Consider the following 137,722-nt stretch of genomic DNA (forward strand, 5'->3'; position numbering starts at 1 on the left):
GTTGTCAACCATTCAGTTGTGTCTGACCCTTGGCCACTCTGTAGATCAGCACTGTCCATGCCCATCTGTTTCACACCGCCTCCTGCCATGATCATCCTAGTGTCATCCTCTATAGCCGTGATGGCGAACCTATGGCACGCGTGCCAGAAGTGGCACCCAACATCCTCTCTGTGGGCACACGAGCTGTCACCCCAGTTCAGCTCCATTGCGCATGCGTGCGCGTCTCCTGCTGGCCAGCTGGTGTTTGGGTCTCTGCTACGCATGCGCAGGGGTTGGGGCCCATGCATGGGGACTTCGCACATATGTGTGGGGGCCATGTGTGAATGTGTGGGGACTGCATGCGCATGCATGGGGGGCCAGGGCACATGCGTGGAGGGTGGGGTGTGTATGTGGGGGGTGGGGTGCATGCAGAAGATGCACATGTATGCAGGGGGCATGTGCACATTGCCTTTTGGGGGTTCACATGCATGCGCACACATTCGCACATGCAAATGCGTGCTTTGGGCATTCAGTCCGGAAAAGGTTAGCCATCACTGCTTTATAGTGTCCAACCAATAGGTACTAGTGTGGTCCCTTCTCCTTTTTTGTTGATTACTCCCACGATTATTGATTTTTTGAGTGAGTCAGCTTGCATGACGTGACCAAAGTATGATAGCCTCTGTTTGGCAATCTTACCTTCAAGTGGTATTTTTTCTGAGGTTTGGTCTAGGACGGTGTCAAACTCGCATCATCACAGCGGCGTCACATGACATATCATAACTTTTTTCCATTTTCGCTAAACCGGGCTTGGGCGTGGCCAGCACATGACACATCCGGCCCACGGGCCGCAAGTTTGACACCACTGGTCTAGGACTTCTTTGTTATATTTGCAGTCCACGGGGTTTGTAATAGTTACCTCTATCACCATAGTTCAAAGGTGTCCACCGTTCTCCTATCTGCCTTCTTCAGAGTCCACGTTTCACAGCCATAAATAGCAACTTGAAAAATTATTGCATTAACTAATCTGCCTTTGGTTTGTGAGGCTGATGACTTCACTCTTCTAGATGTTATTCATGCGGGACGTTGCAATTCTTCCAAATGTTTAAATCTGTTCTTAACTTCAACTGTAGATGCTGGGGGAATCTTCTTGGCTTCAATTTTTTTTGAATCATGGGCAGTGGTGGGTTGCCCCCGGTTTGGACCAGTTCGCAAGAACTGGTAGTAAAACCGGTGGGAGGCTCCACCCACTGACCTGGATGTCATCAGAAGTGATCTGTGCGTGCACAGAAGCTTCTGTGCATGCGCAGAAAAGCGTGAGTGAAACGTGCGTGCGCAGGGGAGCACGATGCAAACCGGTAGTAAAGATAAGTAGAACCCACCCCTGATCACGGGTGGTCGTTTGACACTGCAACAACTGTTGACAGCTAACAGTTCATAGTCTGACCCACAATCTGCACCAGGGAATGTTTTCACAGCGAGGATGGAATTTTTTCCACTTCTTTTGACCTAATATGTAGCTGATTTGGTTCTGATATTCTCCAATTGGTGAAGTCCTAGTGTATAGTTGCCACTTGTGTGGTTCAAACCACACGTTCGTTGTGCTTAGCTGAATCAGATGTTCTCCTGTCTCATTTCATTCACCAAGGCCAAACTTGCCAGTGATCCCTGTCTCTTCCGTTTCTCCCAGTTTTGCACTGAAATATCCAGTAATATCGATATTGTCTTTTGTGAGGGTGTTTGTTTCAGAGTTTCTTGAATTTTAGCTTAGCAGTCTTTGATGTTCTCTATTGCTGAGTCCTCAGTGGGAGTGTAAACTTGCAGAATTATCATGTTGCAAAGTTTTCCATTGATACGTATCGCCATTATCCTATCACTGACTGTTCGAAAACTTTCTATGGGTTCTGCCCATTTTTTTATAGTATCATTGCCAGGGTGGTATACAATATGACCATCAGAGTTGAAGAAGCCACAGCTTTATAAAGGGTGGGGAGGCTTTATACTACCTTGGGAATTTTTGTAGTATGAAGAGGACCATGTGATAATGTAAAGTAATAGAAGTGATATGTGAGGCTATGAATTACAAGCTCTGAGTGCTGAGTATTGCTATGAAATAATTTAATCTTTATTAGCCCATAAAACTCTCAGCCTTAGGGGTTATTAGTGGAGATCAAAGAATTCAGTAGAGGATAGGGTTGCCAGGTCTGCTTCCAAAAAATAGCGGACAAGCGGGGGGGGGGGGTTAAGTAGTAAAAAAATAAAAAAAAATTTACAATTAAATTATATATTTTCTTACAAACAATTTACAGTAGGCTGTCATATTTGTTCTGTCGGTTTCGTTGTTGGTAATCCATGCAAAAGTAGCTTCCTAGTCTTTGGTGTATTTGCACACTCCTCTCTTTCATTTTAAAGGATTTGAAATCTCGCCGCTGTCACTCTCATCACTCGACGCCATTTTAGGTCAGTCGACACAAGCTACAATACATTTTAAAAATGTGAACTGTACATAATTTTATAATATATTTTTATTTTAATCTCATCATTAATTTTTTTGGAGAATCGAGTTCAATGGATATTCGATCTTTGTCTCATTCTAACTTATGAAAAAAAAGACAAAACACGATTCTCCTATTCTTATTCTCTTAGACTGTACAGCTTTAGATTACGTACCATTTCATCATAAAGCTTTTGAATAAAAAAAATGTCCACTATTTTGTGAAAAAAAATAGTGAACATAATGTGAAAAAAGCGGACTGTCCGCTCAAATAGGGAGCAAATAAAGCCTGGGTTTTTGGACACCCTTGTAACATATATGACCCTCCCACGGCCTCAATATTTCAAGCCTGAGTCAAGCATCTTTGCAAAAAAGCTCTAGAATAAGTCTATTTTATATAAACAAGACAAACTGGAACTGTGCACGATTACTTGATGACTGTTCCAATATTATTTGCTAAATTTGTGTGGATGTAAGTTTGTAAGTTCTGAAGCCATTGTTTTTCTTTTTAGAAATCTCTATTTGAGACATTCAGATCACCCAAAAGTGCTGTTTTCCTATAATTGCAGCAGTCAGAGGTGCTTCTGTGCTACCAACATAGGCATTTAATGTCCATGGATGGACATAACAAAATAATCAGATACGGTGAGTTTCTCCACGATTCCACTTTTGTCATTGTAGCAGGCAGACCGAGTTTAATTTCAAAAGTGTGACTGCATCTAACACGGTATTAATTACTTTTTGTAGTTTGTGAAAACTGGTCAGATTTGTCAGGAACACGTTGTTCACCTGTGCAGTGATTTTAAATTGTTAACACAGCAGCCACTGCTGGAGAGAAAAGACCACGTGAAGAATAGCATTGGCTAGAATAGCACTTATAGTCCAAGAATGTCTATGGCAGGAATCAGCAACCTGTGGCTCTGGAGCCACATGTGGCTCTTTCACCCCTCTGCTGCGGCTCCCTGTCACTCAAAATATGCATCATAACCACTAATGTGCGACACCTGCCAGCAGGCAATTTATTGAGCTTTTCAGAAAAGTTTCAGAAGAAAACAGAACATTTAATTGAACTACATACACTAATTTTGTGGCCGCTCAAGAAATAGTCAGGCACGGGAAGGGTTTTGTGGCTCCCGGTGTTTTCTTTTCTGTGGGAAATGGGTCCAAATGGCTCTTTGAGTGTTTAAGGTTGTGCAGACCCCTGGTCTATGGAGAGATTCTCAGTCATCCAAGTCATGGTTGTCCCAAAAGGTTCTTTTTCAAGAAACAACTGGGCTTTCTGAGTTTTTCTTTGCTTTTCTTTCTTTCAGCTCTGAGAGCTGAAGAAGCTTCTTGGATGAGGAGCGAAAGGTCTCTAAAGAAAAACCAGAAAATCCAGTTGCCTCTTGAAAATGCACCTTTAAAAGTTTTTTTTCAAAGACCCAAAAAGTTTTCCAGCAGGACTCTTATCTTGGAAAATTGTATCATCCTCTGCAGAAATAGGAAAACGAAATGCTGGGGCATAGCAGATCACCGTACATAGCCTTGCGTAAGTAATTAGAATTCTGAACATTAATAAAAAAAAAGCTTTTAGAATCCTTGTAACCTTTTATATTTAATCCCCACTTGAAAACAGCTCTCAAGTTATTTCTGGCCCTAGAATTTCTAATATTCTTTGGGCTCTGAAAATGCTGCGCTTTTAAGTGCGGGATGGCTTGTTCCAGATTCTGAGATTAAATAATACCAATAAAGTAATAAGTATTCCAAAATTGGTGCTGGTTCCTTTTTTTATTTTTAACTTTTTTTTCACAATTAAGAGCACATCCATGTTTGGTCACACACAAACACCCTTTCCCTCTTATTTAGAGCTATTGTGGAGAAGACAATTATGCCCTTCTTTTACAGTTCTAATAATGAGAATTTTTTTTTAAAAAAAAAGAGAGATTTTTCTGCCCCCCCTCCTCTGCCAGGAATGCAATAATTAGAACAGCTGGAAGACAGAAAACACATGTCACATACTTCCCCAGTCCCTGCTCTGCATATGGCATGTCTTGCAGCTACTTTAATTTATCCCCAATTGTCAAGATCCCGAAGCTGCCTCGGTCTTTTCTGCCAATTGTCTTCAGAACTTGAACTGCCGTTAAGAAGAAACAAGGCGGTGGGGGGAAAAAGAGACATCTCAGATTCTTGTCTCAAATTCCTGACACACCATGCAAGCATGTTTTTCATTAGTGCTTCTGGCAGAAGGATTTGACTCGACAACTCTCAATGACTAAAAGAAGCATGCCCCTCTTTTCCCTCCTCCCCATATAAAAACAAACCCTACTGCTTCTAAAAAAAGAACTGCTGTAAAAGGGGGAAGGGGAGAGAAAGGCAATTAATTCAGACCGCAGGGACATTGGCGGAAAGTACTCACTGAGTTGCAAGCAGGAGGTTAAGACATACTCCGCCCGGACTATGCAGAAGAAACAACCGTCAAGTCAACCTGGTGATTGTGTGGACACCCTGATTTATTTATTTATTTTTGTTGGTATTTTCGTGTGGCTGTGTTGGTATTTCCCAGATGGCTGGAGGGGGTGGGGGGGAGAGGTTGAGGTCAGTGGTGAAATCCAATTTCTTTAACTACTGGTTCTGTGGGCGTGGCTTGGTGGGCGTGGTGTGGCTTGGTGGGCGTGACAGGGGAAGGATACTGCAAAATCCCCATTCCCAGTGGTCTTCCGGGTGTGATTCAAGGTGTTGGTCACCACCTTTAAAGCGCTCCATGGCTTAGGACCCGGGTACCTTCGAGACCGACTTCTGCCACCAGTAGCCTCCCACCGGCCAGTCCGCTCCCACAGAGAGGGGCTCCTCAGGGTGCCATCGGCCAAGGTATGTTGGCTGGCGACACCCAGGGGGAGGGCCTTCTCTGTGGGAGCTCCTGCCCTGTGGAATGAACTGCCCCCAGAATTGCGCAAGATCTCCGACCTACGTGTATTTCGCTGTGCTCTCAAGACCCTGCTGTTCCGCCAGGCCGGGCTATCAATGTAAATGATTTTAAATTGGGTGTTTTAAATTTTTGGGTTTTAATTTGGGCCGAAATTATTTAATAATTTTAATTATTTTTTTAATTGATGTCTGTATATTTTGTGTTTTTAATAGGCTGTACACCGCCCTGAGTCCTTCGGGAGAAGGGAGGTATAGAAATAAAATTATTATTATTATTATTATTATTATTATTATTATTATTATTATTATTATTATTATTATTCCCTCCCCACTCCAGGGGTAAGGATATTGCAAAATCTCCATTCCCTCCCCACTCTGGGGCCAGCCAGAGATGGTATTTGCCAGTTCTCCAAACTACTCAAAATTCCCGCTACCGGTTCTCCAGAACCTGTCAGAACCTGCTGGATTTCACCCCTGGTTGATGTTGTTTTCTTGGCGGCAGCGGAAAGACCCTCCGCTATTGTCCTCTTGCGAGATGTTTCTTCAACTTCCCAGCCACGTCAGCTTTTCATCCTAGTATTAACAGGAGTGAGAACAGGCACTATTGCATAAGTAATAGTGCATCTAAAATACACCCCAGAAATACTGTAAATAACAGTCACGGCACATGGCAAAAAGGGAGGGATCTGCAATTCCATAGCAGCAACCCCATTCCTTTCCAATTATCATTTCACCAGGCAGAAACTCCCACTGAGATTCTTTCTTGAATTTCTTGCATTTAAATTGGGGTCAGCCACCTTCTTCTGTGTAGGCCTTCCCTGAGGATATGGGCCTTGCCTTCTTTTTAGGCAAATCCACAGGCCTTAGTTCAACCTGAGTCTTCGGAGAGGGGCGGCCTATAAATTGAACTAATAAATAAATAATAAATAAATAAACCTCTTGGAGCAAGCCAACGGTGGACTTCACATTATGTTACTACCAGTTCACTATGTGTGTGCACACACACTTCGTGTGTTCGTGTGCCTGGTTTGCGTGCACGTGCCCGGTTTGCACACGTGCCTGCCTTCCACACATGCGCCCAGCCTTTCGCGCATGTGCTTTGCTCGCGCGAGCCCTTACGCACATGCGCCCATCCTCAAAAATGTACTTAAATAGGATGGCATAGAGCCGGGGTGGGTGGATGGGCGGTCCCACTCTCCATTTCCGTTACCGGTTCAGACGAACCGGTCTGAATTGGCTGAATACCACCTCTGCACCAAGCCCTAGAGACACTTTTCACAGGGGAAAGAAAGAGGGTGTGGCCCCGCAAAGACGTAGGGCTATTCTATAAACACAAATGCATATTTATGGACTTGTAGTACCATCCAACTCATTACAATTGATTCTACATTAAGCCTGAGATAGAATCACAAATCTGAATTCTTTTGTTGGATCACTTCAGGCAGGGTGGGTATGATATTTTCTTTTAGGAATGCAAACTAGGTGATTTCAGGTGGCTGGCCAAATCTGGCACGTGGACTGTAGGTTGCCAACCTCTGCTTTACATACCAGGTTAGAAGGAGATAGTCCAAGTTTCTTACTCGCTGAAGACAAGGGTTAGGCAGAAGCAACACAGGTTTGAGAAAAAGAGCTTTAACTTCATCTTCTCCATGGTCTGACTGGGTTCATGTCATATTTTTCTGTTGTGTTGTCTTCCTGCCCTGGGAAGGAAATTGAGTAGAAAGCTCAGTGTGGTCTGCCAGGTACAGTTTAAAAAAAGAGAAAGGATGGCAGTGACAATAGTACCATCAAAATTCTGCCAGTTTTTTATAGGTTGCTCTTGGGTCCCACGCAGGGGTGGGCTGCTGGGGGTTCACACGGGTTCGGGCAATCCTCTAACTAGGATTCTGCCCAGTTCAGTGAACCCCCAAACCCCACGCCTGGCTGGTCCCACCCACCTCTCCCTGCCCCTCCCACCCTTCCCCACCCCGCCCAGGAGTCTCCACGCGGCCCATTTTGGATGCCAGGTAAGTACAGGGCTCATGCGGAGGCTCTGGGAGGATGAAAAACGGGCCTCCCAGAAGTTTCAGAAGGCCGGAAACGGTTCTCCGGAGGGCTGGGGCCAGCCATTTTCACCCTCTCGGAGGCTCCAGGAAAGCCTCCAGAGCCTGGGGAGGGCGAAAAATGTTCCCCCCCACCGTGGTGCAGGAGGCCAAGTAGGCCACGCCCACCATGGCCATGCCCATCCAGCAACGAGGCAGTGAACCCGTTGCTGAGATTTTTTTAAGCCCACCCCTGGTCCCACGGTCTTTTTTCGGCACAATGTGGACGCTCAAACTGGTTTGAGCTCTGCTTCCCAGAACTGCAACCAATCTGAAAAGGTTTGCAAGAACTTCCAGGCTGTAAAATTTTCTTAAGAGCCTGGAACAAACCCGCATTTCCCATCTTCTGCCTATCCCTGCTAGAGACAAGCAATTCATATATCAGTATATATCTAAAGATAGAATAAAGGCCAAGTACCACTCTCCTCATTCATGAATTATTGTACACAAAAACAGCTGTCATTGCATGATAGGTAAATATCGTGATTCCAAGAAGGTACAAAAAGAATTGTGTATTATGTTTAATACTAAAATATGCTAACGTGATGTTTTCATGATATGTTCTTCAAAAGCAAGCTCGGCCTGAAGCCTTGGAAACAATATAAAATAATGGTGCCTTCAAATAACCAAATTCATTGTACCGTTTGAATGATTGTTCTGGCTGAATTAGGGGAGGGGTCAATGAATGGCAAAGTGGATTAAGATGTTCAACTAAACTTGGATGCATATTTAAGTGCCTTCAACAAGGGTGCTGCCATCACACACAGAGAAAATTATTCAGTACTAATTTTGAAGGATCAGTGCCTGAAAACAATGCTTTGTTTAGTTGTAGGAGTGATTTAGAAAATCCAGATGCATTTGTTGATTATCTTGGCAAACAGACACTGGGTTTAAAATAAATAGCTGACTTAACAATTGGAAGTGCTGTAGTTTAACATTCAGCCCAATTAGACCCTTGTTAGACTTAATTGTTTGCAAGCATTCGTTCGGTTGCTTTTTATGTTTTACAGCCATGAACCTCCCCAGGGCCAGGGCATAACACAGCTGTGGGAGGGGAAAAATCTGGACTTGGATCTCCGGATGCCTTTTTGCAAACTTAAAAGAAGCTGGATGGATTTGAAGAGGGATGGTTAATCATACCCTTCTCAACATATCTATTGTCATGGCAACTCGATAAACTCTGAAAAGGGAAATGAAGATCCCACACGGTGGAATTTCCCCCCCCCCCATTTCATGCAGTTATGTTTTGATTTATTGACTTTCCAACAGGGGGGCAATTACATTCTGAGGACCTTTTGCATAATCCTTTGGATCTGATCATGATTCATGTGGGTGTGGCGGAGATGGAGATCACCTTAAAGTTCAAAAAGCTTAGTTCAGAAAGAGAGGAGGGGATGAAAAAGAAACTCAAAATTGGCCTGCCTTGCTTCTCTTGAGTGAGAGAGAAACTCTGTCAGATCTTCAAGATCCTGTTATTATGTCCTGCAGCAATAAAGTGAAGTTCCTGTAATTTTTGTAAGCCAGTGGTCCTCAAACTACGGCCCACGGGCAGGATATGGCCTGCCGAAGCTATTAATCCACCCCGCACAGGACCACAAGGCTCCCCCCACATCACCCCCCACCCACCCGCTGGCCCCCACCCTTCGGCCGAGCGCAGGACTTATCTTCATGAGTCCCGCGGGCTGGAATTGGAAGGTAAGGCTAACATTTTTGGCCTACGAAGTGCTACTGGAGATGGGGGAGACCAAAAACAGGTCCATTTTTTGGCTTTCCCCTGCCTCCAGAAGCACTCTACAGGGCAAAAATGGGCCTGCAGAGGCTTCCCGGGGCATCCGAGCACCCTGTTTTTTACCTCCCCCGCTTCCCCTGCCCCCAGAAGATAGATAGAGAGAAAGAGAGGTAGAGAGAGAGAAAGAGAGAGGCAGAGAGAAAGAGAGAGATGGCTGGCCATGCCCACACCCACGCCACCCCGTCCCTCCCAGTCTCCAGACGTCCCATTCATCATTCCAGGTAACTGCAGGGGCCGCGTGGAGGGGACTGGAAGGACAAAAATCAGGCCTACCGGAGGTTCTGGAAGTCCAAAAACAGGCCTCCAGACCGCAGGGGAAGCTGTTTTCGCCCTCCCGGAGGCTCAAGGAAAACTTCTGGAGCCTGGGGAGGGTGAAAAACATCCCCCACCCGTTGTGGTTCAGGCAGCCGAGTAGGCCACACCCACCATGGCCACACCCACCCAGCAACAGGGCAGCGAACCCATTGCTAAAGGATCTGAAGCCCACCCCTGGGACTGTTTGCACCAGCAGAAAGGGGAAAACACTCCTTTTGATGAGTAACTGAAAATATGAGGGGAAGTTGCTTTTCCAGCAGGCTAAGGGTAGGTTGAGGACATCCTTTTCTGATCCTGCTCTCCTGAAACAGTAGGTGGTCTTATTCTGGAGCAAACAGGAAGGGGAGATCAGCCCTCTATCCTATTACAATACTTCAAGGACTTCTCTTTGTTCTGATAAACCTTCTAAACTCAGTTTTAGCTCTATAGTTTTTAAAGCATGTAATTATAGTCATTTTATTCAATAGATACTTTTTTGGAGGGGAAAACACACAAGAGACAGCATTTTTAAATTAGAACATAGAATAATAGAGTTGGAAGGGACCTTGAAGGTCTTCTAGTCCAACCCCTTTCTCAAGCAGGAGACCCTATACCACAATCCTATACTGGTTGTTCAGTCTCTTTGAAAAAGCCTCCAGTGATGGAGCACCAGTGGTGGGTTCCTCCCAGTTCAGCCCGGTTCGGCCAAGCCAGTAGCAGTGACGATATGACGTCACCGAACTGGTTCTCTTTGTTCGGGAGCTGAGCCCCCACATTGATTGATTGCTCTAACCCAGGGGTCCCCAACCCCGGTCCATGAACCAGAGGTGGCCTGTGGCCTGTTGGAAACTGGGCTGCACAGGTGGCAGGTGAGAGTGCAGGTGCACAAAACTGCATTTGCAGAAGCAATGAGTGCAGATGTGAACCGATCTCCCTTTCCCCCACCGCTAATGCCGCTGTCACACCAGTCCCCAAAAGTTGGGGATCACTGCTCTAACCATTAGGAATGTTCTCTTTACTTCTAGGTTGTTCTCTCCTTGGTTAGTTTCCATCCATTGTTTTCTGTCTTGCCTTTTGGTTCCTCGGAAAATAGTTTGATACCCTCATCTTTATAGGAGCCCCTCAAATATTGGAACACTGTTACCATGTCTCCCCTATTCCTTCTTTTCATTAAACATGCCCAATTCCTGTAAACATTCTTTATGTGTTTTAGCCTCCAGCCCCCTAATCATTCTTGTTGCTCTTCTCTGCACTCTTTCCAGAGTCTCAACTGTCAGCGTCTCAGAACTGACATAGAAAAGGGAGGAGAAGCCTGAACTTTTGCCTGCTAAATCCCTTTGAAGATTTGGTCCCCTCGGAGATGGGGAGGGGGGGAGACATTCCTGTGACCTGACGAAAAAGGAATCAGGAAAATGACTTGGAAGATAGCCAATGAGAAGCAGAGAATTGGGGATCGGAAAGGGAGGGATTGGGGGGCAAAGGTCAATACTGACCGCGAAAAGAGTCAGGATCAGATTGCTGTGTTCGAATAAAGAGAAAATTTCCTTAAAGATCGGCAGTTTGGAAGTTCATTTATTTTGAGATAGCATCGAAACTTGACATCAACATCTTTTTTATATTGTGATGACCAGAACTGGATGCAGTATTCCAAATATGGTCTTACTAAGGCTTTGTAAAGCAATACTAGAACATCACACTATCTTGATTCTATTCCTCTATTAGCGCAGCCTAGGATTGCACTTTTCGCTTTTGTGGCTGTTGCTGCACACTGTTAACTCATAGTTAAATGATTGTCCACCATGATTCCAAGATCCCTCTCACAGTTACTGGCATTAAGCCAAAGTTCACCCAGTGATCTGTACCTATACAGTTGGTTTTTCTTGCCTAAGTACAAACTTTACTTTGCTCTACATTGAATTAGTTAACTCAATGTTAAATTGAATAACATTGTTTTGTTAAATAGGACCCAGTGTTAAAGTCTGTCAAGATCTTTTTGGATCTTGAGCTTGTCTTCTGTGGCCTTGAGTATTCCTGCCAGCTTAGTGTCATCTGCAAATTTGATGAATTCCCCTTCTACTCCCTCGTCTGGCTCATTTATGAAGGTACTGAAGAGTACTGGGCCTAACATGGAACTTTGGGGTACCCCACTGCTTACCTCCCTCCATGTAGATGTAGTTCTGTTCAGGACTATTTGTACGATTTGTAATAATAATAATAATAATAATAATAATAATAATAATAATAATAATAATAATAATAATAATATTTCTATATCGCCCTTCTCCCGAAGGACTCAGGGCGGTGTACAGCCTATTAAAAGCACAAGACAAACATCAATTAAAATAATTTAAAATTATTAAATAACTCGGCTCAATTTAAAACCCCAGAAATTTAAAATACCCAATTTAAAATTATTATGTTGATAGCCCGGCCTGGTGGAACAACAGGGTCTTGAGTGCACAGCGAAATACCCGGAGGTTGGAGATCTTACGCATTTCCGGGGGCAGTTCATTCCAAAGGGCTGGGGCTCCCAAAGAGAAGGCCCTCCCCCTGGGTGTCGCCAGCCGACATACCTTGGCCGATGGCATCCTGAGGAGCCCCTCTCTGTGGGAGCGGACTGGCCAGTGGGAGGCTACTGGTGGCAGAAGTCGGTCTCGAAGGTACCCGGGCCCTATGCCATGGAGCGCTTTAAAGGTGGTGACCAACACCTTGAATCGCACCCGGAAGACCACTGGGAGCCAGTGCAGCTTGCGCAGGAGGGGCCTCACATGGGCACAACAAGTTGCGCCCATAATCAGTAAGCCAGTAACAAACCTCTCTTCTGGTGGTGTTGTCTATCTCACATTTTCCTAGTTTGCCAATAAATAGATTCTGGTCTACTTTATCAAATGCTTTACTGAAATCTAACTATACTATCTCCACAACATTTCATTGCTCCACTAATTTAACAGTTTGTTGAAGAACGAAATAAAATTTAATTGGCATGATCTGATTTTGACGAACCCATGTTGGCTACTGGTTTGCTTATAACTTAGTTTGCTTCTTAGGCGTTTGCAAATTTGTTGTACGGTTATCTTTTCCAAGATCTTCCCAGATATTGATGTTAGGCAGATTGTTCTGTAATTTCCTGGATCTGTATTCCCCTCCACCCCTGCTTTTTTTGAAAATGGGAACCACATCAGCTTTTTTCCAGTCCTCAGTTGGTTCCCAGTGATCCAAGAACTTTGAAAGATATATTTTAATGGTTCTGAAATCACATCTGCTAGTACCTTCAGAACTCTAAGATATAATCCATCAGGACTCAGAGATTTGCATCTGTCTAGAGCTGACAGCTGTTTTTTTAACCTAGTTTTCGCATATTTTATTTTGCATCCCTAACATGTCATTTACGGTTCTGTTTTGGTAAGTTGAGTATTGTTTCCTTTTTGTGTGAAGACAGATGCAAAGTATGAATTAAGTAGTTCTGCTTTCTCTCTATTGCCTGTTATTTCTTTGCCATCGTCTCCCATTTCTTGTTTTTTATATGTTGAAATAAACCTTTAAAATTGTTTTTGACATTCGTTGCAAGTCTTACTTCATTCAAATCCTTAGCTTTTCTATCTTTATCTTTGCTATTTGTTGATATTCTGCCTTAGTTATGTGTCCCTTTTTCCATTTTTTTTTTTTGGTATTTATCCTTTTTTTCTTTCAGTTGGTATGAGAGTATTTTGTTGATTTTCTTGTTTTTCCTTTTTAGTGGTATTGAACTGCACTGGACAAGTCATATTTTTCAGAGCTTCCCAAGCTTCTTGAGTTGATTTCCCCTTTAAGGCTTTCTCTGAGTTTATTGAAACTGTTGGTGTTGTTAGTTGCGAAATTATGTCCTACACATCGCAACCCCATGGACAAAGTTCCTCCAGGCCTTCCTGTCTTCTACCATCCTCTGGAATCCATTTAAGCTCACGCCAACTGCTTCAGTGACTCCATCCAGCCACCTCATTCTCTGTTGTCCCCTTCTTCTTTTGCCCTCAATCTTTCCCAGCATTAGGCTCTTTTCCAGTGAGTCCTTCCTTCTCATTTGGTGGCCAAAGTATTTGAGTTTCCTCTTCAGAATCTGGCCTTCTAAAGAGCAGTCAGGGTTGATCTCCTCTAGGACTGACTGGTTTGATCGCCTTGCAATCCAAAGGACTCGCAGGAATCTTCTCCAGCACCATAGTTCAAAGGCCTCAATTCTTTGGCGCTCAGCCTTTCTTACGGTCCAATTTTCACAGCCATACATTGCAGTTGGGAAAACCATAGCCTTGACTATACCTTTATTGAAATAAGCTCCTTTAAAGTCTAAGACACTGGTTTGATTAAGTTCTGTTGCTTGTGTCTATTTTATATTATTATTAGTTTGATTTATATGCCGCCCTTCTCCGGAGACTCAGGGTGGCTTACAATGCTTTTAAGCAATAGCCTTCATACTTTTGTCTATACCTGCTTAGTAGGGCTTTTGGCCCCCCCAAGCGGTGTTCTATTTTATACAAAGTCATCTTATTGCCCCCACAAACCGGGTCCTCATTTTACCTACCTCGGAAGGATGGAAGGCTGAGTCAACCTTGAGTCTGGTGAGAATTGAACTCGCAGTAATTGCAGGCAGCTGGCAGCTAAGTGCTACTTTAACAGTAGTTTAGTCCACTGCACCACCAGGCTCCTCCATATTGAATTCTGACATGACGTGGTCTCTCTCCCCTAAAGTTCCTGCAGTTTCAATCCCCTCTATTACTTCTTCTCTGTTGGTAAGAATAACATCCAGTATAGCTGACTCTCTAATTCCCTCCTCTACTTTTTGAGTGATGAGTTGTCAGCTAGGTGAGTCAGGAATCTGTCCGATCTCCCATTTGTTGCAGAATTTATCTCCCAGTTGGTGTCAGGGTAGTTAAAGTCCCTCATTACTACTGGGGTGTGTATCCTACATGGATTGGTTAACTGATTAGCAAAAAGTTCATCTATTTCTTCTGCTTGGGTGGGTGGGCTCTAGTAATGTCCTTCTTTTTTCCTTTTATGTTGATCATATGCATTCTAGAAGGCTTTTATCCTTTGTGGTGTGCATCTTTGTAGAGAGGAAGTGAACTCTTAACAACTCCACCTCCTCTTTTGTTAGGTAGGCTTCTTTTGAATAGTTTGCATCCTTCTATAACTGTACGCGATGTAATAACAGGGATGCGGTGGCTCACTGGCTATGACGCTGAGTTTGTCAATCGAAAAGTCGGCAGTTCAGCGGTTCGAATCCCTAGTGCCGCATAATGGGGTGAGCTCCCGTTACTTGTCCCAGCTTCTGACAACCTAGCAGTTCGAAAGCACGTAAAAAATGCAAGTAGAAAAATAGGGACCATCTTTAGTGGGAAGGTAACAGTGTTCCGTGGTGGTCATGCCGGTCACATGATCACGGAGATGTCTTCAGACAGCGCTGGCTCTTCGGCTTTGAAATGGAGATGAGCACCACCCCCTAGAGTCAGGAACGACTAGCACATATGTATGAGGGGAACCTTTACCTTTACCTTTATAACAGTACATTCCAGTCATGAATTTCATCCACCAAGATTATGTAATGGCAACTCTATCAAACTTGCCCTCTTGTGCTAGTATTTCAAGTTCACCCTTTGTTCCCTAAGCTTTGAGCATTAGTGTATAGGTATTTAAGTTCTTTGTGGCTCACCCCGGGTATGCTTCCTACATATCCTACTTTACATCTGGAGTTTCTTCTTTCTCTTTACTCCCTACCTCCATATTTGATTGGTCTGCAGGACAACATCCAAGAGTCAGGTGGTAGTCACTACCTGTGAAGCCTCATTTATAGGTGAAGCTTCGATTAGCAGGTCGCAACCATCTTGCTCTTTGGCTCCCCCTGTTAAGTTCGGTCATTCAAATTTTTAATTAGCATCCTGAAAACTGATAACTGAAAGAAAGGTTGGATGAGAACAGAAGTCAGCAACCTGAGGCTCTGGAGCCGCATGTGGCTCTTTCACCCCACTGCTGTGGCTCCCTGTCACTCAAAATATGCATCACAACCGCCAATGTGTGACACTCTCTGGCACGCGATTTATTAAGCTTTTCAACCCCCGGTAGGCCAACCGTGGATAAATCCAAGAAAATAAAAGTTTCAGAAGAAAACAGACTGTTTAATTCAACTACATATGCTAGTTTTGTGGCTGCTCAAGAAATAGTCAGGCATTGGGAGGGTTTTGTGGCTCCCGGTGTTTTCTTTTCTGTGGGAAATGGGTCCAAAGGGCTCTTTGAGTGTTTAAGGTTGCAGACCCCTGGATGAGAATAACCAGTTCTATAACCCTGATTAGCTTCTGTGAGCTTCTTTATGGTGGATTAAATATGTGCCCTAAGAGACAAAGAACATATATTTTGGCAAGATTTGAGGTTCCAGCTACATCTGCAGCTCTATGTTATTTATTTATTAATTTCTTTAGCTATTAGATAGCCACCCAATTGCATGCAGTAATTTCCAATCCTGCACTAGAACCGTTTTATACCAATATCCATTTTCAAAGCTGTATTGTATTTCTGATTAGGAAAAGATTTATCTGTGAATAAGCTTTGTCTCAGTACATGGTGAATTATATAACGAATTGCCTTGAATGGCTGCCAGTCTCCTTGTTCTCCTTATGTAAAGTGTGAAACAGCTTTCCAAGGCATAGGTAAGAAAAGAAAAGAAAAGAAAAGAAAGGGAGGGGAGGGGAGAGATACTCTTCATATTCTGTACAAAAAGCCGTACAGATTCATGGGCTGGCTTCACATGGATTTTAAGACCTCCAAAATAGAGTTCTGCTTAAACTCTACTGAACCCAAATATAATATTTTTATTGCATGACACAGATGTACTTATGTGTTTTATAGTTACAGTATATAGTATATAATAACATAAGGTAAAAGGTAAAGGTTCTCCTCGCACATGTGTGCTAGTCGTTCCCAAATCTAAGAGGTGGTGCTCATCTCCGTTTCAAAGCCGAAGAGTCAGCGCTGTCCGAAGACGTCTCCATGGTCATGTGGCCGGCATGACTAAATCCCAAAGGGGCACGGAACACTGTTACCTTCCCACCAAAGGTGGTCCCTATTTTTCTACTTGCATTTTTTACGTGCTTTCGAACTGCTACGTTGGCAGGAGAAGCTTGGACAAGTAACGGGAGCTCATCCCATTACGCGGCACTAGGGATTCGAACCGCTGAACTGCCGACCTTTCGATCAACAAGCTCAGCGTCTTAGCCACTGAGTCACCACATCCCTTACATAATAACATACAGGATATCAGAGTTCCTCAACTTTTCTGGCTTTGTGGACTGGCAAGGGGGGAGGGGATAGTTTCACTTGAGCAGTGGGCAAGTGCGCGCACAATTCCATTTGCACAAGCAGCAGCCACGTGCACCCAGCACTGATGCAAATGGAACATGTGTGCACGAGCTCACCCACTGCTCGTGTAAGTGGGGAGGCATGCGTGCTCGGCCACGACTTTGGATGGTCCAATTCTGAACAGGTCATGGTCCAGTAGTGGGGACCACTGCAGTATATAGCTATATGTTATGATATACTTATGTGTTGGAGATGGCCATGTCAGTGGTCATATTAGGCACAATCTGTTTGTAGTTCATCTCTTCCTTATGGAAATAAAACCCAGAAAGCTAGGACAAGGTGGTGCCTTCCTTGTTTTGCCCTCCCTCTCAAAAATGCTTTTTGGGCATTGACCACCTTAGTGTCAGCACTTCAATCTGCATTTTCTCTAGTGCTGACATAAGAAGGAGAAGTGAAGGCGTCTGGAAAGGGACGGCTGACTTTTCACCTACTTATTTTCCCTGGAGATAATGTTTCCGAGGAGATGAGATGGGAGGAGGGAATTCCTTTGAGTTGGAGTAGATTAGGGGTAGAATGACTTGGAAGATGGCCAATGAGTTCAGAGCAGTGGGTAACGGAAAAGGAGGGTTTTGGGGCTGGAAGTCAGTGCTGGCTTCGTTTGGAGTCAGTTTAGGATGTCGTGCTCAATAAAAAGGAGTTTTTTCTTCAAAGATTTGGTTTGAAATGCATTTTATTCGAGACGACCACGAAACTTGACACTTAGTCTGACCCAAAGGTGTCAAACTCAAGGCCCTGGGGCCCGATCCAGCCTGCAGGGTGCTTAAATCTGGCCCGTGGGGCCACCCTGAAAACATTGAAGGACTGGCCTGCAGTGCCTCTGCCAGCAAAAATGGATCTTGGGAGGGCCACGAGCGGCGCTCTCGAGCTCTGTTTTCGCTGGCAGAGGGTTGCAGGAGGCTGTTGCAGGCGAAAACGGAGCTCGGGGGCCCGTTTTCGCTGGCAGTGCTCGGGCTACCACAGGCCCCTGACACAAGTGACGTTGAGCTGGCCATGCCCACCCTGGACACACACCCTCCCCACCTCCCCAAGGTCAAACACAACCCTGATGCAGCCCCCAATGAAATCGAGTTTGACACCCCAGGTCTGACCAGTTCTTCTGTAGTTATAACAAAGTGTGGTGCTGAATTATGAATGATGGAAGATTGTGGATTTTGTGTTTTTGTCCCCATGCCAACTGAATGTGCCTTTATGAAAAACCAAAGCATTTCTTGCCCCAGTCCCTGGCTTTGACATCAGTACAATGGGAAAATTGGCAATTCCAATCCTTTGCAATGAGCGTTGTCACAGATATGTGGATTTATTTATTTATTTATTTTATTTCTATACCGCCCTTCTCCCGAAGGACTCAGGGCGGTGTACAGCCTAATTAAAAACACAAAGACAGACAAAATTTAAAAATAATTAAAATTATTAAATAATAGGCCCAATTTATAAAACCCCAAATTTAAAATCCCATTTAAAACCAATTGAAATCTTTACATTGATAGCCCAGCCTGGCGGAACAACATGGTTTTGAGGGCACAGCGAAATACACGGAGATCAGAGATTTTACGAATTTCTGGGGGCAGTTCATTTTGATGTGACTGCAATTGAACTAGAGTAGGAAGCAGAAGTTTTAACAAGGGGAGTGTGCATTTGTCTGTTTTGAAATGTTCAGGGAATCAAAGCAATGATTTCTACATGGGTAGAAATAATGCCCTAGAATGAAAATACATTTTCTTTCATAGTTTTATGGAAAATGGAATAATAAGCTGGTAGTGGCGGCACTTTCATGGTGAACGGTTGGGCTGGCCTTAATCAACATGTTAAAAGAAGTCATGAAACATAGCTTCTGAATGCCTGAAATCCAAGGGTGAAATCCAGCAGGTTCTGGAGAACCAGTAGTGGAAATTTTGAGTAGTTCGGAGAACCGGCAAATACCACCTCTGGCTGGCCCCAGAGTGGAGAATTTGCAATATTCTTCCCCCAGGAGTGGGGTGAGAATGGAGATTTTGCAGTATCCTTCCCCTGCCATGCCCACCAAGCTACGCCCATCTAGCCACACCACACCCACCAAGCCACGGCCACAGAACTGTAGTAAAAAAATTTGAATTCCACCACTGCTGAGATCCATAACTCGCACCTGAAAGTTTGTTTGAAAAATACACATGGTAAAACTATAGATACTTCGAAACTGATTTGGAAGAAAAGCTTCAAACTCTTTGTGATCATAGCACACTCTGCTATTCACTGAAATAACCCCTCTTTTCTCCGACTTCCATCCAGTGCTGGAAAAAAGGTGCCACAGCTTTAAGTGGTACATGATCTTCAATAACACGGAGATGGCTTCTTAGCTTCATGCCTGCATGGGAGGCTGAAAAAAAAAAAGATGAGGACACTTAATAAACAGACGGGGGTGTCCAGAGCACTTGTCGAAATAATTTTTGTAGTCCTAATAGATGGGGAAAGCCAGACTATTCAGAAAGAGGATACAATGCTTATATTCTTCCACAGTTGTCATCCTGAAAAGAATCGGCACCTCAGGAAAAAGATGGCTGCACAGGAGAAGGGAGAACGTGGTTCCGAGGAGCTCAGGATCTTCCAGACATTCATTGCCTGCGATTAGTTTCATCCGCATTCATGATTTCAGTTCTGCAAATGGCATCTCTGTTTTTAATTTACAGCATTTGTAAAACCTAAAGCCCATTCTTGCAAACACTAGGGTCTTACTGAAAATCAGATGTGGTATGTTTTAAGATTGGAACGCTTTTGCCTCATATATCTTCATACACCCTGGTGATATGCAAAAGCACTTTTATATATCAAAAGAGAGAAGCAACGAAGAGTATTAAAATTGTGTATTTATTATTTATCCAGAGCATGAGAAAATGTGCCATGCATCTTTAATGAGAAGAAATGGAGTTATAATTCATTTCTTTGGAAGTATGAACTATTGGACTGATTTTTTTTTTTTTAATTCAGTTGCAATGGTGACCTAAACTACATACTTGAAATTAAATGGAAATATTTCTTCTAGACGTAAGTGCTGCTTGGAGAACAATCTTGTCCAAAATAATATCTTTTAAATTTCCTAATCATTTATAGATGGCCATTTTAAAGGCAATTATTTGAATAAAGCATAGTTTCCTATAATTAGAGATAGACAAGCATTAAAGTTTTTACATTTTGTATTAAATTCACAAGAGCTGTTGTGTGCAGTTAAGTTTTTTAAGGGAAGGTAAGCTCTAGAAGTCCATTTGCACATACACTGAAAAACCAGAATTTAACAATTTCACTATACCCTTTAAAATCCTTTGAGCGGGTTTTATATTTTACTGTTTACAGAAACACATTTCTGCATGAGGTCCATAAATTATATATTGCAGTATATCATTATAAAAAGTACAACATCCTGCAGGAAAAGCAAACCAGATACTCCGATATAAAAACGGCTTCTTCTCAGTCAAAAGCAAAGCCATAAATTCTGTTGAGTTCGTTAACTGCAGTTTAATTCCACCATATAACAGGATTGCTAAATTGCCATATCCATGACTGTATCTTTCAGCCCATTTTTAAAGTCAGAGAAAGGGAGGGAGGAAGGGAGGGAGGCAGGGAGGGGTGGGCTGCTCGGGGGTTCAGCAGGGTTCGGGAGAACCTCTAGCTAAGATTCTGTCCAGTTTGGAGAACCCCCAATCCCACTCCTGGCTGGCTCTGCCCACCCAACCCCTCCCCTCCCAGGAGTCCCCAGGCGGCCCATTTTGGATGCAGGTAAGTGCAGGGCACACGCAGAGGCTCGGGGAGGGCGAAAAACGGGCCTACCGGAAGTTCGGGAAGGCCTCCAGAGGGCCTCTGGCAGTGGTGGGTTCCTCCCGGTTTGGTCCGGTTCGGCCAAGCCGGTAGCCAAGCCAGTTCTGGTTGATTTTGGCACAATCTGGCACAGTTCCAGAGGTGCGTTTCAGCAGGTTCTGACCAATTCTGGAGAACCGGTAGTGGAAATTTTGAGTAGTTCAGAGAACCGGTAAATACCACATCTGATTGGCCCCACCCCCATCTTCTTCTCTGCCTCCCGAGTCCCAGCTGATCAGGAGGAAATGGGGATTTTGCAGTAACCTTCCCCTGGAGTGGGGAGGGAATGGAGATGTTACAGTATCCTTCCCCTGGAGTGGGGTGGGAATGGAGATTTTACAGTATCCTTCCCCTGCCACACCCACCATGCCATACCCACAGAACCAGTAGTAAAATATTTTGAAACCCACCACTGCACAGTACTCATGTAAGATGGATAACTTCAACTGCTTATCCCTGGAACACCCACTGTTCTTTCTGTAATTCACTGCCATGATATAGCAAATAAAGTCAAACCCACTAATTCTGAATGCCCCAAGTATACAGCACATAATTGCTAGCTTTAAAAGATTTGTTTATTGTTCTAACATGCTTGAGAGAAAATTACAACAACGTTCCAAAGCATATATAAGACCAAGCTGGCTCCACTGGTTTATGAGGGGGGGGGGAATTCAAAATCCATAGTTGGGAAATATATTGGCGAAAACTAAAACATCATGTGTTCTCCAAAATTTTTCTTCAGTTTCTGGCATGTTTAGGGTTTAGGGCTCATCCACATAGCATCCTTTCCTCAGCTGGAAAATTCACATTCATTGAAGACTTTTTTCTTGCAGCATCTCACAGCTAGGCCCTACTGAGGCACAGTAAAGCTAGATCAAATTGGTGAGGCAAGGAAGTCATGTTATCCATAGACAAGCAGAAGGCCTTCCATACAAGCATTGTAGGAATCCTCTTTAGTGATCAGAAGCTTGCAACCGTTGTTTCTCCATGGTTATTCAAGGTTCAGCTGCTGAGGAGAACAGCACCTCATCCAGCCACCCAATATTCCATAACTTCCATGAGGTTTACATTCCCCATGGAAATCTGGAAGTATAACCACATCCAGCAAATGTTTCAATGCCTCTCTCTCCCACTGCTAATGACCAGGGCCTTTCTGTGAAGACACCAACGCCAACTTTCTAAGGTATAGTGAAAATGAAGGTTAAGACAGCAGCTCTTTTTAAAATAACCCAATTTTCCTCCAGCTCAAGAATAGTAAAGGAAGGACTTTAAATTATATTAAGGTAAAATAATTAAGACAAATTAAGGACTTGAATACATAAAAGAAGAAGAAAGAAGTCAAGGAAACAATCGATCCACTAAAAGGAGAAGATGGCAAGGAAGTAACGGGCAGTAGAGAGAAAGTAGAGCTGCTTAACTCACTCCTTGCACCAGTCTTCACGTAAGAAGAAAGTACAGCCCAGCCTACCAAAAACATAACCATAACAGTCAGACTAGAAATAAAAATTAAAAAATAATTAAAATAAACAAGAAAATGGTAAGAGATCGCCTTTCTGATCTAGATGAGTTCAAATCACCAGGACTTGATGGATTACATTCCAGAGATCTTAAGGAGCAGGCAGATGTGATCTCAGAACCATTAAATCATATCTTTCAAAGATCCTGGAGCACTGGGGAACTACCTGAGGGCTGGAAAAGAGCTGATGTGGTTCCCATCTTCAAAAAAGGGGAAAAATAGATCCAGGAAACTATAGACCGATCAGCCTGAAATAAATACCTGGGAAAATCCTGCAAAAAGATAATAAAAAAATAGATCTGCAAACACCTAGAAGCAAGTAAATTTATAACCAGAAGCCAACATGAGTTTGTCAAAAAGAGATGATGCCAGACCAATCTATTTCATTCTTTGACAAAGTGACTAAATTAGCAAAATGCTGTGGATGTAGTATACTTGGATTTCAGTAAGGCATTTGACAAAGTAGACCACAACCTACTTCTTGATAAGCTAGAAAAATGTGAGATAGACAGCATCATCACTAGATGAATTTGTAACTTGCTGAAAAATTGCATTCAACGAGTAGTCCTTAATGGTACTACATCTACATGGAGAGAATTAAGCAGTGGGGTACCCCAAGGTTCTGTCTTAAAAGGCTAGTATAGCTAGTTTAGAGAAAAAAACAACTAGGGGTGACATGATAACAGTGTTCCAATATTTGAGAGGCTGCCACAAAGAAAAGGGACTCAACCTATTTTCCGAAGCACCAGAAGGCAAGACAAGAAACAATGGATGGAAACCAACCAAGGAGAAAAGCAACCTCCCACTGAAACTTCCAGACAGTGAGAACAATAAAATGGCTTTCCTTCAGAAGTTGTGGGTGCTTCATCACTGGAGGTTTTTAAGAAAAGACTGGACAGCCATTTGTCAGAAATGGAACAGGGTCTGCTGCTTGAGTACGGGTTGGACTAGAAGACCTCCAAGGTCCCTTCCAACTCTATTATTCTGTATTCTGCCTGGATGAGAGAGAGAGAGTTTAAGACAGGGGTCTGCAACCTTAAACACTCAAAGAGCCATTTGGACTCGTTTCCCATAGAAAAGAAAACACCGGGAGCCACAAAACCCTTCCCGCGCCTAACTATTTCTTGAGTGGCCACAAAACTAGCATATGTAGTTGAATTAAATGTTCTGTTTTCTTCTGAAACTTTGCTTTTCTTGGATTTATCCATGGTTGGCCTACCGGAGCTTGAAAAGCTCAATAAATTGCGTGCCAGCAGGTGTCGCACATTGGCGGTTGTGATGCATATTTTGAGTGACAGGGAGCCGCAGCAGAGGGATGAAAGAGCTACATGCGGCTCCAGAGCCGCAGGTTGCTGACCCCTGATTTAAGAGAATGAAGGTTTGCACTTTGGGCTACTTTTTGGTCCATCTTAAAATATCACCCAACTTTGGAACAACAATCCAGTTATCCTAAAAACTGTGGAACCGCCAAAGCATCTTAATACAGTATTTCCTTTTAAAGATTATAACTCCTTCTGTAACATTCTCACATAAAAAATACATAGCATTTTGAAAGAAGTATAATCTCACGGGGGAAATATTCAGAGAATATCTCCTGATTGACATACAATGAAAAAAAGGGACAAGGGGAGCTGCTTTTTTTCAAAATGTTCACTACATTTTGAAGTGTTTGCAATGTGCATGTAAGCCTTAGTTTGAGAAATGGAGTTCTTTTTTTTTTCTCATGATTTTTCACTATAAAATCATGATTTTCATTATAAAATCTATGTTTTAAAAAGCCACATGGATTCATAGTATAAAATTCCTCTACCTGATTGTGTACAATAATATGTGGCAACATGTGGAAACATTCTGTGCTTGGGGACTCTATAAGAAATTTGTCTTTTTTGCTACCTTGACCAGTCATTTGCTGGCATGCAACGTTTCATTTGCATTTAATTGTTTGCTCATCTCACATACCCGCATACCTAAATTAGGAGTGAGGGAAGCTAATCCACAAAAACAAATTGTTTACAAAATAGAGGGTTACCCAACAGTGAGAAATCTTCTCTGTGGCTGAAAATGTTGGTCAGTTTTTGAATTATATCACAGATCCAGTTAAGCTGAAGCGGTGAATGATGAAGCCGGGGGTGGGCTGCTGGGGGTTCACAGGGGTTCGGGAGAACCTCTAGCTAAGATTCTGTGCAGTTCGCAGAACCCCCAAATCCCACTTCTGGCTGGCCCCGCCCACCCCTTCCAGGAGTCCCCACGCAGCCTGTTTTGGATGCAGGTAAGTGCAGAGTGCATGCGGAGGTGAGGTGAGGGTGAAAAACGGGCCTACCGGAAGTTCGGGAAGGCCATAAACGGGCCTGTTTCTGGCCTCCAGAGCCTGGGGAGGCCGTTTTCACCCTCCCAGAGGCTCAAGGAAAGCCTCTGGAGCCTGGGGAGGGCAAAAAGCTCCCCCCCCCAGCCAGGGTATAGGAGGCTGACTAGGCCACGCCCACCCAGCAACCAGGCAGAGAACCCTTTGCTAAAATTTTTGAAGCCCACCCCTGGATGAAGCTAGGGAAGCTCCTGGGCACGACAATACCAAAATAACCTCTTTCATGTTCAATTGTTGACATAGTGAGAAACAGATACATATATAGCATTTATCACTTTTCCTGCTCTTGGCCTATGAATCAATCAATCCCTCTTCAATGTGAAAATGCTTCTTTCCATATCTGGAAACCTCTGTGCCTTCTTATATTACAGAACTAGCAACTGCATTGAATTTCTTTTACGCTAGTGATCACGTTGAAGTGATTCTTAGTGCTTGACGTCAGTATTGCTATGGCTGATTTATCAATTATGTGCTATCTATTCAGTGCGGATCTTTTTTTTTTTTTTTACTCTTGCCATTATTTTTGTTATAAATAACTCAAGACAGTGAACATATTTATTACTCCTTCCTCCTCCTCCTATTTTCCCCACAATAACAACCTTGTTGTTGGTTATTGGACTGAGAGAGAATGATTGGCTCAGAGTCATTCATCCAGTTTACGTGTCTAAGATGTAATGGTGGGATTCAAGTAATTTAACAACCGGTTCTCTGCCCTAATGATTTCTTCCAACAATCAGTTTGCCAAACTACTCAGAAAGTTAACAACCAGTTCTCCCGAAGTGGTGCGAACTGGCTGAATCCCACCATTGCTAAGATGGGACTAAAACCCACAGTCTCCTAATTTCTAGCCTGGTACCTTAACCACTAGACCAAACTGGCTTTCAGTCTTAAAGATCATACAGATAGGTCTTATCCAGGATCACTGCTATGACCATATTATATTTAAAAATAACAGCAAAAAGCAACAACAGAACCTGAACAATCTGTTTAATTTGCTTTCGGCAACTGTGGGTTCTACCTGATGCTTCCACATCATTGCTCAAGAAAAATCCAACTGAGGCCACTGCTATCAGCCCTAAGACTACACAACCTAAAAGTTAGTAGGTAAGATTTAAAAGTAGCAGACTATCTTACTTATCGGGAGGAAAAACTAATTCCTGAGTTTTCATCTGATTTTAAACCACTTCCTTTTTAAAATGTTCCTGTTGTGCACAGCAATTCAGTAATTCATATTATAACATTTTTCTTTTTCAACGTTTGTTCCCTGTTGCAAACAAGAGTTGTTGTTTCTCTACACTGTTAAACTGAAAGAATGTGTATACCGTGTTTCCCCAAAAATAAGACCTTGTCTTATATTTTTTCAAACCCCGAAATAAGCACTTGGCCTTATTTTGGGGGAGGTCTTATTATTTTGGGGTGCGTGGAGGAAATGGTGGGGACCAGCTATGAATGCGTTTTAAATATTTTGGGTGAGGGCTTATTTTCGGGGGGGCTTATTTTAGCGCATGCGCTCAGAAGTCCAATTGGGCTTATTATGAGGGGATGTCTTATTTTCGGGGAAACAGGGTAGATTTCAAAATAATGCAGAATAAGATTATTATTCTTTTGGTGATTACATGGAGATACTGTTTAAAGAAAGTGTATTTCACACAATTACAAATTTTGACTCTCAATATGATTATTCCTCTGTACAGATATAAATGAAGAAGGCTGTTACTGAACACACATATAAAACTGCAAGCATTCATAACAAATCATGTTGCTGAAGAGATGTGTCCTTTCATAAATTCAATACAGCATATGTAATATACAAAATGCACCAATGTCTATAACGCAGAAGTTGTTTCCTTTTTCACATATTAACCATTTTTTTAAAACAATGAAATGCTAGATCCAGGAATACATTTTCAGAAGGTTGTGATGCCAAATGCCTTTTTTACTTGTCCATTTCTATCTTTCCGCGTTGTCTATAGAGAACAATAAAAATAATGCCACAATTTCATGGTTGTTTGGCTCTTACGTTGGCATAAATGACATATTCCATTCTGGCACAATTATGTGTTTCTTGGAGTAGGTAAATCAATTACTATAGGTGGATTCAATGGCTGGTAATTCATGGTACACACAGAAGCATTCACATAGGTAGTTGTTCCATCAGCCATAACACCGTAACCTAAAAAAATTAAAAACATTGTTATAAATAAGCTTTTCTCCAGTACTCTATCTGTTATCATACACCAGTGGTGGATTGCTACTGGTTCACCCCGGATTTGGCGAACCGGAAGCAGTGGCAGTGGCGGGAGGCTCCGCCCACCCACCCAGACGTCTCTGTGCATGCGCAGAACCTTATGCACATGGGCAGAAGCATCGCGCGTGCAAGCGCGCACCCATGACCAAACCAGTAGCAACGGGATTAGAATCCCACTACTGTCATACACCAAAGTTTGGCCATATAGAAATTCTTATTCATCCCATTGAACGTCAATAAATCACAGCACTAAATTTGAATGCCTTGGTGCATTAGGAGCCTTGGTGGTGCAGCGGACTAAAGTGCTGTTAAGTAGCACTTAGCTGCCAGCTGCCTGCAATTACTGCAAGTTCAAATCTCACCAGGCTCAAGGTTGACTCAGCCTTCCATCTTTCCGAGGTAGGTAAAATGAGGACCCGGATTGTGGGGGCAATAAGCTGACTTTGTATAAAAAAGAACACCGCTTGGGGGAGTCGAAAGCCCTACTAAGCAGGTATATACAAAAGTATGAAGGCTATTGCTTAACGCATTGTAAGCCGCCCTGAATCTCCGGAGAAGGGCGGCATATAAATCGAACCAATAAATAATAAATAAATAAATGCCTTTCTGAATCCAAGCAAACAACACTCTAATGTCCCCACTTTGTGAAGAATAGTTCCAATCCCTACAATTTAAATAATTCCCTGTAAAATTTAGGGCCCGTTTGCAATGAATTCCCTCTCTCTAAAACTTTAACATTAAACCTGAATTTAGATTAGGTCCCTTCCAACTGAATGCAGGATTCTACTTGGTTCTTCAGGAAGAAAATGGGACTCTTCTTATGAAGTCATCGTTCAAATCATTCATGTCTAGTTTAATGAAAAGAAGGACTAGGAGAGACATGATAGCAGTCTTCCAATATCTCAGGGGCTGCCACAAAGAAGAGGGAGTCAAGCTATTCTCCAAAGCACCTGAGGGCAGGACAAGAAGCAATGGGTGGAAATTAATCAAGGAGAGAAGCAACTTAGAACTAAGGAGAAATTTCCTGACAACTAGAACAATTAATCAGTGGAACAACTTGCCATCAGAAGTTGGGAATGCTCCAACACTGGAAGTTTTTAAGAAGATGTTGGATAACCATTTGTCTGAAGTGGTGTAGGGTTTCCTGCCTAAGCGGGGGGTTGGACTAGAAGACCTCCAAGGTCCCTTCCAACTCTGTTATTCTATTCTAAATGAATGGATATTAAGTCTCTGTTCATGGAAGGGTCTTTGCATGTTGGATCTGGAAGTCTCCATAGAATTCAGATTCCTTTGAGATGTTCTGAAGTCAAATTGAATGTACATCCAGAGTGAGTTAAGAAGAAGAAAGGAAAAAAGCATGCCAACCATCAAGGCATTATAATTTTCATGCTCCTGTTTCTTGCCCTTTACCCCTATAAAGATATTTTCGACATTAAGAGCTTTTAAATAGTATTCAGAGGTTGAACATCTGTTACTTCTATATAACTGAATGTCACAATGACCCATATCTCCTTCATAAGTTGGCTTTGTTGCTACTCTTCATACACGGATGTTTGGGAACAACCTATTAATTGCAGCCGGTTCCATATGCTACGGAATTTGACAGAGTGCAGTTCAGCTAAATTATGGAGACATTTCCATGGAGCAAATCATACGTAAAGGCTGAAGGAAATCTATTTTACAGAAAGCAAAATACAGAAAGCAAAAATATGTGGCATAAGACAGTTGAGGTTAATCATGGTTCTGGAAGATCCAAAGTTTCACAAAATTATTATTCCCCAATTATCTTTTATCAGATTCTAGCAAAAATTTGTTGTAGAAAATCTTTCTAGCACTTTTTTCATTCTTGTAAGAAAAATCCTGAGATACAGAGATAATAATGTAGATGTAATAAATGTGTGTCGAAAAATAAAGCAGGGCGTAGAGAAGATAATGAGGAACAACTGAATTTTTTTTTTAACTTTTTTACTATTACTTTTTACTGAAAGTAATAGAATTCTGTCACATTAGGAAGAATTTTAAAGCAGGGTGTTTTCACAAACAATAAGGTTTTCATGAAAATAGAGTGGTGGTTCAGTAATTATTTCTCCCAGAAATTCAGGAAATGAACACTTGCATTTGTCTCTTTAGTTAGTAACAGATATCAGCAGCAGCCATGTCATAATAGAACATTCTAGTACTTAGATTTTTTTTTTACATCACCATTCTGAAAAACTTGAGAAACCCAAGGTAAAAAACTACTTTGTTATTTTATGTAAATTACTATCATCTGCTGGAAATATATTCATGTTCCCTTTACTGTGTTTATTGCTTAAAAGATGCTGGTATGAAACAGCATTCCAATTTAGTGGAATGAGCTCCACATAGTGCCTGAGCAAATACTATTCAGGTAAACCTCAATTTATGACCACAATTGAGCCCTGCAGTTGATAAGTTAGTAACCCAGTTGTTAAGAGAATAATCTGGCTTCCCTATTGACTTTGCTTGTCAGAAGATTGCAAAAGGGGATCACATGATCTTGGGACATAGCAACAGTCATAAATATGAACCCGTTGCCAAGCATCTGGATTTTGATCACATGATCGTTGGATGCTGGAAAGGTCGTAACTTGAAAAACTATCATTTCAGTGCTTTTTTTCAGTGCTGCTATAACTTTGAACGGTCACTAAACTGTTGTAAGGTAAGGACTACCTGTATATTTATCAGTCTAGATCTGGCTAGAGTTTGCATTACTAGTTGGTAAAAAGTAGGTCCTTCTGACTCTAGGGGGCAGTGCTCATCTCTGTTTCAAAGCCGAAGAGCCAGTGCTGTCTGAAAACGTCTCCGTGGTCATGTGGTTGGCATGACTAAACGCTAAAGGCGCACGGAACGCTGTTACCTTCCCACCAAAGGTGGTTCCTATTTTTCTACTTGCATTTTTTACGTGCTTTCGAACTGCTAGGTTGGCAGAAGCTGGGACAAGTAATGGGAGCTCACCCCGTTACGCGGCACTAGGGATTCGAACCTCTGAACTGCCGACCTTTCGATCGACAAGTTCAGTGTCTTAGCCACTGAGCCACCGCGTTCCTCTAGAGTTTGCAATACTAGTTGGTAAAAAGTAGGTCCTTCAAGGGCATCTGTAGGATGAACTATATGTGTGTGGAGGTCAACATAGTGACCATGATTATATGGTTGCCTTATAGACTTTTTTTTTTGTCCTCCTCTATGGACACAATTACTCACTCTTGCTCCTTGCTGTGCAAAGACTGATTCTGAAGCTTATTCAATGTGACCGAAGTTTTTATAGCCCAAAGCAGAGGTGACTGAAGTGCAATTAATCATGTTGTGGTCTGCCAGGGGCGTGTGGAGCTGGCAGCAGAGTTGGACAGTGAGGAGGTTGGGGAGGAACATGGACCAGTCCTGGAGTCTGGGGAAGGCCTGGACAAGGGCTCTGTATCGGAGGCAAAGAAAGGGCCATCTGGGAGGTACGTGCTGCCTCCGGAGCCTCCAGAGTTGGACCTCAGCGAGGCAGAGAAACAAGGGAAGCCTGCCTGTTCCCAGTGCGCGCATGCACAGAGCTGCCAGAAGACAAGAATAGTTAAAACAAAAGGGATGACTCAGGAGTAGGGCTTGGAGATGATTGGCCCCTCCCATAAGACTTAAAAGAGGAGCAAAGGCATGTGGGCCTTTGCAGGAAGCAACATTGTTAATTCTGTTCAGTTTAAAGTCTGAAGCTCTGTTTGATTCTGGACTCTGTGTGGCTTTGCCAATTAAATCTTTGGCAGCGTGTCAAGGGAGATAAAGGTGGGTGATTATCAGCCTTATCCCGAAGGACTCTTTACAATTATTTGGGACTCATCTGTGAACGAACAGAATTCATAGCTGTTGCAATAAAAGAGGTTTTTGGGACAACTCGTGTGTTTTACTGACTCAGGAACCCTAGGTCAGAACAAATCAATATATCTCTAACCTACTATAGTTAATATCTCAACAACTTTCTATTATTCATTTTCATTTTTACGCATGAAAATAATACACACACATACAATTCCTGACCTTCGTGAATGTGTCCAAAAACATGAAGTCGTGGTTGTATTCGTCTCTGGATTGTATTCAGCAGCTCAACACAGCCCACTCTTTGCATTTTCTTAGGAACCCAATCGAGAAAACCTTCAAAATAAGAATACAATTTATAAAACGATGAAAAACTTTACATCTCAAATTCAAGACTCTACTTCCTTCTATAGCTAGCTCTTCTAGCTTTAAGTGAATGTCCGGAAACTTATTTTTGTTCATGTACAGAAATAAAATCGAATAACCATAATAAAATTGAATAAAAATTGAATGATGATGTATACAAGCAGGAGGTGTTATAGTCAATCTACCCACTAAAAGCTGCGTTCGTGTGTGTGTAAGATAGAGATGGTTCAGAGGTGACTGAAGTGCAATTAATCATGTTGTGATCCGCCAGGGACCTGTGGAGCTGGCAGCAGAGTCGGACAGTGAAGAGGTTGGGGAGGAACATGGGCCAGTCCTGGAGTCTGGGGAAGGCCCGGACGAGGGCTCTGCATCGGAGGCAGAGATGGGGCCAAGGCCATCTGGGAGTGATGCGTGGACTCTGGAGCCTCCAGAGTCGGACAGCAGAGAGGCAGAGGAACAGGAGGAGCCTGTTTCTAGTGCATGCACGCGCAGAGCTGCCAGAAGGCCCAAACAATTAAAACAAAAGGGACTCGCACTGCCGCCACTACCAGTTCGCCGAACCACATGCCGCTGACACTACCAGCTCGCGCAAGCCAGACAGAACCGGCAGAATTTCACCACTGCATCAAACCCATCAGGACTCGATTTAGCAGTCCATCTGCATTTAAAAGACAAAGGCCACTCTTTTGAAGACAGCAAAATCCACATTTTGGACAGAGAGGACCACTGGTTTGAAAGAGGGGTCGAAGAGGTCATCTATGTCAAAATTGAACAGCCTTTCCTCAAAAGAGGCAAAGGAACATGACATCATCTATCTCCAGTCTACAACACAGTCCTTTCAGCAGTTCCAAGGAGGCTCCACACCCATTTGCACCACTCAGATGACCCTGAGGACATAGATAAACCTTCAGGTGGCCTTAGCAACTCACCAAAAGAATGCAAATGACCAGCTGTCTGCAAGGAGTATAAATCCTTCCCACCATCCAGTCAGAGCTGAAGAAGCTTCTTGGATGAGAAGCAAAATGTCTTCAAAGAAAAAAACCAGAAAGTCCAGTTGCCTCTTGAAAAAGCACCTTTGGGACCTCAATTATGTGATTCCCACAACAGATAGGTCTACTTCAGTGGTGGGTTGCTACTGGTTCTCGTGAACCAGTAATGGAAATTTTGAGTAGTTCGGAGATCCGGTAAATATTGCTTAACGCATTGTAAGCCGCCCTGAGTCTCCGGAGAAGGGCGGCATATAAATCAAATTAAAAAAAAAAAAATACCACCTCTGCATGGCCCCCAATCTATTCACTGCCTCCCAGTCTCCCAGCTGATCGGCTAGAAGGAAAAAATCAGGGCTCACTTGACAAAGAAGAGGGGGGGAAAACAAGACACCATTGCTTTAAATTGAGAAGCCATGAAGCCTCCCAACTGATCAGCTAGAAGGAAAAAACCAGGGCTCTCTTTTCAGCCAGGAGATCACTTGGCAAAGAAGAAGAAGGGGGAAAAAAAGATGCCGTCACTTTAAATTGACAAGCCAAGAAGCAGCTGGTGGAAGGAGGTTTTTATTTGCAGAAGTGAAGTGACATTCAGCAGTTCGTTTCTGGGTCAGCTGAACAACAAACTGGATAAGAGGACGGATTCTTATATGGTTCTATGTTTTTGAAGTTTTGGGGTTTGTGCAACATGGGCTTTGTGTTTCTAAAAAGGTTTGGGCGATTTCCATTGTGAAATATCCTATCTTGAATGAGTTTTCAGCCTGCTTGTAAATGGAGCCGAACTTCCGCCTTCCACCTTCTATTATCTCTAAGCACCGGTAGCTGTTTCCTTCTTACAAAGTTTCCTTTATGCAGCTGGCAGGAACGTGGAATGAGTATCAGGCAGGTTCCTTGTTAGCAGCTTGATTTTTCCTTGCTTTTCTGGGAGCCTTTTCTTATGAGTAATATTTTATTTGGGGAAATGAAGAGGAGAGAGTTTGATTCCTTCCCAGAGCAGGTTAGTGGGGTGGGGAGGGAATGGCGATTTTGAAGTAACCTTCCCTGGAGTGGGGAGGGAATGGGGATTTTGCAGTATCCTTCCCCTGTCACACCCACCAAGCCACACCACGCCCACCAAGCCACACCCACAAAACCGGTAGTAAAAAAATTTGAAACCCACCACTGATCTACTTCTGCTTTATCTACAAGTTCCCAAATTCACTCATTAGAAGACTGAACCCAATCAGGTGATAACTGATTCACTAGCCTGTTAAGTATTACGTTAGCCCATGATCATCATGCCAAAACTATGAAGTTCTGAGATCTCTCTTCGCCCCAGTGGTTCAGGGAATTACTTGAAGAAAGACCATCTAGAGCAGGGGTCTCCAGCCTTGACAAGTTTACAACTTGTGAACTTCAACTCCAAGAATTCCTCAGCCAGTACGCGCATGAATTGTCTCCTTCATTCCTCTTCCATTTTTAAAAAATTCCTCTACCTTCTTTTCCAAATCACCTTTCTGATTTGCCTTTATGTTCATATTTCATTCCTCTAGCAACCATCTGATTGCACCGTATGCTGGGTCTTTCTCTTCTCGTTGTTTTATGTTCTTGCACCACGGTTAACCAGTGATCCTTAGAGACTGCATATGGTGCGCTTGCGCAAGATTCTCATGGACGTCGCATTGTACAGCAATTGGTCAACTTCTGGCTTTTGCAAAACTTTGCTCGAGCAAAGAAATTCAAGTTGTTGTCACATGACTGGAAATAATTAATTGTAAATGAGGTGGTGTATAAAGGCACGAAGTATTTCCACTTCAAAAATTTTGCAAACTAAAATCCATGAAATTAACTCCTTCATTAAATTAAGCGTTATTTATGTTGAACATGTTTTTGTCTGCATGCAATGTCAACCTTCTGAAGCTTTCCCATATGTTTGCAGCTTATTATGTACACCTGACTACACAAACTAAGAATAATTTATTACACCTAGCGAACGCTAAGGAGACTGCCTTAAATATTCCTTTCTTTCCCTTCTTTTAACATTTGGGTTAAACAGTAATCGGCAACTAACAGGAAAATATAAATCATTGTTGCCAACAATCAACTAGGCAGGTTCCAAGTTAGAAAATTATAGTGGCTAATTTCCACTTTAGTTTGTAGCTGGCACACACCCATTCAAATACTGCATCCAGATCAGATATGGGCACACCCCACATATGGACTAAATAGCAACGTATAGCTCAATATTTATTTACTAAATATCCAAAGCAAATAACTGGCAAAATAGGACAAAACCAAGGTAAAAAGAACATTAGCAACAGGCAACAATATGCATAATTCCTGTATCTATCCAAAGGTGCAGAATTTCCAATGGCCACTGGAAACAACCTTGTGGACAATGAACATGGACACCTCCAATTTTTAACTTTTTTGTACACAAAACAGGAGCAGATTAGAGATGGAAAGTAAGACACCAGGTTGATACTCCTGTTGTGGCCCGCCAGCGGCCAGCAGATCTGGCAGCAGATTCGGACAGAGAGGAAGTTGGGAAGGAACATGGGCCAGTCCTGGAATCTGGGGAAGGCTCTAATGAGTGCTCTGCGTTGGAGGCAGAGATGGGGCCAGGGCCGTCTGACAGTTGTCAGCTGCCTTCAGAGTCAGACATCAGTGAGGCAGAAGAACAGCTGGATCCTGTTCCCAGTGTGCGCATGCGCAGAGCTGCCAGACGAAGGGAACAGCTAAGGAACAAGGGTCGACTCAGGAGTAAAGCCATAGGTGGACGGTGAATGGCCCCTCCCATAGGGAATAAAGAGGAGTGAAGGGGAGGGGAGTTTGTAAGAGACAATTAGTTCAGTTGGGTGAAGATCTGTTCCTGCATTCTTGCCAAGTATTGTCAGTTACAGTATGGAGTCTGAAAGATATCGGCCTGGCCACTCTCCAAGCCTGATAAAGGTCGGTAATTGTGAACTAACTTGAAAGACTGTGGGAGAGGAAAGACTTTGCTTCGTGCTGCTGGGGAAGGCTAGGTCAGAACAACTCCCAGAAGGTAACAAGGAAAACAGGTTGTGAAAAGGATGTGTAGTGTCCCAAACAATCCTGCAGAGCTTGCTCAAGCATCGCTTATATGCTATGTCCTGGATAGAAGGACTACAGAAAAGGAGGAAGTGAGAGTTGGGTATGAGGCAAAGGATCTAGGGGCATCTACAGTGGGGAGTGTAAAAAAAGTCAAGATGGTAGCTGGTCTGAAGCCCCATCCATGTTGCACGTAAAAGGGTCAAAGCTTTAAATACAAATTGTGGCTGCCATCTTGAGTTTGTTTTACCACTGGCTGTGTGAATGCCCTCGATAGTATCTAATGGTGCCCCGATCACTTGAGAAATACCGGTATGATTATTAACTTGTAGAAACTTTGAGTTGGGAGATACGGTGTTCGCTTGCAGCGAGATGCATTTTAAATGTTTGCAATGAGAATTTAACTTAGCATTAACTTTGAATTATTTTATTCTCAGTGATTAGCGAAGGCCAATTCTATCAAGAGACTTTACTAATGTTAGGGCAATAAGCAGACATGGACTACTAGCAGGGGTGGGCTGCTGGAGGTTCGCAGGGGTTCGGGAGAACCTCTAGCTAAGATTCTGTGCAGTTAAGAGAACCCCCAAATCCCACTCCTGGCTGGTCCCGCCCACCCAGTGGTGGGATTCAGCCAGTTCGCACCACTTCGGGAGAACCGGTTGTTAACTTTCTGAGCAGTTTGGTGAACTGGTTGTTGGAAGAAATCCTAAGGGCAGAGAACCGGTTGTTAAATTATTTGAATCCTACCACTGCGCCCACTCCACCCTGCCCCTCCCAGGAGACCCCAGGCGGCCCGTTTTGGATGCAGATAAGTGCAGGGTGTGCACAGAGGCTCGGGGAGGGCAAATAATGGGCCTACCGGAAGTTCGGGAAGGCCTGAAATATTTCTGGCCTCCAGAGGGCCTCCAGAGCCTGGGGAGGCTGTTTTCACCGTCCCGGAGGCTCGAGGAAAGCCTCTGAGCCTGGGGACGGCAAAAACGCCGCCCCCTGCCATGATGCAGGAGGCCAGCTAGGCCACACCCACCATGGCCACGCCCATCCAGCAACCAGCCAGAGAACCCCTTGCTAAAATTTTTGAAGCCCACCCCTGGCTACTAGTGTATTTCAGCGAAAAGCACCCCAGAAACACACCAATTTACATCTGAAGAGCTTCATGGAAAAGGCAAAGACTCAAAATTGTCATCTGTCCCCAAAGACACAGCAGAGACATATAAATTGAACTGAACCAGATAAGCGTTTTTTCAGCGTTTTCTTACCAAGAGGCGGTCCGTGTGTAATAAGAATGTCTATCCCATCTGGAATTAGGTTCCATTTCTCTAAGAGCGCTTGGCCTCGTGGAAGATTAAAGCCCCAGCCATAAAACCAAGGTTGCCTGCCAAAGAAAGGGGAAGATAGTCTTCAATGCTTCACACATGCTGTGGTTAGCCAGCTGAGCCCCAGTTCAAGAGGGGAAGGCCTCTGAATCCACTCAGGTGATGTGTCTAATAGCTCAACTCAAAATGTTACAGAAGCATGCGTTGTGCCACTGCAATTCTGAGTTTATTTATAATGCATGAACGCCCATGTAATCTGAAAAAAAAAAGCATTACCATACCTACTTTCAAAGAATATTCATTAATAATCGATGAATATTACGCTTTTACTAATTTTAGCACATTTGAGCCAGTGTAGATGACCTCTAAAGTAAAGTAAAATGCCTAGTTTGGGATGTCTGCATTGATTCTCCTAACTGTGTTCCAGTGGTGAAATGTAAAATTTGTTACTACAAATTTTGCTATGGGTGTGGCTTGTGGGGAGGTGTAATGTGACTGGGTAGGTGTGGCCAACTTTTTTTTTTCACACTTTTAAAAGATTTTTTTCTACAATCTCTTCGGCGGAAGAGGTTGTAAAAATATGCTTTTAAAAGGCTCTGACGATCAGGCAACTCAGCTGGGATCATCAGAGCCTTTTAAAAGCATTTTTTTTACAACCTCTTGAATAGAACCTCGGCCAAAGAAAAAATGCTTTTAAAAGTAAAAAAAAAATTTAAAAAAGCCTCTGATGATCGCGTGGCTCAGCTGGGCATGGAGGGGGGGGGCAGGGATTTTTGCTACCGGTTCTCCGAACCACCCGTCGCCATCGCTACCGGATCGGGTGATCCGGTCCGAACCGGGAGCATTTCACCCCTGCTGTGTTTGGATAATCTCTTTATTAAAGTGAGTTCCTGCATGCAAAATACCTGTGAAAAGTATTTTTGTCTCCTTGACGGAAGCATTTGTGCATGATAAGGGACTAACCTGAAACATAGGAGAATCAGTGCACACACTTAATACAAGAGATACAGGCAGTCCCCAGCTTATGACCACAATTGAGCCCAACATTTCTGTTGTTCCGTGAGACATTTGTTAAGTGAGTTTTGACCCATTTTATGACTTTTCTTACCACAGTTCCGGTGAATCACTGCAGTTGATAAGTTAGTAACCAGGTTGTTAAGTGAATCCAGCTTCCCTATTGACTTATGAACCAGTTTCCAAGCATCTGAATTTTAATCACATGATCCTGGGGATGCAGTAAAGGTCGTGACTATGAAAAACTGTCGTAAGTCATCATTTTCAGTGTCGTTGAACGGTCACTAAATGACCTGTTGTAAGCTGAGGACTATCTGTATTAACTTTTTTTCTTTTGATCTTTGTAGAGCTGTTTACATGGCCACCAGTTTTGTTTTTTTAGGTTTTTTTTCCTTTTTTCCTTTTTTTTTTTTAACAAACTAGGAAAATATTATGTTTTTCACAGGGTAAAATTATTTGGAAAACACCAAAAGAAAGTTGTAGTACCATGGCGTTAAGTTTGGAATGGATTCATCTAGTAACGGACTATATCAATTGCATAATAATTACCATTCAATTCATCAAAATCCCAAGGACCCAAAGCTCCTTTTAGCGTTGACACATATAAAAAGGCATGTTCAATGGCATGTTTTGAACCCCTGGCCCAGGGGTGGTATTCACTTACTTTCCCTACTGGTTTGCAAATGTGCACGCGTGCACGCGCCCTGTCCATGCATGCACCCGGCCTTCCGTGCATGTGCTTTGCTGGCGAGCGCACCTTCCGCGCATGCACCCGGCCTTAAAAACGTGCCTAAATAGGATGGCATAAAGCCGGGGCAATTTCCACTACCGGTTTGGGCGAACCGGTCTGAACCGGCTCAAACTGGCTGAATACCACCTCTGCCCTGCCCCAAAGACTGCTAGGTGTGCTTTACCTGAATGAATTATATCTTGCTCATTTACAGAGCTATTTCAACAGATACAATTTTGCTTTCTTTTCATAATGTGGCATTCACATTTCCTTTCCGAATGTGACTCTTCTATTAATGCAAACCTACCATACGTAATGGCCTCATACTAGCCACCTATCATACTGTATTAGAAGAAGAAGATTAGCATAGAATTTGCGGCTCTGTGACTCATTTAATATGAAAACAGCACACTATAAACTGTAGAGAGTGAATGTGGAGAGATACAGAGCCCGGCCCATCTGCTGGTATGTTGACTACTACCAAAAACATGTCAGATAACAGTAACAGAGTTGGAAGGGACCTGGGAGGTCATCTAGTCCAACCCCCTGCTCACGCAGGAGACCTGTACTAGGGATATCGATACTGACTTAAATTTTGACCAATGACAAAGCCAAGAAGGTGGCTTCATTCTTGATTGAGACATGGAAGAAGAAACAGCAGCAGCAACTAAAGTAAGCAAGACTCAAAATATGTTTACACTCCTAAAAGATAAAATGCAAGATGCCTTAAATTGACACGTATTTTATCAGTCTTTTAATTGCGATGACTTGTTCTATTATGTCGTGATTATTTAGCAGCAACTCTCCTAAAAAGAAACAAAACAAGTACTAACAATATAAAAGAATCCCATACTTATCTCTGCTTTTCAGAAATAAATATTAGAAGCAAAAATATGCAATAAATTACTCTGTTTTCCTGAAAATAAGACATCCCCTGATAATAAGCCCAATCGGGCTTTTGAGTGCATGTGCTAAAAAAAGCCTCCCCCCGAAAATAAGCCCTCCCTGAAAATATTTAAACACAGAGCTGGAAATCAGGTAAGACGGCAAGAGGAGCCCCATCTTGCTCCATGCGCCCCAAAATAATAAGACCTCCCCGAAAATAAGGCCAAGCGCTTATTTCGGGGTTCAAAAAAATATGAGACAGGGTCTTATTTTCGGGGAGACACGGTATATACAAAGGTATCCACCCTTTAGACGTTTATTCTCAATTAATCAGTTGTTCTGGTATTCCTTAGTAGAAGTAGATACTTTCATTCATATGATGTTTAATGAACTGCACAGGTTCCCTGGCAAACAGCCTGTTCCACTGAACTTTAATAAGGGAAATCATGTCAGGCCAGACCTTCTGACTACATTTGCAATTAAGATCTGTAGAAGACCCTCTCACAAAAAAAGAGGCCACCTGCTCTGCCTGGGCAAAGGGGGTGTGGAGCAGAGCTGGGGGGCAGGTAGACCTTTCATGTCAGTCCCCCTAATCCAGGTGTGAAATGCATTGCTAAGTAAGATAGTGCTGTTTAAATATATATCCAGTTGCAGGCTGGGAAGGAAGGGGCATATTCCTAACCTGGCTGAGATATATCCAGGGGTGGGATTCAGCCGGTTCGCACCGGTTCAGGCATACTCTGATGATAAGCAGGGAGTGAACCGGTTCGCTCTGACGATCAGGTGGGCTCACCCACCCGCCCGCCCCTGCGCGCTTTACTTACCTTAATCCTCTTAGCTGATTCGCGTGGCAGAACGGACTGCTGCGCCTCAGCTGTGTTAGTCCCCAGAAGTAACGCGGAAGTTTAGTTTTGTCAAAACTGTGTACATGTGAAGCACATGCATGCAACACATGATCACTGAACCGGTTGTTAAACCAGCAGGATCCCACCACTGGATATATCACTTCCAGTTCAAGTTGTTGGATCATATCAGATCCAGGAAAACTGTTGGGCTGATCCTTTTTAACCCGTAGATTACAAAATTTGAAATGTACGATGAGTAGTTTTGGAAAAGTTACATATGTGCCACATTCTCCCTCTATGAGATCTATTACTCTCATTTTTCACATTCAAACTTTTTGTTCTGCAGTTGCTATTTTGATGTAGTGTTCCTTACATCAAAGGCCGGGATGTTAATAATAAAAACTGTATCAAAAATTGAATGTGTTGGTTGTCATATCTAGTTAACTGACTGCTGCTTTTGCTCTGTCCCATAAGGAAAGAATGAAAGGCTGGTATGATTTTATAAGCTTTATAATAAGTGCAGCTTGAAGACTATTCAATATCAGCTACTCGTTCTTCAGAGATGCCTTTTTGGAGTAACATGAAGCCACCTCCTTTTCTGCATTTAAAAAAAAAAGATAATTCTTTGAAAGTCTTCTGAACTATTCCTTGTACATTGCTTGACAAAATCCAAAGAAATTGCCCTCAAAGCTGTAATGACGGTTTCCATAGTACTGATGCATTAATAGCATTTCAGAAAATTATGTTGTCTGCCCTTTTCCTGATTTTTAAATGTGTACGTTTGAAATTCTATCAAGATTACACACAAACTTAAATATATGTAAAAATATGCACACCAAGAGCTATTCTGAATACAAACTATTTTTTCAGAGAGAGTCAGTGTCATCTAGCAAAAGAATTTACTGGGACAGTAGGCTGTAGAAATCTTTAAAAATGGTCCTTTCCTATTTTTTAAAAAGATACTCTTTCAAGCATCTTCTCTCCTTCCCTTTGATTTATTTATTTCCCTGTAGTTGTTCTCCCTACCACGTCCACGTTTTCCTCATCCGAGTATCAGAATGAGATGCTTATGGAGATCAGATGTACATGCTTCTAATTCTAATCTAATAGGAAAGGACCAATTAAATCACTTTTTTTTTTTACTGTGGACAGAAAATCAGTGGGCATTTCTACCCAGGCAGTTAGTACTGGTGCAATTAATACAGTTAATTTAGCAGTAGAAGAAAATAATATCTTGCTCTTCTGTTACTAAACAGTTTTAGGGGAAGGGAGAACATAATATGCATGTCTCTCCTTCCTAACCTTGAGACCAGTGGTGAAATTCAAAATTTTTCCCTACCGGTTCTGTGGGCTTGGCTTGGTGGGCGTGGCTTGGTGGTGGTGGTGGGGTCATGTGACTAGGTGGGCATGGCCAACTTTTTTTTAAAAAAAATGCTTTTAAAAAATAAAAAAAAAAGGTTCCAATGATCAGGTGTGACAATCAGCTGTGCCACGCGATCGTCAAAACCTTTTTTTTTAACTTTTTTAAAGCATTTTTTTACTACAGGTTCGAGGAACCAGTAGCATTTTTTACTACCGGTCTGGGCGAACCGGCCCGAACTGGTAGCATTTCATCCCTGCTTGAGACTCTAGAAAGAGTGCAGAGAAGAGCAACAAAGATGATTAGGGGACTAGAGGCTAAAATATGAAGAACGGTTGCTGAAACTGGGTATGTCTACTTTGATAAAAAGAAGGACTAGGGGAGACATGATAGCAGTGTTCCAATATCTCAGGGGTTGCCACAAAGAAGAGGGAGTCAAGCTATTCTCCAAAGCACCTGAGGGCTGGACAAGAAGAAATGAGTGGAAACTAATCAAGGAGAGAAGCAACTTAGAACTAAGGAGAAATTTCCTGACAGTCAGAACAATTAATCAGTGGAACAACTTGCCTCCAGAAGTTGCAAATGCTCCAACAGTGGAAGGTTTAAGAAGAGATTGGATAACCATTTGTCTGAAATGGTATAGGTTTTCCTGCCTAAGCAGGGGGCTGGACTAGAAGACCTCCAAGGTCCCTTCCAACTCTGGTATTCTATTCTATTCTAACCCGTGTCCTTCAAGTAAGTATGTTGTCACCATCTACTTTCTTTCAACAGTCCAACAAACAGGATTTCTAGGGTTTTGGCTATATCATTCTTTTCATCAAGCTTGTAAGCTGGTGGCTCCTGATCTGTGGTTCAAAGCAGGAATGTCCTCGGGATGTAATTGTTTAATGAAAAGAAGGACTGGGGTGGACATGATAGCAGTTTTCCAATATCTCAGGGGCTGCCCCAAAGAAGAGGGAGTCAAGCTATTCCCCAAAGCACATGAAGACAGGACAAGAAGCAATGGATGAAAACTAATCAAGGAGAGAAGCAACCTAGAATTTAGAAGAAATTTCCTGACCATTAGAACAATTAATCAGTGGAACAACTTCCCACTAGAAGTTGTGAATGCTCCAACACTGGAAGTTTTAAGAAGAGATTGGATAACCATTTGTCTGAAATGGTATAGGATTTCCTGCCTGGACAGGGGGTTGAACTAGAACAGAGGGCCCCAGCCTTATGGGCACCAGGGATTGGTTTCATGAACAGAAGTTTTTCTGTGGACCGGCGGGGATGTGGTTTTGTGTGCTGCCTGCATCCCACGAATGGGGCATCGCTTATTTGCGTAGCCCAGTTTTTGGCATGCCACAGACTGGTGCCAGTCCATGGGAGTGGCCAGCTTGACGTCAGTCATGTCAGAGGTGCCTTTAGTGGCCCAAGTGCTCTGCCAGCAAAAATTGGCTCCCGAGCTCCGTTTTCAGCTGCGACGGCCTCCTGCAACCCTCTGCCAGCGAAAATGGCAGAGGAACCGTGGGCTGGTCCTTCACTGTTTCCAAGTCGGCCCTGCGGGCCAGATCTAAGCACCCCATGGGCCGAATCTGGCCCCCGGGCCTTGAGTTTGACACCCCTGATTTATCACCTCAGAGATCAAGGATGCTCTGCATTACCTATCAGGGGCAAAGTAGTTTAGTGTGTTGGATCTGAGAAGCAGATACCACCAGATTCCCATGAATCCAAGCGATCATGAGAATACCACTTTCATTTGCCTCCTGATATTCTAAGGGTACAATCGGATAGCTATTCTAAGGGTACAATCGGATGAGTCAGGTTTTAGCAGGGGCCCTAGTGACTTTCCAGCAGCTGGTGGAATGAATGGTAGGGAACATGAATTTGATCGAGGTGTTAGTGTATCTAGATGACATTATTATCTTTGGAGTGACACTAGAATGACACAAGAAGCGCCTAGAGAAAGTCCTGACACATCTCCACGAAGAGGGGTTGAAGCTATCACTGGAGAAATGTCAGTTTTATCAGCCATCGGTCACCTACCTTGGGTATGTTGCCTCCCCTGATGGGATATTGATATCGGAAGGGTCCCTCAGATGGGCTCAAGGAAAGGTGGAAGTTGTTCCTCCTGGAAGAACATAGGGAAGTGGTGCTAATTGCGCTACATGATTAGCATGGACATTTGGTACCAGAGAGGGCCTTCAAGTCAGTGAGAAATCGGTTCTACTGGCATTGTATGAAGATGGAGATTGAGGACTACTGTTGGTCCTGCTTGTGTAGAGAAAGATCTACCCCTCCCAGACTCCCCAGTGGGCCACCTTCAAAATCAAGGGCTCATGGAGCTAGTTTGCATTGACTACCTATGTCTGGAACTAAATACTAGTGTCCAGGGGAATGTATTGGTAATAACTGATCACTTCACCAGCTACGTACATTGCATAGGCTTTTCCAATGGAGGACCAGTGCACTGTCGTAGCCAAGGTTCTGGTAGAGAAATTCTTTGTTTACTATGGATTACCCCAGTGCATACATTCTGATAAAAGCAGAGATTTCAAGAGCAGTCTCGTCAAGCAATTCTTTGATCTGTTGGGCATTTGGAAGTTGCTCATCACTCCCTACCATCCACAAGGGGACCCACAGCCAGAGAGGTTCAACTACACCCTCCTTGACACGTTAGGGACAATGACCTATAAATTATAAAACCCCCTTCATTTCTTCTACTTTTAATGTAACATATAAGGTGTACAATTCAATTGTAAAACAAACTGAAATCTTTTAGAGGGGAACAATAATAAAACATGTACAATAACATGGTTGCATATGTGTGCATACCTTCTCCTAAGTAGGGATGTGACTGTGCTCAGAGTTAACCAATCAGATTCAAACTGATGTTAAATAGTAAACAGTACCCCCTGCCATCAATTAAAGTGACTCGGATCAAGCCCATATAAAGTCCAGCTGTTCTTGTAGGACTTTTTTTTGGATACTTACTCAATTGCCCCTTAGCAGCAAAAGCCATGGTCTGTAAAGAGCTTAAAACTATCAAAGGGCTCCTTGTTGGAAGGTGTCAGTCAGGAGAAGGGTACACAATTTTTTCCAAGGCATTAGATATACCATGGAACACAGATACCGTGTTTCCCCAAAAATAAGACCCTGTCTTATATTTTTTTGAACCCTGAAATAAGCGCTTGGCCTTATTGCCATGCACTCAAAAGCCTGATTGACCTTATTATCAGGGGATGTCTTCTTTTGGGGGAAACAGGGTACTCATCAAGAAGTGGAGAAAATATGGCATCACAGTGGGATGGGATGTCCCTCCAAAATTGATGAATAAACAAAAAGAAAACTGGTGGCTCTGAGAGGCTGCCAAGAGGCCTATAGAAACATTGAAGGAGCTACAGGAAATTCTGGCAAGTATTGGTTGTGTACTATATGTTACAATAATCGCTCATGTTCTTCATAGGTATGGGCTGTGGAGTAGGGTGGCAAGATGGAAGCCTGTTGTGGCCTGCCAGCGGCCTGCGCTGATTGTGGCTGATCCTGACGACAAGGAGGCTGGTGTGGTGTCGCGCCAGCAGCCTGTGCAACCGGCGCTCGAGTCAGACAGCGAGGAGGCTGAAGAGGATGTGGTGCCAGAGGCAGAGACTCAGCCAGGGCCTTCAGAACCTCCAGAGGCTCCTTCAAGTGAAGAGAGTGAAGTGGAGGAGCCTCTTCTCAATGCTCGAGCATGCAGGGCTCTAAAAGGCAGGAGTGGCTACTCAGGAGGAGGTCTCCTCAAGAGTAAGGCTTGGGACTAATTGGCCACTCCCTTAGCCTATTTAAGTTTGCACACAGCTGGCAAATGTTGCTGGAAACAATATGTGGTCCTACACAGAGCATTTTGAGAGTGATTTTTTTGTTACAACTTGGTTTCTGGGCTGATTGCCAACCCTTGTCGGACTTTGTTTCATCTCTGTAATTCATAGCAGACTGATAAGGACATTTGTGATTACATCCTGCATTTTGAAAGGGGTCTGTGTGTGTCTATACTTCTTGGGACCCGTAGCTGGGGCAGAACAGAAGCCAAAGAAAATAAAACATTCAAGCCCAGTGACATTTTACACAAACCCAGATCATATCTGACGAAAGCATGTAAGAAAATTATGGTCTGATGAGACCAAGGTTTGAACTTTTTGGCCACAATTCCTAAAAGTATGTTGACAGTGAAGTACAGTGAAGCATGGTGGTGGCAGCATTATGCTTTGGGTCTGTTTTCTTTCAGCTGGGACTTTAGTCAAGGCAGAAGTAGTTATGAACACTTCCAAATATCAGCCAATTTTTGCACAAAACCTTCAAGCCTCTGCTAATATGCCGAAGATGAAGATGAATGTCACCTTTCAACATGACAATGACCCAACGCATACCTCCAAATCAACAAAAGAATGCCTTCACCAGAAGATGATCAAAGTTTTGGAATGGCCCAGCCAGAGCCCAGACCTGAATTCAATTGAAAATCTGTGGGGTGACCTGAAGAGGACTGTGCAAAGGAGATGCCTTCTCAGTGTGACAAATTTGGAGCCCTTTTTCTATGAAAAGTGAACAAAGATTCCTAAGGCAAGATATGCCATGTTGATAGGTTCCTACCAGTGGTGGGTTTCTACTGGTTCACCCCAGTTCGCGCGAACTGGTAGTGGCGGCGGCGGGAGGCTCCACCCACCCGGCCGGACGTCATCATGGATGCTCTGTGCCTGCGCAGAAGGTTCTGAGCACGTGTGCGCTCCCGGTACCAAACCGGTAGTGAAGGTAAGAGGAACCTACTACTCAGAGGTGGGTTTCAGCAGGTTCTGACCAGTTCTGAAGAACCAGTAGCGGAAATTTTGAGTAGTTCGGAGAACCGGTAGTAAAAATTCTGACTGGCCCCTCCCCCATCTATTCTCTGCCTCCCAAGTCCCAGCTGATTTGGAGGAAATGGGGATTTTGCAGTAACCTTTCCCTGGATTGGGGTGGGAATGGAGATTTTACAGTATCCTTCCCCTTAGTGGGGTGGAATTGGAGATTTTACAGTATCCTTCCCCTGCCACATCCACCATGCCATGCCCACTAAGCCACACCCACATAACTGGTAGTAAAAAATTTTGAAACTCACTATTGCTACTACTGGTTCCTACCCCAAAAGCCTGAATGCTGTCATAAAATCAAAAGGTGCTTCAATAGAGTATTAGTTGAAAGGTGTGCACATTTATGCAACCACATTATTGCACTTTTTAATGTTATTTTCCCCCTAAAAAAATTTAGGGGGAAATTGTGTTGTATAGTTGTTATATATGTATCTGAAAGATGCTATACTGGAAATATAACATCTTTAATATAACAACTAATACAGTGGGAAAAATTCCAAAGTGATTTTCTGAAGTGAAGCAATTGAAATTCTGAAGTGAAAAAATTCTGAAGTAAAAAAATAATGTAATGGAAAAAAATCAGAAGTGATTTATCGTGCTCTGGTTTTGTTTTGTTTTTAACATCTCCAAAATCTGGCATTTTCACAGGGGTGTGTAGACTTTTGATATCCACTGTGTGCCTAAATATTGAAAATTCAAAAGGGTTTGTCAACTTCTAAGCACCTCTATAGCAGCTTGCTAGGTATGGAGTTCTTCAAATCTTGTTAATAATTAGGTAAATTCTAATTAAGGCATTGTCTCACTGTGAATCTTAAAATGGCTTGCTTTATTTTTAGTCAAATAATCAACTTTAGAAAGACAACTAGACTGAAATTGTTGTTTTATTATTTGGTACTGAAGTAGAGAACAGAAGCAAAAGGTTAGGCCCCATTTTGAGCTTAGGAAGCCTCCCTGCACTGACCTGGGAACCAAAATGGGGCGCATGAGGACTCCTGCAAGGGGCGGGGAGAGGAGGGGAAGGGCAGAGCCAGCCAGCAATTTAACTACCGGTTCACCCGAACCGGCTCGAACTGGCTGAATCCCACCACTGGACCTATGCCAGGAAGTATTTTCTAGATGACAAGCTGCACCTTTAGTTACAATTGGAAGCCAACTGGCAACTAGCAAAACTCATGGAGCAGTATTGAGGTGCCTCTCTCACTGTCCCTGCTGCTACATTTTTGGACTGGCAGTAGCTTCTGGGCAGTAGCTTTTGGGCAGCCCCATGGACAATACATTGCAGTACTCCAACAGTAAAGTAATTAGGATATGAGTGACAATCAGAAGTGTGATGACTGATGCTCATCTTGAAGGAATTCATTCCTCATTAATTTTGCCTTGGGGGAAGAAGTGATTCCATCCTATCTCTCTTCTTTCCCTCTTTCCAAGCAGAGTCATTGGATAAGACTTAGTTGCTATAATCTGGAGAAAGGGAGAAAATTTCTTCCTGCCCACTTTAACTAGGCCATGGAGGGTTTTTATATGCATTAATAAGGTTTACCAATAATTGGTCTTTTTTCCCAAACTAAAGAGTCCTAAAAGTTCTGAGCTTTTCTCATATGGAAAAACACAGATTTAAAATATAAACATCTATCTTTCAAATATGAAAATGCCTGTGGCCATCTGAATGCTTTAGTAGCAGGGTGGATAAAAATCAATGATTTTTTTTAAAAAATCAAAAAAATCAGATTTTTTTATTTAAATTGGATTTTTTTATTTAAATTGGATTTTTTTGATTTAAATCAGATTTTTTTGATTTAAATCGGATTTTTTTTTATTTTTATTGAATTTATTTTAATAAAAAACTTTTGGGGTAAAAATCTATCGTAAGATAGTTTTCTATTTAAGATACATAAATAATTTAGTTTATTCAGCATGAAATGGAGCTTACTTATGTAGCATGAGGCTGTATATTCTGCAACACTGGGACTATCGGTGAGTCAACAGTGGGTCAAAAGAGTAGCAGAGATGACAGTTGCTCTTTAAAAATCATGATTTAAATCGAGTTGATTTAAATCAAGCCTTTTTACTAGTGATTTAAATCATGATTTAAATTGTGATTTAAATCAACTCGATTTAAATCAAATCCACCCTGTTTAGTAGTATGCACAGAAGCCTCCTAAAATCAGATGGCCATTGTAGACATTACATGAAAGGACATGAAGAAAGGATCTGCCTGATGATTGATGCATCAGACGGCTAATTAATATTGGATTTTAAAATAATATAAATGCTTATCTGAAGGGCTTTAAAATAAAATTGAAGGGGGAGGCTGACTAATCTTTAGGATTTAGGACTTAATCCCAAGTATAAACCCCAAGATGACCAATCAAACAACAAGCAACCATACAATGAGGTAGAGAGTGGCGGGAAGGAAGGGAAAAAGGGGGTGTGGGAAGCAAATGCAAAACCAGCCAGAAAGAACTCAGATGCTCAAAGTCTGAGGAACAAACAAGGTGAACTTAAAATTCTAGTACAGGGGTCTCCAATCTTGGCAACTTTAAGACTTGGGGACTTCAACTTCAAACAAGCAAAGCTGGTTGAGGAATTCTGGGAGTTGAAGTCCCCAAGTCTTAAAGTTGCCAAGATTGGAAACCCCTGTTCTAGTACATGAAGATAGGTATAAAGTTGCCATTATCAAAACTTGGTGAGATGAAACTCATGACTGGAATATGCTGCTGGAAATATATATAAAATGTTCAAATAAAACAAACTTAACAAAAGAATTGCATTTTATATAAGAAATATAGGAGCCTGGATAGCTCTGCAGACAAGGCATTGTAATTTAACACTTTGTAATTTAACACCAGTTGTCTGCAATTAAAGTAAATTCGAATCTCCCCAGGCTCAAGGTTGACTCAGCCTTCCATCCTTTCTAAGGTAGGTAAATTGAGGACCCAGTTTGTGGGGGCAATAAGCTGACTTTGTATAAATATACAAAAGTATGAAGGCTATTGCTTAACGCACAGTAAGCCGCCCTGAGTCTCCGGAGAAGGGCGGCATATAAATCAAATTAAAAAAAAAAATCACTACACCTCTATAGAAATGCAGAAAACCAAGGATGAAAACCTCTTTGAATGCATATGGGTTCATATGAAAGGAAAAAAGAATGACATTGTCGTAGGTGTATATACCACAGGCCACCCAACCAAGCATAGGAAATAGATTATCTCTTTGCTAATCAGTTAGGTAAGTTGTGCAGGAAACACACACATTATAGTAGTATTGGGATTTTAATTACCTTGACATTAACTGGGAGACAAAATCTTAACCAAGTGGGAGAACAAACAGTTCTAGATGAGTCTAGCTTTGTCATCCAAAATGTAGAGGAAGGAACTAGTGGGTCAGCTATACTGGACTTAATTTTTACTTATAGAGATGAAATGATAGAAGAGGTTGAAGTTGCAAGAACTTTGGGGGAGAATGACCATGCTATACTGGAATTCAAAACAATGCAGTCACAAGTAATTGAACAAAGTCAAACCTTGACTTTGACAAAAAGTAATGGGTGGAAGATGTGTAAAGACAGACCCAACCTAGAATGAAGGAGAAATTTCCTGACAGTAAGAATAATTAATCAGTGGAAGTTGGCTCCAGAAGTTGTGGATGCTCCATCACTGGAGGTTTTCAAGAAGAGATTATATGGCCAATTGTCCAGAATGGCATAGCATTTTCTGCCATGGGAAGGGGGTTGGTCTAAAAGACCTCCCAACATCCCTGCCAACCCTATTATTCTATGTTCTGTTGTAATTGTGAAGGAACTCTTCCAAATGTTTAGGTCTGAGGTAAACGTAAGAGTAAAGGGTCCCCTCACACATACGTTCTAGTCGTTCTAGGGGACGGTGCTCATCTCCCTTTCAAAGCCAAAGAGCCAGCGCTGTCCGCTGGTCATGTGGCCGGTATGACTAAACACCGAAGGCGCATGGAACGCTGTTACCTTCCCACCAAAGGTGGTCCCTATTTTTCTACTTGCATTTTTTTTATGAGCTTTCGAACTGCTAGGTTGGCAGAAGCTGGGACAAATAACGGGAACTCACCCCGTTACATGGCACTAGGGATTCGAACTGTTGAACTGCTGACCTTTTGATCGACAAGCTTAGCATCTTAGCCATTGAACCACTGAGTCCCCTAGCCATGGCGTCCCCTTAGGTCTGAAGTCTGAATCTATTACACTTTTACACCAGTGGTGGGTTTCAAATTTTTTTACTACCAGTTCTGTAGGCATGGCTTGGTGGGCGTGGCACGGCTTGGTGGGCGTGGCAGGGGAAGGATACTGTAAAATCTCCATTCTCACCCCACTCCAGGGGAAGAATACTGTAAAATCTCCATTCCTTCCCCACTCCAGGGGAAGGTTACTGCAAAATCCCCATTTCCTCCTGATCAGCTGGGACTTGGGAGGCAAAGAATAGATGGGGGTGGGGCCAGTCAGAACTTTTATTACCGGTTCTCCGAACTACTCAAAATTTCTGCTACCGGTTCTCCAGAATTGGTCAGAACCTGCTGAAACCCACCTCTGTTTTACACATAATATCTCACATTTGGCTTGGTAATGGATATTCAAGCTAATCACTCCACTTATAGAAGTCAGCCAGAATTTTCATATTTGAATTTAGAAATAGTTGAAACTTCTAAACTGCAAAGGGAGCCTCACATAAAATAGAATCTAACCTACATTGGAAACTAACAGATAATTTTTCTATTAGGCATGATTAAAAAGAACATCCGAAATGACATAAAATACCTAATGCTTCATATAATCACGGCGGCAAGATTAACACTAGCGCAATTTTGGAAAAGCGATCGACTGCCAACTGACCAGGAACTAATACAAAAAATATATACATGCGCAGAAATGGACAAACTAACCTTAGAGTTACAGGATAAGGAGGACTCTAAATATTATGCAATATGGAATAGATGGTACCAATGGATAAACCAGAGGAAAGGAAATGGGTAGAGATGAAATTTAGAAGAAATTAATATAACAAAAAACAGCACTGTCGGAGGGATAGAATATGAAATATCTTACTGTATGTTTGTATATATGTACACATAATACACATAATATATGTGTATAGAATAATGGAAATCAGTCAATAGGTGAAGTTTATGTACTGTAAATGTAAATTTGTTTCTTGATTGAGAGAAACTTGTATGTTTTAAATGTTTTTTTTAATAATAAAGTTTGTTAACTTTTTTGAAAAAAAAAAAAAGGAAACTAACAGATAAGAATGCTAAGGGTTAGAACTGTCTGTCTCTGTCTCTGGAGTTTTTTTGGCTAGGTTTTTCAGAAGTGGTTTGCCATTGCCCCTTTTTTTAAGTGTGAGGGAAGTGACTGGCTCAAGGTCACCCAGTTGGCTTTTGTCATGGATCCACCCACCCACCCACCCCCACCCCCAGATGCGAGTTCAGGGAAAGAGGGTGAGTTTGAGTCTGCAGAGGAAAGTATGGAGCTGAATATGGTCAGGATTGGGTCTCTAAGAATGCTAGCGTGAAGGAGCAGCCTCCGCTGGATCGATTGGTTGAGGGACATGCTGAGGCTGAGGGAGGCGAGCCAAAGCTTCAGCAAGTTGGCCAGAAAACTCCAGACAGCACCAGGAGCAGCTGACACCTGTTGGCAATGAGGCGGAGGTGGACTCTACACCTCCTCCTGATCCAACAACACGTAGAACAGAGAGAAGACAGGCACAACGTTGGTTAGCTGAACTACTCATGAGGAGGCAACCTCGCCTCTCATGAAGGGCTGCATTGCATTGCCTAATTAACGCTGCCGTGAGCACTTGAGCGTAGAGGGAGCAACGTGTTCAGTTCTTTGTCTTGTATGCTTGTGCTGTGTATCCTGGCCTGTTTGACTCTTGGACGCCTTTCCTGGACTTTGTGTGTGCCTGTTGGACTCGGTTACCCAGTGACTCTTACTGTGCTGAGCTTAGAATCTGGACCTGTGAAACAGGGGTGCTTTCTGAGGACCTGTTTGGGGGGTTTGAATAAATATGTGTAGAACTCTTGCCATATGTGTGTGGGTGGAGCAGGGTAGCACAGCTTTGTGCCCAAGGCAGAACTAGAACTCGCAGCCTCTCAGTTAACTGATACCTATCTCTAGCCTTATACCTTACCCACTACAAACTGGCTCTCATATCTTGATATTAAAGATAAAGGTAAAGGCTCCCCTCGCACATATGTGCTAGTCGTTCCCGACTCTAGGGGGCAGTGCTCATCTCCGTTTCAAAGCCAAAGAGCCAGCGCTGTCTGAAGACGTCTCCGTGGTCATGTGGCTGGCATGATTAAACGCCAAAGGCGTACAGAACGCTGTTACCTTCCCACTAAAGATGGTCCCTATTTTTCTACTTGCATTTTTTACGTGCTTTCGAACTGCTAGGTTGGCAGAAGCTTAGACAAGTAACGGGAGCTCACCCTGTTACTCAGCACTAGGGATTCGAACTGCTGAACTGCTGACCTTTCGATCGACAAGCTCAGCGTCTTAGCCACTGAGCCACTGTGTCCCTTATCTTGATATTAATGTTATTCAAATCATTTGCAGTGAACAAATGGATCTTCTACTGATCCCCAAGGGAATATTCTTTGAGTCTCTATCAAAATCTATATATAGACCTTGCCTGAAGATTTTTCTAGAAGCATACTGTCATCTATTTGAGCTAAACTGATCTTTGACATGAAATGGACATGTTCATCTATTTCCCAAAATACAGGATAGTATATAGGATCCTATACTGTATTGTCCTTTAAAAATATGTCCTTTTTCATTGGCTTAACAATTTATTTTTCTTTAAAGAGGGAATGTTATTCAGTAATATCTCAATGGCACTGAAAATAGAAAGCTATATTGCTCCTAAGGAACCGATGAACCCCGAAATCCCACTCCTGGCTGGTCCCTTCCACCCCACCCCACCCCTCCCAGGAGTCCCCATGCTGCCCGTTTTGGATGCAGGTAAGTGCAGGGCATATATGGAGGCTCAGAGAGGGCAAAAAATGGGCCCATTTCTGGCCTCTAGAGGGTCTCTGGAGCCTGGGGAGGCCATTTTCGCCCTCCCGGAGGCTCGAGAAAAGCCTCTGGAGCCCGAGGACGACAAAAACGCCCTCACGGCTGTGGTGCAGGAGGCCAATTAAGCCATGTCCACCATGGCCACGCCACCCAGCAACCGGGTTTAGCAAACTTGCTAAAAATTTTGAAGCCCACCCCTGAATATATACATAACTCCATTGTTATCCTTAGACCTAAAATTCATTAGACTTTTTTCTGTTCTTGGAAAATGCTTCTTCCTTTGTGGGGGAAAAAATACATTAATCAGAAGGGAAATTTTCCTTTCCCTCTTGTTCTTTGTAGCTGCAAAACCTGGAGTTAATATCTGCCAGACTATGCATCCTGAAGATTTTTTTTTTAAAAAAAAATAAGCACCACACTAAAACTTGCACATTTGCAATTCTGCTGTTTCTCTTCTGACAACCTTGAGAGTGCCAGAAATCTGGCAGAAAAAAAATGAAGCCTAGAAAAGATTTGATTTTTAAGTCTCCAGGTTTTTTTTTCTTGACATTTCCAAAGCTTCTGCTTATTTTTCATTGTGTTTGACACCAACAAGTTGAAAACTCTTTGACTCTTCACTGAAAAAACATTGTTGCTTTGTATTTACAGAATTATATCAAGGATATTTAATATTTCCTCTGAGTGATATTTTTTTTTAAGTGCTATCAATGATTCATTCCAGGGGTGGGCTGCTGGGAATTAGGGAGAACCTCTAGCTAAGATTCTGTGCAGTTCGGAGAACCCCCAAATCCCACTCCTGGCTGGCCCCACCCACCCCTCCCCACTCCTCCCAGGAGTCCCCACATGGCCTGTTTTGGAAGCAGGTAAGTGCAGGGTGCGTGCAGAGCCTCGGGGAGGGTGAAAAATGGGCCTAACAGAAGTTCAGGAAGGCCGGAAATGGGCCCATTTCCATCCTCCAGAGCCTGGGGAGGCCATTTTCACCCTTCTGGAGGGTCATGGAAAGCCTCTGGAGCCCGGGGAGGGCAAAAATGCCCCCCCATGGTGCAGGTGGCCAACTAGGCCATGTCCACCATGGCCACGCCCACCTAGCAACTGGGCAGAGAACACCTTGCTAAAATTTTTGAAGCCCACCCGATTCATTCACTTAATTAACTTAACTAAGATTTCAACAAATTAAAGGTACTTGAAGAAAAATAAGCACTTTTTAAAAGATATACTTAATATACTAAATGCCCGCAAAAAAATTTTCACCTATGAAACGTATTAATGACGAAGCATAAAAGCTATGAATCTCATAGGTCATCTTTCCCAAAGGGAACCAATGCATTTCCCCCTTCCATATTAATGCTACCAGGGAGAATGTGAAAGACTCTAGGGAGAAAAATGTATTGCAACAGAATTTGTTTACTGTATAATTAACCTTATGTTAAAAATGTATGAACAACTTTTACAGGTCAAATGCAAAAAAGATTGAATCTCTACTCACTCTTAGATGCTGCTTTATGTACTGATTTTCTGCCTTTCTGTTGTAAAATAACTCTTGGAATAATTTTCCTACAGAATGATAGTTGCTATGACAACCATAGCAAATTTTCCTTTTCTGAAACAGATGTCTCATTTAGTTGAAAATTAGAATGTGAAAAACCCATGGGAAAAATTAATTGAAACTTTAACAGAACACTGACTACAGTGTAATCTCTTATGTGTTAACCCTTTAACATCTCTTTGTACTCCTGTGTAACCTTCAAATAAATTCTAATTAAACCATTTAACCTCATATAAATGACCTCTTTAGCTATAATTAGCACTTTAGCTTTCTGTGAAGTATTCATTTCTGTTACCACAAGAGCAGAAATAAGTGATACTAGAGACAAAAAGTCAAATACAATTGACTTATTAATTGGAATACCCAAATCAGGAGGAGCCTGGTAGCATCTTTCTGACCAATAAATGGAACTAAAAGGTATAAGCTTTTAATCCCTTTTAATCCAATTTCTCATGCATTTTAATACAATTGGTTAATCAGATAAGGTGTTACCATGCTCCTCTTCACTGGATACCATAGACTAAAACAGATCTCCTAAAACCCACAATATTTAAGGGAGGAAGAGTGTGGTGAAAATGCTACCATATAAAAAGTCATTTCACATTTTGTGCATGGAATTTATTTTAACAGTAAATCTGATCGTGAATTAACTTGAGAATAGACATTTTCGCTCTCATAATGGTAACCCAGCCTGAAGAGCAGGGGTGAAATCCAGCAGGTTCTGGGGACCGGTAGCGGAAATTTTGAGTAGTTCCGAGAACCGGCAAATACCACTGCTGTCTGGCCCCAGAGTGGGATGGGAATGGAGATTTTGCAGTATCCATCCCCCGCCACGCCCACCAAGCCACACCACGCCCACCAAGCCATGCCCACAGAACCGGTAGTAAAAAATTTGGATTTCACTACTGCTGAAGAGTCAGATGGCTGAGGTTCTCCATTTTAGCAAAACAATGCGAAACAGAACTACTGTACATGTTGCATCCACAAAGAAAATAATACAGAAGTCTATTCAGCTGCATTGTAGAACTGTTCTCTAAATACCTTTTTGTCACCTACAAAAGGGAAATACACCCCCAAGCAGTAACTTATTAAGGTATCTACAGCAGGGCTGTCAAACTACATGGCTCAGGGGCAGGTTATCTTCGAGATCACCTTCTGCCGCATAGCTCCCAGCGACCGATAAGATCCCACAGAGTTGGTCTCCTCCGGGTCCCGTCAGCTAAACAATGCCGGCTGGTGGGCCCGTGGGGGAGGGCCTTCTCTGTGGCTGCCCCAGCTCTCTGGAACCAGTTACCTCCTGAGGTCCGGACCACCCCCACCATATTGGCCTTCTGAAAAGCGGTGAAAACCTGGCTTTTCCAGCAGGCCTAGGGCCGTTGATCTCGCTGTTGCGATCTTGTGAGATCTGGCCATGAATGGTGTGAATTGGGTTTTAATGTTTTAATTTTTAAATGTTTTTATAATGTTTTTTTTTAAAATGCATTGTAAGCCGTCCTGAGTCTCCCGAGAAAGGCGGCATATAAATTGAACTAATAAATAAATAAATAAACTCCTGGTCCGTGGGCCAGATGCATCACGCGCTGGCCACACCCGGTTTAGCAAAGGGGAAAAAAGGTCCCCATACATCATGTGACGATGCCATGATGCCGTGAATTTGACACCCCTGATCTACAGTAAGCTGTTGATCAAAAGAAGTGAGACAAAATACTAAAACGCCATAGCTACCAACTTCCCATATAGCTCGTAGTGTTTGGCGGCTCACATCTCGGAACTTGACAAGCCCATTATCTTTTTTATTTTTTAATTTAATTTAATTATTTATTACTGCACACCAGAACAACTAGACACGAGGCCAGTTTTCTTCCCGAATGCCATCAGTCTGCTTAACAACTAATTCCCACAACACTGTCAAATAATTTACTAAGACTGTATTACTATTATTCTTCTCTTCCTTCCTAGTATCTATCTCTTCCCACTTATTATTATAACCATGTTGCTTGTATCTTTCAATTTATATTGTTTTATAGTAGGATTTATAGTAGGATTTGATAGCTTATTAGTAACCTTGACTACACTAAGTGTTGTATCTTTTTATTCTTGATGAATGTATTTTATTCTCCTTATGTACACTGAGAGCATATATACCAAAGACAAATTCCTTGTGTGTCCAATCACACTTGGCCAATCACTTCTATTCTATTCTATTCTTTATTCATCCATTCTACTTATCTTTACTACTGGTTCGCATAGCGCTTCTGCGCATGCGCAGATCACCTATGATGACGTCCTGGTCAGTGGGCGGAGCCTCCTGCCGGTTTTACTACCAGTTCTTGCGAACCGGTCTGAACCGGGGGCAACCCACCACTGATCTTACAACATCTTGAATCCCCAAGGACCTATGCAAGGGTCCTTTTTGTAGACTTTAGCTCGGCATTCAATACCGTCATTCCAGAAATTCTTCTTTCTAAACTGATTCAGCTAGCTGTGCCTGCCTGCGCTTCTAGATGGATTATAAGCTTTCTAACAGATAGGAAGCATCAGGTGAAGCTAGTGTAAAATTACACTGAATACCTGTTCAATTAGCACAGGTGCCCCTCCCTCCCCAGGGCTGTGTGCTCTGTCCATTACTCTTCTCCCTATATACCCGTGATGGCGAACCTATGGCACGCAATCTGTGGGCACGCAAGCGTTGCCTTACCTCAGTCCAGCACACATGTGCCCCGCTGGTCAACTGATTTTCGGGCCTTCCAGACCCATTGGATGTCAAGAAATGGGCTGTTTACGGGCCTCCGGGGGAGTGGGGAAGGCTGTTTTCGCCCTCCCCAGGCTCCTAGAAAGGCTCTGGAGCCTGGGGAGGGCAAAAAATGGACCTACCAGGCCCACCGTGCCATCGCATGCCAAAAGCAGGCGGAAGCGGGGGGGGTCACGCACGCATGCGTGGGGAGACGGGACACATTGAATTATGGGTGTGGGCACGCACGTGCGCAATCTCCCCCCACTACCCCCCGCTTTTGGCACATGACAGCAAAAAGGTTAGCTATCACTGCTATATACCAATGACCGCCTCTCAAAGGATATCTCTGTTAAAGTACTGAAGTTTGCAGATGATACGACAACCATTGATCTCCTTCGAGATGGTGATAAATCTGCATACGGATGGGAGTTTGAACAACTAGCAGCCGGAACAACTTGGAATAGAACTCTTAAAACTTAAAACTGATTGCAGATTTTTAGCCGAAGCCCTCCTGTTCTATGTCTTATAATATTAAGCAGCACAACATCAACAGTAAAGACCTTCAAATTTCTGAATTCTGTAATCTTCCAGGACTTGAAATGGACACTTAACATTAGAACCACCATTAAAAAGGCACAATAAAGAATGTTCTTTCTGCGCCAAGTCAGAAAGCTCAGGCTACCCAAGGAAGCTGCTGATAGAGTTCTATAGGGGAATTACTGAGTGTGTCACTTGCACTTCTATAATTGTTTGGTTTGGTACAGCAACTAAACAGGACAGATACGGACTCCCAACGGATAGTTAGCACTGCAGAAAAAGCCATTGCAACCAGCTTGCCTTCCATTGAGGACCTGTATACTGCATGAGCCAGAAAGAGGGCTGAGAAAATATCTACAGACCCCTCACATCCTGGACATAAACAATTCAACTCCTCTTCCCCCCCCCACCCCGGACACTGCTATAGGGATATGCATGCCAAAACAACTAGACGCAGAGATAATTTTCCCCCTATGCCATCACTCTGTTAAATAATTCCCACAGCACTGTCTTAGCCTAATCATGTAGTAGGGTTCTATTATTATTATCCTTCTCACCTTTCCTATTACTTACTCCTATTGGTATCTTATGACTATCACTTTATTGATTGTATCTTATGATCTATGATTTATGACGTTCTTGCTTATATGTATACTGACAGCTTATGCACTGGAAATTCTATTCTATTCTATTCTATTCTATTCTATTCTATTCTATTCTATTCTATTCTATTCTATTCTATTCTATTCTATTCTATTCTACTCTACTCTACTCTACTCTACTCTACTCTACTCTACTCTACTCTACTCTACTCTACTCTACTCCTATTCCTATTCTAGAAAACAGAGGTGAAATGGTTCCAAAGTTGGGAAACGTTTCTTTGAAAATGATGATCTTATTAAGCCATGAAGAGTGATTGAAGAAATCATAGTATTCTTTTGGTTATTCATCAGCATCTCATATTTTATTTAATTGCAATTTATCAAACAATATTATTAGGTGGACTATGGTTGAACAATAAATTGCATGGTAAATTAAAAACTTCAGAGATATGTTCATTGTCCCCCTCCTATCAAATTAAATTGCTTCAGTCCTGCACATTCTATCAAGTTACTTTCTATTATTCAGATTCTCAATGTATTAATAATAATTCTCAAGGATATTATCCTGCAGAAGCCCCACTCAGATAAATAAGGTTGCAAAGTCTCTTGCGAAGTTCCTGCTTTAATGAAATGCATCCACCAAGAATGCCCCAAAGAGGCTTTTTAATCAGTAGCCAAATTCAGCTGAATCAGAGTAATATTTTATTGCATAAAGCATTGTGGAATAGAATCTATACCGAAACCTTCCATGAATATCACTCAAATACACGGCTTTTGCGTGGCACAACAAAATTAAAACGATTTTTTTATTAATATATATTCACTTCTTTTCTATTTCTATAAATAAATAAATGTGTATTTTGTTTAAAAATACAGATGTTTCAGTGGAACGGGAACTTCAATTTGCCTTTCAGACTCTTATTACAGATTTCCACAATGTGCTATCAAAAGCCAGACTGGTACAATATAGCTAGCAGCTACTGGATTTACACTTGTATCTTAACTATGCCATAAACCATTATAGAATTTTCCGTTAACTCTTTTGTTCCTTTCTGGCCACCAAAGAGCCAGTTTTAAATCCTTTTCAGTCATTCCAGTTTTAAAATATTGTTTCATTTTTCTCGGACAAAAGGAGCCTACAGTAACTAGCAGAATTAATCAAGAATAGCAATAGCACTTAGACTTATATACCGCTTCACAGTGTTTTATAACCCTCTCTAAGCGGTTTACAGAGTCAGCCTATTGCCCCCAACAATCTGGGTCCTCATTTTACCCACCTCGGAAGGATGGAAGGCTGAGTCAACCTTGAGCCTGGTGAGATTCAATCTACCAAACTGCTGGCAACCGGCAGTCAGCAGAAATAGCCTGCAGTACTGCATTTTTACCACTGCGCCACTATGGCTCTTCTGAATATGGTCAAGAGCTGGGAGATGCCCAGCACTTGTACTTCAAGCTGCTGGGGATGTGCCCCCTCCATGCCAGCTCTACCCTCTGTGGCTCTTAAGATGGAGGTATCCTGTGTAATGTTCTACTGGCACTTTCCAAAGTACACAACAACACTTATGTGAGGCTCTAAGTCACATGAACTCAGTGGTCTTTGAAGCAACAATTTAATGTTCATTTTGTAATGCTCAGAAAGTTGATTTAACTGGAAAAGAGAAAAGAGATTTTACTTGAAAACGCTTTCCTGCTAAAGAAATAAGCTCCTCCTCCTTGAGGTCGATGGGCAATCTAGAAATGTGAAATATAAATAAATAAACTATAAATGAAAGTGGCGATTGGACTTTCTTTTCAGCAGGTAGTAGAAGTGCCACCAAACATTTGGGTTTTAAACTTTCCCTATTATTTTCATTGCAGGTGGGATGATACAGGCTGATTCTGGGAGAAATACATCCAATGTCTTTAGATCACCTTTTGTAACCAAAAACGTAATGTTGTTATCAGTCAGTCTACAGGCCCATTCTGCTGATATTTCAATGACAGAGATAATTACAGGTAGGATGGAAGGCTGAGTCAACCTTGAGCCTGTGAGATTCGAACTTGCAGTAATTGCAGGCAGCTGGTGCTACTTAACAGCGCTTTAGTCTGCTGTGCCACCAAGGCTCTTATGACGGTTGCAGTGTCTTGGCTATTGTGCGTGATCACAATAGCGGTTTGGGATCGGTTGCAGCGTGATCGGCTATTGTGACCTTCTAACAAGCGAAGTCAATTGGGAAGCCAGATTCATTTAACAACCATGTCATTAACTTAACAAGTGCAATGATTCACTTAACAACAAGAAAAGTTGTCAAATGGGGCAGATGCACTTAACAAATGTTTCACTTAGCAACATAAATTTTAGGCTCAAGGACTACCTGTATAGAATCTACCAGTCATTTAATCTGTGGAAGAAAATTAATCTGCTTGTGTGCTATCATAAGGGGGGAAAAGAATGCTTTCCTTAAGATTGAAATGTATAGGGATATGATCAACCTACTCTTAGCCATTGTTTAGGGATTTCACAATTTTAAAATAGCATTATACTAACAAGGTAAATATGCTACTATGTTTCTGGTCTTACATACGCTGTTTCATACTAGGGCGAGATAAATTAACTCTATATGCCAGAGATGTCAACAGGACCCCTTTTCCAAGTCAGAAGACATAATTCCAAATTCCTTGTCTGGCCTTCGGGTGCCTTGGAAAATAGCTTGACCCCTTCCTCTCTGTGGCAGCCCCTCAAATATTGGAACACTGCTAACATGTCTCCCCTGGTCCTTCTCTTCACTAGACTAGCCATGCCCAGGTCCTGCAACCATTCTTCGTATGTTTTAGCCTCCAGTCCCCTAATGATCTTGGTTGCTCTTCTCTGCACTCTTTCTAGAGTCTCAACATCTTTTTTATAGTGTGGTGACCAAAACTGGATGCAGTACTCTAGGTGTGGTCTTACTAAGGTGGCCTTTATAGAGCAGTACTAGCACTTCACGTGATCTTGATTGATTCAGAGTAAGGATGGGGAATTTGACCTCCAAAAACACGTTTCAGAGCTTGTGGGAATGCAAATGTAACATATCTATACCATGATAGGCCAGACCTAGAATCCAGGGGTGAAATGCTCCCGGTTCAGACCAGATCGCCCGATCCGGTAGCGATGGCGACGGGTGGTTCGGAGAACCGGTAGCAAAAATCCCTGCCCGCCCCCCATGCCCAGCTGAGGTGCGCAATCATCAGAGGCTTTTTAAAATTATTTTTAAAAGCATTTTTTCTACAACCTCTTCGGCCGAAAAAATGCTTTTAAAAGCTTCTGACGATCCCAGCTGAGTTGCCTGATTGTCAGAGGCTTTTAAAAGCATTTTTTTTACAACCTCATTGGCCGAAGAGGTTGTAGAAAAAATGGTTTTAAAAGTAAAAAAAAAAAAGTTGACCACGCCCACTCAGTCACATTACCCCCCCCCAACCAACAAAGCCACTCCCACAGAACCGGTAGTAACAAATTTTACATTTCACCACTGCTAGAATCCCATTCTAATATTATCCAAAGCCCTTTTTGGAAATCAGATCTGAAGTGTTGCACAAAACAAGGTGTTTTTTTTTTTTAAACAAAAGCAGTATTTAAATTAATTTGTTTCCCCCCCTTTTTTTTTCCCAGAAAAGGAAAATGGAAAGATGGGGGGAAGGGGAATCATAGTTATTATTAGCTATTTGAATTTGTTTTTCTTTTCAAACGATACACGGAATCATTCACCTTTTGTTTAACAGAATAATTCATGCATCTGGAACTGGAAAGAAGAAAGAGCTGAGCTGTTAATAATGTGAAAAGATTGTCTCTAAAAATTAATTTGTTACAAAACAATGAAAAATAAAATTGAGTACCTTTCTAAGTAAGAAAGACAAAACGTAGAAAGGTGAATATATTATTTTTTTTCAGTCTGCCAAAAGGATATAGAGGACATAATTCAAATTTAAATAACGAGTCAAATTCAACCTCTAGATCCAAAATCTTCATTGAGAGAGAGAAGATCATCCTCAGGAGGAAGGTGAGTGTGGCTGCATAATCAAAAGGCTGCCCCTTTCTAACATGTAATGCAATAATTTCCCCTGACCAATTTACCATTCCTGATATAGGAAGTTAGCATGCAACCCTCTCCTAGGAAAATGAGATATTTTAGGAAATATTAAAAGAGCAGAATATTTCCCCTAAAAGGGAGGCAGAAACTCCACTCCATCTTTGTCAATGGGCCACTAAGGCCTGGGCCAGTCTATTCTACATAACAAAGATCTACCTCCTTCAGGCAGAGCCATCGTAGGAATTGCCCAAAGCCCTTTCATTACATGATCACCCAGCAAGAGTCAACCAAGCCTGGGACTCAAAAGACAACCTATAAAGTTACCCCTGCATGGCCCCATGGGAGTCTGACAACCAATCAGAACACAAGCTCAAATTCAAAGCCCAACAGAGGGCATAAAACCCAGACACTCTCAGCATCTCTGCCCTTTTTTTGCCCAGGATCTCAAGCCATGTGATCCTGTTCATCCATAAACCTTCTTTCCGAGCAACTTCCATGAATCCAGTGTCTTTCTCCCCGCTTGGAACTGAACCCAGGACATTTCTTCCAACACTGAGAACATGCTAATCATGTTAAATTCAGGCAAACCTAAAACTTAAAAAAGTAAAGGGATATATAGTTTTAGTACTCGCATTTCAGATGAGCTATTCTATTAAGTTGCCAGGTGTCCACTATTTGAGCGGACTGTCTGCTTTTTTCACATTATGTTCACTGTTTTTTTTTCACAAAATAGTGGACATTTTTTTATTCAAAAGCTTTATGATTGTATATTTTTTAATATTTCTCAATGTTGTACTGAAATTAAAGAATTATTCCTTAAACACAAAGAATTGATCAAAGCTGCGCAGTCAAATAAAAAATACAGCAAAGTAAAATGTAATTTTACATATTATTATAATATATTTGATGTTTTGAATTTTAAGTAAAGTTTTGAAGTGATTATTTTAATACGTGTTAAAATGTTTGTAAGAAAATATATAATTTAATTGAAATTTTTTTTTAATTTTTTTACTACTTACTCCCCCCCCCCCCCCGCTTGTCCGCTATTTTTTGGAAGCAGACCTGGCAACCCTATCTTTTCTCCATAGATTTATAATGATGAGAGTAAATAGTATAAATCTCACCTAGTGTAGGAGTGCCTAAACTAACATAAGAATAATGATTCTAAAGTTAGGACACTTTTCCTCAACCTGATCCTTAGCTGGAGTGGAAGGATGTCCTCCTTCTGACTCACAGCCTTTATAGACATGTCAGCATCCTAAATAAGAGAAACCAAACTGAGAAGAACATCTCAGGTAATAATCAAAGATGATTAAATATGATTAGGGGACTGGAGGCTAAAACATATGAAGAACAGTTACAGGAACTGAGCATGGCTAGTCTAGTGAAAAGAAGGACCAGGGGAGACATAATAGCAGTGTTCCAATATTTGAGGGGTTGTCACAGAGAGGAGCGGGTCAAGCTATTTTCCAAAGCACCTGAAGACCAGGCAAGGAATAATGGATGGAAACTGATGAAGGAGAGATTCAACCTGGAAATAAGGAGAAATTTGTGAGAACAATCAACCAATGGAACAGCTTGCCTTCGGAAGTTGTGGGAGCTTCATCACTGGAAGTTTTCAAGAAGAGATTGAACTGCCATCTGACATAAATTGTGTAGGGTCTCCAGCTTAGGCAGGGGGTTGGACTAGCTGACCTACAAGATCCCTTCCAACTCTTGTTATTCTGTTATCTCCACCAGTGCTGTCACTACCAGCATTGTGGCTTTGAGAAGGCCCAACTGTTCCTTGCCTGTTGTTGTTGACTTGCCCCACGTGCAACTCCCGATGTGAAGTTGGATGCTGCAACTGAGGTAAAGCAGTAGCTGGTATAGGATCTCCTGCTTGAGCAGGGGGTTGGTCTAGAACAGGGGTCTCCAACCTTGGCAATTTTACGACTTGTGGACTTCAACTCCCAGAATTCCTCAGCCAGCGCATGTGGACTTCAACTCCCAGAATTCCTCAGCCAGCGCATGTGGACTTCAACTCCCAGAATTCCTCAGCCAGCGCATGTGGACTTCAACTCCCAGAATTCCTCAGCCAGCACATGCTGGCTGAGGAATTCTGGGAGTTGAAGTCCACAAGTCGTAAAGTTGCCAAAGTTGGAGATTCCTGGACTAGAAGACCCCCAAGTATTCTTCCAACTCTGTTATTCCGTTATCCCTTGAAAACTACCGCTATTATCAGCACAGTCACTCATTTCTCCCCCACCCCTAATTCCCTCTCCTCTCTGACAGCTTGTCACCAATTTATAGATGTGCTAATACATGTTACATTCTCTCTTTTTTTTTTAATTCTGGCCAGTTGCAAGAAAATTTCAATAAGACAATAAAATGATGAAAACAATAAAAACAAAAGCAGGCAATCAGCAATAAGACAAAAACGAAACAACCCTGGTAATAACAATAGAACTAAGACAAAGTAATCAATGCTTAATGGAGTCTACAAAGAGGAAAGCACAATTTTACAGCACTTAAAAAGACAATGTCATTCAGATTACATGATAAATAGTGAAGATAAAATTAATCTGAGTGGCCCAGGAATTTAACTAAAAGAGAATTTATGCAACATATGTAAAAATCCTTGTAAAAGTGAGTGATGGATTCAGTGACATCCGCTTTTGCAGACCATGTAGAGTTTTCTTAAAAAATCTAATTCCTTTTTTTATTTATTTATTTATTTATTTATTATATTTCTATACCGCCTTTCTCCCGTAGGACTCAAGGCGGTGTACAGTCAAGAAAAATATAGACACACAAACATCATAAAATTGCTAATTAAAATTGTTACTTAGTTTGGTCAATTAAATAAAACCCAGAATTAGATAACATTTAAAAAATCATTTGCATGTTTGTATGTTTAGCCCTGCCTGTTGGAACATCAGGGTCTTGAGGGCACGGCGGAAAGCACGGAGATCAGGGATATTCCGTATCTCCGGGGGCAGTTCATTCCAAAGGGTTGGAGCCCCCACAGAGAAGGCCCTCCCCCTGGGAGTCGCCAGTCGACATAATTTGACTGACGGTACCCTGAGTAGTCCCTCCCTGTGAGAACGAACTGGTCGGTGGGAGGCTATTGGTGGCAAAAGACGGTCTCGTAGGTACCCAGGTCCTAAGCCATGGAGCGCTTTAAAGGTGATAACTAACACCTTGAATCGCACCCGGAAGACCACCGGGAGCCAGTGCAGCTCGCGTAGGAGAGGTGTTACATGGGCGTAATGAGCTGCACCCATAATCACCCGCGCGGCTACGTTCTGGACCAGTTGGAGCCTCCGGGTGCTTTTCAAGGGGAGCCCCATGTAGAGAGCATTACAGTAGTCCATACGGGAGGTAACTAGGGCATGAGTGACTGTGCGCAAGGCGTCCCGATCCAGAAAGGGACGCAACTGGTGGATCAGGCGAACCTGATAAAAGGCACCCCTGGCCACGGCCGTCAAATGATCTTCTAAAGATAACCGTGAATCCAGGAGGACACCCAAGTTGCGGGCCCTCTCTGTGGGGAGCAAGATCTCATCCCCTATTGTCAGTGATGGTACCAGCTGACTATACCGGGACGCCGGAAGCCACAGCCACTCGGTCTTGGAGGGGTTGAGTCTGAGCTTGTTTCTCCCCATCCAGATCCGCACGGCCTCCAGGCAACGGGACATCACAGCAAGGGCATCATTGGGGTGGTCTGGGGTGGAGATGTATAGCTGTGTGTCATCAGCATACTGATGAACACTCACCCCAAAACCACGGATGATCTCACCTAGCGGTTTTACATAAATGTTGAACAGAAGGGGTGAGAGGACTGACCCTTGTGGCACCCCACAAATAAGGTGCCTCGAGGTCGACCTCTGCCCCCCTGCCAACACAAACTGCGAACGGTCAGAGAGGAAGGAGGAGAACCACCGAAGAACAGTGCCCCCTATTCCTAACCCCTCCAGCCGGTGCAGTAAGATACCATGGTCGATGGTATCAAAAGCCGCTGAGAGATCTAATAGGACCAGGATAGAGGAGCAACCTCTGTCCCGAGCCCTCCAGAGATCATCCACCAATGCGACCAATGCCGTTTCTGTGCTGTATCGTGACCTGAAGCCCGACTGGAACGGATCCAGATAGACAACTTCATCCAGGTATCGGGGTAGTTGTCGCGCCACCACACTCTCAACAACCTTCGCAACAAAGCGAAGATTGGAGACTGGACGATAATTTGATAATATAGCCGGGTCCAGGGAAGGCTTCTTGAGGAGGGGCTTCACAACCGCCTCTTTCAAGGCGGCGGGAAAGACACCCTCACTCAGGGAAGCATTTATAATCCCCTGGAGCCAGCCTCGTGTAACCTCCCGGGAGGCCAGTACCAACCAGGAGGGACACGGGTCCAATAAACATGTGGCAGCGTTAAGCTTGCCCAGAATCCTGTCCACGTCCTCAGGAGCCACAGAGTCAAACTCTTCCCAGATAACGCTCTCAAGACCTGCCCCCGTCTCCTCCCCTGGATCTACCCAATCGGAGTCCAGGCCTTCCCGAATCTGAGCGACTTTATCATGCAGGAATTGTACAAAATCCTCAGCTCGACCCTTTAAGGGATCTTCCCGTACCCCCACCTGAAGTAGGGAGCGGGTCACCCTAAACAGCGCAGCTGGGCGGTTCTCTGCAGATGCAATAAGAGCGGAGAAGTAGCTAGACTTCGCCGCTCTTATCGCCACTAGGTAGATCTTAATATAAGATCTCACCTGTGTTCGGTCAGATTCAGATCGGCTTGTCCTCCAATCACTCTCCAGGCGTCTTTTCCGACGCTTCATCTCTCTCAGCTCCTCGGAAAACCAAGGAGCTAGACGAGATCGGCATCGGGTCAGAGGCCGCAAAGGCACGACGCGGTCCAAGGCCCCAGTAGCCGCCCTGTCCCAGGCGACCACCAGGTCCTCAGTCGAGTCGTGAGCCAGAGTCTCAGGAAATGGCCCAAGCTCCATCAGGAACCTTTCGGGGTCCATCAGGCGCCTGGGACGGAACCATTTGGTTGGTTCCGTCTCCCTGCGGTGGGTGGAAGTGACTTGAAAGTCCATGTGAAGGAGAGAATGATCAGACCATGACAAGGGCTTGATGTCTATATCCCCTATTCTTTTTATTTGAGAAAAATAAAAGCTTTTATTAAAATATTTAATACAGAATAAAAACTAACAGGAACTAATATTTAGAATGAAAAAAGAAGAAAGAACAGAGGGAAGACAAATATGCAAAAATGAAACAAAAGGGATTTTAAAGCAGTTACTTCTGATTTCCTTGTAGTTAAAAAAAGACAAAAAAATTGAATTTGCCAATAAACCAAGGAAGTAGCTGGCATATATATATATATATATATATATATATATTTAAAAAAGGAAAAGAAAACTATATTGAAATGGAAAGAGAGAGATACTATAACGGATAATATGGCAAGAGAAAAAACTCTTAAATGTTTAATGTCAGTGCAGTCAAAATGAGAATTTCACCATGCACGGCTAGACTAGCTGGGCTACTGAATGTCAAATGAGGGTATAGAGATGGACCCAGCCAAAGTACAAGCTGTCCTAAGTTGGCAACCCCCTTGCACCCGCAGACAGCTACAAAGCTTCCTAGGGTTCACAAATTTCTACAGGCAATTCATCCCCTCCTTCGCAAAGGTTGCCAAACCCATGATGGACCCTCCTATAGTGTTCTGCCCCAGCTCCAGATTCCCAAGAATTGTGACACACACCAACAGTCCTTATCAAAGTTATAATGTACCAAGAATAAGCAAAGTCCGGCAAAGGTTGGCAACCAGCCCAGAAAACAAGATACGATAAGACACTCACTCTCCAAAATGCTCTGTAATAATTACACATTGTTTCCAGTAAGAAATTACTAACTACATGCGACTTAAATAGGCTAAGGGAGTGGCCAATTATCCTCAAACCTTACTCTCGAGGAGACCTCCTCCTCCTCCTGAGTAGCCACTCCTGCCTTCTGGCAGCCCTGCGTGCTCCAGCATTGAGGAGAGGCTCTTCCACTTCACTCTCTCCACTTGAAGGAGCCTCTGGAGATTCTGAAGGCCCAGGCTGAGTCTCTGCCTCTGGCACCACCTCCTCTTCAGCCTCCTTGCTGTCTGATGCGAGCGCCGGCTGCGACCCCACACCAGTCTCCTCGTCGTCGGGATCAGCCACGATCCACGCAGGCCGCTGGTGGGCCACAACATATAGACAGGGGTCCCAGGGATGAAACCCTGCCCGGGACAACCCCTATAGTGGGACCTAACCTACCAAAAGGCATTTGAAACACTAAAAGAGCTGTTTGCAAAGGAACCGGTGCTGAAGCATCCCGACCCCGAACAACCCTTCGTTATCCAAACAGGCGCCAGCGACGTGGCAGTGGGAGCAGTGCTACTCCAAAGGAATTTGGTGGCGTTTTGCAAGGCCACAAATGATCAGGCTTTGTTTTTGGCACCATAAAGTTGACTATGGAATGTTACCTCCAAAATCTCCCTTTGTAGAAAGGGAACAAAAAGAAGGTAACCTGAAAGATGCCGAAGGAAAGGAAAACGTGGAGAAGGCTGGGGAGGTGTGACTCTGTAATATGTTGCTTTAGCAAGTGTTGATTTGAATAATTTGCATTAAAAGAAAAGCAAAGGATTTCTTCCCCCCACCCCTCCCCAGTCACAAAAGAGGATTGGGCCAAAGCTATCACTTCTCTGTTGCAATTTAATCATCTGGACCAGCGGTGAAATCCTCTGAAGTCTGCTACCGGTTCTGTGAGTCTGCTACCAAACGTGCGCTTTGTGCGTATGCATGCCTGAGGCACGCCCATGCAGCGCTAAAAAAGGAACATTTTGAAGCCTTCCGAGTCTGCAAAGGTAAGTAGAACAGCGAGGAAGGGGAATCTGCTGTGCCACATGATTTATATTAGCTAGAAAGCAGGAAATCCAACGATTCTAGCTTATATAAATTGCGTGTCACAGCTGATAGTCACCCAGCTGATCGTCGGAAATACTGGTTCGCCCGAACTGGTAGCATTTTTTACTACGGGTTCGCCCGAACCACTCCAAACCGGAAGTATTTCACCCCTGATCTGGACCACTCAGCTATCTAAAAGAAATATTCAATGACAAGATTCCATTGTGTTCAAGTTTCTGGAGCAATAACTGCATCCACTTAGGAGCCGTGATGGCGCAGTGGTTTAGAATGCAGTCCCGAACATAGAAGAACAGAGTTGGAAGGGACCTTGGAGGTCTTCTAGTCCAACCCCCTGCATGAGCAAGAGAGTCTATATCATTTCATACAAGTGGCTGCCCAGTCTCTTCTTGAAAGCCTCCAGCGATGGGGAACCCACAAGTTTTGAAGGCAAGCCATTCCACTGGTTAACTGTTCTCTGTTAGGAAATTTCTCCTTAGTTTTAGGCTGGTGCTCTATTTGTTTAATTTCCATCCAATGCTTCTTGTCCTGCCTTCAGGTGCTTTGGAGGATAAGCTGACTTTTTCTTCTTTGTGGCAGACCCTCAAAAATGGGATCACTGCTATCATGCCATCTAGTCTAACCCCCTGTATGAGCAAGAGAGTTTATACCATTTCAGACAGAGGCTACCTCTACTGACTGCCAGCTGCCAGCAGTTCAATTCTCACCGGCTCAAAGTTGACTCAGCCTTCCATCCTTCCGAGGTCAGTAAAATGAAGACCTAAACTGCTGGGGGCAAGCTCACTGTCCCCTCAAGACAAGACATCCGTGTCTACATTCTTCTGCATTTTTCTTCTGCTATCAGTGCCATCAAATGGCAGAGAGGAAAACATTTCAACTCTTCCAAGCAGGCTTCCAACTGCTATATTTCTCTGCGCTGAAGGTGGCCAAATCATTCGTTCCGAAGTCAGGAAACTAAAACTAAACTGCTCTCAGTGAAGCTTGTCTGTTGTAGCTCTTCATAATTTACGGATTCTCCATCAAATAAAGCAGCCTGAGGAGAATGCTGGAAGGATGCTCCAGGATAATCCAGCTCATTTCATTTTCCACAACCACATGGAAAGCATTTAATGTGCGATTGTGAGACCTCCCTCTGTTTTCATTCCGAGGAAAATGCGCTTTATTAAATTGGAAAGTCTACCTAATCGAGAATAAGCCAAGCCAAGTGGCATATGAGAAATATCTTTCTCTCCCTCAAGATTAACCTCCACGACTTTGTAGTTCAGGAATTTGATGGGCATCCAAAATTCTAAGGCGTGGTGGATATTTATGTAATATACATATTTAAAATGCAAAAGGAAAATCTTCACTGGATCCATTTTCCAATTTAATATCACTCATAAAGCTTTCTCTTTTTTTTTTCTTAAAAAATACTAAAAGTAATTAGACCATATGGATAAGCTGCCTGCCAAGCTTTTTTTTCCTTCTTTTTTGTAACTCGGAGCTGGTTTGAATTAAATGAGCAAAAAATATATTTGAAGTCATTAAAGTTCAAGTCTGATTGAATGCATGCATGTATATGTGCACGCATGCATACACACACACATAGACATATGAATGTAATATGAATGTATGTATGATTATGAATGTATATATGCACAATAGCTAAAGAATTGAAGCTTCCTCTGAAGGAATGGTGAACCCTTTGTCACGTTTCTGTTTTTAGTTGCAGTCTTCAGCTAACTATAAATAGCATTAATAATTCACTTGCATTTTATATTCACTCATTATTGGAGGCAAACATACACACACGCTGTCATGCGTGGAATTCAGACCTGCAAAACTCTTTGTGATGGCCAAGAGAGATTTGATAAAAGAAACAACTTGCAAAAATAAGCTAAGAGTACTGTGCAGGCTACAACATTTCATCCAAACTTTTGGGGTATTGTAGAATGATCAAGATGGATATCACCACCAGGAATACAAGTGTATCCTGTTAGGAACCATGGTGTGTGTGTGTGTGTGTGTGTGTGTGTGTGTGTGTGTGTGTGTGTTTCAAAATAGGTAGGAGAAAGGGATCACAGAAATGAGTCAACCTTCCTTCCGTCTCTCTTTGAGGCCTAGGTTTATCTGACTCAATTACAAAGCTGAACAAAGCTAAAAACTGAGTTCTACCCATGTTTTTAAAAAAGTCAAGATGATGGCCTTAACTTAAGGTGATCAATCGTCCTCCTTTAGGGAGGACAGTCCTTCTTTTGTAAGTTCTGTCCTCTCTCAAAAAGTGTCCTCCTTTTCGATATTTGAAGACTAATCTGTAAATCTCCATATTCGATCGATGCCGTTCCGATCCGTTGCGTGTGATGTGACGTATTTGTATTTGACATGACAATTCGTCAAGGCTCTGTACAGTGTGGCAAGACACGATTATGAGATGCATGCGCTCCACACAGGAGAATTGTTTTGAGAGAGTGCGCTGCGCGCAAGTGGCTTTGTTTACTTCTTACTGAAACACGATACGGCACACACGCACGTGTCCTCCTTCTCATTGTAAAAAAGTTGGTCACCTTACTTAACTGCATGGCTATAGAAGCCATTTTGACCTTTTTGAATCTGTAGACACCACTGCAGGTTCATCTAATGTGAGTTCTCCTCTTGGACACAAGTAGTTTCCATAAAACACAGCTGGAGATATCTCTTGTTTAACTGGGTTTAACTGTTTACCAGTAAGTCAGGAGGAGAAGGATTCAAGCTATGGAAGATCTATTATCTCTGTGAGTTGATCTGACATTGGTCTTTAAATGGTATCCTGCTAATCTTCCTTAGGAATGTCTCATGTGTTCAAGATTCTTACTTTCTCTTTCTGTCTAATTCTGTAAGGCTCATTTGGCATATTCTTGCAAAATTAGGCAAATCAATTATTTTCTTAAGCTCCTTTCACACTTCTTTCCTTCCCTGCGCAAACGATTCATTTTTCAATATTTTGACTTGCATGACAAAAAAAAAAAAAAAATGGAATCGTATTTTTAAAAATCTCAACATCTGAACTTTTCGAAGGAGGAAAAAAAAAACAACTCCCTGTTCATCGAAAAGGGAGTGTGGTTGGAAGGTTGTGCAAATCAGATTTTTAATCACCAGAATTAAAGTCAATCATTCATCTGCAGCAAAAGCCTTTAACCCATGCACTATTGAAGGCCATTAGAAAAGTAACCCAGAGCCTGGGATTCCTGAAATCAATGGGACAAGTTAATTGTGACTTAACTTGACATAGAAACAAAGACCAACTAAACCCTAGTTCAGGGGTCCTCAAACTTTTTAAACGGGGTGCCAATTCACGGTCCCTCAGACTGTTCGGGGGCCAGACCAGCTGGGTGGGCGTGGCTAGGTGGGCATGTGGGTGGGTGGGCATGGCCAATTTAGCAGTCCAAACAATACACACAAATTAAACTTTAATTTGTTATGCTCCTGAGGGTGAAAAGCAGGATAGTGAAGGGATGTGGCTACCTTAGGGTGTGTATGAGGGACCTCTCTCTCTCTCCCTCTCTCTCCCTCTCTCTCTCTCTCTCTCTCTCTGTGTGTGTGTGTGTGTGTGTGTGTGTGTGTATGTGTGTGTGTGTCCCGCTCTCTCTGGAGGCCGGGGAGGCAAAAAACAGGCCCATTTTTGGCCTCCAGAGGCCTCAGCATGCCCCGTTTTTGGCCTCTCTGGCCCCCAGAAGGCGGGGGAGCCAGCGGGTAGGTGGGATGATGTGGGCGGGACAGCCTCGTGATCCTGTGTGGGCTGGATTAATGGCTTCGGCGGGCCGTATCCAGCCCCCAAGCCGTAGTTTGAGGACCCCTGCCCTAGTTGGTCTTTGTTTAAACTCTAGTTATATGTATGTTTGCTGATAAGTCTATTCAACAGAATTTCCTGGATCTTGTTTTCTGGTAAACGTGCAAACTATTTTGTGGTGCTGTATACCAGGGGTCCTCAATCCCCAGTCCATGGATCGGCACTGGTCTGCGACATGCCAGAAACCAGGCCATGCAAACAAGCGAATCCCATCAGTGGGATGCAGGCAGCACACAAAACTACACCCCGCTCCAGTCCATGGAAAAAACTCTCTCCATGGAACCAGTTCCCTGGTACCCAAAAGGTTGGTGGGGGAGCACTGATCTATACTCTCATTTTTTATTCCATTCAATTGTGTCTGATTCTTGGACCCACTGCCTCAAAAAATCCCTGTAGTTTTTCCTTGGCAAGATTTTTCAAAAGTGTTTTGCCATTGCCTCCTTCCTAGGACTGAGAATAAGTGGCTGGCCCAGGATAATCCATCTGGCTTCATCCCTAAGGTCGGACTAAATCTCATTGCCTCCCCATTTCTAGCCTGATGCCTTAACCAAATAAACCTCACTGTATACAGGCAGTCTTCAATTTAGGACCACAATTGAGCCCATAATTTCTGTTGATAAGCAAGACAGTTTTGCCCCATTTTACAACCTGTCTTGCCACAGTTGTTAAGTGAATCACAGCAGTTGTTAAATTAGTAACCCGGTTGTTAAGTGAATCTGGCTTCCCCATTGACTCTGCTTGTCAGTATAACCATGGTTGCAACTGTGATAAACAGATGCCAGTTGCCAAGTGGCCAAATATTTTTTAATTTATTTAATTGATTTTCTATTAAATACATTTCTTAGTGCTTAATAAACATCGTGTTGTCTGGGCATTTAATTTGCTTAACGATACAAATTACATTCTTAATCTCTACCCCTTTTTTCCAACCATTGGTAAAATAAATCCCACGTTTGATAATATTTTACATCCTCTTTCTGTTTAATTTTCAATGTCAATCTATCCATTTCTGCACAATCTAGTCTCTTCTTGATTATTTCTTCATCTCGCGGTAAATCTTCCTTTTCCCAATATTGTGTGAAGATAACCCAAGTAGCCGAATTTTGGTCATGTAACTGTGTGGAAAATTATCATAAGCAGAGTGGATAAAAATCAATGATTTTTTTAAAAAAATAAAAAAAATCAGATTTTTTTGATTTAAATCGGATTTTTTTGATTTAAATCGGATTTTTTTGATTTTTATTGAATTTATTTTAATAAAAAACTTTTGGGGTAAAAATCTATCGTAAGATAGTTTTCTATTTAAGATACAAATAATTTAGTTTATTCAGCATAAAATGGAGCTTAGTTATGTAGCATGAGGCTGTATATTCTGCAACACTGGGACTATCGGTGAGTCAACAATGGGTCAAAGGAGTAGCAGAGATGACAGTTGCTCTTTAAAAATTATGATTTAAATCGAGTTGATTTAAATCAAGCCTTTTTACTAGTGATTTAAATCATGATTTAAATTGTGATTTAAATCAACTTGATTTAAATCAAATCCACCCTGATCATAAGCCACTTTTTTCAGTGCTGTTGCAAGTTTGAGCACTCATAAATGAATGGTCGTAAGCCGAGGTCTACCTGTATACTGGAATTTAAATCTAAATACACAGGTTACATTATATATCTGGATTCAACCCATTAGTTTTTATGGCTTGGGATTACACTGTTAGAGTGCCATTATTCTGTGGTTATATTTTCTACTGAAATAAATGGAACTTAAATATCCGTATCTATGGATTGGATTGTACCCTATGGCAAAGCTTATGGTAAGTAAATGGGATTTATCCATGCATACATAACGATAGGACTGTACCTCAAGAACACTAATAAGAATCATCTTATTAAATTAAGAGCAATTGATAGCAGAAGTTCTTTATAGCATAAACACAAAAGTATAACTTCTCATAAAATTAAACTTTTAAGGAAACGGGGGGAAAATAAAAGTGAAAAAGTCCTTCCGGCGATAGTTTTTTTTCATTGTTGTGCTTTATTAAGTGCTTGGAAATGAAGCAATTTCTGATAGTGAAATTACAGATCTTATTCTGAATGCCTCTCATTCCGCAAAACAATGTATTAGTTCACTTTGAAAACGAAACTCATTTTCTTTTATAACTTAAAACTGAAACTACATAATGCTAAATGTGAAAGTAACTTTGTATACTGCCACAAGTGATTTAGATGGGTGCTCTTATTTATTGTAGTGAATTCAAAACTCATCTTTAATTTTAAAATTAAATACAGTTTAAATGTTTGTGCCACTAAACTAGGAATATCCATGCTACCATCCATCTATCATCTATCTATCTATCTATCTATCTATCTATCTATCTATCTATCTATCTATCTATCTATCTATCTATCTATCACCATCACCACATGGATTCACAGTTGGCTGACCATCACACTTATCATATAATCCTCAATGGAACTACATTCACATAGAGTGCTAGGGAATATCTGAGGATTGAAAAAGAGCTGATATGGTCCCCATCTTCAAAAAAAAAGGGGGGGGACCCAGATCCAGGAAACTACAGACCAATTAGCCTGACATCAATACCTTGAAAGATCTTGGAAAAAATAATCAAGCAACAAATCTGCAAGTACCTAGAAGCAAACCAAGCTATAACCAGAAGCCAACATGGGTTTGGCATGATCTGTGTCAAAAACAAATCTTATTTCATTCTGTGACTAAATTAGTGGATCAACGAAATGCTGTGGACGTAGTATATTTAGATTTCAAAAGGAATTTGACAAAATAGACCACAACCTGCTTCCCACCAATTAGGTCTTGGCAGTGTGTCAAGGGAGATAAAGGTGGGTGTTTATCAGCCTTATCAGAAGAACTGTAGCAGACTTCTGTCAGACTCTTTACAACTATTGGGACTCATCTGTGAATGAGATGAGTTAGGTTGAGAGAGAGCATCTGGCTCAAAGTCATCTAGCTGGCTTCCATGCCTAAGGCAGGACTAGAACTCATGGTCTTCTGCTTTTTAACCTGGTGCTTTAATCAATAGACCAACTGGCTCTATCCTCTATTAGGAGGATAGATCATTTTTAAAAAAGGCATTGATGCTAGATCTGCAGTTGATTGAATTTGAAAACACTCCTGCTGCAGCCATTCATTCTTGTTGACCAAATAGATTTCTCAAATGCCACAAAACCTTCCAATCTGCAGAAAGGATGAAGGAAATATTACATTACAGAATGTGAATTTTTCTGGGGTTTTTTGCAGAATGTGATCTCGTCTACTGACATGGTTAAAATGAAACAAATTTAATTTCTTCCTAGTAATTTCAAAGTCCGTCAATGTAGTATTCAGATCGATATTTAGCATTAATAATCAAAATGCGTTTCAAGAAAGATTTGTTCTTCGGAACTCCCTACTGTGGGAACGACCACAAATATTTAACATGTCACATGTGATGAAATAAATATTTGACTTTAATTGATACACGTTTCAGTAATAATCAAAATCTGTGCAATGTTGAGAAAATAAACAAGAGACAATTAATTAATGGCAAAAAAAATGAAATCAAGGCCTTATTCCGAAATGAACCTATCAATCTGGAGGTTATATTTATTTTTTTGGTGGAGGTAATCTTAATGGATAATGAAAGAAACGTTAGGGAGAAAAGGGAAACGAAGAAGCACAGCGGACCAGCAAGTAAGACTTGATTTGCAGCATTTTAAAGCAAACTGGCCTAATTCACATTTTCTGGATTTCTATGCAAATTAAATCCCAGTTATTCCCAAATTCTCCATTTTTTCTCCGGATTTTTTTTCCCTGAGGTATTCAGCTCAAAAATGATTACGTTGGAGAACTCTGCATAGAATTATTTATTTATTCGGGAAAGATGCATGTAGAAAATGCATATTGCTTAGAAACCATTACTTAAAAACGTATGTTTTAGTAAAGCGTATATGACCATTTCTAGATTTTTTTTTTCCCCCTTTGCTTTTTAAGCTGCAGAATGAGGCAGGTATTTGATGGAATGTCTGGAAGTTGAGTCATGGCAGCTGAACTTTTCTTGTTTGGCTTGAAACCTTCAACGCATTGCTTCTTGTCCTGCTCTCAGGTGCTTTGGAGAATAAGTCAAACCTCTTTTCTCTATCACAGCCCCTCAAATACTAAAAGACAGCTATCGTGTCACCCCTAATCCTTCTCTTTGCTAGGCTAGACATACCTAGTTCCTCTTCCTTGTATGGAGAGCTTGTGAAAGCTCTCCATATAGCACAGCAGAAGAACGAAACTGCACGATTTCTTATATCTATGGCTTGAGTCTATAAGAGGTCACAGGGGCTGTTTTTATGCTCTGATCCTCACTTTTTCAGTATCTCTACCAGGGGTGAAATGCTACCGGTTCGCATGAATCGGTAGTGATAAAAACTACCGGTTCGGGTGAACCGGTAGTAAAAAAAAGCTACCGGTTGGTCCCAATTAGTATTTCCAACAATCAGCTGTGTCACGCAATTTATATTCGCTAGAAAGCAGGAAATCCTGCTTTTTGGCAAATCTAAATAGCGCGGCGCTGCTGTCGTCCCCCCCTGCCCGCTGTTCTACTTACCTTCAAATGGCTCCTTTTTCCATGTGAAACGTGCGGTTGGTGCGCAGTGCATGCGTGTGCATGCAGCACGTTTGCTGTGCACTGTGCATGTGCATGCACAAAGTGCATGTTTGATGTGCAGTGCACATGTGTGCGCAGCTTGCATCTGGCACAAATTGTGCATGCGCGCATGCAGCGTGCATCTGGCACGCACCGCTATTGCGTGGGTGGTGAACCAGTGGCGACCGGTGGAGGATTTCACCACTGATCTCTACCCTATCAAGACCTGTGCGCTAGAACTAAACTTTCCAGGTGGGATATATATGACATGTAAAATACAGGGATAGCACTTCACTAATTGGAAGATTGCTACCATGGTCTCTTTTCAACCCTCTTCTTTATGCTAAAGTCCTTAAGGCTGTTGTGGCTCCGATCCCCGAGCCCATCTTATCGAAGGAAGAAGGCTCCGAACATGAAGGAGAGAAGCCGGCCTGGCTTCCCTCTCCAGGCCCCTCCTCTCTGGTAATGCCTCAGGTGTCTGCCGAGGGAGAGGAGATTGACCAGGAGCCAGGTGTCTCCGATGACAGCGATGAGGGTGATAAGTCGTTCCTGGATCCACGCCAACGAAGGCGAGATAAACGTTTGCAGCAGATGAGGAGGCGTGCCAGGGATTAAGCTGAGTCACTGGACCACACCCCACAGGCTATATAAGAGAGTGTGGTGGCCATTTAGACTCTGTGACGGACAAAGCTAACTTCTGGCTAGTCACTTTGTACAACGCCTAATCTGCTGAAGATTTAATGTTTGAGCTGGACTGTTTTGAAAACTGTGTGTATTCGTTGGTATTATCTCGTGGAGGAACACTCCCTCTTCTTGTAGTAAAGCACTTGGCAGACGGTTATCGTATTGCTGCCAAGTTCCTGATAACGAACCTTGTGTGTGCCGAGTACTTCTTTAACCCCCGGCTGGCTGTTTGTGTGTATGTGGGGATGGGGACAGAACATCGGCTTTAACTGTTCTTCAAGCCCATCTCCACTTTCTTTGGTCTTCTCCACACTATTTTCAGTTCCTCAGAATCCTTTTTGAATATGGTGATGGACATACCAGTCCTAGTGTGATCAGACCAATGTGGCCCAGAACGGAATTATCACTTCTCATGACCTTGACATCGTACTTCTGTTGGTGCAAGACAAATTTGTACTGACAGTTTTGGCAGCTGCATCACACTGCTGTCTCATGCTTAATTTGTGATCCATCGTAGGACTCCCAGTTCTTTATCACAAGTACTACTGCTGACCAGAAGTTATCTCTATTGTAGCTTTCCATCTGGTTTTCTCTAGCTAAATGCAGAATCTTAAGTTTCTCACCACTGAACTGTATTTTGTTGGACAGGAACCGGAGTTCCAATCTATCATAAATCCTTTGAATCTTAAGTCTTCTGAGATCCAAACATATCTCATTTTGTGCCATTTTGCAATCTTAATGAGTATCTTATCTATTCTCTCAGGCAAGCCATTTATTAAAATTTGAAAAAAAAAACTAGTCACAACTTGAATCAGAACCTACTACATGCCTCTCTCCAGGTTGACAGAAAACTACTAAGGACCATGCAATGTTCAAGCAGATGGAAACCCATCTGGTAGTAGACTATCCTATATTTTTCCATTTTATCAAGAAGACAGCTAAGGTCAGCTTTTCAAATGCCTTACTGGAATATAAGTACACTACAGTTGTAGCATTTCCCTTGGCCTTCTAATCTAGTCACTTTGTAAAAAATCAAAAAAACAATGCAGTTTGTGCAGCATGATCTGATTGTTGTGGCCCGCTGGCGGCCAGCAGAGCTGGCAGCAGAATCGGACAGTGAGGAGGTTGGGGAGGAACTTGGGCCAGTCCTTGGGGGCTGGGGAAAGCTTGGACAAGGGCTCTGCGTCAGAGGCAGAGAGAGAGTTAGACAGCAGCAAGGCAAAAGAACAGCTGAAGCCCGTTCCCAGTATGCGCGTGCGCAGAGCTGCCAGAAGACATGAACAATTAAGAAAGCAGGGTAGACTCCGGAGTAAGGCCACATCTTGGAGATGATTGGCCCCTCCTATAGGACATAAAAGAGGAGCGAACAGGATGTGGGCATTTGCAGGAAGCAATTAGTTCATCTCGTTTCAAGATTCTGTTCGTGACTTTAATAGACTCAGTGCCAAGTTTGGCCTTGCTCTGCATTTGCAAAATTGGTTCTCTGGCAGCGTTCCAAGTGACATAAGGTGGGGGTTGATAAGCATTTCTCTGAAAGACTGTTTGCCAAAGCCTTGTTGACTGTGCATGAATGGAATTCACAGTCGTGTTAATAAAAAAGGTTTTACTGGGATTAAGCTTTGTTTCATGCTTTCTAAGGAAGCCTAGGTCAGAACACTTGTTTTAACTAACACTTGGTTGACTTCTAACAATCATCTTGTTCCTTTTTAGGCATTTGGAAACCCACCACTTGGTCATCTTTTCTAGAATTTCTTCCAATACTGATCTCAAGTTGACCATATTGTATTTGTATAAGTCCACTCCTCTGAAAATGGAAAAAAGATTAGCTCTTCTGCAGTCTTGAAGGTCTCCAGACTTGAGACTTCTCCAGAAGGTCTTAACGATTATAATCAATGGCTCTGAGATGAGCTAGACTCTAGAGCATCTAGAATTCTTGAACAGCTAGAATTTCTTTTGTTCAGGTACATGAATAACTGCAATTATTTATTTGGAAATCTTCAGTGAAGTCACCTATACATTCTCCAGGGAATAATTAAAATATTATATTCTTAACTGTCTGATTTGGTTCTGCAACCCAACAAGACATACACAGACTTCAGAGGATAATTAGAACTGCAGAAAAAACAATTACTACCAACCTGCCTTCCATTGAGGACCTGTATACTGCACGAGTCAAAAAGAGGGCTGTGAAAATATTTACAGACCCCTCGCATCCTGGACATAAATTGTTTCAACTCCTACCCTCAAAATGATGCTATAGAGCACTGCACACCAGAACAAATAGACACAAGGACGATTTTTTCCCGAACGCCATCACTCTGCTAAATAAATAATTCCTTCAACACTGTCAAACTAGTTACTAAATCTGCATTACTATTAATCTCATCGTTCCTATCACCAATCTCCTCCCACTTATGACTGTATGACTGTAACCTTGTTGCTGGTATCCTTAAGATTTATATTGACTGTTTCCCTATGACTATCATTAAGTGTTGTACCTTATGATTATTGACGAATGTATCTTTTCTTTTATGTACCCCGAGAGCGTATGCACCAAGACAAATTCCTTGTGTGTCCAATCACACTTGGCCAATAAAGAATTCTATTCTATTCTATTAACATAATTTAGCCTCCACAAGTGGTATCAAATTCTGAAAGATAGCAATAGCAATAGCAATAGCACTTAGACTTATATACCGCTTCATAGTGCTTTTACAGCCCTTTACAGTTTACAGAGTTAGCATATTGCCCCCAACAATCTGGGTTCTCATTTTACTGACCTCGGAAGGATGGAAGGCTGAGTCAACCTTGAGCCGGTGAGATTTGAACTGCTGAACTGCAGCTAGCAGTCAGCTGAAGTAGCCTACAGTGCTACACTCTAACCACCGCGCCACCTCAGCTCTATGGCAATAAGCTCCTTTTAACATCCCAAACGAAAGCCTGGTCTTTAGTCAAATTTGCCAACCACTCTTCCTTGAACTTCTGATATATCATCCAAGATTGCTTACACACACACAATGGCCACAACCTTACACAGGTGTAAATCCAAAGTCTGAGCAGAACTTGTCAGTTAAAGAGGAACCACTTGATTGATAGCAAGTCAGATGTCACTTGAGAAAAAAGTCCTTCCTCATCGTATCTGCCATCATCACTCTATTTGAAGAAACTGAAGTTGTGTAACATTTTCTATTCTTCTAGTAATGCAGACTATATTATTTAAAGTAACTTCAAGTTCTATTTTTGATAGTGCTTTTTCTCTACTTCATTCTGCATTTGTATTTCCGCGACCCATTATTACAAACTATGGAGACGGCAAGAAAGATACCGGAATACTCACAAATAATTATTTAAATCTGCTCTACAAAATTAATACCAAGCATTAAGTAGGTAAAATTATATCTGAGGATGGTATACATTCTCCTCAGAATTGAGAAGCCAATCTTACCTTCGCACTGAAAATCAGTGCACAGAGACAGATACACAACTAGCTTGGAATGTGGAATTGCCACCCAGCAGGTATATACAGAGAAAATACAAAACAATCCAGCGACATTTAAAGCCTACAAGGTTTTAAATTTATGCTATACAGGACTATGAGCAGGTGGGGCGCCAACAGTAGGATAGGGAATGCCAAATTTCAACGTTGAAAATTTCTATTGCATTTCAAGGTTTACTCTCACTTAGAGAACACATATCGAGATGTATCCATGAGGTCTGACCACAGATGTCCACAGGATGTGATTTTTTAAAAGGTCAAAATGGTGGCTACTGAAGCTCATTTTTAAATGTGTGTCATATGTAATACGGAAGACCTCTGATTGTTGTCATTGTGGTCACCATTAGGACTTTCGGACATTCTGGGGTGACTGTGATTTCTTTCTGCTTCCTAGTCTTTTGTGGCTTCCAATTTATCTAAAAAGCTACAGTAGAATGTCTTAAATTTACATTCTGTTTATTTATTCCTCATAACACACATATTCACACTGGCAAAAGACAGCCCTCACACCACCTTCTCCATAAGTGGAAGTGAAGCTGAAGTGTTTCATGTAGTATTGTCTGTAACAAGAATGGAAGCAGCAGAAAAAGTTCTAGGGAAAGCTTTATGGGGCTTTGTGGAAAATAGGTTGAAACCCCGCATTCAATGGACTGTTTCAAACCAGGTCTCCATTTTGATCCACAAATCTGCTTTGATGTGGTGATTTGATCCATGGAAGGTCCATGGAATTAAGGCATTCCTTAAAATTTTTGCACACAATCAGAGATGGGATTCAGCCGGTTCGGTTGTTTCTTCAAACAACCTTATTCCCCTAAAATAAGACATCCCTTGATAATAAGCCCAATCGGGCTTTTGAGCGCATGGCAATAAGGCCAAGCACTTATTTCAGGGTTCAAAAAAATATAAGACAGGTCTTATTTTCGGGGAAACACCGTAGTTCCGACAATCAGCTGGTCCTGCCCACCCACTCACCCCTGCCCAAACCTGTCCTATATTTCCTTCTTTCTGGCTCAGCTAATTCGCACGGCACAGCTGATTTCTGTGCCTCCGCTGTTCTACTTACCAGGACTGCCTTAGAAGGTAAGCAGTTGATCTTCAAATTGCTGTATTTTGAACACTGCACATAAGCGCATTGGGCACATGTGCGCGCAAAGCATGCGCTCAGCGAACCGGTTGTTAAACCAGTTGCATCCTACCACTGCATACAATTTCTGATATAAACTTTAGTTACCTGGACTTAGCACTGTATAGATATTGCACTAAAAGAATCAAGGCTGGCTGCAAAGGGGGAAAAAGCTGTGTTCGCCTGAGATTTTCATTATAACAAAGCTGAATAATTTTGTCAGGAGAAAGAACGATGAGTAGTGCATTTAAGCCCCATCTCATGATCACAAGAAATTTTATTTAATCACAGTTTCAGCTCCTGAGATTTTTACCAGCTACTTCACAAAGGCTTCTGTATCAACTTTATCAGCCATATAATACTGTAAATTGGATTGTTTTTAAATGGAAGTTGGTCATTGAAAAAGGATCAAAATTCTTCATTCCGTAGAACAATCTGTACTTTTGGGCACTGTGTGGGCTATAAATTGCCTGAATTTTTCCATTTGTTTCATGATTTTTTTTTTAAAGAGCAACATACATCTTACAAACTGTTTTATTACACCACAGATCTTTCTAAAGTAGAACCTGCTGCTTTACAGGTATTAAATATTATTTTTAATTGGGAAGTTGGGCTTAGTACAAAATTTCCCTTCTGAACAAAAGGGATTAATGGAGAGATTTCTTCATTAGCAGATGCTAATTTTAAGAAAAGAAATGTTATTCCTCTCAGTCTAGAAAAAACGACTACAGAATTTTTTTAAAAGAAGCAAGCTAGATAATTTCAGGGTACTCAGCGCAGAAAAGAAATATCTGACAAATTTCTGTCATGCAACAGATACCAATAGCAACAGCACTTAGACTTATATACCGCTTCACAGTATTCCCTCTCTAAGCGGTTTACAGAGTCAGCCTATTGCCCCCAACAATCTGGGTCCTCATTTTACCCACCTCGGAAGGATGGAAGGCTGAGTCTACCTTGAGCCTGGTGAGATTTGAACTGCCAAATTGCAGGCAGCCGGCAGTCAGCAGAAATAGCCTGCAGTATTGCACTCTAACCACTGCGCCACTGCAGCTTAATAGCTTCTTATAAAGATCCAGAAGATAGCATCAGGATAACTGATGGTAAATTTTAACCAATCCTCTACAAATCACAAATCTGGTTTGCTGCATTTCATGAGTTTGTGATTCAACTCTACACTCCTTTTCCTTCTTAATTTATGGACATTTTGGACAGGTGTCCTTTTGGACCATTCTCAGCATTTGAAAGAGGCTTTTCAGAGTGTATTTGCATGAAGAAACAGCTCTTTTCAGATTATTAAAGCAGCCATATCCTTTTTCAAGAGTTGTACAACTATTTTTTATTTATTTTATTTATTTTTATTTAGATATTTGTAAAATTTATTAGCTGCCCATCTTACGCAACAATAACTCTGAGCAGCTTACAATGTTAAGTAATTTAAGTTTAGACTGTAGCCCTGGTTATCAGCATGTGCAGATTCAGACAACTCTTTCACTGGGTCTCTCTGAAACAAATCAGCAGCTCATGGACGGATACGCAGAGCGCTAAGGAGAACATTTGATGTGGCCACGCAGGATTTGCAAAGGATGTGGCTGGAACTGACCTATTTTGTTTCAAAGAATGTGCTTTGCAAAGCCCCTCTATCAAAGGCTGTGCACAACCTTAGAATCTATCAACAGCCAAAATTATTAGCCAAAATGTGTAAATAATATCAGCATCTTTTTCACTATCACTAATGACACCTACAAAGAATTCATTTAGAACAGCTCTTAAGGATAGTGGGAGAGGATGTAAATCTCTGACATAAATTCCTTCACCCAGTTATAGCGATAAAAGGATATAGTAGCTTTATCCTGTCTTTGCTTCCATAGCTAATAACCATTCTAGAAATGGATCTTCATCAAGGAATGATTGCAGGCAGAAAGTTTAACCCGTCTCCCTTCCATTGAATTCAAGAAGACATTATAATATTGGAAGATGAAATACACACATAGCAAATATCTCGACTACTTTTGCCTAGGGGCATGATTAATAACATCCCATGCTTATGCCACAATACATCTCTTTTTGTTTACCATAATATGGCTTAATGTGCCATTGACTTCATATGGACTGAATTCCACGTAAGCTCTTGGAATCAAACATTTTTAAAAGTGAGAAGCACAATCTGATTCAAGGAAGTATTATATGTAGTATTGAATCATTGGCATCTCTCATTACTCATCGCAGCACTTTCAGTACTGTTAACAGATTATATGTTAACTTTGGTCTAAATTAACAACTCTAGAGTTTCTACCTGGAATTGGCTATGGTTTAAATTTGGGACTTTTAATTACATTCTACCTGTGAACTTTAGTTAATTTCTCTTTTCTTCAATGAACTAATGAAATGGCCATCAATTAAACACTCCTTTTAATTTATTAGTTAATGGATTTTAACTAATTTTAATTGATTAGCCTTTTTGTCTGGAGAGAAAACAATTTCTCTGAAGTTCGAAGCATACTTTGAGATGAAATACAAATTACATAACACGGCATCATCACTTCAAAAGGGACACATTTGTGTATGTGAAAGAAGGAAAAACAACTTTTGAAAAATGGACTTGCCATCTGCAATTAACTATCTCTATGTGTGTCTTTGCTTGATTCACCAGAGGCATCATTTCAGTTAATTAAAAGTGTTTGAATCCATTACTTTACCAATCAATATATTACATTCTACAGTGTGGCGAATGCCATTGCTGTTGTATAACCAATTAAAATACAAACAGGACATTTCTTCATTCATCAACATTATCAAGCTTTTAAATGCTTACCATGGAGAACCATATATCCTGAAGCCTCTGACTGTTACTTCTGAATCCTGCAGGTATATGCAGTTCGTTAAGAGAGACTGCACATTTTCATAACTTTCTGGCTTCAATTTTGATACAGAGGGAAAATAATAAAAGTCCTGCTTGATTAAGTCTGCCATGAACTCTTGATCGAATGTCAGCTCATGATTACCTGCTATCACAATCTTGTATTCATATGGTAGGCTACCTAAAAAGAAGAAAAATAGACATTTGTTCAGTGTTGCATTTGTTTGTGTTGTTGTTTTTTTTTAATGACATAAAACCATGCCAAGCTTTCCAATGCGCTGTGTGATAGAATAAGAACTTCCAGAATAGGCATTTTATCCAGCCAGGAAATTCTAAGAACTCTGACTTCAATTCATTTATTCTGAATTGTGCTAAAGATGTATCTGGACACTCCAAAGAAAGACTAAAGATGAAACACACCATTCTTAGAATTAGGATTGCACTGGTGAAGTTAGGCAACTGTTTTGCATTTATACCTTGCTTTTTCTCTCAAGAACTCACAGTGAATTATGTTGGAATTCCCCTTCAGTTTATCCTTGAGCATGAGTGGCCTTAAATAACTTTAGGGCTGAGTCAGAAAAAAACTGGGTCTTCCTCATTCATGCCTCATGGTGAGGCATGAATGAGGCATGAATGAATTTAATTTGACCTCTCATACAATGAGCCAAGCAGGGGTGGGTTCTACTTACCTTTGCTATCTGTTCGCAATGGGATCGCGCTTCTGAAGCGCTTCTGCGCATGCGCAGATCGGTGATGATATCCAGGGCAGTGGGCGGGGCCTCCTGCCGGTTTTACAACCGGTTCTTGCGTACCGGTCCGAACTGGGGACAACCCACCATTGGAGCCAAGCTAAAGTTATTGGGGTATATTTTTAAATACATGATCAACCTACTTCACCTGCATATTGGCACCACTCTTATTCAAATTCTGTATCAACATGGTGGGCCATCTCCTCGACACAAACGTCCACTTTCCAACTCTTGTTGGAAGTCACATCTCTATTCTACTCAACGCAGAGGTTGGCGTAACACTTTCAAGGGTATCTACTGGCCTTAAAAAAGCACTGGGAGAACTAAGGGTTTACTGCAATGAAGACCTGCTAGAACTCAATAATCAGAAAACTAAAATCATGGCATTGCTAAAAGGCCCAAGAGCCACTCCTGTAGCATAAATGGCCCCATGAGTGAGCAGGGCTCCCGTTTCAAATCTATGGGATTAGTTCTTCAGTCTGCTACCAGCAGGAAACCCCATGGGGACAACATTGCTGAAAATTCAAAGAGGAGAACTCATCTGGCATCTTTAAATTCCTCAAGACAGGATGTGAGTGTTACAAACATGCAGCATTTTCAAATTATTTGAAGACAAGCCAATCGTACAACTTCTTTGTGGTGTTCAACTGGGCCTCTTCCCCAATTTTGCGCAATTAGAACTTGTCCAATCCAAATTTCTAAGATCGGCCCTTCAATCCTCAAAATATATTGCTAATGACACCCTGAGCACCGGAGACAGGCCTCATGAACATGGAAGCTAGAGTGTGGATGAGCCGCAGTGGCACAGTGGTTAGAATGCAGTACTGCAGGCTACTTCTGCTGACTGCCAGCTACCTGCAATTTGGCAGTTCGAATCTCACCAGGCTCAAGGTTGACTCAACCTTCCACCCTTCCAAGGTGGGTAACATGAGGACCCAAATTGTTGGGGGCAATATGCTGACTCTGTAAACCACTTAGAGAGGGCTGTAAAGTCCTGTGAAGCGGTATATAAGTCTAAATGCTATTGGTATTGGTATTATACTCAACCACTAGCTCAAACTATCTCTTTTTCCCCTTACCATCTCCCAACTATGATGAAAGATTTTCAGTCTACATACAAGAAGGCCCCGGCAACTAAAACCTTATCCTTGGACTTCTCTCCAAGTCTCCTACTTGGCATGGGATATGATCAGATCAAAGCACTCAGCGTATCAAACACAGAGTGCCAACTGGATCTAGCTAGATTCCCAATCTTTATTGCCAGAGAATCAAACAGGTACTCTCATAGGTACCCTATTTGAATTTAACTAGTTTCAAAGTAACCTAACCATCAGCAGACCTTAGCACTCTCATGCCCTTCCCTCATCTTAGAGACAATGCCTTCGTGATTTTAGAAACAATAAAACATGTACTCCTCCAGTGACTGTATTGTACAGACTTTCAAAATAGCCTCATCTCACAATTACTGCATAAATATCCAGGGCACACCGGATAATTATATCATAAATTTAAATACTGAAATGAATTAAAGATGCTTTGCAGCAAATGTGTTCTTGGCTGCAAATCATCACGTTCCTTTTCAGATACACTGAAATTAGTTGTGTACTTTTTAAACTTCCAACATCCCACAGTTTTTCACATATATCTAGGATGCAGGTTTTGAGCTGCTATTCTTAAATCTCTGACATATGTAAAGAAACGTGCTAAGTTTATGTTCATAACTTTATCCCCATTGTTATTTCTAAATATTCTTCAGCCATCTAAGATACCCATCCATCAAACATAACAACTTCAAGCTAGCTGGTGTTATTGCTTCAGTGACTGTGTTTATGTAGGTTATTTAAATAAATTCCTCTAAACAACAGTTGCTGTACATTTATTATGGTGGCAGCTGCAATCAATATGGTGGTCACAGATATGTCAGGTTTATCAATTAACAACTCTGGTTCTGATGAGTTTGCAAAATTGTTCTCCTAGTCTAGTGTTTCTCAACCTTTGTAGCTTGAAGATGGGTGGACTTCAACTCCCAGAATCTGGGAGTTGAAGTCCACCCATCTTCAAGCTTCCAAGGTTGAGAAACATTGGACTAATCTTTCCCCCAGTCATTAGTGACTTGGAAAGTTTCCTTTTAACATGGAGAATCATGGGATTAATTCCCCTTACCAAAATATTTAGCCACAATTTTTCAAACAAGCAAATGTTAATAGTCTTTGTGCAGTTAATTTTTTATCATGATTTTTATCATTGTTTTTACATTATGTTTTGTTCTTTCTTTCTTTGCATCTGTTTGTCACTTAGCACCTTTCTCAATCTGGCTGAATAGAAAAGATGAATACTAATGAAGTATCACTACTTCATTCTTAATTATAATTATAATTCTACAGAGGGATTATTGAGTCTGTCATCTGCACCTCTGTAACTGTCTGGTTTGGCTCTGCAACCCAACAAGACAGACACAGACTTCAACGGATAGTTAGAACTGCAGAAAAAACAATTGCTACCGACCTGCCTTCCATTGAGGACCTGTATACTGCACGAGTCAAAAAGTGGGCTGTGAAAATATCTACAGACCCCTCACATGCTGGACATAAATTGTTTCAACTTCTACCCTCAAAACGATGCTACAGGGCACTGCACACCAGAACAATAAGACACAAGGACAGTTTTTTCCTGAATGCCATCATTCTGCTGAACAACTAATTCCCACAACACTGTCAAATTAACTACTAAGATTGTATTACTATTCTTCTTCTCATCCTTACTAGTACGTATCTCTTCCCACTTATGGTTATATCCATGTTGCTTGTATCTTTACAACTTATATTGTTTTTATTGTTTCCTAGTAGGATTTGATTGCTTATTAGTATCTATGACTATCACTAAGTGTTGTATCTTATGATTCTTGATGAATATATTTTATTTTTTCTTTATCATATGCACCAGTGATGGGTTGCTACCGGTTCTCCCCGGTTCTTACGAACCGGTAGTGGAAATTTTGAGTAGTTTGGAGAACCGGTAAATACCACCTCTGCCTGGCCCCACCCCCAATCTATTCGCTGCCTTCCAAGTCCCAGCTGATCGGCCAGAAGGAAAAAATCAGGGCTCACTTGACAAAGAAGAAGAAAAAAAAAAAACAAGACACCTTAGCTTTAAATTGAGAAGCCAAGAAGCCTCTCAACTGATCGGCTAGAACCAATCTGTTCCTTGTAAACCGCTCGGTGGTGGTAGATTGGCAATTGAGGCCAAGCTGCCTGAAAGCGGTTTCCGATGTTCTCGGTGGTGGCAGAGCGGCAAAAAACTGTTTAAATTCTTGCCACAGCGCTTCAAAGGGCTGCCCTACAGCTGATCAACAGTAAAAGGCAGTGTGGTGGTAGACCAGTGCGCTCCAAAAACAAATAGGTAGACCGGTATGCTCCAAAAACAAATGGGTAGACCAGTACAGCTCTGCAAGCAGTTAAAAGCCTGGTAGCATTTAATATGAGCATGACTGAGTCATTTTTCAGGGGACTTATTCTAAGCGTGGCTAGTGTGACTCTGTCTAGTATACTGATGGGAAAATATAAGAATCCATTTTACTGTATGTAAAATGCTTAAAATCCAAGTTAGTATTTTAAAATACTTTTGATAGAAGCTGTGACCACATTTTTTTTCCTTTTTTAAAATAAATATATTTATAATAAATATATTATGTTTTATCAATAGGAATAAAATACAAACAGAAAAATAAAACAGAAAAAACATCCATTCAACAGTAACAACAACAAAAAAGAAGAAAAAATGTGTACATAAAAGGAAAAAAAGAAAAAAAAATGACCCAAACATCAAACATTAAATATCCAACATTAAAAAAAACCATCCTTCCTGGATGCTGGGAAAAGAAAAAACCCTGATAAATTTTCCTCCCCTTACATAATGGATCTGTAAGTAATTATAAACTTTCTCATCCTTATTTAGCAAGAAAAATATATAAACAAATATTTCAGATGAGGAGGTCGCTATCTAATAGTCGAATCGGACCAACATCTAATATATGTTAAAAAAAAATAAAAAAATAAAAAGCAGCCAATGGGCTATGGCTGAATTTTCATCACATCCAATAGATGTCAACAAATTAGCCTGAGGATGGAAATGCAGGGATGAAATTTATGGGGTAAAACGTCCTACCTATCAATGACTACTTCAACTTCAACCACAACAATACACGAGCACACAATAGATACAAGCTTAAGGTAAACCGCTCCAAACTCAATTGCAGAAAATTCGACTTCGACTTCGAATGGTCAATGCCTGGATTGCACTACCTGACTCTTTGGTTTCTCCCCCAAGCCCCCACAACTTTAACCTTAGACTGTCTACTGTTGACCTCGTCCCATTCCCAAGAGGTCTGTAAGGGGCATGCATAAGTGCACCAACGTGCCTACCATCCCTGTCCTACTGTCCCCATTTATTTGTATCCATTTCATATATTCATAATCATGTTTATACTTATATCTGTAATCTTATATATGCTTGACAAAATAAATAAATAAATAAAAAATAAATAAATTTCTACAGTCTTCTGTGCTTTTTTCCTTCACTCATTTTCCATGGCTGACTCAGCCTGATATCAAATCATTTTGAGGATGTAAATAAATGGCTGGCATGAATCACTTCCCCTTGTTTTGCTTTGAGGAACAGTGAAACTTTTATCAAAAACTTAAAAGCTTAAGTAATTTTTCTAAACGTTGTATTTAAAGAATAACATTATTTGTCAAACAATGGTTTTTCTTTTTACAGGCAAAGTCAGTTCAAGGATAAAAATACTTCTTTTATGTCGGTGGATTGAAATGAGAGTTGTGAGAGGAAGCAGTATTCTAAATAATTATCAATACAGATAGTTCTTGACCTAAGAGCACAACTGGGAACAACATTTCTGTTGTAAGCAAGACGGCTGTTTAGTGAATCATGCCCAATTTTATTACTTTTTTTTTTTTGCCACAAAGTGAATCACCGCAGTTGTTAATGAATTGTAAGGTCATTGAGTGAATCCTGTTTCCTCCATTGATCTTGCTTGTGGCTCGGAAAGTAATAAATCAGTGGTGGGATTCAGCCGGTTCTCTCCAGATCACACGAACCGGTAGCAGCAACAACAGGAGGCTCCACCCACCTGACCTGATGTAACGTGCGCTTACTGCGCATGTGCAGAAGGCCATGTGCATGCGCAGACGAGGCGCATCTGCTCACATTTGCGAACCGGTAGGGAAGGTAAGTGAATCCCACCGCTGTAACAAATGGAGATCATATGACCCCAGGATACTGCAACCGTCATAAATATATGCTGGTTGCCAAGGACCCAATTTTTGATCACGTGACTGTGGAGATGCTGTACAAGAAACGGTTGTAAGTCAAGGACTAACTGTAAACAACTGCATGGATGAACGAACGTGCTTATCTCAAGTATAAAAAGCAGAATCAATTCCTCGAGCACTGAGCAACAGATTCAATGACAAAATATTTATTGTTTTTTTTTAAACTGGTCTCTTATAATCTGCACAACTTCCACATACTGTATATTCCTAAATCCTTATCTATTGATTCCTTCCTGCTGAAAAAGATATTTAATTAAGTGGGGGAATTTAAAAATAAATGCCACATTAACTTCACTAAGCCATAAACGCAAGCTTCTTACGGCAGAATTGTTTCACTTTTCACCAAGCATTTTGTTGAACAGATTTTAGTATTCTATGAGCGAAGTGGCAATCATATAAGTGCCCACTTAAAGCTTTCCTTTCCTCATTTCAGTCTTTTAAAATACTGCAGTGAGTGATACACTAAAGATAATATCATTGCTGAGATTGCATTTTAAGCATCTCATTGACAGTTCTATGTTTAAACAGTTGGCTAGAGTCTGGGAAATTTACATTAACACTGGAAATGAATACACCTTCTTCCTTAAGCCGTCTTTAAATTATTGTATCTGAGCATTGCTAACACATAAAAGCGAGCAATTAAATAAAAATGTAAAGCACGAAATGGATTTTTCTATGCCCATATATCTATATAAACAGAATAGAAAGAGGTACACACATCTTAGAGAGATAATTGCCTGTGCTAAAAGGGAACTTCTGTACCAAAGACAATTTACCTGAACGATCTCACTAAAATCTCAAGAATTTCTTTCCAAATGCCTGTGATTAAGACTGCAACTTTCCAAATTTCACTGTGATAAATGAAGAATTTGCTAAGAAAATAGTATCTGTAAATGCACCCATTGTAATTTGTGGGATGACTGCTTATTCTAAGTCTGTGTGGGAGCTGATGGGTGGAGGGGAGGATGAATTCTGTCACTCAAATTGGGGTTCGGTGTAGTTGCCTGCTTCAAAATCATCCGCACCATCCCCATCAATCTGACAAATAGAAATGGTTGGATGTTATACAAAAGCTCAGATAGCAGTTCTTCATCTGATCATTTTCAAGAATGTTTCTCTAGTTAGATTACGGGTCAGCAACCCGTGGCTCTGGAGCCGCATGTGGCTCTTTCATCCCTCTGCTCCGGCTCCCTGTCGCCGGTCAGCTCCGCAATTGATAGGGCTTTCGGTTAGGACAAGGTAGAGGAAAAAGGATGCCACGCTAGGAGGAGACTCTATGGTGGGGGGAACCGGACTTCCGGTTGGCTCCAGAATTGAATGGGGGGCTCCCAGTTAGGACCTTTGTGGCTCTTTGAGTGTTTAAGGTTGCCGACCCCTGAGTTAAATACTATAGGAATGATCCCTTAAAATACAGTTTGCCTACAGATTCCTTTTTATACCACTGCTTCTTCCAGCCTCAATCCTAGAGTCTACCAGATTATCTGAGCTCTGTTATTCCACTTGCTCCATCTGAGGAATCTTCTAAATGAGAATAAACTTGTTAATTGTAAACAGGAAGACACGGTGGTTAAATAGATATATATCTGACTTGAAAATTGTACTCAAAAGTGCTCATCAATCATCTACAGCAAGGGTGTCAAACTCAAGGCCTGCAGGCCGAATCGGGCCCATGGGGTGCTTAGATCTGGCCTGTGGGGCCGCCCTGGAAACAGCAAAGGACCGGCTCGCAGTGCCTCTGCCAGTAAAAATGAAGCTCGGGGAAGCCTGCAGAGGGCTGGAGGAAGCCATCGTGGGCGATGAGTGACGTCGAGCTGGCCATGTCCCCCCGCCCCCCTGAGGTCAAACACAACCCTGATGCGGCTCTCAATGAAATTGAGTTTGACACCCCTGATCTACAAGGTACCTGAAAGAAGGTATCAAGGGATTGAACAAGTGGAACAGTCTTTCATAACATGATACTTACCTAACCATTCATTGAATTTTTTAACTTCACTAGGAAGTCCCAGTTCAGTGAAATCACCAGCGTGAATTAAAACATCTCCATATGGCATTTGAATTGGATCTGTTCTGGAGTGAGTATCAGACACGCAAACAAAACGGGTGTACCCTGGAGGTCTGGGAGCATCATGTGGAACAGGATCTACCCTACGTATAAAGTTTGAGACACAAATATAGATGCTTTATGTTATATTCGCATATTGAGTTGATAGCTACAATATAAAGTATGTTTTCAGGTTATCTGAAAAACAAGTTAAATATTCAGCTTAGCCACACATATTTCAACTCCAAGTGTTTTCACCAATTCTTAGACAAAATAGCTATATTACAACTATGTTTAAACTTTTCCTAATGAAAGCAGATGTGGGCTTCATAAATTTTAGCAAGGGGTTCTCTGCCTGGTTGCTGGGTGGACGTCGCCATGGTGGGCATGGCCTAGTCAGCCTCCTGCACCACGGGAGGGGGGGGGCATTTTTGCCCTCCCCAGGCTCCAGAGGCTTTCCTTGAGCCTTTGGGAGGGCAAAAATGGCCTCCCCAGGCTCCGGAGGCCCTCTAGTAGGCTCGTTTTTCACCCTCCCCGAGCCTCCACGCCTACCCTGCACTTACCTGCATCCAAAACGGGCCATGTGGGAACTCCTGGGAGGGGTGGGACGGGATGGGCAGGGCCAGCCAAGAGTGGGATTTGGGGGTTCTCTGAACTGCACAGAATCTTAGCTAGAGGTTCTCCTGAACTCCTGCGAACCCCCAGCAGTCCACCCCTGAATGAAAGGCACTTTTTGAGTTAGGTTTTACATCTAAAGAAGTTCATTTGCAGATTACCCTTAAATATTTTAAATTTAAATAACAGTTTAAAAATACACATTGTGGCTTATGAGCAAAACTAGTTTTTCGAGGCAACATTTTGCAAGGTTTGACTGTCGTGTTTTTCATTAATACCGCATTATGCATCAAATGAAATCTCAGTACATGTTTAACCTGAAACTTAAGACAAAATAGTTTTTGATGTATACGTAAGATGTAACTAATTAGGAATTATACATTTTAAGTTACTGCACAGAATAATAAATTAGAATACTCTTCCTTAGAGACTTTCACGTTTCCTTGATAGAACAAAAACTGACAGTTTCATGATTCAGTGTGGAAGTCTTTCTCTCTCTCTCTGGAGTTTTGAAACCACACCCAGAAATCTACTGGAACTACATACTTCAGCCCAGTGGTGAAATGTAAAATTTGTTATTACCGGTTCTGTGGGTGTGGCTTGGTGGGAGGTAATGTGACTGGGTGGCCGTGGCCAACTTTTTTTTTTAACTTTTAAAACCAATTTTTCTACAACCTCTTTGGCCGAAGAGGTTGTAAAAAAAAATGCTTTTAAAAGCCTCTGACGATCCCAGCTGAGTTGCCTGATCGTCAGAGGCTTTTTTTTTCTTTTAAAAACATTTTTTCTACAACCTCTTTGTCCAAAGAGGTTGTAAAAAAAATGCTTTTAAAAGCCTCTGACGATCCCAGCTGAGTTGCCTGATCGTCAGAGGCTTTTTTTTCTTTTAAAAACATTTTTTCGACATCTTCAGCCGAAGAGAAAAAATGCTTTTAAAAGCCTCTGACGATCCCAGCTAAGCCGCGCGATCATCAGAGGCTTTTTTATTTTTAAAAGCATTCTTTCGGTCAAAGAGGTTGTAGAAAAAATGCTTTTAAAAATAAAAAAGCCCCTGATGATTGTACAGCTCAGAAGGGCATGGGGGGGGGCAGGGATTTTTGCTACCGGTTCTCCGAACCACCCACCGCCATCGCTACCGGATCGGGTGATCCGGTCCGAACCTGGAGCATTTCACCCCTGCTTCAGCCCCATAATTCTCTACTGTCCTTCTTCTGGCAAATAAAAGAGCAAAGTTGAAAAACTTTCTCCAGCAATGTCCCAAACCAGCAGCTTAAAGCTGTGTGGTAAGGTTTTCAGAGCTTTCTCTTTCTTTTGGAGATAAATCAATCTCACAAGTGATAAATAAAATCAAACATTTTTTTTCAAAAAAAAAAAACCCAAACTTCATGTAGGATACATGAAAACCAATTTACAAAAATGCAATATTTTCTGCAGACCAAAAAATGGTACAGGTCTGCTAGAATTTGAGACGTAGGGTACAATCTCTTGTTTTCAAATTAGATTTCATCTTACAAATAAAGCAAAAAATAAATCTTATGGAAAACAGCCAGAAATTACCCAAAATGTTCTACAAGTACAAATAGTAACAGAGAATAAAGTTTATAACCAACGTACAGCAAAATAAATAAATGCAGATTTCTGGCTAAAAGCATTTTCCTATTTCTCAGTACTTGAGATTCAGTGGCAGATAATGGGCAATAAGAAATATGGATACAAATCCATGGTTCAGTTTCAATTTCTAGAGAGTAGGCAAATAATGCCTTTGCTGGGTTAATTACTGTAGTTTGCATGTCACATACTATACTTTATACATGATTTCTGGGAGGAAGGGAAGGAACATTATTTAGTTGAAATTCATCAGAATTGTTTTCTAGCTGAAAGAAAAAAAGTTGCTCATTTTTATTTCTTAGAAAATATTTAGTCTTATATTTAACTTTAACTTTATTAATAGTGTTCATTTTGAAGTTATGGTGCTTATTGTTACATCAAAAGTAAATCATCTTTGAGAGCAAATTACCTTTACAGACATTTTCATCTACCCAAAAATAAAAAATAAAACTTATTTTAATTGCATCTTACTATCCTATTATTCACATTGGGCCTGATTTAAAATAAGCACTTTCACATTAATCCTCACATAATTTTATTAGCTCGGCCATTCTTTTGTTAGTGTTCAGATCGAGCCAAACAATAAATAAGACATTTTGTTCTAAAACAGATTTTACATTAAAAAACAGAGAAAACTGACGGCAGAAAAAGACCCAGTAGTCATCGAATCTGCTCTTTGAGTTTTTGTTTGTTTATTTCTTTTCTTTTCTTTTTAATTAATTAATTTTTAAAATAATTTTTAATTTTTGTCGGATGATAGACACCTAAGCATGTTTAAACTCGGAGACTGATGATTGACATACTATCTCTGCTGGAAGTTGTTCCAAGCTTCTACTACTCTTTCTGTGAAATAAATACTTTCTACCTACTTTTGAACTACCCTCCTGTCAATTTGAGGTTATGTCCCTGTGTTCTTGATTTTTGCTTAATACGGAAAATCCTGCCTTCTAGAGCCTTATTCATACCCTCAATATATATATAAGTTTCAGTCATTCCTCCATTTCCCTTCTGTCCAGTATGGTTACCCGGTATGGTTAGCAAATGTTGTTGCAATTTTACATGTACTTAAAACTCCTGTAACTGCCTGTTGCTACTTTATGATATGCTGTTCTGACCTAGGCTTCCTAAAACAGTAAAAAGCACATAATTAGTCCCAAAAACCCTCTTTTTATGTCAACGACTGTGAATTAGGTTCATTCCCAGCCTGTAATGAGTCACAAATAGTTTGTAAAGAGCCCAACAGAAGTCTACCACAGTCCTTCGGGATAAGCCTGATAAGCACCCACCTTTATCTCCCTTGACACGCTGCCAAAGATCTAATTGGCAATTAGCTTTGCAAGGCCACACGGAGCACAGAGTCAAAACAGAGCTTCAGAATTTAAACCGACCAGAACAAACAAAGTTGCTTCCTGCAAAGGCTCATGTGCCTTTGCTCCTCCTTTATGTCTTATGGGAGGGGCCAATCATCTCCAAGCCCTACTCCTGAGTTGTCCCTTTTGTCTTAACTGTTCTTGCCTTCTAGTAGTTCTGCGCCTGCATGCACTGAGAACAGGCTCCCCCTGTTCCTCTGCCTCGCTGATGTCTGACTCTGGAAGCTCTGGAGGAAGCACATAACTCCCAGATGGTCCTGGCCCCCTCTCTGTCCGAGCCCTCCCCAGATTCTAGGACTGGCCCATGTTCGTCCCCAACCTCCTCACTGTCCGACTCTGCTGCCAGCTCCGCAGGCTGCCGGCAGACCACAACACATGCATACATGTGTACCCACCGAGTTATCCTCTGCTTTTATTCATAGAAAGATTTATTTCATCTAGGAATTATTCTCGAAGGTTATGGAGTGGCGACTGCTCCATGACATATCACATTGACACAGCAATAACCATTTAGTAATCCGTGATACGGCATCAGCTGAATGGTAGGACTTACATTTGTACATGTGGGGGTTGGAAACGTCCCTGATTAATGTTGTAGAAGGTGAAGGCCTGTGTTGGATTGGAGCTGTACTCATCTACTTCGATTATGAGTCGACTGTGTTGATGCCTTCTAGCAGTCATGATGTGTGATTGGGCAAATGCCATGCTTGCTCTCTGCAGCAATCCTCCTCTTTCACAGAATCATCTCTCCATATTGGCTGAAAACATCCCCTGGTTTCTCTCTAGCTTAATCATATAAGTGTCCCTTTCTGGATTCTGAAAATGTAAAATCAGACGGAAAACAATGATACTGGATATAAGTGTTTGATCATTCACCTGCTTGGGATACATCTTATTTATTTGCTGTCACAAATTTATGAGAGGAAGATAAAGGCTAATAGCTGAAGTATCTCATTACAAATAGTTCCAGTTCAGCAAATTGAGGAATATTATCTAGATCAGGGGTGTCAAACTCACGGCATCATGGCGGCATCACATGATGTATCGTGACTTTTTCCCTCTTCATTAAACCGGGTGTAGGCGTGGCCAGCGCATGACGCATCCGGCCTGCAGGCCGCGAGTTTGACACCCCTGATCTAGATGCAAGGAAGAAAACAAACTAGTTAAAGAAGACGTGCTAAATAGGGCCAAGGTCCCCAACCACCAGTCCATGGACTGACACTGGTCTGCAACATGCCAGACAAGCGAAGCCCGATCCGCGGGATACCACACCCCCTCAGGTCCATGGAAAAACCTCTTTCCATGGAACCGGTCCCTGGTGCACACAAGGTTGGAGGGCGCTGGAATAGGGCATCACTTCTAGAAAATGTATGTCATTGTTTTGCAAACACAAATAATTTTATTTTCTTCTGCCCTTCATGTATTAGAAAATGTTCACATTATTATTCCAACTGTCTATGACTATGTACTAAAAGTTTGTGTTTCAAAAGATCTATATTATACCTTTTTTTCTGTATTTTATTGATCATGATAAATCCATGAATTATCTGAAATGGCTAGAACCATTAAAACGTTAGTCAAATTCAGATAATAAAATATCAGAAGTATATTTGCCTTTCATGATTTTCCCTAAAAATTAATAAGTTGAATATATTATTCAACATATTATTTCAATCACCCAAATGTCACTTAAATGATGCCTATCCACATTTCATTTTGTTGAAATGATATTAATTTTTGAAACTGTTTCTATAGGTCAACAATCAGTTCACAATTATTTTAGCTCTCTAAAAATCAACACAATTGCACATTCTCCAGCAATCTTTGTCTCTCAGGCAAGCCATCTCATTTGTATACTTCACAGATTCTTTTATTACTTTATTTATCAAACTTTAAACTTGGAGAGATTTTCAATGAAATAGTGCAAATTCTGTGTACCGATAGAATGATGGTGATTTTATCTCATTGCTTTTTAAGAATTCCTCCATCATTCCCAGTTTTGAATGTTTTAAACTGATTTTTAACTGTTATTTCCACATTTGCCAGAATTTCTTATACAGATTGAGATCCAGGGTGAGGGGACATTCAATTCTTCAGTTATTTATAACAACTTTAATTTGAGGTATAAGCTTTTCAGTGAAAAACGTTACTTTTCATATTATTTTCTAGCTTCACAGTATCTCATTTCTAGGGAAAGCGAAATTGTGTGTACTTAAAAGCACTCTATTTAATGAGCCTTACTTGCATGTAAATGCAGATCAGTTACCATTTTGTGCATTTTTTTCAAACGATGAGAACTTACAGTGTTTTAACTCCGGAGTCTTTTTGCAGTCCATGTTCACCTTGATGAAAGCGCAGCTTCTGAAAGATACCAAACAATGGGGGTGGGGTGGGGGATTGTTTATTTATTAGCAACAAATAATTTATTAGCAACAAGTAGGATACATTTACATTCCTCCTAAATAGAATATAGAAATAGAATAACAGAATTGGAAGGGACCTTGGAGGTCTTCTAGTCCAACCCCCTGCCCAGGCAGAAAACCCTACACCACTGCAGACAAATGGTTATCCACAGGGGTGGGTTCTAATTTTTTTTACTACCGGTTCTGTGGGTGTGGCTTATTTTGTGGGTGTGGCTTGGAGGTCATGTGACTAGGTGGGCGTGGCTAGCTGGTCATAGTCATTTCTGGAAGGTCCTCGCACTTACGACCAGTCCTCGCACTTACGACCCGACTCATTTGTTTGCTTTTAACACTGATCAGCTGTAGGACGGCCCTTTGAAGCCCGACGGCAAGAGTTTAAACAGTTTTTTTCCCTCTAGTCATCAGCTGGGACTCAGGAGGCAGCAATAGATTGGGGGTGGGACCAAATAAAAGGTAAGAATAACGTGGGGGTGGGAGGGCGGGGGGGAGAACCAGTTCGGTGCCGTCATATCGTCACCGCTACCAGCTCGGCCGAACCGGACCGAACCGGGAGGAACCCACCACTGGTTATCCAATATCTTCTTAAAAACTTCCAGTGTTGGAGCATTCACAACTTCTGGAGGCAAGTTGTTCCACTGATTAATTGTTCTGACTGTCAGGAAATTTCTCCTTAGTTCTAAGTTGCTTCTCTCCTTGATTAGTTTCCACCCATTGCTTCTTGTCCAGCCCTCAGGTGCTTTGGAGCATAGCTTGACTCCCTCTTCTTTGTGGCAGCCCCTGAGATATTGGAACTCTGCTATCATGTCTCCCCTGGTCATTCTTTTCATTAAACTAGACATACCCAGTTCCTGCAACCTGTCTTCATATGTTTTAGCCTCCAATCCTCCCCTAATCCTCTTTGTTGCTCTTCTCTGTACTATTTCTAGAGTGTCCACATCTTTTTTACATCGTGGCGACCAGAAGTAGTAGCTTGGCACAGGAAAATCACATTTAATTCTCTCAGCTCCTCTGTTTTGAAATAAGGGAATGCTGAAGGCAGACTGTATTCATTGTTTAATTGGATTTTAAAAGATAAGGGAAACATTTGAGTTAAGCTTGGGAGGATAGGAACAGTTGATGGGAGATTTCTATCCGCCCATTCCTCACCATCCAGTCACAATTGATGAATTTTTTTGGATGAGAATCAAAATTATCTTCTTCTTCCTCAAAAAACAATCCAGTTGCCTTTTGGGGTGGAAAAAAGCATCTTTGAGACTCTCCCAAGTGATGGTCTTTTAGCTGTTTTCATCTTTTATCCTCACTGTGAGTTGAGGTGTAGATGACAATATCCTTTTATGTGCTATATTTTTTAATTATATAAGAAAGTTGACTCTTTCTTAAGTTGACAAGTAACTGACCCTCACTTGCTCTCTTATCATTTTTCCTCAGAAGAAAAAAAAATTCCTTTACTGAGCTTTAGCAATCTGGTAATATTTTTTCAAAGAGGGTCCAATACCATAATTTGGCAAATATCAGTTTAATAGAACAAAGCAGGTTTCTTTTTTAAATGCCTTTCCATTTCTCCTGATATTGGAGGGAGAAAATTAGGTCAGTTAGCAAATGGATGGACTGAATTGTTACCGAGTTCCTTTTATTCGTTGGGAGGCTATTATATATACCAGCAGCCATTACAATCTTTACAGCAGAAATAATCTCACAGATGTTATTTGGCCCCAAATGTGCTCCTATAACAAGTTAAATCCAAGAGAAATCACTAACCAAAGTTTTAAAGAGTTATTTCAGTCTGCAGGAAATGAATCTGGAATGGATCCCCTTTACAGCAAGGTCCTGTATTGGTTGACTTAATTATTGCCTCAGATCTAGGAATTCTACTGTTGATTCAGCTCAACGTAGAAGATCCAGTTCCAGAAGTGCATAAGCCCATGATGGCAAACCTATGGCACACGCACCGGAAGTGGTATGCAGAGCCATCTCTCCGGGCACGCCAGCTGTCGCTTGTTGCTCTTCTAGGTTCCAGGCAGCCAGCTGGTCTTGGGTCTGGGAGTGCGAGAAACCAGAAGAGCAGCTCCCTGGTGCGCATGCACATGCCGGAAACATGTACATGCCAGAAACCGGAAGCTCACGTGCGCCAGGGAACTGCTCTTCCGGATTGCGGCGCTCCCACGTGTACACGCCGGGGAGCTGCTCTTCCGGTTTCCGGTGCTCCCGCACGCATGCGGGCGCACTCCCATTTTGGCAGTCGGTGCCAAAAAGGTTCACCAATACCAATGTGGCTTTTGCACACAATTTTTGCTACTCCTAGGGCTAAATAGGGCTATTACTGAAATGGAAACCATGTTAGACTTTATTGTCACTTTGAATGTACACTAATAGGCATACATTAAAATGAAATTTCGTTGCATACAGCTCTCAAAGGGTCACCAATATACACTACATAAAAATGACAAAATAAATAAATTCCAGGCAAGATATGAGAAGAGGATGTCAAGAGAATTTTGTCAAACTGTCAGAGATTTGACTTCCTTATCCCAGCCAAGATCCGGTGGGCCTTATCCGCTTAAGCTAACTTTTGTCTCACCTGCTTTAATATCCCATCTGGCAGTATCAAAATCAAAGCAAATATTTATTACAGCATTGAATAGTTCAAAATAAAAGATAACCAGCAAACAAAATATTGGAATAAAAAAGCTTAGGATTCAGTGGTGGGTTGCCCCTGGTTCGGACCGGTTTGCAAGAACCGGTAGTAAAACCAGTGGGAGGCTCTGCCCACCGCCCCTGATGTCATCAGGAAGCTTCTGCGCATGCACAGAAGTGTGCGCGGCCCCGTTGCAAACCAGTAGTAAAGGTAAGTAGAACCCACCCCTGTTAGGACTTGACATTAAATCTGATTCTTAAACAGTTATGGTGAACCTGAAAAGTCACAGTACAAAAACTGGGCATGCAAAGAACAACAGCAGGGACTATATCTGCCAGTTAGAAGAAAATACTAAACATATCACATCTATATCTCAGCTATAAATTTAAAAAAACAGAGCAATCTGAATGATACCAATATCCTTAGCCAATTTCAGTTGCCCTTGAGCCAAAAGGGCTGATTTGGCCTCAGTTAGTTTGTTGGTTTGTTTATCCAATTAATTTATTATTGCAATCTACCAGGTGGTTAGCAATTAAAAAAATCCAATAAGGGAATAAAACATCCATAGCAAGAAAAATAAAGCAAATTAAAACACCCACAATAAAAGTAACAAAATAATAAGCAGAGCAGTAAAACAAGATAGCATAATCTCAGCTGCTCCCAAAGGTCTCATAGGAATCCCTGCCTTAAATAACTCCTAAAATGATAAAGGGGAAAGGGGTAGCTACTCCATCATGTGAGCACCATAATTGAAAAGCTGGAATAGAGAAGGTTCACCTTTGATCTAGAACAGCTCCTAGAAATCACTAGAAGAGGTAGAATATTTGTATCCCAATTTGAAAGTCTCACTTACTATAAAGATTTTAGTTGAAGGTTTTTTGTTTATTAAAGCATGATGTTCTTCATTCCATGATTATTTTGAATTCTTTTTTAATAAGCTGGTTTTTCTGCATAATTCATTCTATCAAAATAAATTCTTACTGCTATGCTTATTGTGTTATTTACATAGTCATGAGAGAAATACAGACATTTAAAGACCTGGAATATTTCTATCCAGTGATGGGTTCCAAATAATTCCACCACCGGTTCGTCGAAAATGTGTGTGCCCACGCCCCCATCCCCACCCCGGTGGCCCTTTGGCCTAGCGCAGCAGGCCGCAGACTGAATAAATTGCTTCAGCCCAGAGGGGGTGTAGTTTGAGGCCAGAGGGGGGCGACGGCATGTGGGTGGAGTTCCAGGGCAAAGCTAGAGCGGGGGAACGGCATGTTCCCCAACCCGGCCGAGGTGAACGGCGAGCAGGTGGAGGCTCCGGGGCAAGTTCAGGTGTGTTCCCCAACCCAGCCGAAACGGGCGGAGGCTCTGGGGCAAGGCCGGAGCCAGGGTATGGCGCTGACCCCAGGCAAAGGGCGAGCGGGCGGCATGGTGAGCAGAGCGGGTGAGGTGAGGTGCAGAGGCGAGGCACAGAGATTAGCTGGGCCTCGTGGCAAAGGCAAGATATATAGGGTGGAGTGGTTTGGGGCGGGGTGAGCAGGGCCAGCCGGTGGTGCGATTTGCCACTTCTCTGAACTACTAAAAATTTCCACTACTGGTTTGCCCGAACCGGTCCAAACCAACTGAATACCACTGAGTATTCACTGAATACTGAATATCTGTTTCTATCCAAAGTGGTATTTCTACATTTACAAAGAGATCGTAAGGGGTGGGACACCATTAATAAATGGTTATCAAATCTACCTGCATTTTACCTTCATTATATACTTTTTCAACATACTTTATTAAATTTTCAACCTCAGCAATTTCCCATATTTTTAAATACCACTGGTACCATTAAATATGGACTTGGTTTTCCAGCGTTTTTCAATAATAAACAAGCTAACAAAAATATTGAGTTCACCTCTTATACTACATTAACGTACAGTATCTACAAACAATAATGCCTTACATTTCTATCAATGCAGACTAGAAATATTGAAATGTACATACTATAAGTGTCATTTTTACAAGTAATTTTATGTGTAATGCTATCTTTATAATTAATGCATAAAAGCTTTCATTCTCTTTCATCTGAACAACAGGAGTGGAAAGAAAATATGGCAAAGCTGTTTTTTTTTCTAACTAAGTCCTTGTCTTTTATACAGAACACACACACACACACACACACACATACATATATATATATGGAGCTAATAGACTGTATCAGTAATAGTGTGCCAAGTTTTTAAGATTTAACATTTTTAAAATTATTCCAACTAGGCAGAAATATGTCAGGTTGCCATTCTTGATACACTACAGCAGTGATGGCTAACCTTTTTGCCATCGCGTGCCAGTAGCGGTGGGGGGGGTCACATGCGCACATCCATACCCATAATTCTATGCGCCATGTGCATGCACGCACGACCCCCACACACTCCACCCACTCCTGGCACGCAATGGCCCAGTAGGCCCGTTTTTTGCTGTCCCCAGGCTCCAGAGCCTTTCTAGGAGTCTGAGGAGGGTGAAAATGGCCTTCCCCACACACACCTGGAGACCCTCCGGAGGACAGAAACAGCCCGTTTGCCAACTTCTGGTGGGAGCGGAAGGCCCATTTTTTGCTGTCCCTAGGCTCCAGAGCCTTTCGTTTTCGCCCTCCCCAGACTCCTAGAAAGGCTCTGAAAACGGGCCTTCTGGTCCCACCGGAAGTTGGCAAATGGGCCGTTTCCTGCCTCCGAAGGGCCTCCAGGGGGGTGGGAAAGGCTGTTTTTGCCCTCCCCAGACCCCTAGAAAGGCTATGGAGCCTGGGGAGGGAAAAAAAAACGGCCCTTCCCTACCACCCCCCGAGGCCCTCTGGAGGCAGGAAACAGCCTGTTCCCCTACTTCTGCATGCCAGGGCTGAGCTCACATGCCCACCAATATGGCTATGCCACAAGTGCCATAGGTTCGCCATTACGGCACTACAGTGTCACTGCATGGATGTTCTCAGAATTTCCACATTGAAGCCTGAGCACATAAAATTAGGTAGATTTTCTTCTGTGGCCCAATCCTTCATGAGTTATGACCAAAGAAAAGAACTTTTCATGGTATAATCTTTCACAGATTCATCCAGCTAATCTCACTCCCCAGAATATATATATAGGAGGGGTTTAAGTTACAGAATAATTTAAGATTATGGGTTCCTTTTTTTACATGGAACCCACTACAGCTGGGATGTCAAACTCAAGGCCCATGGACTGGATCCGGACCATGGGGTGCTTAGATCCGGTCCGCGGGGTCGCCCTTGAAACAGCGAAGGACAGGCTCACGGTCCTCTGCCAGCGAAAACAGAGCTCGGAGCCCGTTTTTGCTGGAAGAGCACTCGGGCCACCACAGGTGTCCCCGACACGAATGATATTGAGCTGGCCATGCCCACTCCAGCCATGCCCCCCCCGCCTCCAGAGCTCAAACACAATCCTGATGCGGCCCTCAATGAAATTCCTGCACTACAGGAAGAAAGTTTAAATGGTCTATTGGTATTCCTTGTTTGCAAAAATAAAAAAATGCTGTTTTTAAAACTGCTTTGTGAGAAGTTGAAGACAAAATCAACACATTTTGGGGAGAAAGCTAAAAGTAGAATAGTAAAACTAGTTGAATAATATAAATGATGTTTAAATTATGGAAAGCCGTATATGAAAATGTACCTTAAATATACAGTACTGTGGAAACGTGTAGGGCAGTTGTGCAAAAAGGCTGTAAATTAAGAATGTTTTCAGAAATAGAAGCGTTAAAAATAATGGATAAAAATAAACTGTTATCAATTAAGCAAATGGAAAGTAAATGAACAGAAGAGAAACCCAAATCAAATCCATATTTGGTATGACCAAAATATTCATTTACTTTCATAACATCCATTTACTTTCCATTTTGTTAATGGATAAAAATAAACTATTAACACTTCCATTTCTGAAAGCATTCCTAACTTACACCATTTTTGCACCCCTGCATAACACCTTTACACAGTGCTGTATAAGTCATAAAACAAAAAATTATGGATAACTTCATATAAAAATGCTGCGAACATCCATGTCCAAAATACAGCACCATTTTTTAAAAAATTATATGAACAATATAACAGACCATTACTCTATCATGACCTCATTTTACTCCAAATTTCCTACCTGAACACCATTTTTCTGATCCTGTGCTCTTGCTTTTTATTACATCATTTCTTCCCCCTTTTATCTGCTGTTTAAATTAGGAGTTTTCCTATTCAGGTTTTCTTATACAAATTTATGCTGATATGCAATATGCCTATAGAACATGAACATCAATTTCTCACTCTCTTGTAAATTTTCACCCTTACTGAACCACAATCTGCATCATTATTAATAATTGTAAACATTAAAAATAACAATAAAAAGGTGGAAATTAAGCTCATATTTCCATATGAGATTTGCAAATCCATGAAATGCTGATAATGCAGGGAAGTATAAAAAGATGCAGATGAGCACAACAGAAAATACTGCACGTATATAGCCAGATCCATAAACTAGTACTATAAGAAAGGTTAAATTGATAATCTAACTTAATTTCAATTTTGAAACCACTATGTGATGTACCTGTTTGACTTTTAAGGTTCACTTAAATGGTTAAAGATGATGTGAAACATATTAGTAAAACAAATAAATAGGTTTTCTTACAAACGAATGTATTGAAATAAATCTTAAGAGGTGGAGCATAGCTTCTCCGGCACTGTTCTTATCTATGAGAAAATGGAATTCGTATTAATGTTCCTTTGCCTTTGTCTTCTCTGTCTTTCAACTGGAAGCCAAACATACTTGACTACTGTAGTTATGAAGCCTCTTCACCAATTGTATCCCTTGCAATTCCTACTCCTACTCCTTTTAGGGCATCGGCCTTGAGGACTACAAACCCATCTCAGCAGGAGGGAATCAAACCACAATTTAAAAACCTATCCTTGAATCTTCTATGGTCAAATATCTTTTCCCTAACTCAGGGGTCAGCAACCGTATGTGGCTCTTTCACCCCTTTGTTGTGGCTCCCTGTCACTCAAACTATGCATCACAACCGCCAATGTGTGACACCCGCCAGCACGCGATTTATTGAGCTTTTCAACCCCCGGGACGCCAACCATGGATAAATCCAAGAAAAGAAAAGTTTCACAAGAAACAGAACGTTTAATTCAACGACATATGGTAGTTTTGTGGCCGCTCAAGAAATAGTCAAGCAGGGGAAGGGTTTTGTGGCTCCCGGTGTTTTCTTTTCTGTGGGAAACGGGTCCAAATGGCTCTTTGAGTGTTTAAGTCTGCAGATCCTTGTCCTAGCTTGAAAAGCTAACATCATGATGCTAGCATGCAGAGTTCGGGTATTAGCAGGTTACTGTTAAATACAGATAGTCCTCGACTTACAACGGTTTGTTTAGTGACTGTTCAAAGTTACAACGGCACTGAAAAAAGTGATATATGACCATTTTTCACACTTATGACCATTGCAGCATCCCCACGGTCATGTGACTTACATTCAGATGCTTGACAACTGACTCACATTTATGACAGTTGCAGTGTCCCAGAGTCATATGATTCCCTTTTGCGACCTTCTGACCAGCAAAGTCAATGGGGAAACCAAATTCACTTAACAACCGTGTTACTAATTTAACAACTGCAGTGCTTCACTTAACAAATGTGGCAAGAAAGGTCGTAAAATGGGGAAATTAACAAATTTCTCACTTAACAACGTAAATGTTGGGCTCCATTGTGATCGTACATTGAGGACTTCCTGTATATGCATCAATACCACTAGATTTACAAAACCACCTTTAAGTTAAATGAACAAATTAACTTTTTAATTTCATTAAAAAACTAAATGAAAGAGGATTTTTATGTGCTGTAATTTTAAACAGAATCTATGACTAGCACAGAAATCTACCTTTGACCGGTGTCATGGTAAGAAAGGTTTTTAAGTCAGTCTTGTATCCTGAAGACTTACATAAATAAGTCCATGTTTTTGATAAAATAATTTGTCCTTCTACAAAATAATTTTGTCCTTGGTTCCTGCTGTAGTCAGGGGTGTCAAATTGATGGCCTGCGGGCCGGATGCGTCACACGGAGGCCACACCCACCCCAGCTCCGCGAAGGGGAAAAAATAGCAAAACGTCATATGACGACAACATGACGCCACGAGTTTGACACCCATGCAGTAGCCCAAAGTCACTTAGGTGAGGCTACAACTCACATTTCCTTGTTCTTTTAACCTTTTATACCAAAATGGCTCTCACGCTACTTGTTAGATGGAGTTAGATAACTACATAGCCTAAATGGAGATCAAATCCAACATTCAGATCAAATATTTTCAGCGGCAATCTATAGCTTCTTTTTCCTTAGCTTTCAAATTGGAAAAAGATTTCCAGCTCTAGGCGGAATTTCAATATCGTTTTGCTTTATCAGGATTTAGTCTTAAACCACAAGGAAATTTATTGATGGATTTGTAAACCTAGTTATTGAAATCAAGCGAAGGATTCTCTGGGCACACAGTCAAAATCCACAGACAGAATCACACCATTATAGCCATCATTTTCCCTTTTTTGACCACATGCCGTAAATACTCCTGATATCTATCAGATAGAAATGTCCTAGAGCATCTCCTTTCATTCGTGTGAAAAAGAGCATTGCGATTTCTCAGAGTAATGCCAGCATTCAATGCGCCCTTTGGTCATCTGCAATTGTTTGGACCTAGGCTTCCCCGCAGCATGAGGCCTCGTCCCGATAAACCTCTTTTATTTAATTTACAGTGAATTCCACTCCAGCAAAGTCTTTCCTCTTCCACAGTCTTTCAAGATAGTTCACAATTACTGATCTTTATCAGGCTTGGAGAGTGGCCAGGCCGATATCTTTCAGACGCCGCAATACTTGGCAAGAATGCAGTAATGAACTAATTGTCTCCTGCAAACTCCACTCCCCTTTTGCTCCTCTTTTATTCCTTCTGGGAGGGGCCCTTCATCGTCCACCTATGGCCTTACTCCCAAGTTGACCCTTGTTCTTTAGCTGTTCCCTTTGTCTGGCAACTCTGCGTATGTGCACCCTGGGAACAGGCTCCAGCTGTTCGTCTGCCTCACTGAATGTCTGACTCCAAAGGCAGCTGATAACTGGCATACGGCTCTGGCCACTTTTCTGCATCTGATGCAAAGCCCTCATCAGAGCCTTCCCCAGACTCCAGGACTGGCCCATGTTCCTCCCCAACCTCCTCACTGTCCGAAACTGCTGCCAGATCCGTTGGTGGGCCTCAACAGCAATGTTCAAAAACAGAAGTTCAAACCAAAGATCCTATCACCTAAAGCAGCTTCTTTTGGCCTTTCAGACACCACTTCAGACACAGAAACATTCAGGGGCTTATACACATGCACCTCTGGGATCTGCGAATAATAAAGGATTAGCCATACCAAGTATTAATAACGCAACTAAGAACAAATTGAAGGTCTACGGGCCGTATGAGATTTCACTCGGAGCTCAAATCAATGTCCCCCAAACCAAAAAAATTCACACTCCAGCCTTGAGATTTAATTATTCTCTCACCCTTAGCTGTCGGCTGATCCTGATAATCAGATGGGAGGGAGGGAAGATCATTGTGTTGTTAGTGGTGGCAGTTTACTCATTAGCAGTTTGCTGAATTTGTTCATTAAGCTCACCTTTCTCTATACAGGAAGCAATTGCTACCATCTGTCTACAGCCTGGAGCTTTCGGGATCCCCCAAAAGGCATTGCCACAAACAGCTAGTTAGAGAGGAATCAGTGCCTGCTTAACAAGGCAAGTCTGTTCTTCATAAGGCAAAACTATCCCTTCTGTAGGAAGCCTTCCTTTGGCTGCTTAGTTGTGACACAATTTTATCGTTAGGGTCAGCAGTTTTGAATCTATTTCTCTCTTAACGTCAGGTATTTATGTGTTTAATTCTGTGGCTGTTCACCGCCCTGAGTCCTTCGGGAGTAGGGCGGTATACAAATCCAATAAATGAAATGAAAAAATGAAATGAGGCAGGTGTGGTTGAATTCCCTAAATTGGGAGCAAACCAAGGATGCTGTTTTTCCATTCTTCCAAAACTTTCTTCTTACCAATCTTTTGAAAACCCATCTTTCTTTGGTACTATAACTTTTTTACTTTTTCAGTTTTCAGCCTAGTTCTGATTATCTCTGGAAATAACTTCAAGAGCACTCCTTCAAGAGCACTTCCTACAATTGCTCCATTGCCTATTTCTCCATACTTTACCAAGTATGTCCATTTTGCTTTATTTTTACGAGACTTGTTAGCTCTCCCAGAAATTTCACCTTTGAAATGAACACCAGTCGTTTTATGTTGCTCTTTGCCAAATCCTTTGTCTAACATATTCTGGTTTTAGGATAGAAATTCATCATTTTGTAATTTTAAAAAGAGCAAAGCTCTAATTTTTAATTAAATTGATATGTAAAATTTTGTGTACAAAAAAAAAATGCCATAGGCTTGATGTAATAGGGTAGTTCATAATGGGATTTTAAAAATGCCTCTTTATAGGAAAAATTTAGGCTTGAAATAAATTTCCTAGATCTTTTACCAAGTATTACTTGTTATCTATTTATTGACTTCAAACTATGTTTTACCTGTTTTTGAAGGACTGTTCTAAACAATGTCAGATTAGGATAGAGTATCTCCCTTTGCATGAACTAAACATTTTTGCTTATTTGCTAAAGCTCAAGATCAGTTTTGGAAAAAAATGGTCTCTTTCCTTATTATGCACACTTATGTAATTAAAATATCAATCAGTCTTTGATTGTTTCCTATTAATTACAGATCTACAAAATAATTCTTATACGGCATTAATAGCATAAATAATGTCCTAGCCACTATACCTGTGGCAAGAACTGATCTTGTTTTTTAGTCATGAATTCCACAGGACAGTGTTGAAAATCTATAGTAGCAAAAGAAAAGCAAAATAATTTGGGGTTGTGGTATTTGACGGTAAGTTCTAAACCACATCAAGCTCAGCCATGAAATAAAGAAAACAAAAATATTCATGCTCTTTTTTTAAGAAGCTAATATCAACAGTAATATAGGGTTTTCTTATTTAAGCTCTACTTTTTTTATGTGTTTATCTTAGATAAATCTTCCCTGAGCCCTACAAAACTTGCTTTTGAGAACTTGTCATATGTGTGAGGATTTAACTAAGTAAACAGCAAACTTTGCAGAAAAAGACATCACTAATTTGATTTAATTGTATTTTTAAATCATTAATAGTTCTTTCCAATAAAGGAAATGTTAAAATTTAATGCATGACCATTTTAAAATGAAATCAGGTACACATTATGCCTCTCTCTGTTTTGAGAATAGTCTTTGTTTCACAGTTTTAATTGCAGGATCCAATCTGGGTCGGTCACTGGGACAAGAGGTTTAATCTTTCCAGCTTTTGGACTTATGCTGGAGCCCATCCTCTCTCATCAGAATGGTGACCTGCCCAAATTGGATGCTGAAACATTATCCTGGGACACGTGTATTTGCCTTCATTCGTTAATTCTCTATGTATAACAGCATAAAACTGTAGAGATATAAGATTGCACAAGTAATTCAGTAGCAAGTATTTGACAAACAGTAACATTTTAATATATATTGCCTGAATTTATCCGCCCAAGGAATTATCTACAATACGGCTCCTACAAGAATGAAAAGGAAGAAATGTGTTGAATCTCTACCTGAATGTGTTTGTGTAAGCTACAAACTTTTCCACAATTTATAAAAATCTCATTAAAAAGAAGTCTAATTTCATCAAAGTAATTTAATTAGATGTTAATGCTTTTTTTAAAAAAAATAAGCGTAAGAAATTAGGATCATAAAATTCTGCACCCTGGTGAAAGAAGCCAACTCGGGACACCAGATGTTCGATCCATATGCAACGGAGGTTTCAAGAGGATGAACATAATTTAGGAAGAATAAATAAATAGGCAAAGGCTTTATTTGCTCTCTTTGGCTTTATAATTGAACTGCTTAAAAGAAAATTTCTGGGGCACGAGATTTTTATATTGGACACAACAGTATTTATTGCTGCATAATATCAGTACTCTTGTGTCTAATGATAATGACTAGATATTGATTTCTTTCAATGTGTAAAACACTTCCTTACCAAGGAGGGATCAAAAGCAAATATTGACCTGTGCCTTGAAGTCTGATGAAATGATTGTGATTATACGATTAAAATTAGGTGCCACAGTATGAGAGGAGACTGAGAAATTTCTCAGTCTCCTCTCTTACTGTGACACCTAATTTTACTCGTTTAAACACTATCATTCCATCAGACTTCACGCTTCTGCTGACTATTTTGTTCCCTTGAATTCTACCAACCTAGGTTTCAGTTAGTTCATTATTTTACTTTTGAAATGTAAATGAAAAGGCAACCATGAATCTGTTCCTCCTTATAAAAAGAGTTCTAAATCTACCTACTAACATTAACTAGTTTCAAAGGGCCAAGGGCAGTGCCACAAATCGTACAGATTTTTTCCTTACTCCCTCTTAGGTGAACAAAGAATGAAAAGGTTCTAGATTTTTTTAATGCTGAAATATAATTGTAGTTTAATAGAAATGCAGAAGCATTCAAGCAGACCCAATTAATATAAGAATCTAATCTATAAACTATGTTTTCAGATTTTGAGAACCTATTATTTCAAAATTTTGACCTACAGATTGTACTTTATGATGTATGAATCGTATCTAATTTGTCTAGAGAGATATAGAAATATATAGAAATATTTAAGCAAAGACTTATCGTCTTTAACTTTAAAACTATCTCCTATATCAATTTGGCCTTCTATTACATGATATCAACATATGATTTAGCAAAAGTAAAATACTGACAGAAGCCAATCCTACATTTTCTTTATCTTGGTTTAAAAGATGTGAATCTGTCCACAAAAAACCAAAACAGGTTCTTAATCAAAATAGGTTCTGGCCCTGAAAATTCACCATCTACAAGTCAGAAATATATAATGATGAATTTGATTATAAAGTAAGTATTGTTTCTAATAACGTCCCATAATATCTGCTCTTGTTTCCTCTGTGAGAGATTGCCTGAGATGAATAAGCCAAAGTACATTAAACAGTGAAATTCGAACTGAAAAATATATTGAATAAAAAGTTATTCTATGAGTTAGGCAGAATAAAAAAGTTATTTCTATATGTTATGCAGCTATTTTTTTTTAATTATGGGTATAGCTTTCCATTCTGATCATTCATTGGAGAATCGAGAGAGAATTGACAGAGTCCTTATAAAAAATATACAATATGTTCTTCTTCGTATATTTAACATATAGATGTTTACAATGCAATTCTCTAGGTCCATTTAGAATTTAAATTCTGCTAAATTTATTGGGGCTAATTAAGTAAAAGGTTTTGATCTAAGGTGACTGCAATTTTAGGTAATATTACTGGAAATAAGTTCCAATGAACTTCAGTGGTGTTTATTCCTTCTGAATAGAAATAAACAGACGTGGCATTAATGCAGTGAAACTGCTACTCTTACCAATAAAATCTCCCATGAACAGAAAGACTTCATCTATAGATATAAAAAATGAGGCTCCCTTCATAGCTATGAATTCTTAAAGAACAAAAAGCTACCTCAGAATAGCTGTAGCAACATTTTGAGAATATCTCTCAGGGACACTGTAAACAGAAATTTTAACGTATTTTATGGACTTTCTCAACAGATACTGGACTTCTTACAGTTTCAGAGAAACAGCCCATGCACGTAACTTATTCAATACATTAACCCATACATCCATCCAGGAAATTTTAAGGTTCATTTCATTTTTCAAAACACCCAGCAGAAAAGATGTAATGGTTTATCTCTGTGGCTAAATTATGGTGCAGCCTCAGAGTACACTGTAATTTTACTATGCCTCACATAAGGCACTACATATAGTAAGAAAGCTGAAGCATTGAAAAAGTGCATGCGTATACAACTCCTACAGGCACAAAGTCCTCCAAAATACTGATCGCCTATATATATCACCCTTCCAGATTCCATGATAGGCCTCCTACGCAACTGCAAATTATTAAAATTGTACGTTACCTAGAAGATTCCTCTGACTCTTGCAGCTCCCATATGCAGATCCTTAGATAGATAGATAGATAGATAGATAGATAGATAGATAGATAGATAGATAGATATTTAAAACCTACTCAACCATCTTGATTGGGCTTTTGGGAAAAAACCCTTTCCAAAGATGATCCTGACATGTCTATATAGGCGACAAGTCTTTCGGGAGAAAGAGAGAGGCACCTGCTTCCATCAGAGGTTAATTAATCTCTGGCTTCGTTAAATTAAACTTGAGCAGCCTTTCAAAGGATATGGGGAAATCCATGCCTTTCTGGTAGGAAAGAGACGCAGGATGCCTCAAAGAGAGACCAGGGTTGGGGATCCCTTCTTCTTTCTTTCTTTCTTTCTTTCTTTCTTTCTTTCTTTCTTTCTTTCTTTCTTTCTCTTCCTTCCTTCCTTTCTTCTTCCTTCCTTCCTTCTTCCTTCCTTCCTTCTTTCCTTCCTTCCTTCCTTCTTTCTTCCTTCCTTCCTTCCTTTTCCTTCCTTCCTTCTTTCCTTCCTTTCTCGTAGCCTGATTTCAGGTGTGGGTTTTGCTGGCATTATCGGGAAAGGCAAGACATCCTGTCCCATCATCCCCAACCATCCCCACAATCATTTCAGCCCCGAGAAACACAGCCACGTCGACCGCAACCATCCCCACAGGTGAGAGCCGGACAGCAAGGGCAAAGGAAGAATTCCCACGATTTGGGAACGCCGGAACCCCGAAGAGAAAAATCTTGCTAAGCGACTCGACACGCAACGGCCTCGGCGTCCACAACATCCCAAGTGGGGGTCCCAACCGGTCGCCCCCGGCCTCTTTCATCCAGAAGTAAAAAAAAAAAAAAAAAAAGCATCTCGGGCTACCCGAGCAGCATCCCTAACGCCGACGATGGCCAGGTTTGTAGCGCAGGTGTGCAGCCGGGTCTCCGCGTGTCCTCCCACCCACCCACGCGCGCTCGCGGACACGCACACACACACACACACGCGGGCGGGAAGGAGAGGTGGAAGAGGTCCAAAGGGGGGCGCTAAGTGTCCGTTTCCCACCCCCCCCTCATTTTTTTAAAAAAAAAGTATTTTGGAGTGTCGTCGCGTCTCGCGGGGCCGTGGAAGCTCTTGATCCTCCAGCCCCGGAGGACAGACAGACAGACAGACCGACCCAACCTGAACCGAAAACACGGCAAAGGGGAAAGGAGGCTCACCGCCTCGACCCACCCAAGAGGCCCATCCACCCACGCACCCACTCACCCACTCGGGTCAAGAATCCGCCAAGAAAGTAACTTTCCGCGAAAGAGCCGGCAGCCCTTCCCGTCAGGGGAAACCCCCACACACCCCCACACCCACTCCTCTCGCGACCCTCCCGCCTTTTCGGAGCTTCAAGCAAGCTAACTGGAAGGTGGGGGGGGGGGAAGGATAGAAGCGGGCGGCGCGGTCCCCCTCGGCAGCTGCAGAGCCGGGAAGGGCGCTTTGGCAAAGTGGGGTGGGTGGGGGGGCACGGCTTCCGCAGCGCCCCCAAGGACCGCCGCGCGAGGTCGGCGGCTGCGGCGGCAGCAGGAGAGGCGGAGGGACGATGCCAGCCCTCCTCCTCCTCCTCCTCCTCCTCCTCAGGGAATCGTCCTCCGCAGAATCCTGGTGATGAAGCGCGGTCTTTGGGGTGGGGGGGGGGCTTCTTCGCCTCCCGTTGCAGGGCTCCGGCTGCCCTGCCTGCCTCCCTCCCTCCCTCCCACACACACCCCACCGCTCCATCCCGCGGGCCCTGCCCTGCCCTGCCCTGCCCTGCCTTGCCCTCCTCGTCCGGGCTTTGTGTGCAGCTGCTGCTTCTTCTTCTTCTTCTCCTGGGACCCCCCGGCCGGTGCGCCCAACTCACCCTCGCCTCTCCCAGCCAGCTTCACCGCCTCTCCTCCGCTTCTTCCGAGCGGCAAGCAACCATCTCTGCCAGCCCGGCGCCGGCTTTTCCCTCCCCATTCATTCCCCGCCTTCGCCCCCCCCTCCCCTCCTCTGGGCCCAGGCGACCGGCGCGCCCCCCCCCCTCTCCCTCCCTCCCCATCTCCTCCCCAACTCTTCCCCTCATGTCGGGCGGGCCCGGGGAAGGCTGGGAGGCGGCAGCCCTGAGAGCGGAACACCGGGGCACCACCTGGCCCTTTCCTGGTCGGAAAAGGCTTGGACTGCTCTCAAGGAAATTTAAATTTAAGCAGGTTAGGGCTCCGTTAGCACTTGGGCAGGAGACCATCTGGAGATCCCCGGCCTGTAGGAAGCCCACTAAGCGAAGGCAAAAACCTTCTTGGGAACCTGGGCAAGAATCCTGGTGGCGCAGCAGACTAAAGCACTGTTATTAACATCTGCTGCCTGCAATTACTGCAAGTTCAAATCTCCCCAGGCTCAAGGGTGACTCAGCCTTCCATCCTTTCAAAGGTAGGTAAAATGAGGACCCAGATTGTGGGGGCGATAAGCTGACTTTGTATAAATATATACAAAAAGTATGAAGGCTATTGCTCAACGCATTGTAAGCCGCCCTGAGTCTCCGGAGAAGGGCAGCATATAAATCACAATTTTTTTTAAAAAAAAAAATCCTGGTGGCGCAGCAGACTAAAGCACTGTTATTAACATCTGCTGCCTGCAATTACTGCAAGTTCAAATCTCACCAGGCTCAAGGTTGACTCAGCCTTCCATCCTTTTTAAGGTAGGTAAAATGAGGACCCAGATTGTGGGGGCGATAAACTGACTTTGTATAAATATATACAAAAAGTATGAAGGCTATTGAGTCTCCAGAAAAGGGCGGCATATAAATCAAATAAAAAAAAAATCCTGGCTGATTTTTAAGAGAGGAAGGCATTCACACAGCTTAGCTGAAAAGCAAAAGCCTGAATAGCATTGGATAGGAGGCCACCAGGAGATCCACTCAGTGTTTTTGAGAAACATCCTGGAAGAAAACAGAAAAGACTTCCACAGCATGGATAAGAAAGTTGCAAGGATTGTAGTCCGTGAGAGGTAAGATTGACCGTAAGGAAGGCTGAGCGTCAAAGAATTGAGGCCTTTGAACCAGAGGTGGGTTTCAGCAGGTTCTGACCAGTTCTGGAGAACCGGTAGTGGAAATGTTGAGTAGTTCGGAGAACCGGTAAATGCCACCTCTGACTGGCCCTGGCCCCATCTATTCTCTGCAGTGGTGGGATTCAGCCAGTTCGCACCACTTCGGGAGAACCGGTTGTTAACTTTCTGAGCAGTTTGGCAAACTGGTTGTTGGAAGAAATCATTAGGGCAGAGAACCAGTTGTTAAATTACTTGAATCCCACCACTGATTCTCTGCCTCCTGAGTCCCAGCTGATCGGGAGGAAATGGGGATTTTGCAGTAACCTTCCCCTGGAGTGGGGAGGGAATGGAGATTTTACAATATCCTTCCCCTGCCACGCCCACCAAGCCACACCCACAAAACTGGTAGTAAAAAATTTTGAAACCCACCATTGCTTTGAACTCTGGTGCTGGAGAAGACTCCTGCGAGTCCCTTGGACTGCAAGGCGATCCAACCGGTCAGTCCTAGAGGAGATCAACCCTGACTGCACTTTAGAAGGCTAGATCCTGAAGATGAAATTCAAATACTTTGGCCACCTAATGAGAAGGAAGGACTCACTGGAGAAGAGCCTAATGCTGGGAAAGACTGAGGGCAAAAGAAGAACGGGACGACAGAGAAGGAGGTGGCTGGATGGAGTCACTGAAGCAGTCGGCGTGAGCTTAAATGGACTCCGGGGGATGGTAGAGGACAGGAAAGCCTGGAGGAACGTTGTCTCCATGGGGTCGTGATGGGTCGGACATGACTTCGCAACTGACAACAACAGCAGCAAACTTTTGCTGATGAGGTAGCCATGCTCTCTACCTGGAAAGGAGCTTCTCCAAAGAAGATCAAAGGGTATTTCCTAATACTTCCAACGTAGCTGCATGGAGGGATGATAAGGAAAGATGTTCCATGTTTTTCCCTTTTTTTTTTTTTTTTGATAAGAACTCAAGTGACATCTTTGCAGAACATACATGAGGGACCCCAAGAGACAAAACACTCTTTTTTGCATTGTATAATTTTCTGGGTAAATCTTCATCCTGGTGCATATAGATGAAGATGGCTCACTGCCTACTTCTACCTTGGCTAGGCAGGACACCAGAAAGCATCCCAGCTTTTGGTGCATGTGAGGAAGAAGTTGGGTGAAAAAAACGCCACCAGTCAGACCACTTAATCTTCATCAAGCCTTGTGTCCCCTGTTCCCACAACTGTGCTCTTATCTTGTCCCAGTGGTGAAATCCAATTTTTTTTTTACTACCGGTTCTGTGGGCATAACTTGGTGGGCATGGTGTGGCTTGGTGGACATGGCTTGGTGGGCGTGGCAGGGGAAGATACTGCAAAATCACCATTCCCACGCCATTCCAGGGGAAGGATACTGCAAAATTTATTTATTTTATTTATTTATTTATTTTTAAATTTGTATACCGCCCTTCTCCCTGAGGACTCAGAGCGGTGAACAGCCAAGTAAAAGCATAAACTACAAACATTAAAATATGATTAAAAAGATATATATAAATTGGCCCCATGATTAAAAACAATAACAAACAATTAAAAACATTTTTAAAAGTTTTTTAAACATTTTAAAAATCCCCATTCCCTTCCCACTTTGGGGCCGGCCAGAGGTGGTATTTGCCACTTCTCCGAACTATTCAAAATTTCCGCTACCGGTTCTCCAGAACCTGTCAGAACCTGCTGGATTTTACCCCTGTATTGTCCCCAATTCATAAAACAGCGAGATTTAATGTCCCAAAGGTGCTTTTTTTCAGGAGGCAACCGGAATTTCTTGTTGTTTTCTTTGAAAACGTTTCGCTTCTCATCCAAGAAGCTTCCTCAGAACTGAAGAAGCTTCTTGGATGAAAAGCGAAAAGTCTTCAAAAGAAAAAAACAAGAAAGTCCTGAAAAAGCAGCTTTTGAGACAACCATGACCTGGATCAGTGAGAATCTCTACAGACTTTCAGCGAGATTTGAATTACTCTTAACTGCACTGGTATAAAAGTAGCTTCCTACCCACCCGCTGATCCCCTTATTCTTAAAGCCATCCAGCAATCTGTTTTACACGTGTTTGGGAAGCCCAAGAAAGGGGCACTTTCCCGTCTCTCTTGGCATTTCCCTCCAGCTTTCTTTCTGGAGTTGACTGCCCATTGTACCCCTCAATGTCATCTTCTCCTCCGCCTTCTTATAAGGAACAGGTGCCAGTCCTTTGAGGTAGGTGAGGCCAGCAGGTAGACACTGCAAGAGTTCTATAAATGATAGAAACTGATTATACTCCTCTCGCTCTCCCATCTTCTACTCAACAAACTACAAGTGGGTGGGGTTACTTTGAGTTGCTTCCCAACACTGTGTACTCGCTTCCCTAGGCCCTCATTGGCTGCCCCTTCCTTCCCATCTCTTTCCCGCCTTCCCAAATCAACTCCAAATTCCTATGTAATGAGACAACTGTCAGGCCTGGAAGCCATCTTTTGCATTGGGCCTTCTGGCCTGCCACATTTACTACAGTGGGAAACTGGGAGGTGTTCTGTCCCCGTTCCACTCACGCACCCCCACAGACGGCCCAGAGTTAATAAGCCACACGACAAAATTCTTTGAAAATAAAGCTGGCAGCAACCCAGTGGCTAGCTGCCAATTCAGACTTTACTCACACAAAACAAAGATTAGACTGCCAGCATTCCGATAAAACAGTCAGAGTTTTCAACAATACAAGGATTAATCCAAATGCAGTCCGATAAAGCAGGCAAAGTCCAGTAACGCAGAGATCGTGGATTATTTCTAGTTTTTGCTCGTCACAAACTGAATCGGCCACCACACCCACATTTATACCCTGTGAGGTGTGGTCCAGTGATCAGCTAATCTCTGGCATGCCTTCCCCTCTGCTGCGCACGCTTCTCCCTGCGCCTCTGGCGACGGTCCAGCCAGCACTTATCTCCTTCGTCACTGTCCACCTGTGGCTGCGGGGACGTGCTTGGCTCTGAGTATCGTTTGGCCTTCGGTGTCCTCTGGAGGCAATGCCAGAGAGGAGGGTCCTGGAGAGGGAGGCCTTGCCAACTCTTCCTCGCTCTCAGAGTCTGCATTTGTCAATAGCCCAGGCTCAGGCAACGGAGCCACAACAGGAGGGGGGATTGTATGGAACATGGGTGATATATAGTCATAATAACCAGGGGTGAAATCTACTTACCTTCCCTACCGGTTTGGAAGTGCACGCTCTGCGCGCATCACGTGTGCACTTGGACCCTCTGCGCATGCGCAAAGCCTTCTGCACATGCGCAGAGGGTCAAAAACAGGTTACTTCCTGGTTAAAGCCAGGAAGTAATGACGTCTGGGTGGGTGGGCGGAACCTCACATGGCCGCCGCTACCAGTTCTCCAAACCACCTGCCGCCACCGCTAGAGGTTTGGCCGAACTGGTCCGAACCGGTAGCATTTCACCCCTGATAATAACATTCTTTTCTCAGAGAGTCAAGGACATCTTGCCCTGCACCTGGAGGGCTGGAAGTGGGAGGCATCTCCAGTCGGGACGGTGCTTTGATTGGACCATGTGATGGAAATGTGGGTGCTGGGCAGGGACTTGAACTTTTCTTTTGGGTAGGGAAAACCTGGAAGCTTTCAGATTCGGGTTTTCCCAGATGTGCCAATATGACATCTCTAATAAAATGGCACTTTAAGGAACTTCAAGCCTCAGAGTTTTCGATCCACCGTTTCCATGATATGCTGAAGTTTTGGTTGCCTAATTTCCTGTTTCCCTGCATTCGAAACTAATGGGAAGAAAAGGATCTTGAAGGTCATTTAATTCAACCCCCTTCCCAAAACAGGGCTCCCCAACTGGAGGATCTGTCCCTTTCAACTAGTGAGCCAGCATGATTGAAGTTTTTTTTTTAAAAAAAAAGTTTGACACAGATAAAGAGGCAGATTCAATGATTTTCTGAACAGAGATTTGGCCAAGGACTTGTCTAATGGTACTGAAATTTCTTAACAAGGACAATTTTCAGAGTTACTCTATTGGGATGATCCCAGCTGATGTTACTATATCCTAAACTATATCCTGCTAAACAAATAATTCCCTCAACATTGTCAAACTAGTTACTAAGTCTGCATTACTATGCAGACTTAGTAACTATGATGGGTGATAGGAACGATCTTCTCATCGTTCCTGTCACCCATCTCCTCCCACTTATATTGACTGTTTCCCTATGACTATCATTAAGTGTTGTACCTTATGATTTTTGACGAATGTATCTTTTCTTTTATGTACTCTGAGGGCATATGCACCAAAACAAATTCCTTGTGTGTCCAAAAACACTTGGCCAATAAAGAATTCTATTCTATTCTATTCTATTCTATTCTATTCTATTCTATTCTATTCTATTCTAATGTCGCAAAGAAGTCAAAAACTTTCTCAAATGAAACTCAAATCCCGGGGACTCAGTAGACATGTAGATGTCTTCTTGGCAACACCAGGCAGGGGCCAACAGTGACTTTTTCCATGGGTTTACTGTCTGTAGAGTAGTCTACAGCAATATTTCTGAACCTTAGTTAACTTTAGAGGCATGGACTGAGGAATTCTGGGAATTCATGCCTCTTAAAGTTGCCATGGTTGAGAAACTCTGTTCTACAGCTTTGGGATCTTATGGTGGACTTTTATCTAACCTTAATTGTTAGGGACAATTAATTGTTAGGGACAATTAATTAGGGACAAAGAAAGGGACGCGGTGGCTCAGTGGCTAAGATGCTGAGCTTGTTGATCGAAAGGTTGGCAGTTCAGCGGTTCGAATCCCTAGTGCCGCGTAATGGGGTGAGCTCCCTTTACTTGTCCCAGCTTCTGCCAACCTAGCAGTTCAAAAGCTCGTAAAAAATGCAAGTAGAAAATTAGGGACCACCTTTGGTGGGAAGGTAACAGCGTTCTGTGCACCTTTGGCTTAGATATGCCAGTCACATGACAACGGAGATGTCTTTGGACAGCGCTGGCTCTTCGGCTTTCAAATGGAGATGAGCACCGCCCCCTAGAGTTGGGAACAACTAGTACATATGTGCGAGGGGAACCTTTACCTTTACTTTTAATTGTTCAAAATTTGGCCAAGGGGAACTTGGTTCTGTGAGAGCTGGTTTTCATACAGTCAGTGAAAAACCAAGAAAGAGCAAATCAGATCTCTGCAAAAGAAAAAAATAGAAGGACTTAGGTGAGATAATGCAAAAGGTGTGTGTATAGGGAAATGTGTTAAACAGAGCAAGAAGAAGAAATATATCTAATAGCAATAGCACTTAGACCAGAGGTGGGTTTCAGCAGGTTCTGACCAATTCTGGAGAACTGGTAGCGGAAATTTTGACTGGCCCCGCCTCATCTATTCTCTGCCTCCCAAGTCCCAGCTGATTGGGAGGAAATGGGGATTTTACAGTAACTTTCCCCTGGAGTGGGGTGGAAATGGAGATTTTACAGTATCCTTCCCCTGCCATGCCCACCAAGCCACACCCATCAAGCCATGCGATGCCCACCAAGCCACACCCACAGTACCGGTAGTAAAAAAAAATTGAAACCCACCACTGACTTAGACTTATATACCACTTCACAGTGCTTTACAACCCTCTCGGTTTACAGAATCAGCATATTCCCCCCAACAATTTGGGACCTTATTTTACTGACCTCGGAAGGATGGAAGGCTGAGTCAACCTTGAGCCGGTGAGGATCGAACCCCTGGGAGTCAGCAGAATTAGCCTGCAATACTGCATTCTAACCACTTGTCAACCATATTGGCTTCCTCTGGAGTCTCTTGTCTCAAAGGTGCTTTTTTTCTTCAAAAAGCAACTGGACTGTTTTTTTCTCGAGGAAGAAGAAAATGTTTCACTTCTCATCCAAGAAGCTTCATCAGTTCTGATGGCAGGGGGATGGAAAGATAGGTACTGACAGATGAGACTGGATAGTGGGTAGGCAGAAGGATGGGTTCTGAGAGGATGGTGATGGGGGGATGGAAGGATTATTTTTTTTGCAATTATCTGGTTGTTAGCAGTCTGAGAACTGTTGAGGCCACTTGGGGGTTTATCTATACCCTGATGGTCACCTGAATCAGGGTGCAATTGGTTGTGGAATCTTCTTGGAATGGCTGCAAGGACTGCATTGTAAACTGGAGATTGGTGTCTTATTCCCCCACCACCACCACTTGAGGGAGGGGTGTTCAATTCTAACATACAATAGATGGATTTTTTTACCCCTCTTTCAGGGGTGAAATCCAGCAGGTTCTGACAGGTTCTGGAGAACCGGTACCAGAAATTTTGAGCAGTTCGGAGTGGGGTGGGAATGGAGATTTTGCAATATCCTTCCCCCAGGAGTGGGGAGGGTATGGGGATTTTGCAGTATCCTTCCCCTGGAGTGGGGTGGGAATAGGGATTTTGCAATATCCTTCCCCTGCCATGCCCACCAAGCCACACCACGCCCACCAAGTCATGCCCACAGAACCGGTAATAAAAAAATTTGGATTTCACCACTGCCCTCTTTCAAACCAGTGGTCCTCTCTATCCAAAATTTCACCCTGATTCAGGTGACCCTCTGGGCACAGATAAACCCCCCCAAATGGCCTCAACAGTTCTCAGAGAGTGCTAACAACCAGATCAAGGAATCAAGTCAAAGAAACGATTGGTCAACTAAAGGGAAAAGATGGCAAGGAGGTGATGGATAGTGGGCAGAAATTACTTAATTTATTCTATGAGTCTGTCCTCACACAAAAAATTGTCCAACCTATCAAAAGCAGCACTGTAGGAGACAGAACAGGAATGCCAATCAAAACAGGCAAGGAAATGTTAAGAGAACACCTATCCTACTCTAAATATGTTCAAATTGCCAGGACCAGATGGGTTACATTCCAGGGTTCTGAAAGAACTGGCAGACGTGATCTCAGAACCAATGAACGAAATCTTTCAAAGCTCCTGGAGCACCAGGGAGATATCAGAAGACTGGTAAAGAACTGGTGTGGTTCCAATCTACACAAAGGATGGAAAATGGATCCACCAGTAGAAGAGGATTATTTATAGGTTGGGGTTGAACTGTGTGGTCCCTGGTGTTCTCTGAGCTTGGTGGTAATTTGGTAAACTAGTTTGGTATGAAGTGTCTGTGATAAAACTGCCAAGCTCAGAGCACCAAGGACACCCAAAGTGGATTGTGGAAACAATCTACTACAATCAGTTACAATGATGCAGACACCAAAACTGGGGAAATCCTGGAAAAGATGGTCAAGCAGCACAGTTATCAGCACCTAGAAACAAACAAGGCAGTTACTAGAAGCCAGCATAGGTTTATCAAAAGCAGATCATGCCAGACAAACCTTATTACCTTCTTTGATAAAATGACTAAATGAGTGGAGAAGTGGAAATGCGGTGGACATAGTTTACTTAGACTTCATTGTTTACTTAGACTTCAGTAAGGCATTTGACGAAGGAGACGACAACCTACATCTTGGCAAGACAGAACAATGTGGGATAGATGATACCTCCACCAGATGGATTTGCAGTTGGCTGACCAACTTCATTTAGCACATTATCCTTAATGGAACTACATCTACATGGATGAAGCATGCAGTGGGGTACCTCAAAGTTCAGTCTTGTGCCCAGTACTCTTCAATATTTTCATTAATGATCTGGGGATCACTGGAGAGAAAAATAAGGTCCTACACATAGGCAAGAAAAACCAAATGCACAGGTATAGAACAGGGGTGGGTTCTACTTACTTTACTATCGGTTCGCACTTCTGCGCATGCGCAGATCACCAATGACAACATTTGGCATGGTGGGCCAGGCCTCCCGCTGGTTTTACTACCGGTTCTTGCGAACCGGTCCGAACCGGGGGCAACCCACCACTGCTATAGAATAGGTGATACTTGCAAGGCTCAACAGTAGTAACAGTGAGAGGGATTTAGATGTCCTAAATAGACCACCACCACTTAAGTATGAGACAGCAATATGCTGCAGTTATCAAAAAGCTAATGTAATCCTACATTGCATTAACAGAAGGCTAGTTTCAAAATCACAGGAACTGCTTTATACCACATTGGTGATCCCACACTTAGAATACTCTGTCCAGTTCTGGTCACTATGATACAAAATAGATGTTGAGACCCTAGAAAAAGTGCAGAGATGATCCGTAAAGATGATAACAGATCTAGAGGCTAAACCCTGCAATGAACAATTGAGGGAACTAGGTATGTCTAGTTATAACAAAGAGAAGGAGTAGGGGTGATATGATAGCAGTCTTCTACAGGGGTGGGATTCTACCGGTTCAGACCGGTTCTGGCAAACTGGTAGCTCTGATGATCAGAACCGGTTCGCTCCGATGATCAGCTGACCCCACCCACCTGCCCCTGCACTTTAGTTAGGTATATCTTCACAGCTGATTAGCACAGCAGAGCGGATTGCCATGCCTCAGCTGTTTTAATTCCCTAGCACTAACGCGGAAGGTGATTTTTTGCTCAATTGTACATGCGCGCATAGCACGTGTCTGACACTGGCATGTGTGAAGTGCACGTGCTTGCGCGAAGTGCGTGATCACCGAACTGGTTGTTAAGCCGGTAGGATCCCACCACTGGTCTTCTACTACTTGAGTGTCTGTCACAGTGTCTCAACCTATTCTCTAAAGCACCTGAAAGTAGGACATGAAGTAATACGTGGGAGATCTTTAAAGAGAGAGCCAACCTTGAACTAAGGAGAAATTTCGTGACAGAACAATTAATCAGTAGAATGGCTTATCTCCGGAAGTTGTGGGTGCTCCATAACTAGAGGTTTTTAAGAGGAGACTGGATAGCCATTTGTCCAAGATGATATAGGGCCGTGATGACAAACCTATGGCACGCGTGCCACAGGTGGCACACAGAGCCATCTCTGCAGGCACGCCAGCCGTCACCCAGCCCAGCTCCACCCGTGCATGCGCATGCACCTCCTGCCGGACAGTTGGTCTTTGGGTCCCTGCCATGCATGCACAGGGGCGGGGCCTTCCCCGATCTTCACAGGTTCCACCCTCCGCAGGTGCCTGTCCGTGGCAGAAATGGAGGAGAAAGCCTGGGCACATGGGGGGGGGAGAGAAACTGTGGAGATTGTGATCCCCCCCCGCACCCCGATTTGGGCCTGAAAAGCCTCCTGTACCAACCTGGAAGCCAAAACGGGCCGGGGCGCATCCATGGGGGGCACCTGTGCACAGAATCTCCTGAACCCCTGCGAACCCCCAGCAGCCCACCCCTGGATAGAGAGCATAGAATTATGATTGTCCTGTGTTTGAAATTTAATTTATCTTCTACCCTGAATCATTAAAATCAATCCTTAAATTGATTTTACAGTTCCATTCAATGAATCACTTAAGCTGTAATTACATCTCAAGTCCATTAAGTACATTAGCGTGCTTAGTAGATGATGAATGTAATGAGGAATGCAGAGGGGAAGAGTACCCTACCTCTCTATCGTACATTGGGTGTCCTGATATCATTCCTGTTCTCTGGTCTCCACTGCAGCACCCACAAATTTTGAGAGGATTTAAGGAAATTGTGGGATAGCCAAGGAAACGAATTGTGCTTGACCTTACGGGAACTCTGAATTTAGTGTTCCTTATTTATTGGGAATAACAGCTTTGTATTTCTCAAACCATTCTGTTTTGCCCTTAACAAGAGTTTGGGCACTTCGGGGATTATGGTCCAAGATTATCAATAACAGTGGGATGAAAAGCATATTGAAATGATAGTCTTATAAGAAGAGGAAATTTTGGGGAGAGATTCCTTAAATCCACAGACCTTACACTGTTACATTTGCTTGCAATTAACATTACATGCTACGCATATAAAATTTGAGTATGGTATATTAATTGTTTACACTTGTCTTAATTACTGTCATTATTTTCAATTCTGTTTCTTTCCACCATTTGAACTCTTACGAAGAAATAATTCAAAATTAAATAGCACTTCCGCTAACTGGATTTTAATACCTCGCCCTCTATATACAAATATTTAAATTTAATTAAAAAAAAATACTAGGTGGTGAGAAATGTGTGGCATAGTTATGACTTGGGCTACCTGTCCCAAATTTCAGAAACCAATTAACAGCAACGTTATTTACACTATTATGGCTTATATGATACTCATTTATCACGTAGTTAATTTTTATTTATATTCTCAAACCGTTCCCGAACTCTGTATCACAATGAGAATGACAAGCGGAAGTTCCCTAAAGGTAGCTAATGCGTTGCATGCAAAATAGCATGATTACGATCCTGAGGCGAACTCAGTAGTGGGTTTCACTTACCTTCGCTACCGGTTTGGAATAGTGATGCGCAGAGCATCCGTGATGATGTGGGCGGAGCCTCCTGCCACTGCCGCTAGAAATCCACCACTGGGTAAACTGAACTGAACTGAACTGAAAATACATGTCAAGTTAACTAGTAATACATACTCGATCATTAACAAAAGATGGTATCAGGTAACGTCTTGTATTCCTACATTCAACTGCAATTTCCTTCATCTAGTGTTCCCAACCTGATTTAGGTAAGAATGTTTGGTTTAAAATACAATATATTAGGGAGAGAATGGCTAAGGGAGGTCTATTGGGTCATAAGAATGGAGGACCTGACTTGTTCTGAAAGAACTGCATTGGATACCTATGGAGTCAGTACAAGTTTTATATTTGGTATACAAAGTCCTACTCAGACACTACTGTAGGTCTCTTAGAAGAGCTACAATATCTTGAGAAAGGTAAAGAAACAGAAGTGTAGCAATCAAGTGGATAGCCTTAATTATAATGGTGATGGGTACAGTGTTGGTAGACCAAAAGGACCAGGCACCCCAGATTGTGCTGTCTGGAGTCCGTCTGGGGCAGTGGTGGGTTGCTCCAGGTTCGCACCGGTTCGCAAGAACCGGTAGTAAAAATTTGTAGTAGTTTGGAGAACCGGTAATAACATTGGGTGGCCATGCCCCCCGAACCAGTCCCCAGCCCGGTTGCCACTCGCTTACCCCACCCACTTCATCAGAGGCTTTTTTTTTTTACTTTTAAAAGCATTTTTTCTACAACCTCTTCGGCCGAAAAAATGTTTTTAAAAGTAAAAAAAAAAGGCCTCTGATGATCGCGCGGCTCAGCTGGGATCGTCAGAGGCTTTTAAAAGCATTTTTTCTACAACCTCTTCGGCCAAAGAGGTTGTAGGAAAAAAAATGCCTTTAAAAGCCTCTGGCGATCCCAGCTGAGTTGCCTGATCGTCAGAGGCTTTTAAAAGCATTTTTTTCTGCAACCTCTTAAGGTTGTAGAAAAAATGCTTTTCAAAGTAAAAAAACAAAAAAGTTGGCCGCGCCCACCCAGTCACATTACCCCCACCACCAAGCCACACCCGCAAAATAAGCCACACCCACAGAACCTGTAGTAAAAAATTTTAGAACCCACCCCTGGTCTGGGGTTGTGCAACCACATCCAGAACTAAAGATGGTCCAAAGCAGAGGTGGGTTCCAGCAGGTTCTGACCAGTTCTGGAGAACCAGTAGTGGAAATTTTGAGTAGTTCGGAGAACCGGCATGAGCCAGAAATCAACTTGAATAGCCGTTCTGTAATATATATATATATATATATATATATATATATATATATATATATATATATATATATATATATATATATGGAGTATTGGTGATAAAACTCAGGCTATAAAAATGTTCAAATGTAAGGTAATATTATTACATATAGAATGGCTGAAAATTTACTTGTAGTTGGAACATCCCACCCAGTACAGTGACTCATCTCAAGAACTCAGGTTTAAATCATTTCCTGCCAGTATAAGAAAAAAAATTGTGCAGTAGAGCAAGTTATTGGAGACTGGTCAGTGCACTGAAACCATTATTTTCCAGTTTCCTCTCTGATTCAGCAAGTTGCCCATCACATATCCAATGACTGGAGCTTTTGACTAGAGCTAAAGAAGCTTCTTAGATGAGAAGCGAAATGTCTTCAAAGAAAACCCAGAAAGTCCAGTTGCCTCTTGAAAAAGCACCTTTGGGACAACGATGACTGGAGGGTTTCTACAACATGTGGCATATCTACATGAATTCCTTTGATCATTTTTTTTTTATTAGGAAATCTAATTCAGATTTTCATAGAAGGTGGCGGTATCTAGTTTTGTCTAACTGAACTTGGAAACACTAAGTGAGTTAGACCAGAATCCATAAGGCTGGACTGAAACATTGAAAAGATACTCCAGAGGAAACAATGGTGAATCACTTCTGGGTATGTCCATGAAATCATAAAATCATAGGGCTGAAAGGGAACTTGGAGTCCAATCTTCTGGCTAAGGCAAGAATCCTTATATATCATCCTAGACAAATGGTTGTCCAATCTTTTCTTGAAAACCTCTAGCACTGGAGCACCCCTACTCTGGGAGGCAAGCTATTTCACTGATTAATTGTTCCCACCAGGGGTGGGATTCTACTGGTCCAGACCAGTTTGGGCAAATCAGTAGCTCCAATGATCAGCTGGGAGCGAACCAGTTCGCCCCAAATACCTGCGCTATTTTCCTACCTTTATCTTTTCAGCTGATTCATGCGGTAGAGCAGATTGCTGCGTGAATCAGCTGTGTTACTCCTCCGTAGAAACCAGGAAGTGAAGATTTCTTCAAACTGTGCATGCGTGCAGAGTGTGCATCAGGCATGCACGCGCCCATAGCATGCATCAGATGCACACACTCGTGAAGCGCATGCGCAAATCACGTGATCACTGAACCGGTTGTTAAACCGGGAAGATCTCACCACTGGTTCCCACTGTCAGGAAATTTCTCCTTATTTCCAACTTGGATTCATTGCTTCTTGTTCTGCCAGTATTCCTGGTAACAGCCCTTTAAGTATTGGAAGATATCAGGTCTCCACTAAGCCTTCTTGTTATTAGACTAAACATACCAAGTTCCCTTAACTCAGTGGTGGGATTCAGCCAGTTTGCACCACTTCGGGAGAACCGGTTGTTAACTTTCTGAGCAAACTGGTTGTTGGAAGAAATCAACAAGAACTGGTTGTTAAATTACTTGAATCCCACCACTGCCTTAACTGTTTATCATATGCTTTTGTCTCCAGATGCTTTGTCATCTTTGTTGCTCTTCCTTGCACACTTTTTAGGATCTCAGCTTTTTTATATGGTGTTGACCAGAACTGGACACAGTATTCCAAATGTGGCCTCACTAGTGCAGCATAGAGTGGTACTATCACTTCCCATCAGAAGTGGCATTCAGCCGGTTCAGACCAGTTCGGGTGAACCGGTAGCTCCGACGACCAGCTGACCCCACTCACTTGCTCTCGCCTTATCCTGTCCTTTATTTCCTGATTTCTAGCTCATCTCAATCGTGCGGCACAGCTGATTTCTGCCCTCCCCCCTCGCTGTTCTACTTACCATTGCTGACTTGGAAGGTAAGCAGCTGAGCTTCTAAATGCTCCCTTTTCAGTGCTGTACGCAAGCGCTTTAGGCGCACACGCGTGAAGCACACACTCGACAGCATCCCACTACTGCTTCCCATGAATTTGATGCTGTCCCTCCTTTGATGCAACTTAGCACTGCATTGGCTTTTTTGGCAGTTGTAGAACACTGCTGTCTCATACTTAAGTGGCTGTCCACTGGGACGTTTAGATTCCTCTCACAGTTACGCTGTTGAGCCATATGGATTATGTATATATATTCATATGGCCATATGGACCCAGCATATGAAATTCTGCAGTCTAAATCTTCACATTTTGTTCCCACAGCCTTGTGTACAGTACCCACTGCAGCAGACATTAATACATCCCTTGTAAAAATGCAATCATGTTTGTGAATGTTTAATGGAATTTAGGAAAATTTGGAGGCTAATTCAGTTTCAGGATTGAAGGGAAAAGACAGTCTGCTTAGAATCACGACGATAAAAATAACAGTTCTATATGCAGCTTTTCCCAAGCCGATGAGCTCCTGATATAATGGACCATCTATGCTGCTCATTGCTGGGGATCTGGAAGCTATTATACTCAGTGCCAGGTGATGGAAGCTTCCTTCTGTTTCAAAATATCTGGTTTATTTATAACTAATACTTCTTTCTCCAGGTAAAAATTCAGTATACAATGCTTTGTGAAGTTTGGCAAGAGACAGAGAGAGACTCTCAAAATTAACCTACTGAAATTCTGTGTTTACAAAACTTTGGCAACTTTAAGATGTGTTGACTTCAGTTCCCAGAATTCCCTAGCTAGCCCTCTGGCAGATGAATTCTGATAATTGATGTCCCTACAACTTAAAAAGGGATAAAAGGATAAAAACTTGGGATGGGAAACATTGCTCTAAATCTTGTACTTTTGTGGGGAATTTTGCCATCTAGTGATAAGATACAGACACTGCTTGATTGCTTTCAGAAGTAACATAACTGGTGGGGTTGAGAGATGTAATATACAAGGGCAACACGGATAGGGCTGGATATATTCTTTGGGTCATTCAAAGCTGTAAACATGATATATTTTAAATTAACTGCTGTTATAACCTTCCTTCCAACCATTGCTTCTTGTCTTGCCTTCTGGAAGAATCTTTCCCATACCCAAGCATCAGGGGTGGTATTCACTTACTTTTCCTACCGGTTTGCAAATGTGTGTGTGTGTGCATGCACGCACGCTCACTTAGCTCTCAAGCGCCCTGTCCACACATGCGCCCAGCCTTCTGCGCCTCAAAAACATGCCTAAATAGGATGGCATAGAGCCGGGGGGGGGGGGGCGGGCAAGCCCATCCGTGATTTCCGCTACAGGTTCGGGCGAACCATTCCAAACCGGCTAAATACCACCTCTGCCAAGCATCCTGTTTTGAGAAAACAATTATAGCAAAATTGTGGGCGCTCTATTCTCTTTTAGATTCATGCCTGGCTTTATTATTTTTGTATATATTTATTATGTTTTATCAACAAGAATAAAATGCAAAACAGAAAAACATACATCCAACACTAATAACAACAACAAAAAAGGGAAAAAAATGTGTACAAAAAAAAGGAAAAAAGATGACCCAAATATCTAACATTAAACGTACAAAAAAATCCACCCGGAGTGGATGCTGAAAAGAAAATAAATAAAAAACCTAATAAGTTGTCCTCCCCTTACATAATAGGTCTACAAATATTTATAAGATTTTCCATTCTTATTTAACAAGAATACTACATGATATAAACAAATATCTGATAATCAAACCAACCCAATCTAACCATAATATACAGTAGTGGCCAAAATTGTGGAAGCCTTTTGGGAAAAGTGTATTTTCTAAAACTAGCTAATAACACCACTTTTTTTTTTTGAAGTAGTACCATAAAATTATATATCAATGGAAAGATAATTTAATCAAGAGTGTAATGCAATAACTTTTATGAAGGATTTGCTATTAGAATAGCAGTTACAGTATAAAGAAGAAAAGTGAAACGTAGAAAAAACGAGATATACAAAAATTATCACTACAGAAAAAATGAGATATACAAAAATTATCACGTCAGTTAATACTTAGTTGGGTAACCTTTAGCATGAATTACAGCCTTTCAACGTCTTCCCATTAGTTCTGCAGCTGTTATAATGTGAAACCAAGATTGAATGATGGCTTCTATTAACTGAGTTTTATTGCTGGGTCGCTTATGACTAACCAAGTTTCTTTAGTCAGCTCCACAGATTTTCAATTGGGTTAAGGCAGTGGTGGGATTCAAGTAATTTAACAACCGGTTCTCTGCCCTAATTATTTCTACCAACAACCAGTTTGCCAAACTGCTCAGAATGTTAACAACCGGTTCTCCCGAAGTAGTGCGAACTGGCTGAATCCCACCACCTGAATAGGTCTGGGCTATTCCCAGGTCATTCCAGCAGTGGAATATGATTATCTTGAAACTCCCCCCCCCCAAAAAAAAGTGGTGTTATTAGCCATCAAACCTAAAAAATACACTTTTCCCAAAAGGTTTTCACGATTTTGGCCACTACTGTACATGTAAAAAAATACAGTCAACAGGTTGACTCATACTTGGCTTTAAAACAGAGATGGTTGTATTGTCTATATCAGCAGAAGCAGAGGAGAAATGCTGCATAAATTAATGGCATTTGAGAGTATCCTCCAGACTGGCTCCATCAAGTTATCTAAGAAAATACCCTTTTCCATATAAGTCTACAGTCCTCTACAGAAATTGTCTTACAACGTGACTTGCAGATGGAAGAAAGGAGACGAATTCAATGAAGATTAGTTGGGTTGCCAGGGTTAGCTTTTTGATATCAGTTAAACTTTTATCTATTTGTTCAGCATTTCCTGAATAGTTACTCTAAAGTATCTTACGATATTGTATTGTGCGCTCGTGGCTACTTTCTTTCGACTTAAAGAGTTATTGAGGGAATAACTCAAGGTTTAGCATCCACATATGGAGTATTTCTGGGTAGACAATAGGTTCCCAGGGTAATCTCATGTTTTACTAATGGTTGCCACATGCCTTCTCTATGGTTCCCTGTGTACTCACCTTCACCTGCTAACTGTTTCTTGCGGATGTGTCCCAGACTCATCTTGATATCAGCCTATCACTGGCACAGGAAGAAAGCCAGTAATCCGGCCATCCAGGAGCTCCCTCAAAAATGGACCAAACCAGAGGTGGGTTTCAGCAGGTTCTGACCAGTTCTGGAGAACCAGTAGCAGAAATTCTGAGTAGTTCAGAGAACCGGTAGTAAAAATTCTGACTGGCCCCACCCCCATCTATTCTCTGTCTCCTGAGTCCCAGCTGATTGGGAGGAAATAGGGATTTTGCAGTAACCTTCCCCTGGAGTGGGGTGGGAATGGAGATTTTGCAATATCGTTCCCCTGCCACGCCCACCAAGCCTTGCCACACCCACAGAATCGGTAGTAAAAAAAATTTGAAACCATTGGGCCAAACTCTCCCATGTGAGCATCTATGTCACATCATGATGAAACAAACAAAATGTTAAAAAGTTATGGTATTTATGTAGTTACATACCAAGCACATCTAAATTATATTGAAGTAACCAAAATATCTTTACAATTCACAACTTTTGAGCACTCCTCATGTTTGGAAATTGAAAGTTGAAAAATTTGACATGCCCTAATTGTCACCTGGACAATCTGCAACCTGCAGAGGGTACTGCTGCCCCCATCTGGCCACCCCAGAGTTATGCATGTGTATCCATTTCTGCTCTGGCTGTTGGAGATAATGGAATCTCCTTGATTCCTTTCCTTGATCAGAGGAGGGACTCTCCTTGATCCACAGGGAGGCTCAAAATAGGCAGGATGGTAGCCATACCCATGCAATTGAAGCCCTGGCTGTTTTTATGTGTGACAACATATCTACAATACACATAAGAAAAGGTGGAATTTTGACCATCGTGCCATCTGTAACATAGCCTGGAAATATTCACAAGCAAGGGAATAAAACAAGACACAATAAGTGCCAAGAAAAGAGTATAAATGCAGGAGTGAAAAGCTTCGCCATCACTGTTCTAGGTTAAGTGTTGGGAAAAATAAAAATTCAAAAAGGTTGGTTGACATACGGAAGAAAGTTGTCTATGAAAACCTGAAGATGGAAGTCTGTTTCACCCAGATAGAACCTGTTAAGAACATATTAAAAATCTCATTTAGACAAAGCAATCAAAATATAAATTTGATAGTTGAAACGTAAGAGTGAGGAGAAAAACAAAACTTTTGAAAACATAATCGGAATCGTCTCTTTTATTCTGCAGCATAATGACACATTTATAATGACATATATAGAAAATCAATTAACCAGTGGAACAGCATGCTTCCAGAAATCATGGGCACTCCATCCCTGGAGGTTTTTAAGAAGAGACTGGACAGTCACTTGTCTGAGATGGTATAGGACAGGGGTCTGCAACCTTCAACACTCAAAGAGCCATTTGGACCCGTTTGCCACAGAAAAGAAAACACTGGGAGCCACAAAACCCTTCCCGTGCCTGACTATTTCTTGAGCGGCCACAAAACTACCATATGTAGTTTAATTAAATGTTCTGTTTTCTTCTGAAACTTTTCTTTTCTTGGATTACGTCCATGGTTATTGAAAAGCTCAATAAATCATGTGCCGGCGGGTGTCGCCTCAGGGCCAGGTTATCTTCGAGACTGCCTTCTACCACATAGCTCCCAGAGACCAGTAAGATCCCACAGAGTTGGTCTCCTCCGGGTCCCATCAGCTAAACAATGCCGGCTGGCGGGCCCGCGGGGGAGGGCCTTCTCTGTGGCTGCCCCAGCTCTCTGGAACCATTTACCTCCTGAGGTCCAGACCACCCCCACCCTATTGGCCTTCCGAAAAGCGGTGAAGACCTGGCTTTTCCAGCAGGCCTGGGGCCGTTGATCTCGCTGTTGCGATCTCGCAAGATCCGGCCATGAATGATGTGAATTGGTTTTAATGTTTTAATTTTTTAAATGTTTTTATAATGGTTTTTCTTTTAAATGCATTGTAAGCTGCCCTGAGTCTTCGGAGAAGGGCGGCATATAAATTGAACAAATAAAATTGGCGGTTGTGACACATATTTTGAGTGACAGGGAGCTGCAGCAGAGGGGTGAAAGAGCCACATGCGGCTCCAGAGCTGCAGGTTGCTGACCCCTGGTATAGGATCTTCTGCTTGAGCAAGGGGCTGGACTAGAAGACCTCCAAGGTCCCTTCCAGCTCTATTCTATTCTATTTGAATTGCATATTCCTTGGATGTTGGGAGCTGCATCCTTTTCACACAGAGCAACAAGTTGTCCCTAGAGAATTCCAGTCATGTGTTCCACTGTTGTTAGGATGGCCTGTGCTGGAGCTCATTTTGAGGAGGGGTTTCCCAGAGTGTCCTCACACTTATTCTAATTAAGCATTTATTGCTGATACTTCTAAGCTGTTGTTATCAAAAGTTTATGTGATGACTCATTTATCACACCCTCCTTGTGCAAGAATTGGCCTTGAAGTTAAAAGGAAGTAGGAAGCCTCTTGAGCTGTGCTATCTGAGAAAAACATTTAATTAGGAGAAGCAGCTGGAGAAGGAAGCTGGGAAGCTTCTCTTTAGAAACCTAAAACCTGGTCTGGCACATACCAACAAAGCAGGAGCTGTTTTATACAGGAATGCCCAATGAAAAATAGAATATCTCCTTGCCATTATAATCGTCTTCCACGATAATCTATAGAGATTCTCAGTTATCCAGGTCATGATTCTCCCAAGGGTGCTTTTTCAGCAGGCAACTGGACTTTCTTGTTTTTTCTTTGAAGATGTTTCACTTCTCATCCAAGAAGCTTCTTCAGTTCTGACTGGATGCTGGAGAATGGAAGGATGGAATTCTTCCATGATAGCGCTACCGTGTTTCCCCGAAAATAAGACCCTGTCTTATATGTTTTTGAACCCTGAAATAAGCGCTTGGCCTTATTGCCATGCGCTCAAAAGCCCGATTGGGCTTATTATCAGGGGATGTCTTATTTTGGGGGAAACAGGGTACTTTTCTCAAGGACCAGAGAAATGCAGGTTGCTATGAATGTGAGGAAAGTGATGCAGGAAGAAAGGGGAATGTAGGTTTTCTTCATACTGGGACAGATAACAACTGGATTCAAGGAGATTGAGGTATGCGGGCCACACCCCTTTGTCAAATGGCTTAGGACCTGGGTACTTGCAAGACCGCCTACTACCACCAATAGCCTCCTACCGGCCGGTACGCTCTCATAGAGAGGGGCTGCTCCGGGTGCCATTCAGCCAAACAATG

General features: G+C 42.1%; 1 protein-coding gene across 1 annotated transcript; it reads right to left on the reverse strand.

Annotated features, from left to right (window-relative positions):
* Positions 1–26,675: 26,675 nt before the first annotated feature.
* Positions 26,676–98,586, reverse strand: MPPED1 (metallophosphoesterase domain containing 1). Its single transcript, XM_070947493.1, has 6 exons — positions 98,435–98,586; positions 94,214–94,395; positions 86,109–86,334; positions 36,339–36,454; positions 30,905–31,018; positions 26,676–26,794 (listed from the first exon to the last, which is right to left on the reverse strand). Exons 1-6 carry the CDS (start codon positions 98,584–98,586, stop codon positions 26,676–26,678), a joined length of 909 nt encoding a protein of 302 aa, XP_070803594.1.
* Positions 98,587–137,722: the final 39,136 nt, after the last annotated feature.

Source organism: Pituophis catenifer, unplaced genomic scaffold, assembly GCF_029215685.1.
Source record: "Pituophis catenifer annectens isolate HBS135680 unplaced genomic scaffold, rPitCat1.0.hap2 SCAF_7, whole genome shotgun sequence".
Lineage (NCBI taxonomy): Eukaryota > Metazoa > Chordata > Lepidosauria > Squamata > Colubridae > Pituophis > Pituophis catenifer.

Excerpts from the sequence above, each read along its gene's own strand:
- MPPED1 (XM_070947493.1), bottom strand. The coding sequence starts at position 98,586 with ATGGCATTTGCCCAATCACACATCATGACTGCTAGAAGGCATCAACAC. Across the intron at positions 86,335-94,213 it reads AAAATTCAATGAATGGTTAG|GTAGCCTACCATATGAATAC; the intron begins GTAAGTATCATG and ends TCTTCTTTTTAG. Across the intron at positions 31,019-36,338 it reads TACACACGGACCGCCTCTTG|GTTTTCTCGATTGGGTTCCT; the intron begins GTAAGAAAACGC and ends CTTATTTTGAAG.